Here is a 119832-nt window from a genome sequence, read left to right on the forward strand (position 1 = left end):
TATTTTTACACCATACGGCATAAGTAATATTTTCATTTCGAACGGTTCATTAAGTCCCCCGTGTAATCCATCGTATCTGTTTGACGCATTTTAAAACAAATGAAACATACGTGAGTTTCGCGCCTAAATCGAATAATCAAAGTGACAGCGGGATGACGCTAAAAGCTTTTCAAATTCAGACTAGGAGGAAAATCGGAGAAATATTTTCCCGTTCCAATGTGGGTGGGCGCGACCAATGGGCGCTCGCTTACCGCCCCGCGATATCCAGACCCAGCACTATTCAGCCTAACGCTGGATTTTTTTATTCTTTTTAATATTTGGATGTGATTGGTTTGTCTTTTATTGTCTATGAGTGCAGTATTATTATTAATAACGGGATTTACATTTCTAGTTTTATTTTTCTTCTGAGAGGTAAGTATGTGTAATCCGCTTAATACGATTAAAACACATTTTTTTATTAAATGTTGAAACAAAAAACAACAACTATTAAACTAACATACGAAGTTTAGGCAAGACATTTCTTTAAAATGATAAAATAGCAGAAAGTTAAGCAAAAATATTAATATTTGTTTATACCTAGTAACGTTTTTTTTAAGGTTTTAAATCTGATGCACTTTAACCAGTAACGCGAACAATAACAATAAAATGACTTTGTAAATAAAACATGAATTTAAAGGAATAAGTAAGTGCCACCCGACGTCCGGCGATCGCTCCTCGGGGTCTAATGGGCTCCACTCGCGGCTACCTTTTTAGTTATGAATATATTACCCGGATTACACAAAACTCTAACTCCTGTAATTTTAAGGATAAACTCGAGAAATATCTGCATGTAAGTGCACCCAAGTGATTTGTCAAAACAATTGTTGTAACTTAAGCAAAGCGGCTGCTTTTGTTTAATAAAATATATGTATATTAAGTGCTTACACATATATTGGTATTCTTTATAAGCAATTAGTTTCTTTTTATGAAATAAATAAGTTACTTTTATTGTTATGGTTCTGGCAACTTCATCAAGATATCACCCACTCATGAGCTTTTTTGGCGCCAAAAATGAATACTTTATTGTGGTTTATTTATTATATTTTTGTAAAAAAAAAAGAGTAACTACTAAGTTTCTTGCCGGTTCTTATCGGTAGAATCAACATTGCGGTGTTAGTCCTTGAGGATTAATAAGTACTTGTAAAAGTCACTTTGAATAAAAAATATATTGATTTTGCTGTGTTCCGACTTATTACCATCAGTTGATTGAGCCAGTGTAAATACATGCGAAAGGGAGTTGTTAACGACGCATGATGGGGTAAGAAATGGCTTGTATATACTGTGGTCAACAATGACAATCACTTACCACCATTTTGTGCCTTATTTGATCCGTCAGTTGTAATAAATTGAAATATATGAATAAAATACATCTTATAACAAATAGTTTTAGTTGATCTAGCTTAAAATCCACTGTTTATTTAATTATATTATTATGGAATTTTTGTCGTCATTGAATTAATCAATGCATTTTTGATTGCTAATAAAATGAAAAATCTCGATTGAGGGGTAAAGTTATTACACAAACACGGTGCCTACGCTTATTTATATTAAAATACAAATATTATAAAAGAACTCTTAACGCTGCGTGTTGAATTTCTAAATCATTTTTAATATTTTACATTAAATATTCGTCCATCAATTGTATTAATAATAATTTATATTTTATTTGTACTTAGTACTGTCTAGGCGATCGTTAATCTGTGGATATTCGTTTACAGGCATGACTGAGACATATAACGGGTTAAATCGCGATGTTGTGCAAAGCAAACTAAGTGGCGCACAGTAACTGACAAATTAATGAACATTAAATATTCAGGGGATGTTACGAGCCAAAATGGGATTGACACGGAGTTGTCGGGCGCAGGAACGACTTGATACAAAAGGGTTAAACATTAATACTTAAACGTCCCGCACCTCGTTCCTGACATGACCGATTAGTCTGTCACTGAGCCAAATCTCCGAGCCCTGAATAAAGTATTATGAAAAAGTATCTGCTCCTTATCTAAAAAGCTTCGTTTGCGACAGCCACCCGCCATGATGAGGGTTCGGCTTTACATTTTGCAATTGTTTCTTTCGCACTTCGTATAAAGTGACTGCTTCGGGACAGCTGCCTTTACCCTTTAAAACGGTCTTAAAACAAAAGCTCTTTATTTAATAAACCAATGTCATTATATTCTAATCATAGCAACAAAACTTATTTCTTTTATCATTTCATCATAGTATTCAAATTATAATTTCATATGAATTTGATAAATAAGACGCCTTAATTTACTACGCATAGGTAAATAATAATTATAAAACACTTTAAAATAAAATGATATATTATGCAAAGCCAGTAGAATATCATAGATGAGAAAATGCAAAAGCAAGGAAGCTCGGGATCAGAAAATGCTTAATTTAATTAATATCTAGTAAAAATCTCTTAAATATTTAAAGTTCATATTTTATGATGCAAGTCTACCGACGTTGACAACAAGTCACGACCTATTGTTGATTTGGGTGCCGTGATCCCTTTAAGTGGCGGACCTTATTAATATTTCATCGCTCTTATTTATTCATGAAGGCCTTCTTATATGCACCAGAAATTTTATAGTTTCCTTTTTATACCAATATAAAATCTCGAGCTATATTTTAAGATGGAATCAATCAATATATTCATTTTAATAAGGCATTTAATAGTCTTTTATTTTATTATAAGTAATATGTTATATATAAACAAAGATATAGTTTCTTCGTATCTAATTTTTAATAATAATTCCATGAAAAAAACTGAATTATTGGTCGCACCACGAACTTTTTTATTAGTAATCGAAGTATGGATGTAAAAAATAACAAAAAAAAACGTGACCCAACACCCTGACGAATTTGCGTTGTCAACAAACACCCAAAACATTTTTTGTGGTCGTCGAGATCTCGAGCCCTCGGGACACGCACACGTCTGTTCTCGTCCCAATAAATCAGAGAGACAGCCATCATTCCACAAAATGGATTAGTCTTTATTATCTTTAATATGTCTTTTACGGCGCACAGCGAGGTTTATGTTGAAAATATATTTTTTGTTTAGATATACACAATATAATTATACATTTACATTTCATTATATATCTATGTACAGTATAACATCATACAAAAAATCACGCAATATTTAATATATGTATTGATTATTTTGATGAAATAAAATAAGATATTTAACTGCCAAATTAAATTGATGCAAAGCAGAACATTAGTTGTTAAATAACTTGACCTTCTAGGACAAGCAATTTCACAGGTATAAATGAGCGTTAAATGAAGGCCACACAAGACAAACAGATTGTTGTGACGTTTTTATGCAGAGATCGCAGCGTGAGATACCAACAGCAGGGTGGTCCGTATTATTGAAATGTTACATTCAACCTAAAAATACACTAGGTGCTACATCATTAGATAGAGCCTAAAATTTTATACATGTTTATAAAAGCATATTAACGTAATAACTATAAACTAATCTCAATAATCATTACACATCGTGACGAAACGTAATACATTCAACCGCTAATGTCGAGATTCCAACACGATCGTAGATGCAAGCAATAAACACTCTCCTTCACAAATGCGTTTGACGTTGATATCATCATACTCGCGTAGACCCGAAATGTTTTGTAGCAAGTTTGTTCCTATATAATTACTATTTTGCATTCAAAGTTAAGTGATATCCTTATCGATATAAATTCATATCTATATATTTACAAATATCTTTTCCGAATAGAATAAAATAATAATGTAATATTTTGTAATAAGATTGGAACTAGAGCAATAGTAACATATTATTGTCTGGCCGTGTGACAAGAATAGAGGTAGTAAGAGCGATACACGGCGTCACGTCGCGCGGCGATTGTATCCCAGACGCGGTGCGCTTTACGCGTACATCTTACACGAAATAGGTCAATTAAGACGTGGGAGTGAACGATACGTGACCGTAACGCCTGATCCCCGTAAATGATATGACGCGGTGCTATGTTTGACGCCTTTATATATCTAAAATTGCTGTTCATGTGTACCCTAAAGATAATCAAACTAGTTTCTCGACACTTAAAGGCGTGAAAGTGCTACTTATGAGTATCTTGTGATAAAGTATACTTTTTTTTATTATTCATCGACGTGTTTAATGTAATAAACAATAATTGTAACTTATGTAATTACTTAACTTTTTTTATAGAATAGGAAGGTGGACGAGCATATGGGCCACCTGATGGTAAGTGGTCACCAAACGCCCTTAGACATTGGCATTGTAAGAACGCTAACTGTTCACAACATTCCAATCGAACAGAAAACTTGCGAAAAATATCTTGATTTAAGAAAGTAATAATATAACTATCTAACTTTCAACAACCACATAGACCACATTAAGAATAAAACTTTCCTCTTTAATTGGTTCAGTAAAAAATATTTCTGGGTACATATCTCAGAAACTACGCTATACTATATACAACTCCTTGGTCAAGTAACATCTGTTATATTTAATCGAAGTATGGGGTAATCTGAACTCAACTTACATTCTAAGAACAGTTATTTTATAGCAATTTTATCGAATAAATGTTCGACGTGATTCTTGGCGGAGGACAGGGAGCTTTGGCGCACCTTGGGAGAGGCCTATGTTCAGCAGTGGACAACGATTGGCTGTTGATGATGATGATTGTGATTCTTTAAATTGACATAACTTTATTATTTATAAACCAATTGAAATAAAACAAACACTAAATTTTAAGTGAAGTTAACCACAATACATTAGTAAAAACTGCACTCCAAGTTGTTAAGCCGTTTCTAAGATTATCGTGCACAAAAGCATAGACAAAAAGAGAAAAATTTAAACAATCATTGTTTTGGGTTCTATCGCGGTGATAAGTCCCCGGTAATAATTTTACTCGTATATCTTCCATCTATAGACAGCGATCAGTTAAATTTATTATATGTATAGATTAATACGAATATCGACGCTGATAAAGCACATATTATGAATATTACAAATTGTGCCTATTCAACTTGCCTTATTATTTGAATTACATCATCGGCTTAATGAATGTATGTCTATTTTTTTTTGTTTATTATTATTTTGCTGCGTCTTTTCAAATAATGACACGAATATTGTGTTCAGTTCAAAAATTTCAATGAAATAACTTTAAAGGATTGTGTAGATAAAGACAAAACCAAAGACGCAAAGATGATTATTGTAGTTAGTCCTTATGACACCTGCACCTTTATTTTTAATTATGTACACTGAGATTAAATACATCATCAGTACCCATTTTTAACATAATGACATAAATACAGATAGAAAAGAAAACGTATACACTTTATAAAGGTTCGTGTATAAAAACCATTTGTCTTCCTAATAGCGAAGTTGATTCGGGCGTGATTGCAAAATCACTTCACCCTCCGGAAGTTATCAGGAATACCCGCTAACACAAAAGCCGATTCTTAAATACGGTGTGTTTTTTACTTACAAAATATTCTAGTTTCTTATACTTATTTTATTTAAAAGTAATTTGATATGACTATATTGTTAGTCGTATATAAAGAATTGATTCGTGGGAAATGGAAAAGATAACGGTAAATGATGAGATTGATAAGGTAGCATGACCAAAGCGTGAGGCGGTGTGGCGAAACGAAAAGCATGCTCAGCTTGGTGACAGTTCTGCGGCCTCAGCGCCTACTACGCTGAGGTCACCCAGGCGCCTTAGAATAGGGTGACCAAGTACCTATTTTTAAAATGAAAAATGTGTAAGTATTATAAAGCACTGACGATTTTTGAAGGTTAGAAATTAATATAATTGGTTTTGTAATTTAATCGAATTTACTAGGTGGTAGGGAGTTGTGCGTAAGTACCACCCACTCATCAAATATTGTATCATCTATAAACAATACTTAATATTGCTGTGTTCTGGTTTGAACGGTGAGTGATCAGTGTAACTACAGCCACAAGAGACATGAAATCTTAGGTTTCAAGGTTGGTGACGCTTTGGCAATGTAAGGATTAAGAATAAGAATGGTAAATAATTCTTATACTGCCAATATTTATGGTCGGTGGTGACCACTTAAATCAAGTAATACACTTGCCCGACCGTCTAATCAACCTATTTCATAAAAAGAGCTCATTTCGAAAACCACCTTAGTGATTTCTTAGATATAATGTTCTTAAAACACAGTAAGTCGCTACAGTCGTCGCGATTTATTAATGTAATTAACATTAATTGTATTAAATCTAACAAAAAACAACTTGGTAAGCGTTTGCAGGTATTAATGAGAGTACGGTTTATATTAAAATGCAATGATTTAATTATTGAAATCCTTATAATTTGGCGTTTTTATTATAAGTTGACTGTGTTCTATTAACAATAGTGAGGATGTTTCTTTTACATTAAAAAACAAAAAAAACAAATTAACGGTACATTGAAATTAGATCATAATATTGAATGGCTAATAAAATCAATTCCTTCATTACTTTCTTTAATAAAAGCCTAATATCTATATTATGGCATATCTATAAAGATGATAGATTTGTTTAGTGCAATAGAAGTTGGCGGTTAACACATGAACTGAATGGAAAATATGAAAACGTTTTTCTATGAAAATAGTATTGATATTCAGAAGAAAATTGTATTAATATTCAGTAATTTAGTTTCTTGCTAATTCAATACAGACAGTTCTTCGAGTTTTTCAATTTATTTATTAGGTACTTAATACATATAATAAACTTTGAACAAACACCCAAATGACACAGATCAAAAAAATAAATTAACAAACCTCAAATAATCACTGATTTGTGTATTATATTAAAATCTTCTTGAGTCCTAGGGACCAATTATCCTAACAAATTGTCACTTTATCGCAATCGAATCGAAGCCGCTTAACCATTTTCCAATTCTACAAACATAATGATCAAGTTGCGGTTTCGTCGAAGTCGGATTGGAATAGAATCGGGAACGTATCGTAACCGTTATAGATTAGTAGAATTGGCTCCCAGGTAGGATTCAACTGTTTATTTTTGTGAGGAATAGAATCGCGAACTAATCGTAACGTAGCATAGCTTCTGTGACTTAAGTGGTTTTATAAATAAAACATCCAATTATAAATTTATGGTATTGTTAGGGATGTGAATAGAAATAAGTTAAACCTAAAATATTCTACACAATAATTTACTGAGTATATTTTTGTATAGACTTACTTTGTAGGTCTTCAATAAAAAGAATATCCATTCCTCAGAAGTGTGTATTTACACAAAAAAATAAAAAGTACTTGAAAAACTTCACCGATTTTATTGCTACCATACCAAATTCTGCGAGAATTAAAATTGTCCATGGCCTACGCGGTGCGGTCGTGATATTCGATTGCAATGGTGTGCTGCGTCACGCCCTTTCAGCAGCTTTTTATCAGCTCTTGGTGAGTTATGCCTTATTTAACACCACGACCTTAAATAATTTATAAATGATGTCAAATAAACCGTACCAACCTCGGTTTTAGGCGTGAATTACCTACTTATAAAAATACACCCGATAGAAATGGTATGTTATACATAGGTAATAATAATAATTTCCTGGGACGTTATTCACACACGGCTATCTGTTTCGAAATTAAGCAGAGCTTGTAATAGTACAAGCTCTCAAGTATACTACATACATACATACTGTATTTACAAAAGATATATAGATAGGTATCATACATGTTGTTTTTTTTTAAAGATATATTAAGTCTATATCAATTTCAGATACCTTTAATTATATAGCGTCGATTAAAGTATGATATGATTTTAGTTTAAAAAAGGACGATGAATATTGCTTTTGTCTATTCATAAAAAGTATTTTTTAAATAAAAAGTAAATGTTTCGGTTCACAACGCATAAAGTAATTTCTTCCCCCCATTTCAAACAAATAGAAGGGGCCTGGACAGGCGCGGTAGGCGAATCGGCACGTAGTTCCGGCTTGTGGCAACGGCAGCGCAGACGCAGGTGAGATGCTGCGGTCGCGCTCCACCGCCTGCTTGCACCTGCTTATATCCTAATTCCTAATGTATTTAAACTAATAAAAATATGTAAAATATATTTCGACTTTGATATAAAGCATCTAGAAGATCTTGGTTATAATTTCGTCACAAATATCTACATCTTAAATTGTTATCTATTTATTCTTATTTTTGTAACTATTGTTTTTTTTTTCTGTTTATGTATCATTTAAATATCTTATAATTTACGTTAACCCTTAACAAAAGCCATTCATATGTGTTCAAATACCGGGCTATCTCTATTACAATTTTCATGATGATTTGTGTAATTAGTTAACAATAACACAGATAGATTAATTTTCACATTTACATAACTAATATTTATCAGATTACGCGTAAAATTTACATCAAAATTATAATATCTTAAAGTTATTTGCATAGAGCATTCTCAGAAACATTCTACTGGGGCTCGGACAGGAAACCTCGCCCTCTGAACTACAGCGCACGTCCGGCACCGCTTGAATTCTGACTTAGATGGACTTCCGCCTTTTAACAACGAGAACCCGCAATGCTTACATCTCGGAGTATTGTGATTTGTGAGCCTAACGTGTACGTTTAATGTCCTATTAAATATAATAATCTAGAAAGCGAGTCAACCACAAAATGTCTAAATTTTTATACTGTAACGATATCATAACATTGACAATAACTTTTGTCATCAGACATTTTAACGGATGTCAGTACATTTTCATGCGTAGATACATTTATTTGTTATAAATTAAGTTTTGCTGGTGTGGTGTGTTATATCCAGAAATTACTAAATGTAAACTAAGTCGAATCCTAAGTCGTAACAACGAATACCTAGATAGACAATAATAATAACAATGGACGCAAGGACAGTGCAGGAAATGCCGGGGAAGCCAAGATAGACCGCTTTACTATCACGCACAATAGCAATAACAAACAAAGGAGATGAATCTTAGAACCTATTGTGTAAACATCAAACATGTAGTAGACTATAAAACGTGATTTAACAGAAGTCTTCAATATCAAATTTTTGATCAGGTAAAAAACTATCATGCAATAAATCAAACAATTTAACGCCATGACGATCACGTTCCATTGCAATAGTCTAATGACTATTGCCAGTCAATTACAGATTGTATTCAAATTACAAATTGTTCGGAAATCGATTACGGGGAGCGAAAAATATTAGTTGCGCACGCGCCAATGAAGACGTCACAGGTTTATTTATCACCTGCTTAATGATCGCTCGCGCCGATCCACCTGGCTCGAGTTATATCTCAATACTTTTAACCGCTCGTAAACCAAATAATAACTTATTTTTTCCATTAAGTATAATATGAAACTTTTCGTATGTAAGTATAGATGCATATTACCAATAATTTCCTTTTTCATTTAAATTGATTAGCTGAAAAAGAAACCAGCCTTTCATCTCTTTTATTTAACCATTAACTGTGACCTATCGTAATTTTTATATAAATATAATAACTTACCTGCAAAAAATAACTGAAAGTTATTTATACTTTATAATAAATACTGCTGTGTCATTTAATAAATTAGATAAAATTGTTGGCAAAGGTTAGTTAAAACAATCTTTAACTCCAAGATGTAGTGTATGTTTAACGCTCTGTTTGTGCAGTTTAATTTTCAAAACGGGCTAACATGATTGGTTGAGTCAATCAAAAGTTAATAATAAAATAACAACTTGAAGTTTACGTAAATATTTATTACGTACGCGAATAAAACTGCGAGGCACATAAATCGACAACGACAGGAAAATATCATATTGTACGAAATATATTTAAATAAAAATAACATCGGATTAAAATAACATATTCGAAAGGATCATCTTTATCTAACAAGTTACACTGACGCAGCGTGATAAAACGAGATTAAGAGGAGAGGACGCTGCCCAGCAATATTAGTGTTTTGTTCACTTTCTTCACATTTAAACACAGGGCAAAATAACACCGTTAACTTTTCTTATAATAAAAATGTATGTTTGCAGCATATAATGATTACCTATTTAAATTCTTTATTTTTTGTTGTGTAATCATTAATTTATGTAAAACTTTTTATTAATTTCTTTAAAACATGATTACAGCACTATACTTATTATTTAGTAATTAAACTAAACAAAATTTAAAAATAAAATACTATGAAGTCATTAATAAATGAGAACGAATATTTTTTATAATATAAAACGATAACTAAAATAAGAACACAAATATTTAACAGTAATGGTATTTATAGCATTAGGTGAAATGATTTCATCACAGTACTCGGAATCTTCAATGGTATGGAAAATGTAATCTTCGACACAAAGAGAGAAATTTTAGGCAATCAAAAAAAAGATGTATTTTTTTTATAAATAAAAACATGACGAAGACACTAGAGGTGACCGCAAAGTCATTAGAATTACGTGTTCCCCAATAAAATCGTACGAAAATATCATTTCTTGACCGATGACTATTCGCGGATTAAGTCGAGTTGTCTCAGTGACCGCTACAGTACAATTTGCTAATCACCTAATGCGCGTTCGTTATAATATTCGTAATTATTAATTCGTTACGATAAATTTTAGTATCTTTTCCTGGTTATATTAAATAAGTTTCATTATTTATGACTATAAACAATATGTTAATAATGTTAGTTTATCCTTCCATCCTTCCTTGAGCAATATCGTCTATATTTAGTCTACACATATTAAAATAAATAAAAAAAAAACAATTTTAAAAAAGGAGTGGAAATTCCTTATTTAATGGAGGATATTGTGCGAGAATTAGTATATTAGTATATGATAAGTTTCTTGTCTGTTTTTGTAGAATCTACATTACAAACAAGTATTAAATTAATATGATAGATTTTTTATGGAACGTTTTAAAAAGGCTTTTAACAAAGTATATTTTATTGCTGATTATTTATCTTCGCGGAAGTCATTATTGCAATTATAACTCCGATGGTTCGACGACAAAGACTGACAAAGCCCAGAATACAACAAATAAAAAAAATGATATCAATAGTAATTATCCCAATTTATGTCATACCTTATTTTTCATATTGAACCTAATATCTGTAAGTGTAAAGTAACTGCTAATATCTCACAGTTGCGTTAAGGCCTCATCTCTTTTTGAGGAGAAGGTTTAGAGCTCATTACACCCTGCTTCTCTAATGTGGTTTAGTAGATACACATGTGGCAGATTTTAATTCGACACATGCTGCTGTTTTTCCCACGAGATTTTCTTTCACCACCCAGCCACGAGATAGATTATAAACACAAAACAAACAAATTAAGCACATGAAAATTCTGTGACATTTGTCTGAGTTTGGGAAAGCATTCTTCGGTTCAGATTCACGTGTTCGAACCACTGAGCCATCTCAGTTCTTACGAGTATAATGTACTTACTTAATATTTTATTTATTTAATTGAGAAACACTACCTGTAACCTATATTACAAATATTATTGTACCTCCTTCATAAATGTAACAATGAATGATCACGTTTGTGTTATAAATTACATATTTTATTTTGTTACTAAGGTAGTTTCATCGGATTTGGATAACTACGATACGACATTACGTAAACCATTTATAAAACATATGCACGAATATAAAATTGACCGTAACAGCCTGTGAATGTCCCACTGCTGGGCTAAAGGCCTCCTCTCCTCTTTTTGAGGAGAAGGTTTGGAGCTTATTCCACCACGCTGCTCCAATGCGGGTTGGTAGAATTCACATGTGGCAGAATTTCAGTGAAATTAGACACATGCAGGTTTCCTCACGATGTTTTCCTTCACCGTACAATTACAACATAAAATTGACATGAGTATATATTCTTATTCTAAGATGCGCATACTAGCTAGAGCACGTAAATCTTAAGAAAAGATTTGTTTCAAATTTAGACAAGTACGAAATACATTTTATTTTCTTTTTCACCGATGGGCAGACTGGCAAATGGGTCACCTCGTGGTAAGTGTAAGTAATCACCATCGCCGATTTACATAGTCACTGTAAGAAATAGTTACCATCCCTTACATCATCAATGCACCACCAACCTTGGAAACTAAGATGTTATGTCTCTTCTGCCTGTAATTACACTGTCTCATTCATCATTCTGAATGAGAGCTGTTGGGCGCAGAAAAAAGTCTTGGCTGTGCAAAATCCTTGAATGGACGGGAATCGCGGGTGCTGCCGAACTCTTTCGCCTCGCGAAGAACAAGAAGGAGTATTTAAAGCTGACTGCCAACCTTCGCTAGTCGGAGTGGCACTCGAAGAAGAAGATTCATCATTCAATGCGGAACACAGCAATACTAGTGGTACGTAACTACACGGCCTTGCAGAAAGTCATATCACAGAGTTCAATTTCATTTGCTTAAAGGAAAACATCTTGAGGAGCCTTATATGTGTCAGACAAAATACTTTTTTCCCTTTTATTCTTTCTAGATATGTATTAACCAACCCATACTGGAGCAGCGTGGTGGAATAAGCTTCATAAAAACTCACCCCAAGTGGAGAGTGGAGTCGCCTTTGCCTAGCTGTGGGAGCTGGGCAAAGGCCTACTCGTTTACATGCTTATTACTTGCTATAGGTTAGATTGTTATATTTATAGTTTGTATGCTACTTACTTATTTAACTAGTAAATAGTAGGTACTATACGGTTTTTATTAACTGTTCATTTTGCTTGTATTTTGGGTACCAACTTAGTTACATAAATATATAATTGTACAAAACAACACCAAGATCATACATAAGTTAATAAGAATTAGATATTAAAATCGACGCAAAGAAAAAACATGGAAGCCGTGTTAGTGCTTCACCGTATCAATTTCTATTATAAACACTTTTTAAATCAACGTCTACCGATGATGGTACGAAGCGGATGAGCATCCTATTTTTGGGTGGTCGCGGCGCGGGCGACGTTCATTTCACGCGTTTTAACAGCCATTACCGACTGAAGCACAGCCTACCATATCTGAATAAACACAATTAAACGGCATTATCCTACTAACTGCCATTATTCAATTAATTGCTAAATGAGATCTTTTGTAGTGTTTTTATAAACGAAGCGTAGTTTGATTGTTACTAACAATCGTAATCTTTGGTATTTATGTATAACCACATAATATATATTTATGTTTTATAGTTTACTTATAATTTAACTGAAAAGGCACTTGGGTGCAGACATGGGTGCGATGGGCGGAGCCACGCCCGCCCACTGTACCGCCTGTGCGACACGCCCACAATTAAGCTTAAAATGTAGACTAGTATTATATAAGCTTATCGTGTATTTTTACAATAACAATCTATTTATGTATTTAAAAACCAAATAGTTACATATATGTAAAATGAAGATTCGGAAACGAAGAAGTGATACATTAATATAGAGATTTCTACCCGTTTAAAACAGAAATACCCTTGTAGGCAGAATACGTTAATCGAATGAAAAACAGAACGTCGCGGGTTCAAATCACCAATCAATCGTGCAAACACTGTCGAATTGCCCTGTGCTTAATTTATTCATCTCGTAATCGACGATGAATAAAAACATCGTGAAAAATTTAGACTTACATGTTGTGTATGAAATTCTGCCTCATGTTTATCCACCCACTTAAACTGTAATACAGCGGAAAAATATCTTGTCGAGAAGTGGTGATTTGCAGAATGTTACATTTATCTAAATAATCTTCTAATAACATGGAATTTATCTACCGATTGAAATAAAACAAACACCAAATTTTAAGTGAAGTTAGCCACAATATATTAGTGAAAACCGCACCCAAATCCGTTAAGCCATTTTGAAGATAAGCGTGCACAAACGCACAGACAAACGGACAAAAATTCTAACAATTATTGTTTTGGGTTCCATTGCTTTGATAAAGTCCCCCGGTAATAATTTTACTCATATATCTTCCATGTACAGACAGCAATCAGTTACAGATTTATTATATTTATAGATTTTATGTAAAGTCTCAGTTGCGACTGTGCTATTATGTATTGAGATGTATTCCTATTTTGATAGAACTCACTTCATAGCTCACTTGTAAAAACTCGAAAATCGATTTAGGTAGATACACTATTTTGATACGTGTACCTGCCCTTTGCATGTATATATATATATTAAAGTCGATGTCGCATATTACTGTCCATATCTACACTATTGAAAACAAAAGTATTGGTTGTATAAATAATGCTTAACTTAAAATAATGTCTTTCGGACCAATTTCGGCCACGGCGGCCCATCTTAAGATAGATTAGCTAACTGAGCAGGACATATTATAGTGCTCAAGCAAACACAGGTGCACTCTCTATTCCCTAACTCTCCTAATCCGATGAGACGGCAATCCAATACGACAGGAAAATTTTCAGACGCAGGACCAACCACTTTACGTGCTTTCCGAGGTTTGCAAGTTGGAAGTGTACACACTTGAAATTTCCAGACTCCGGGCTGCTAATGAGAATTTTCGACAGAAAAACTAAAGATTATTGAAAATGAAAACTATAGTTTGAAAAAACGCTACGGTCGGGCCTATCCAATGGAAGCACTGATGTTGTCTTTTAAAAAATATTTATTTAGAAATTGATAATAATTACCAACAAGAACAAACATGTACTACTAATGAAAATGTACACATTAATCAACCTTATATAAAATTCATTGTCATAACCCTCGAGCGTCATTTAGATTACATCGAGAAATATATAATATTAGGGTAATAATTATTAGTTATTATTTAAGGCAATTAAACAAACTATATCTATATGATTGCTTAGATCCTCAACTATAATAAACAAAATGGAACTCGAACTGCTTCGTTTTTGGCAAAGTGAAGGCGTACCTTACTCTCAGAATAGCGATGAAGTCAGGCACGCTCGCATTAGCAAACATCGCTTTAGCACTGCAGATATGTATGTATGCTTCATTAGAAAGCGAAAGGCGTTTTTGCATTAGCGCATTTATAGCTCCAATTATGATATCTATAAAATTCGTTTTGAAAGCACTTACAATATTTAACCTGCTGAAACGCTGTAAAATTCTAGTTTCAATATACTCAATTTGCGCAGAAGAAATGCTTTGACTTAGTCGATAAATCGAATAATAATAAGCTAAAATTAAATTTTTATTGTTGCGAGTCCACCAATGTTTTTTTTTAAATTAAATATGTTAATTTTTGTGTGACAACTTTAATTTATCGACAAAGCTTTGTCGTTGGTGACTTTTTGAAAAAATCATTGCTAATAATAATAATGATATAAAAATGGAACAAAATATTTTTTTTAATGTTTTAAAAATGAAAATGCACAAGAGAAAAATAGCTTATTTGGATTTTTTATAAAAAACACTTATTAACTTGCAGTTAAGACTGAACTGAACTGAAATTAAGATTATGTTTATTAGGGACATACGATAACATATATTTTTTTATAAGGAATTTTTATAAAATTTATTGATATGTCAAAATTTTCACTTACTAAGTTTCAAAAATATTATATTTATTTTCATATTGGGTAGCTACCAAATAGAGATATATATATATATATATATATATATATATATATATATATATATATATCTCTATATCTCTATATTATATATATCTCTATAATTTTATAAAAATTCCTTATATATATATATATATATATATATATATATATATATATATCTATTTATATATATATATATATATATATATATATATGTGTGTGTGTGTATGTTTTCTTATTTTTAAGTCCTAGCTTAAATGTTTTTTAATCTATTTATATTTTTCTTTCTCTTTTTGGGTTGTTGATGTTAAATAATTAATAATAATAATATAACTTCGTTGCAAAGCGTCTCTACAAACATTCTGCTTTATACATCATTCCTTAGTTTTCCGTTAGATGTCAGTACTACAACGGGATGTGAATCACCCTCGAAATGAACCAGCAGTGATAAAAGTTTTTTTTGTTACACGATAGAGAGCGCTAGTAAACTTAACCAGTACTTCCGTAATATAGCAACTCACTTTGAAATAGTCATTTATAAATCTGTACATATAATTATAAAAAAATATTCAACTTTATATTTTTCAGTTATTGCTACTGAGTTTACTGATTTTAATAAAACAACAGTTGTAACATTTAGATTAGGCCAAGGAAACCGTGTACGCGGCAACGGTAGGATTGTGGCGGTGACGGCAGTGGCGGCAAGATGAAGGAGCTCTCGATACAATCAGCCACGCTTTGCGACACCTCGCCGCCGTAGCGGCCACGCGCCTTACATCTAATCGCTGATAAAGTAAGTTGCTCATCTCACATTTCATCTCTACGCAAATCTATTACAAAAGTTTGCCGTTCTTCGTTAAAGTAGAAGATTATAATTGACAGTTAGCTGAACACCGCACGACCTCTCAGTTCCCACGCCGCTGTGCGTCGCTTTCACCAGAGCGAGCGACCCCGCCGCGGCGCCATTGTTAACGATAGTGAGCTTTACTATTCTCACTGTCAAATGCGTGTCCGATACTGTGATCACTGAAGCAAAATCCAACGAATAACCATCAAACAACGTACCGTACGCAAACAAATGATCATTCAAGGTGAAAATCGATGTCTATTGTAATTTCACGCCGTTGACATCATTATTTCCAAATTCCAATTGAACTTGATGTAATTAGCGAAACTCTTCAACGATAAATAAAAATTACGTGATAGACGATTTCCATGTATTTTATTTTTATAATAATAAACCTTTGGAATAATGTTTGATTATGTTTATATTACGTAACCTGCCAAGTTGTCAGGTTTGGGAGTTCCAGTATCTCTGTCCATGCATAAGTTAAGTGCATCTGTTTCAAGTGTTGACGCAATATCGGAGTATTCCCCGGGCACGAACTTCTTGGCCACTGGATGGATTGGTGACTGTACGAATACAATTTATATACCTAGAACCAGCCATTATGAAGTACAGCTTAAAACTTATACTTTGAAAAATTAACATAAGATTAGAAACTCTCTAACAACCTAGCGTACTTATATATACAACTAGCTGTGTCCGCGGCTTCACCCGCTTAGAATTTATTTTATAACTATAAGAGTACATACATACATATGTGCACGCAAATATATCAGCTCGGTAGCGTTTTCTCATCTGGTCCGTTTTACAAATACCATTATTTCAAGCGGAAATCTTTAAATCAAAATATTTTTATTTAAATAACTTTAACAAATGCTTCTGAATTGTCAAGCATACTATATCTACCATAGCTGGAATATATATAATCATTGTGGTAGTTGTGATAATCCTAGTAAATTAAAAATTACGATAAAAGGCAATCCTTTCATCCCATTGGGTTGTTTTAAGTCTTTGCACACCTATAAAAAGCCTTAATCTCCTGTATGTAATATGTATGTAGTATGAATACTCTCTCCTGAATTTCGCATTGTCTTGCTTAGGTCGTAAAAAATTTGAAGAAATTAAAAGTTCAAGTAATTCTTAATTAGAAGTAATGCGATAGAAAACATGTAAATAATAATAAGTGTATAATTTTTTTTATTAATAGTAAATTTAATAATAATTATTATAATCGTAGTTCAGTAACCTTAATATAATGTATGAGAGTGTATAAATTAAAACAAGCTTATATTTATTCCATGTACTAAAACTGCACTGGATTGTATTGTCAATAAAACAAAATATGTGTGCAAAATTTCAGCTGCAAAGGACGAGTGGAACCGGTTGAAAGTTTAGGTAGGTACAATATTTGACGCGTACGTACTAACAAGCGGAGATATATAAATAAAATGTTTATAAAAGTTCAATTATTTAAAAATTTCAACACATTTTCAAAATAAAAAAAATCGAAATAATCTAGTAAGTTAAATGTTTTGTTTATAATTATAACAATAATCCGTAATCGTTTTATTAACGAGTCAACTCTATTTAGTCGTATAAGTAAGCGAATAACGTAACGTCCTCCAGACCGATTTCGGCCACGGCGGCCAATCCCAAGAGAGATTAGCCAACTACGCAGGAGATATTATAGTGCACAAGTGCGTGCGCAAACACAGGTGCACTCTCTATTTCCTAACTCTCATAATCCGATGGGACGGCAATCCGACACGACCGGAAAGAGCTCAGGCGCAGGACCAACGTCTTTACGTGCTTTCCGAGGCACACTTCCAACTTCCAGACTCCGGGCTGCTACTGAGAATTTTCTGACAGAAAAACCCAATAACTTTTTATTGGCCCGACCTGGAAATTGAACTCAGGACCACCGGGTTTGCGGCCTTACATCAAGCCACTAGACCAACGAGGCAGTCATATGAACAATGAACAAAAATTATGAACATGTAGTAAGCGAATACTACATGTTCATATTTTTTTTTTCAATAGCGCACGCCAATAAGTTCATATTATTTTAAAAGCTATACATCTGTGATTGGCTCTCCGAGTCATACGTGATGCCTAATTTTAACTGTTTTCGTTAAAACAAACGGACATATAGTAATAGGATTAATCCTATATTTTTTTAAGGGTTTCAGTTACTTATCGGATTTACCTTACTTTTTATCTAAGCTTTCTTTTTATAAACAAATTAATAAATCTTGGTGTACTAAACTCGAATTTTATTAAAGTTTGTATGAATACAATACTATTCGTTTTTCATATTTCACTCTTTTTTTTTAAACTACAGGTATTGCTATTCAACTATGCAATAATAGCAGAAGAAATACAAATCGCATTCGTCGCATTTCGGATGTCCAATAATAATAACTAGTATTTTTCCAGTATTCTACTCTAATTTCAATTTTTTTATTGAGAACAATAAATCTCATCAATAGCTTTAAAATAAAAACAATCAAGAAAATATTTTGACAAACAGATTAGTTACAAATAGGTAAGAAACTTACAAATTATATATTATTTTACAAAATAAGAACTATTACTATTTTCAAATTCACTGATTATATTTTAATCCTTAAATTCTATAATAGAATGTTATGTAAACGGGTTAGTACCATTCGCAAAATACATTTGATTCTGTATCATTCTAAAGCAGCTAAAATATTTTCAGTATTGTATGTTATTTTACTTGAAATCGTCCTAATATAAAAAAATCTATTGAATATTAAACAATCATGTTATCACTAACTGTGACCTGTTTCTCTGTTGTATAGATTTACGTGTACGTCTCCACCCAAAGACAGTAATTTTCACCAGAGATCTCTATTGGACTAATGGATGACATAAAGCTTTTCGAAGTTAAAAATACAATTTCAATTATAATGAATAATGCGTCAATTTAATGTATTTTGTTCTAACCCTATGTCCCGCTGCTTAACGCGCGTTAAATTTGGGTTGCAACCTTTAATATTACCTGTTTTATTGCCGTTTGTAGAATGATAGCCGGATAAGGTACAACACTTTTTTTTTAAATAGGTACGCTAACGAAGAATGGGCCACCGGATGGTAAGTGGTTACCACCACCATATACAGTGGAGCTGTAAGAAATATTGTCATTCCTTACTTTGAAAATGCACAACCAAATTTTGGAACTTGGATGTTATGTCCCATGTGCCTATAGTAATACTGACACACTGAACCTTCACACAAACAACACCGTAATCCGTAACAGCCTGTGAATATCCCACTGCTGGGCTAAAGGCCTCCTCTCCATTTTTTGAGGAGAAGCTTATTCCACCACGCTGCTCCAGTGCGGGTTGGTGGAATACACGTGGCAGAATTTCAGTGAAATTAGACACATGTAGGTTTCCTCACTATGTTTCCCCCCACCGTAAAGCACGAAATCAATTTTAATCACAAATTAAGCACATGAAAATTCAGTGGTGCTTGCCCGGGTTTGAACCCTCGATCATCGGTTAAGATTCACGCGTTTTTACCATCTCGGCTTCAAATTAAAAAAAAACAACACAGCAATACTAATTATTGTTGTTTGGCGGTAGTATATTTGACGAGTGGGTGGCACCTACCCAAGCGGACATTTTTTTTTTTTTTTATAGGTTAGGAAGGTGGACGAGCATATGAGCCACCTGATGGTAAGTGGTCACCAAACGCCCTTAGACATTGGCATTGTAAGAAATGTCAACCATCGCTTATAGCCAATGCGCCACCAACCTTGGGAACTAAGATTTTATGTCCCTTGTGCCTGTAATTACACTAAATAAAATAATAATAATGAACAAAACCCTCACACTAAGTAAGTTATTATCATTACGCTTAAATACTTAACCATGTATTGCATTCCGGAGTGTACGTATTATTTAATGACGTCTTACTAAGTTTTTATTTTGTTTGTAATAATGTAACTTTAAAATTTATTTAGATTCTCTCAAGGTTTTGGTTTTTTTATAAAATATTCTAAGCTCAATGTTCCATTCTTTATATTTGTTCCTTTGAATTATTATTATTTATGTGTACATATATTATGTTTATCTATTTAAGCTATATCTACTGTTGCATTTTTATATAATGCATTGTAAGCATAAATATACTAAGTAATTAACATTTGTATAATTAACTTGATTTTTAATTTGTAACCAATAAAGGCTTTTCTTTTTCTTGTATTATAATAAACAGATTTGAATTTTTTAAGATACTATTGCCGGTCTTGCGCTATTAAAAATTATATTATGTCTTCAGTATGTATTTTTCATTCAATAAGAAACATCCTTTTAGTAAATCAGAGTAATTATCATTAAAGAAGATTTGAACTACTTAATGTGTGGGAGGTTTGTTGTTGCCACCTAAAGCGACCCTGTACCGCCCTAAACCGCCTCATTATTATCTTCCTGCGATCTTCAAACGTTGAGCACATGAATGCTCGAAGCCCATTCATTCGCCACAATTCATAGAAACAATAAGCTTACCCTTCGCCTGACTAAAGGCCACAAAACGTAAAGAAAAAACTCATATTATACGTACTTCTTGGGAACCCTTTAATATCGGCGAGGGCAATCGAATACTTAAAACACTGCAATCGAATACGAGTCGGCGGGCAACGGGCGGCGGGTGGCGGGTGAATAGCGGCAAACAATGCTGGTCGGAGGCGCGGGCCGCGCCGGGCGCGCGGTGTCGTATGTCGCGTCGCCCACGCCGCATGGCACCGCGCCGACACACGATATCGCCTTTTTACTTCATAATTTCTACACAATAAGAACGCTGCAAAGGCGTAGGGCGAAGACAATGCGCCCGGAGGCAAAAACAGCTCGGAAACCCTTTATATCCAATTTATTGTCTCAAAATAAAATCGGGTGCAAATTAAAATAAGTTGTGGAGTGTAAAACCATTGGGTACAGCGTTTTATTAAACACCCCAGCACATCGTAAACCTTATAAAAGATATCCTACCTATTCGAACGCTAAGGAGTTGTTATACAAACAAGCATAATAGAGATTCAGAACAACCCACTATACATTCCTGAATATGCGTGCAATACTTTGTAAAGATACAGTGAGGTCGAGCAATAAATTATGATAATATGTACCTTATCTAAACATTAATGAGTATTTCTTGTAATCAGATCAGCTTTCTGAAGTTTTAATTACTGGAAGGATACAACCTCGGGCATGCTGAAGTCCAGCGCTAACGCCAATATCGCACATAAAAAGGTTGTGGATCGCTCGCTTCTCCATCCACCGATTGGCTAGGCGGCGCTGGCTGGTCCCTAGGGTCCTATACGAGAAGCGAAATGGGCCCCAGAACACCCATAAGAGAGCGACCCCGCCCGCCACGGCCGAATAATTAGGGCTCTTTGTTTAGATAGCGGCAATTTTATTTGGGAGAGAACGGGCACTTGGGACTTCTTCGGCCATTCCAACCGCCCGATATTAATAAGAAACGTGTGTGCCATGCCGTATAACTCGCTAAAGTCAAGCTCCGATTTTATTTTCTATTATAAGGCTTTATTTCTTAAAAATAATAATAACTATCGACAAAAAGTATTTTTCCCTCAAATAATATGTAACCAATATAAAATAAAATTATATTATCTTTATTATAGATCAATATTTCATAATAACTAGTTAAAGTTGTTGAGATATAAATTGCGCAAGAAACACCGCAAGTTCATAGAAAAGAAAGGGGAAAGCCGCCACCGAAGTTGCCAAGCAATATGACATAAATAATGCAACCTGTGAAATTGGGATTTTGATTTGTTTTCTTCAAAACTTTTATTTGTCTTGAAGAAAATGGAATTACCCAAAACATATTTTATGTTTATGCTTTTGTCTATTTTCAACAAAGAATAAGGTGCTAAAAGCCTTACTTATGAACTGTTCAAGTAGAAATTTTAATGAATTTTGAATAACAAAATTTCTATACAGAAGAAAGTTTTCTTTATAAGTAATAATCGATATTATATAACATCGATAGAACATATATTTAAATGCGTTTTAATTTTGTAGGTATTGTTACAGCGAACTTCATATTTACTTGTCCGTTATTAAATGCTATACCAAGGCAAGGCCCCACTGAAGCGAACCGACAACGACACACGCCGCTCCACGGTGGCCTCCAACCAGCCTTTGTCTCGAGCCCGCAAACTTGCCATAAATGTTAATATGGGATCTCACATTTGAATATCTATTTCTTCGCGAAGTCGGTTCGTTAACGCGGCCTTGAATTTTAAATTTTATCGTCGCATTGGGATTGCCGCAGATGAGGTGCGTTCCTACGTGATCTCCCCGAGAAAATAACTGTGTAAAACTTCTTTGTTTGTCTCTATCTTGTGAGATACAAGAAAAATCTTACCACACTTTTTATTATCTTTTTTATTTTAGACATCATATATAAAATTAATATTGTTCCAATGGTATGGTATTACTGTTGATTAAAGACATTGGTACATAATATGCTAATAATTTATAACGAATCTTAGTCTACTTCTAATTAGAAGGCATGTCTTAGGAGTCTGACAAAGACTCGCGTTCACGAGATGGGAAGAGAATGTGTAACTCCAGTAACATTTAAATTAACTTAGATCTTCTCACGAAACGACGCTTGTTTAAGAATAGTGATTTATTAAGTATTTGGACTGTTACAGCTTGATATAAACAAAATATATTCAAGTATATTAACTTTGTACTATATTTATAAGATATAAAAAACCGCAAAAAATATTATTGATTTATATATATATATATATATATATAATATATATTGATTATATAGCATTTTAGTAAGCACAATTATTAAAAATCTATGTCTGTATTTTTATTTACCTAATATTCTCCCTATACTGTTTTTTTCATAAAAATATTCATCTTTAATGTTATATGACACATCTGTGCGAAAAGTTTGTGTCATGATCTGTAAAAATAAATATACCTATTAATTTAAAAACTAAAACCCGACTACGGAAAATATGCGCTCTGAAAAGTACGAAACAATATATATTATATGTGTGTGTATGTTAATAACAGGACAGAACAACTAATTAAAATTACCGTTTGTATAAAATATATATATTATTATTCTGCCCTAGAGAGAAAATAAAGTCTTTGCTTACAGTGGAACCTTAAGAAGTTGTTATTGGTGGTAGAGCTTTGTGCAAGCTCGTCGGGGGAGGTACCACCCACTCATCAGATATTCTACTTCAAAACAACAATACTTGGTATTGTTTTGTTCCGGTTTGAAGAGTGAGTGAGCCAGTGTAATTAAAGGTACAATGGACATAACATCTTAGTTCCCAAGGTTGGTGGCGCATTGACGATGGCGAGTAAGCGATGGTTAACATTTTTTACAACGCCAATGTCTATGGGTGTTGGTGACAACTTACCATCAGGTGGCCCATATGTGCTCGTCCATCTACCTTTACTATATAAAAAAAAAACTTGTTGTTGTCATACGTAAGTAAGATGTAACCTCAATATACCATGCATTATGATTCGCTAAGTCCACCGATTCCCGGAAGTCAATGTCGTAGTATCGGCTCGCTGACAATCGGAAAGTTTAGCGAACATTTTAATGTGCCTCCACCACCCTGTCTGACCCTCAATTATTGAAAATGCATTTCTGTCCGCGCCCTGCGCCCGTTGCACCGCGCCACATCGCAAATGCACATTTTAAACTGCACCTGATTGCAGAACCATGTTACTATTCAGGCTAATAAAAGTCAGCCTGTCTCTGTATTTTAGATGATTATTATGTATTCTTGTTTTCATAATCAGCTAATTCTACTGCTATTTCTATTCAGTTACTCAGTTTGTTGATTTAAATCGGGTTCATTTTTAATATTCAATAAAAATCTTAACGAAAAATATGAGTGCTTGTGTGAGTGTAAGTATTTTGATTATTTTTTATACATTTAAAGGATGTTATAATTGTCTACGACGTAAATAACTTTTTGATAACTACGATCGTGTAATTGTGTCTTAGTTTAGAATAGCTTTGCTTTTTCTCGATAATAAGACGAACAATATTTTTATAATAATATAGTTTCTGTTAACCCCTCATTAAAGAATCACTGGACATTTTCTAATGAAACACATCGATAGCTATACGCTCGCTTGGTAAATATATTTACCACTTTTATCCCGGGAATAAAGATCCCAAGGGATAACCAAAAATTCTATCTTCATATGCAAAGCTATAAGTCGCAAGCATCTATCCTTAATACAATGTACAAAAGTAATTGTATTACGTATTAACACCACATATCACACCGTCAAGAGTTCTAAAAGGACCAACTATAACACTTATATACAATACATAAATGACAGAAAATATACTCGAGATTGTAATGTTAAAAAATACTCGAAAAATTACAAAACTGTGTTTTTGTAACTAACATGTAACAATAATAACAACGGAATCGTTTAATTCAATTTGTCTCCATATTGGACTTCCAAATATTCTGCAAATTTGCATAACTGAGACGATATCAGAATACAGTAATTGCTATTATATATATATATATTGGTTTATTATTATTATTATATTTTTGGTAACAAATAAATTATAATTTAAAAAACTATTTTAAGTTAGATAATTTTTTTTTCCATTGAAATGCCCTAGAAATAACTACTTAGTATAAAAAAATTACTCGTTTCTATTAGTTTTCTAAGCTATAATATACAACAATTTGTAATACGTTTGTATGTGTAGATCAAATTTCGTATTTGTTGATGTAAACCAGTTCAACCCATATAACTGAGCTGAAATTTTGTACAAACCTTTGCCCCGACGACAGTTCAATTTCATATACTGAAATGTATTCGTTTCACTAAATAAAATATAAGATTGTATTTTTTTATTTTAATGATGTATTAAAACCTTATTAAGCGCAATTAAGATCACGTATAAACGTCAACATAAGTGACGAGCCTCGACCATTGCTTACTAAGTGACGAACGATGTACAACAATTTGAAGCGTCCGTTTTAATTGTAAGTTCGGGAGGCACTCGTCGCCGCAATACAATTTTGGCTTTTCATTTTCCATCAGAAGTATTCTCTTTTGCAACTTTTATAAAGTGTATAGTCAAAAAATTCAAATTAAAAATAGCGATGTTATTTTATCGTACATTACGGATGAAATCTCTACTTTTAGCCTATCTAGATTTTTATTTAATTAAAATTTTCGATGTTATTGTTAATAAAAATGGAATTAAAGTTATACTCTCTTTTATCCTATTTTCTGTAGACATCTAACATATCTATTACTTTTCGTGTAGTCGGAGATATACTTATCTACATTTACATATATGCAACTAATAACCATACTACGTATATTAATAGAAAAGTTCCATATCATTAAGATTGTTTGTAAGATACGGAAAAACAAACAAACAAAACTTATTTCGTCATAATATTTTTGATAGTATTTCCTCGCTAAGCGCTCTACGGGCGATAACAGTTGACTGTCAGTCAGAAAATAATTGTGTTGAATTTCGTTTTAAGCCGCTATTTATATCTCCTAAACTATTTTATTTTCATTGTAAAAGATCAAATGTAAATTTATATTCATAGAATACTTAAAATTACAGTCGATTATCTGTATAAAAATGATAAATTTTAAGAGCTTAAGCAAGTGAGTAAGTGTTTTAGATTTTAGTAAAATTTGTCGTATTTCAAAAATTTAAGACCAATATTTCCACGGTTTGTTTGCGTCGTCATTTTCCGCGGCTTCATTGTTTTCTTGTTATGAGATGAAGTCAATGTGCCAACACATGTATTATCCATCACTAGAGCCGTTCTCGTAGAGGAAACCAGGATCAGTCCAACAGATCTTTTGTCATCATCACAGCTAATTCCAGAAGGTGCAATGAAAGCATGCCCATCGATGGTGGCAAGAGCACTTTTGATGTGACATTAAGGGAACCTTAATATAATTAAGAAAGACCATACAAGCCGAAAGTAAATTATCTTGGATTTCTTGACATAATAACTTTAATTGACACGACCTAGATTTAAACCCAGAACTTACGGATTTGCAGCCTTATAAACTAGCCACTAAACCAACGAAGTATTTAGCACATACCGCTTATATAGAGTCTAAAAATTTAGAAAATATTAGCGAGCTGGCGGATACCAACTGACAACTCGTCCCGATTAATTTCTAATGTATGTATGACGTAAATGTTAATATCATACCAAGTACATTTTTTACCAAGATAAAAGTTACATTGTATTGGGCTTAATCATAAAGTTGTCTTAGTGGCTACTTAGTTCCACAGATACGATAACAATACGTTGGTATTGTTTCGTTAGCTTGTTTGTCGCTTTTAATATTTTTTTAAAAGATTTATTTAATACATAACATGTGGTTAAGTATTAAATGTAAAACTTGCAATTACTCGCATTTAGTGAATGTTATATTTATTTAGTTTTCTCATATGAGCAAATTAGTAACGAGTAATACAGATTTCTAACTAAAGATTTATCTCTTTCTGTTATTATTGATTTCACATTGGAAAGAAAAAGACACAACATTGTTTAACTAATCACTGGCTAAACAATGTTTATAAGTAAAGTCGTTAATAATTAATGCAGTGATTGATTATCTGTTGATTCAGTATAGGTTTATTATACAATAAATATAAAATTCAATTATAAGATCTGGGGCTTATGAATGAGGTCGGTACACTTGAGCAAACTGCGTGTTAGTCGAGCCGCGGTTTAGTGTCGCCGAGAGAGAAACTACGATTCCTCCGAGCGAATATCTGCTCCTCAAGTTTATGTTCATTTTATCTTTTCGGCAGTATTGCGAAGCGGGGACTCGGCAAGGACCCTCTAGGGCTCCGTTAACACCGCGGCCTGTCCTGCCGCCTCTGACTTACATTACACACTTCCCACTATTCAAATATTAACAACGACTCTACGACGCTTTATTAACATTTATAGCTATTAATGTATTTACCTTTTATTTATTTTACAAGAGACACAGATGAAAAAACCATTAAAAAATACGATTTGGAGACATTACCGTTTTATCGTACCGTAACCGTAATAGCCTGTGAATGTCCCACTGCTGGGCTGAAGGCTTCCTCTCCCTTTTTGAGGAGAAGGTTTAGAGCTTATTCCAGCACGCTGCTCCAGTGCGGGTTGGTGGAATACACATGTGGCAGAATTTCAGTGAAATTAGACACATGCAAGTTTCCTCAAGATGTTTTCTTTCACCGTAAAGCACGAAATAAATTATAATCACAAATTAAGCACATGAAAATTTAGTGGTGCTTGCCCGGGTTTGACCCCACGATCATCGGTTAAGATTCACGCGTTCTTACCACTGGGCCCTCTCGGCCGTTTAATCAAAATTGTTTAATATTATATTTGGTTTATATAACAAATTGATATAACTATTAAATTTCTGTTATACACATTAATATACTACTAAACAGACGCATCTTCTCTCACGCGCCAATTCTCACGATCCTGTGCTAAGCGCATTCATTTTCTATAGATATTATCAATTATATATTTGTTTATGATTTTTTTATCTTTGCAATAATTATTTAAGGTACGTTTTACCTGCGCTTTATATTATACTTGTACAGTCTTGATGGTAATGACTAGAAGTAACAGCAAAGTTTGTATAGGTCTGTTCCAGTTTTAAGGGTGATTGAAAAAGTGTATCTACAGGCATAAGGGACGTACTCATAAAACCCCATGATTTGCGGCGCATTGACGTTGTAAGAAGAGCTTCATATCTCTTAAATTGGAAGTCTATATGAGAGAAAGTGACCATTTATCACCGGGTTGTCCAATTGCTCGAGTGATTTAAAAAAAAATGAAAAAAAAATATATGTGTAAATTCTTACCTGATTCAAAACTGTCATTGCTTTCTGATTTAATATCTGAAACAAAAATAGTAAATTTTAATAAACATAAGTAATTACAATATCTGTAGTTATAAAATATTCTACTATTACTACATTTTATCAAGTTTTTTTTTAGTTTGTAGTTAAATATTGACAAATTTAAAATGCTAAATGACGAATGAGTTAGTTAAACGAGTCCTATAAAAGCGAGGAGGCCCGAGGCACGGTGAGGTCGCCTGCGGCTGGACCCTCTAATCCACTTGTGAGCCGTTCGCCACACCGAGACAATTTTCCCCTTGTTTTAAATTCCGAATTCGAATAGGTGATCCTGTTTAAACTTTCACAAAGTCCAATTTAATAGTTTGACGGACCTTTCGTTAGAAAGCTCTATCTACGCGACAACTGTACACTGACTGTCAAAATACTTTGAAAGTCAGTCGTTTCTCTTATTTTTTTATTACACACACACTATTGAGAAAAATCACCTAATGCCATGTTTTAAATATAATAATAACCAGGAAATCCGACAACAGAAATCAAAAGCAGAGTTCTTTTGTTGAGGTGTCACTTGATGTATTTAATTGCATTCCAACGATTGTTATGAATTCCGTTTCCTATGGCATGTCTACCTCATACGAGAAGTTCCCAAAAAAAATCCGCCTTTTGGAAAATCGTTTTACGATTCATAGAAAACAATATTATATTTGAAATAAAGTTTGAATTAATTATTAATTATAATACTATATAAATACGATAATGAAACTTTTGTATGCATATTTTTATATAATATATGTACATATAAATTAATAATCTCCAAAATATAATTAGGTATATATTATTTGATCTGTAATGAAAATAGCCAAAGAATATAAAATTGTAAGCACAGATCTGCCTTTTGGCACGACATATATAATATGATTAAAATCAATTAAAATAGCACAAGAACAGGAAGAGCACAAGCAAAAAAAATGCCATGAAAACAGTAAAAATATCTATCTCATTGTCAATATATGTATGTTTCAATTTACGCTTAAACCCTATGATACACAATGTAATAGGGTATAAGCGTAAGAAGCAGACATAAATAATAGGACTCAGACGCGAGGGCCATGCAAAATTGATGATAGTGAGTGAGCAGGCGCCTCAGAGCCGCGATTGGATCTTGTGAATTAGTAACCTCGCGCCCGGCAGCCTTGCCCGAAAATTAATCTACGTGAGTGTTACGCAAAGATGGCCTATATATTTATTATTGACATGTATATAATAACCAAAACTAATATAAATTTATTTGAAAGAAAACCGATTTTAACTAATTATTTCCTAAATTTAATAACAATCGCTCACAATTCAACAATATCATTGAACACATTTGTAGTTAAAATTTTAAACACACAATTAACAATACAAATCATTTCTCAAGTTATCAAGACGTTATTAAAGAAATAGCTGGACATATATTAAGGGATTTTCCGCAAAAGTAAATTACATATTATGCACTTTTTAATTAATATTTTTTTTTTTTATTGTACATTTAATTAGTATTTTTTGTGTAATATACACAAAGAATTCTAAGTAATTAAAAAAAAGGTTTCGTTCGTTAATTGTATGTAAATAAATTAGTTTTATTTTCCTTCTTTGATATATTCTGATCCTAAATTTCATTTAAACCAAACCATCTGAACGAGTTATCCAGTTTTAACCGATGTTAACTACATAGTACATAATTTTTTTTTACTTTCTTATATTATATTTAGAATTGTAATGAAAATCTAAATGATATATTTAAGTTTCATATGATAATCTTAATTTCCTATAAAAACAACGCGAAATACATAAGAAATACTTTGTGATAAAAATATATTATTAAATAAAAAAAAAAACAGAATTAACGCTTATTTCTGTACACACATCGTAGCAGGTGCGCGTCACCAGTAGCAGAGATATTAAATATATCCCGACGGAGTGGGCGCGGCCGGCGAAGGCTCTAAGGCTGCCGGTAGATTTCCCGCGGGGGCACGTTAATTTTCTGCCGCCTTGAGCATACTACCCCCAGGGGGCGCTACCTTTCACGGAGCCATTCAGGCTGAGGTGTTATTCCAGTGGCACTGAGGAATGCCGAACATATAGCTTTAAAAATACAAATAATATTAATTATTATTCAATGAATATATCTATGCATTACTAATTAATTGTCCTTAAAATATTAATAAACTGTAAAAATATTCATATTCACTATATATGTTTTGGGTAAATAAAAATGCAAATAAAAATAAACCAGGTAAGATCTGTCTTGGTTGAAAACTTTAAAAACTTGTTTATTTTTATGAAGAGGAATATTTAAAAAAATATATTAATTAATAAAATACATAATACTAACTATCGAAAAGAGCAAAAAATAAACTGATAATAATAATATAAGAAACATCACCTCCAATCATTTTCAAAGACATTCATGATTTGTATAACTATGTATGTATTTTGAAATTTTTAGGTTAAGATCAGTATTCATTATATTCTTTTCTTACGAATAAAAAAAGAAAATTATTACTCGCTTATTTTTTCTTGTTAAAATCTGCATTCATGCATTGTAGAGGTATAAAATATACATAAATATACATATATGAAAATTGTACAAGACGGTTTTGCAAAATTCTACATGCGCTTAATATTTATAAACAGGCCCGCTGCGAGCGCACGTGCAGAGCGTGCATCGCTCGGATTCGCACTCATAGGGGGGCCGCAACTACAACCATCATGTTTAACCCTTTTTTGATTATTCTGTACAACGGAAGTCCATTTGTCGTCTAAAGTTCTAGATGGTACAAGTAAAACTACCTGAAAAAAACCTTTACGACAGTCTGCTTAAAATATAACCGTAAATATGTAATAAAGACCGGTGACTAGAAGCGACAGGCATGCTTATAAGTTATTGTACAAAAATTAAATATGTTAAATAAAAAAACATTGGTTTTTTCACTATAAAAATACGTGAAACCGGTATAAAATGTCATTAAAAGTTTATTCTACACTTTTTGTATTATGGCAATTGCGTTTTGCCCTGCACAACTGTGTACAAAACGCCATTACAATAGTGATCGGATTTACAGATTAAAATGTAAACTTATCCAATCATTGCCATATATTTCAAACAAACAATTGGAAATGTTCTACTAAATAAAAATACAAGAATTACGATGCAAAATTTACTCGTAAGGTATTTTTATAATTTCACAAAAACTTGTGGATATTTATTTGTAAAGTTTAATATTTTTTTAGTTGTAGTTTTATGTTACAAGCAAATACTTACAATCATTTAACTATTCAGATAACTCAGACGCACGATTATTCAAAAGTAAGGAACTAAAATGAGTAAATACGATTTGATAGCCCAATAGAAATTCCCAATACATAATGTATATGACATAAAAACAAACAAATTTAGATTCAAACATTATATAAGAAATTAAAGTGCTGTCTTGAATTTCAACAATGGGTGTGAAGAAATTATCAAAATATTTGTGAACAAGAGTATGCTATGAAGATTCTCCCTGGCGAGTCAGCGGCAATCATTTCGAGCCACGGGAGATAGCAATAATCACGAATCACACCACGGCCTTGCATAACGACCTGCTTCATTTCTATACGCAAATAATCTTATATGTTGACTTATATACATCTGAATCTATTAATTTCACATATTATATATAATATATGAAATTATTATTATTATTAGTTATTAATAGTTTTAACAGATAGGAATAGAATTAATCGAAAAAGTTTTTTTTTTTGCTTCTACAAACATATTCTACATTAATTGACTTTATCTAAGCCTTCTAAAATACATATAAACTAATATACTACTTTGCAAATAAGATGATATTTTTATCAAAAATGCCATTTATATGAATGAACGTGTTTTGCTAATTCTGATTCCTAAAACAACAATAAAACGCAGCTAACTTGGACATTTTCCGTTGAATATATCATGTATGTATTGATTCGTTTTGCTTACCATCTAATCGTAAGCAATCCGTAAGTAATTTAGAGGTCCTTATAAAAATGTTTCCTACATTACGTTTCACATGTACATACGTGACGTATGAGCATGACTTTAACGGCTCGTTACTCGTAAGTCAAAAATAATCGGTTGCTGATGTCATTAATGATTCACTAATTATTAAAAAAACCCAGCATTAGACTCACTCTTAAATATCCTGATGCACCCATAATCGAATGCAAATCTTTCATTATAATTATAAGCCGCAGTTCACATTAGAAAATATACTTATACTAGTAATTTAGGTCATTGTACAGCGGCTGTGGTGCGGCTCGTGATTAATGCAGCCTCCGGTGGTTCGAACTGATTGCCGTTGACTCTCTAGGGTTTATGTGCTGCATATGCTTGTTCACGACTGATAAGCTCTGTACAGCCATTTGTTAAATTTATAATTAATTAAACACAATTAATTAAACTCTGTTTTGCTTTTAATTCCCCGCATAAAACAAGATACTGCAACTAACATATAATAAAACGTTATATTTATATGGAGCAATTTAACAAATACGTTCTAGACAATATCATTTAGTGCAAATGTCAAGGGAATAGGTTCCTTTTTCCACGTTTCCAAGCACTCCTGTTGGCTAACATGAGCGATGAATGTGTGAGTGTTTAGCTTATATGTGTATACGGGTCGGGAATCCCCAAGGGACGGAAGGAAGTGTGGCCGAAGCGACGCCACCTGGGACCATGGAGATAGGGAGGATTAAAAAGTAAAAAGTAACTTTCCATAAAAATATAACTCAATTAATTTTTTAGATCTAAATAAGATTTACGTATTAAATTGAGCCAATAATTCAAAGCCCCAAGATATGCTAATAACAAAACTGATTATTAAATTGAAAAAAAATTCCTGATAGTTTAGGAACTAAATCCCTTTGGTAAACAAACACTTTTAGTAATTAAACATTGGCAGTGCGGCTCAGGTCGCGGGTCATCCCCAACGGGTGCTGATAATATCTAAATGCCTAATGGCTGCTGGGCCTGTGACGAATGTATCGCCCCCCGCCTCTCCACTATGTGATAATTCCGAACGCTGCGGCCGCGCCACCTGGGATCTGCCAGAGCCGTATTCCACCCGTTCTTTTCTATATTATTATTTTTAACAAAAGCTGAAATAATATTGATATATGTATATGTTTAATATAAACATAAAAAATAAATATTTGTAATGTAAAGTACATTACAAATATTTATTTTTTACATATATTATTTTAAGTCGTCTTACCTTTTTTTAAAAATATTAATTTACAAGATTATTTAGATTAAGACCATAGTAGATAAATAATAATAATAAGTAATAACTAGTTTATATTAATTATCTTGCAGAATTATTAATTATTTTAGCATTCCACACTCATTTCACGAAACACAATTTCCTTTTATTCTTTCATAAAAGCGTACGTAAGTCATTTGAGCTGTCATTTAATTAATAGTAACAATTGTAATTTGACAGCTCTTTATAGTAGTTCCAAGTTCTACACAAATATATATTGTAATTATAATCAAGTAATCACGTACCTATATATTATTATTGTCACGACACAATTAAAGGCAAGTTCGAAACAATTCAGGATTGTCGACTTAGCGACGAAGTATGCGGCGCGGTGTCGACGGGCACGCGCTTAACGCCGAACGGAATTCCGAATGCACCCCCGCCGTCCATCCAACATCGGCATTTAATTAGCCACGTGCCAGCTGGAGGCGATCCTTTGCTCGGCAACATTATTTACATTGTTGTTTCGGTTAAGTCAACTAGTCGGAATAACTTTGGATGTTTAGCGTTGCTTAAGTATTTCAGAAACAATGAAATTATCATATTTGATTAGGTACGCCACTTAGCTACTGTTTTTTTAGTCAATTTATAAAATTGTTCTGAGTGCAGTCCCTGCGGCAAAGTCCCTCGGGAGCGAGCCCACGCGCCCAACTTCGGGCTCAGCGGCGCCGACTGCCCTCATCCCCCTCCCTGTCACCCCCGCAGAGAATACATTTGCGCTCCACTCGTGTTGGCCTAACAACGGTACTGCGACAATGTTGATCTGCTATGGAAAAATTACTTATTTCCCGATTACTACTAGCTATTTAACCAACATATTTTGTAGAGAAACAATTGAAAATACAAAATTTACGATATAACCTACGTGTGCAGAACTTAAGTAAAGACGAACAATACATAATTCTCTATAAGGCTTCAGGGTGCCGCAGGATGGAAGTATTGTTTGTATTAACATTGCTTTTCATAGTACACGTTCTATTGTTTCCCTATCGGACAAATTTTCGATTTAAGTACGTTTTGTTACCTTCTCTTTAATATACATATAAAAAATAAACGATGGCATTTAAAAAAAAAAAATTCAGAGCCGAATAAAAATTAAAAATTCATTATATTTTGTGGTTTCTAAAGAAAACAAAATTGTATAGGATTATCGAAAGAAATTTTAATTTGTCAAACAAGCACTACATGTTAGATTAACTCGATTTAATGTAGCCAATGGAAATTAATACAAATTATTGGCCTAAATAAAAATAAAACTGAATTAGTGTTTTTTCTTAAAAATGTAAGCAAATTCTACTTCCGTACGACTGTCTAAAGTGAGCTTTATTATTACTTGACCACACAGTTTTGTAATTGTTGTACACAGTCTTCGCATTTTTAAACTAAGTACCTTAAAAAGTAAAAACTAACATAATCTGGGGAACATTAAATTATAATAAGAACTGTTCACGAAAGGAGTGCTCTAAAAACTCGAAGAGTCGTGAAAGATAAAGCGGAGGTGGCGGGTTGATGATAGGCCTCGGCGGCCAATTTATTTATAATCTCGGGTTCAGAATTGGCTACGAATTAGCATGTAAATATTTGAGGTCCAAGGAGTCTGGTCGAGATTTATCGTAAATTGCTCGAGATAAGCGGGGACAGGGTCGTAAAGCAACGAGCAGGCGACAGAGGCGCGCCGCGAGGCAGCCATCGCCGCAGCACACCCTTTGAAGAAGTTGTAAAAAGATCATTAAACCGCAGTAAAAACGCATCGTGAACGTCATAGCTTAGAACATCGCTTGGGGAAACTTATTATTATAGTGACCTTATGAATTTTAACAAAGTTTTCGATTAACTGAACCGCTCTCGCTTTCTAACAACGGTATTAAATCTCGCTAAGTATATGAATATAATAATATTTTAAGCTAAAAATAAAAGTTCAAGCACAAATTGTTAACACACATTTCTAATTTATTCATACTTATTATATGATCAATAAAAAAATGTTTATACTGTACGGGTTTGATGAGTGAAGTGTATTTTTATTTATTAGATTTTATTTATTTGTGACTAAGTGTTATTGTAAAAAAATGTTATGTAATTGTAAAAAAACTTACCAGCAATATCTTCAGGGTCGAAATCAGGGGAATGCTTTTTTGAACTTTTCGCATCATCCACATCGTCTAAAACAAAAATATAATGAGAATAGATACTTTAGAAAATGATAGTAAAATATAATAAACATTTTAATTTCTGATATAAAATTTTTGCTCATTGGTAGTGAATATCGCATACGAACTTGTTACCCATTTCTAATAAGAAACACATATAATATATACATTGACAAAAATTCAGATAACATCCTAATACATACACATTGGAAAGTGAATTTTAAACTAAGTTGATTTTTTTATCACACTTTCGACTAATATTATAATATTTTATGTTTAAATTTATATATTAATATTATTTTAGAAAATCCTTACTAACTAAATTTGTGAAAAAACATGATTTTATTACTTAGTATTATAGTATTATTATTACTTTTATTAAAATATATATAAAACTAACTGAAAAGTAAAACACAAGTCGTTATGAAAACTATTTAGCGGAACTAGGAAAATGGAAATGACGTAACATAGGTAGAAACTTTTTTTATTATAAATACGAAAACAACAAACTGAGTATTTTGCAACCACTTCTTTAAAACGTCTTAATCGTATTTATGGTAAAAAATAATTTTGTATCGTAATGCGTATATGTATCGTCTGTATCTACGTAACGATAAATACCCGACGGGTAGATGATGAACTTTGCTAAATTTCTCAGTTGGTAGATATTTTTGGAAATCTCGTGATGACTCAGCCAATTAGTGGTATTTCGCTTATATATATAGATCGTGGGTTAAATACTTCTTTAACTTTTTTATTCTAGTTTATATTGTATGTTTGAATATAAAAATCGATGCAGTCGCAAGATCATAATATAATATAAATCCGAACTCCAAAGCTACTGTCATGTCGCTCCCTCCTTTCAGCCGAACCACTCGACAACGAATGTCTTTTTGAGCGTATGACAGGAAGCTTGAAACAAATGGGCTCTTTTAGGCTTTGAATATTGTGAAGCATGCCAATTCTTATTAACCATAAAAATTGTGTGTAAATATGCATACATGCTTTATAAATACATTTACAACGTAAAAATTAAACAGCATACAGTATAAGTAAAATAAGTAGTTTCTTCTTAATTGTTAAATCTTTTGTTTTCTTTAAAAAAAATAGAAAAATAGTTCAAAGTTTCGGTTATTATATAATGTGAAACATTGTTTCTTTTGCAAGAACTCACTTAAAGAAAATTATGCTATAAGTTCATATTATATAATAGTAATAATATATAATTTGACAAAAATAGATCATATTAAGCTATTCATCACGTCAAAAATATAATTAATTCTAATTCAAAAAATATCATTCAAAATCAGATGATTATCAATGATAAAACCATTAAAGGTATTAGAAATTAGTCTACGGTGTTAATGACGGATTTACATAACTGACATATACATATAGGTATATGTCGTTAGTGTCGGTCTTATATGAGTAGACGCGAGTGACTAATCTGACGATAAATGACCTCGGACGGGTCGGCCACTGAATTGTGTGCAGCCGCGAATGTAGCTGACAGGTGACTAAGTGCTGGGTGCAGACGCCACCGCAGCGGAGACTCAATCAATCTCCATTGAATTACTGCAACGGCCTGGCGTGCTATGTCCTTATTTATATCAGCGTTAGTAACATTTTTTAAATTTTTAATTATGTTATGATATATCCGTATTAATGTTTATTTTATTGATAAATTGCTGACATTGTTGACAATACATGTTTGATGAAGATTATATTTAGGTTCACAAACATCTATTGTAAACCCGATTCTATATTTGTCGATGTATAATTTAACAAATATATTTGTGCTTGTTTCTAGCACTGTCAAAAAAATATAAAATAAATGCTCGGTACACTCAATATGCTCAAAATATGCATTAAAAGTAAAGTTAATAAGTACATAGATAAAACTGTCATAGCCAAATAAAATCATACAATGAATGAGTACCTCTCAAAACAATAGAAACCGATTGATCTGACTTTTATTGACGACTCAATGCAGTTCTGTTCACGCGGCAATAGAGGCAGCGACGCAACGATCTGTCATCCGCAAATCGGCGTGCACCCACTGCAGTCGAACCTTCGCTCGTACGTCATCCCTTATCCGCAGCCGTGTGTCAGTGTCACCCGCCTACACGCTCTACGATGCCACTAACCACAAATGCAAATGTTCTATCTACTTTAATAAAGACTTGATGGAATATTTTGGCAACCTACTACAATATTGGTTCTGAAAAACGTTTGTCATTTAATATGATTTGTTTTATTACCTGCACATTTGTCATCTACGTTTTGCTTCTCCTCAGCCATTTCGTTCTTATCATCGATGTTAGATTCCTTCTGTGTTTCCGCATCGTCATTAATTGAAGAATTCACGGCATCTTGTATATTAGTATCAGAATGTGCTTCAGCCCACTCCTCTTCCTCAGCTGTAAAATAAAAATATATTAAACATAAAGTTTATTAAATAACTTTTTATCGAATCTATAAAGAAAATATTAAATAATCAGCCCAATTCTATGTGATCTGATTTATATTTAAATAAACCTTTGAGGGAAACAACCAAGAAGGCAATTTGTACCAAAACTCTAAATGTTCAATTTGGGTCAACAATTTCTATGAATACAATAACTATTACGAAGGATTTTCTTCACATATATGTCGCCTTTATGTGTAAGACTAACAAAAATGGAGTGGTCACTGTAATATCTCCCTTGCGTTAGATGCAATTATGGTAATTTGATGTCTAATTTCCAGTTGTAACTTTATGAAAGGGTAAAGTTTTGGATTTTTTTAACAACTTTTGTTTTCATTGTCATTTGATTTAGAATAATTTCATATAATTTAGGTGGTAAAGTTTTATATATATATAGTCTTTATTTTCACTACACTCTCAGATTACTGACAGTTTTTAACGCATGCGGCAGTGGGTCTACTTAAAATGGAGATATTTATATTTTACAATTTATTTATTTTTAATATTATAAGTAGGCGGACGACCAATTGGGTTACCTGATGGAATGTGGTCACCAACACCTATAGACATAGGCAATGTAAGAAATGTTAACCATCGCTTACATCGCCAATGCGCCACCAACCTTGGAAACTAAGATGTTATGTCCCTTGTGCCTGTAATTACACTGGCTCACTCACCCTTCACCAACACACGCATAACCAAGTACTGCTGTTTTGCGGTAGAATATCTGATGAATGGGTGGTACCTACCCAAACGAGCTTGCACAAAGCCCTACCAGTATAGCTAGCTAGCTACTCGCTCCATCTATGCTCTAATTAGCTGTGGACATGAAAGATTATACGTATTTGTAATGTTTGTTTTGTTTTATATCTAAATAATGTGTTTTCTTTCAAATTTGTGTTAGCTTGTGTCTCAAGATTGGGTCTAAACAAATCTGCAAATTGTAGTCTTCCTATTTAAATTTCCTATTGTAGCTACGTGTTTTTAGGTATCACTATCAGTCCTTAACTTCGCGAAACACTTAAGTATTACCGACAATGAACATCAGTTCTAAATATCCGTAGATTTTTTACGAACAAAAACACTTGTACAATGGCCGATCTAATCTAGTATAGATAAAGTGCATAACACAACGATTATAGTAAATTTGAAAAGCATTCGTTATCTGTTACACAAAGAATTGTCATAAATTAAAATTTCACATGTTTTTATTTTTGTTATGCGAGTTAAAATCTTAAATGACAATTGTGAGGACCTTTTGTAAAAAACAGTTTAAGAGAAACAATTTCTTCATATATTATTTTTATATAACTATCGATTGTGTCGACATGCAATTGGAAATGTAATTTATGATCGAGAATGACTCTGAGATCTCGATCCTCACTATGTTCTCGAAGCGTTGAATTTTTTAATTTATATGATCTCTGTGAAATCGTTTTCAGTCTATTGAAGTAAACCAAGCTACTACTGGTGGTAGGGCTTTGTGCAAGCTCGTCTGGGTAGGTACCACCCACTCATCAGATATTCTACCGCAAAACAGCAATACTTGGTATTGTTGTGTTCCGGTTTGAAGGGTGAGTGAGCCAGTGTAATTACAGGCACAAGGGACATAAAATCTTAGTTCCCAAGGTTGGTGGCGCATTGGATATGTAAGCGATGGTTGACATTTCTTACAATGCTAATGTCTAAGAGCGTTGGTGACCACTTACCATCAGGTGGCCCATATGCTCGTCCGCCTTCCTATACTATAAAAAAAAAAAAAAAAAAAAAAAAAAAAAAGCTACACTTATCAACATCGAATTCGCTTGGGATGGGCAGCATTTGGCAACCTTCGTCAAGTCCTCAAGTCGTCTATACCGCAATGTTTGAAGACGAAAGTCTTCAACCAATGCGTCTTACCTGCCATGACATACGGTGCTGAAACGTGGACACTAACTGCGGGACTTGTCCACAAATTCAAAGTCGCTCAGCGTGCTATGGAGCGAGCTATGCTCGGAGTATCTTTGAAGGATAAGATCAGAAATGAGATTATCCGGAAAAGAACCGGAGTCACCGACATAGCTTGCAAAATTAGCAGGCTGAAGTGGCAGTGGGCTGGTCACGTATGTCGTAGGACCGATGGCCGTTGGAGCAGACGAGTCCTAGAGTGGAGACCGCGAATCGGCAAGCGCAGCGTAGGGCGCCCTCCAGCCAGGTGGACCGACGACCTTAAGAAGGTGGCGGGCACCAACTGGATGCGGAAGGCGGAGGACAGGGAGCTTTGGCGCACCTTGGGAGAGGCCTATGTTCAGCAGTGGACAACGATTGGCTGTTGATATATGATATATATGATATATCGATTTTATCTATTGTATCTCTCAGAAGGCCCGATATTTTTGAATTAATATGGCGGAAAATAAAACATTATTGTCATAAGCACATTAACTAATTTTCATAAATCTATATATATATATAATACTGAAACCATCATGTATGTTAAATATATTGATAAAAATAATTTGAAAGACCTATTAATTGTAAATTACAAAAATTAAGAATTTCAAAAAACCAATGTTGGTGAAATAAACTGATTTTGAATTAAAAAAACCGAGATATTTTATAAACAAATATAACAACGTTTTCATTATTTAATTTACAGATAAGAACTTGAGCATGTACTTCTATACGTATATACCTGTGCTATAATATAATTTTAATACTTTTTATTTACATCTCACTGCAATCTAACTTGAGATTTATTATAAAACGTTACAATTTGTAATTTGTTTTTTCCTCATTATTTTTTTCTTTGGTTTCGCTTATTACCGCGCAATGGAAAACATGAAATATTTACGAGTACGAGTTCTACCGTGGCACCAGTGCTGCAGAAACAGCTCGAAGGATTAATGATGTGTACGGCGCTAGTGTCGCAAAAGAAAGCGCGGTACGTTTTTGGTTTCAACGTTTTCGTTCTGGAAATTTCGACCTTCAGAACCAACCCCGTGGACGGCCGGAGACCAAAGTGGAAAGTGAAGAATTAAAGGCTATTGTGGAAGCGGATGCATCACAAAGCCCTTCAGAGATAGCTGCAGGCTTCGGGGTAAGTGATAAAACTGTATTAATCCACTTGAAGTAAATCAGGAAAGTAAAAAAACTTGAACGATGGGTACCTCATGAATTGAGTGAATCGAACTTGCAAACACGCGTCGACTTCTGTGTTACTTTGCTCAATCGACACAATAATACAAGGAAAAAAATTCAACTCCGATGCGGCTGTCCAAACCGCCTTCAAAGAGTTTATTGATTCTCGCCCCCATGGTTTTTTTAGTAAAGGGATCAATAACCTATGAGATGGCAAAAGTGCATAGATAACAACGATGCGGACTTTGATTAATTAAATATATTTTACAAAAAAAATACTATATTCCTCCCGTACAAAACGCCAATTTCATATGTAAGGACCTAATATTTATGGAATAGAATAGAATTACAGGAATAATTGATGTGGTCACCACATCAATCTGCTTATGTTGCATGGGCCTTCGTTATCTAACTTTCATTAGAATCTATCAAGGCTCGCTCCTGCGAAATCTTATGCGATGAAATTTTGATATTCACATTGTCCCACTTCATCTCCAAACTGTTCCTTGGGTCTTTTTTATTTTCCTTTTGTAAGTATAGTCAAGCAGATCACATAAAGTCAGTACTTATATCTATACCAAGTATTTTCTTGTTACTGGACGCAATATTTAACATATATTATCTGCGATATAGCAATTTACTTGCTGTCATGGGTGTTCTGCAATTTAATGCACATATTACCGTCTCTTCTAGGCCATTGGAAAAATAAGGAGAGATTTAGAAATTCCATGTATTATCTCCTTCAAAAAAATGTCCCATAGAAGAATTTAAATAGCAAAATATGGTAACGAAGGTAAAATTCACGTCATCAATAAATCAAAAAAGTCAGTATTGCAATGTACTACTTACATTTATTGCCAAATTATAAATATAATAATTATGTTCCAAATCTTTATTAACATTAACTTATTTCTTTTCATTTGGCTTTTAATATTTCTAGCTATGTAGCTTTCATCATCAGCATTGTTAACTTTTTCCGAGTAATTTGTTACTTCATTCACTGCTGACAGTATAAAAACTATAAGCTATCCTTTATTAACCTATTGTCCTATATGTAGTCCAGCAATATTTGTTACAATGTTTTACAATTTATTCATCAATATGCTTTTTTAACATTTAAAAAAAGGGTATTTTTAAAATATTAACACAATAAAATTTTGTTTTAACATAAATTTCATTTTTATTTATACGTGTTTTCCTCGACATATCTGCATCATATATTTATGTCACGCTTGGAATTAAAAATAGATTAGAATACATTGACAACAAACCTCAGGTTTTATAATTTTGCTATAATAATAAAGCCGAGATGACCCAATGGTTGGAACGCGTGAATCATAACCGTCATGGGTTCAAGCCCGAGAAGACACCACTGAATTTTAATATGCTTAATTTGTGTTTAGAATTCATCTCGTGCTTGACTGATTTCATTGAAATTCTACCACATGTGTATTCCACGAACCCGCATTGGAGCAGCGTGGTGGAATAAGCTCAAAAGCCTTTCCAAAAAAAGGGCCTCCTCTCCTAATTAATCAAAAAAAGTGAATTAAAGCTAAAATAATTAACAGTGTTGGTAATTTAGCTAAGCAACCCATTTGCGATTTATCAATAAAGATTCTATATATTATCTAACATATAAGCTTTGTTATCATCAAATAACAAATAAGAGTAAATATTTCTAAGAACGTGTTTTAGACTATTACAGATTAATATTATAATTTAAAGATTGATCAATTATATAATAATATATACATTTTAAATACAAGCTATAAGCGGTAACAAAAAATATCAAGAAGCAAAACTATAATTAGATAATGTAGGTACATTAAAGCGAACTGAAATAAAAGCTAATTAGGATAATGCAAGCATCGCTGTGTAGACATGGAAGGTGCAAGTTAGGTGCGCGCCCATGGGGACAAGAAATCACAGGCTTGCAGGTACTACATGTGATGATATCAAAGCATGGATGCGACATATCATCTGAAGTAAAGACATCTACACTGACATTTATAGCTCATAATTAAGTTATATCTTTTTTGTTTACAAAATAATTAAACAATGTAAATGTCTCAAATATATGTTCTTATAAATAAATATGTAAAACCTTCCAAATTTAAAATATTAGGTACCTACTCTGTTAAATTTACTATAACTAAGAAGATTAATATTAATAATACATAAACGCCCTAACTTATTGAAAACGACAATAACATTACAAATAAAATCCATTTGAAAATAATGTTTATCAAACCTTTTTTTTATATATATAGAGACAGGCGGACGGTCAATTTGGGCTGATGGTAAGTGGTCACCACAGCTCATAGACATTAGCGCTGTCAAATATATTAAAGATTCCTTACATCGCCAATGCGCCACCAACTTTGGGAACTAAAATATCATGACACTTGCCTGTTGTTATATTGTCTCACTCACCTCTCAAACAGGAACTTTATTTGACGGTAGAATATATGATAAGCGGGTGATACGTACCGAGACACAATTGCGTTTGCACAACCACCAAGTTTCTTTGTTTAATTGAAAATATATATTTAATATAAAATAATTCTATCTTTGAACATAAAAACAAAAGGCAATATCCTCATTATGTACGCTTAGTGACATAATTAGCGCAGCGAGGGCGCGGGTGGCGTGATTGCGTTCAGTCCGCGCACCGCCGCACCCACTGTTTTAACAAAATAATACATGCGGAACTGTTTTAGACTATCATTTTAGTATTTAACACCGTGATTATGTTGTTTTAAACTATTTGATGTGTAACGTGATGAATCTTAAATAGATGAGTATCACAATCTCGTACTGTACTGTAATGTATGTATATTTTATATAAAAGTATAATAGAAATTTGTAAATCTAGAAATGAAAAAATATGAAAATATTTTAATTAATTTTTATTTGTCATTAAGCAATGAAAAACTAAATTGTTTTGTGTGCTTCATTTACATTTTCTTTTGATGGAGAACGTTGGAAACTTCCATGTCGCTCCAGTGTATGTTGGTGGATACACATTACACATGTGAAAGACTGTCATCCTACACATACAAGTTTCTTCATGGATTTTTTCGTCACCCCGAGTGCGAGACGAACTATGAATACTTAAAAATATTTGTATGTTGCTATTTGTTGTAGCTTGCTCAAGCTTAAGTATGAAAATTTTCGTATTCTAACCACTGGGCCATTTACTATAAAACAACATTATCTTTATTTTTGTCTCTCTATCTATCTGATTGATTATCCGGGATAATCTTTAGACCGTATAAAAAATAAAAAATATTATTATTATAATGAGTAATTCAGGGTACTATTTAGTGTTTGTTTTATCAAAATCGGTTAACTATCAAAAAGTTTAACAACTAAGTTTACGTACTTTTTTACTCCAAATATTTTTTTAATATACATATAAGTATAATACAAATGCGAGCAAAACTGCGGGGCTTAGCTAACACATAATATACAATATAAGGTACGTTTAAAAGGGCTACCACAAACTATGGAAGTATAAACACATGTCATGGAGACAAAACTCAACTCGATAATATTACGTCGACAATGGAAAAAAAAACAATTGAACATCACGACTCAAATAACTGCTTATTGTTTGTACAGTTTAACTGTTTGACATCATGAGGAATCTGCGGGTCATCATATTTTTAGCTGCAATTTGCCGCTCGGGGCGCATTCAGCACCAAAAAGCCACACGATACTGCCAATTCAGTTTTCTTACTGAGCATATTGCTACGTATTACACATAATGAAACAATATTTTTTTCCTTATGACTTTTTATGACTTTGACCACCAATGAGATATTCTTTAGAGAGATATTAATACTTTATAAAAAAAAAACTAAACATTAAAATTAAGGCATATAATTCGGATTTTTTATAATTTATATATGATAAAATAGAATTTTTAAAATTAAATTTGAGGTATTGATTATAATAATAATAATGTCCTCCAGACCGATTTCGGCCACGGCGGTCAATCTCAAGAGATTAGCCAACTGCGCAGGAGATATTATAGTGCACAAGTGTGTACGCAAACACAAGTGCACTCTATATTCCCTAACTCTCATAATCCGATGGGACGCAATCCGACACGACCGGAAAGAGTTCAGGCGCAGTAACGACGGCTTTACGCAATTATCGAGGCATGGGAGTGTATACACTTCCAACTTCCAGACTCCGGGCTGCTACTGAGAATTTTCTGTCAGAAAAACCCAATAACTTTTTATTGGTCCGACCTGGGAATTGAACCCAGGACCTCCGGGTCTCCGGCCTTACTTCAAGCCACTAGACCAACGAGGCAGTCTATTAGGTTATATATTAGTATATAGGTTTTAATACTAACATTAGAAAACATCATCTGGTAGCGTTTATCATTTAAATAATTGAAATAATAAGAAAACATCTTATATAATATAACTTTATGTTTAAGACTTAAACCAAATGAAGGAACATCGAGTTGGTTTAATATTCTATGCAAAATTAGAATATTGAAACATGAGTCATAATCAACGAATTTCCTACATATTGGAAATAATCTTGAGCGTATAAAAGGTAACGTCACTAAATAATGTAAAATCAGGATTAACATGAGTCGTTATTCTGTTAATGGGTAACAAACGACCCTAGAGTCGACCTACTCCACCGGCAGCTGATTATATGTAGGTAATAACTATGATTAAGGAGCAAGCGAATTGGAGCACAAAGGAATAATATCACAATTCCCATCACAGTCTAGGTCGTTTCCCTGAGTACCTTAGAAATTGTAATTTTAATGTATTCTGGGCGTCAGTACAAATACACCAGGGATTTGAATACCTAGTAGTCGACCCACACTGGCTGTTGGTCCAAATAAAAATGAAAACTATAACTATTTCGTGATATTATTCTCTAATTTTAGTTTAATTTTTTCTCTAATATACTTTATATGTCGGTAAAATTATAGGATTGTAAATTTTGAATAATTAAGCTATAGATTAAACGTCTACAAACAATGAAGAAAATGAAAAATTTGAATTGAAAAAAATATTTTTTTCATTTTAAAACTTACTTTACACACATGATAGAATAATTTACGTCAATGTAAATTTGCCAATCTTTGCGAATTGCACCACAAAGATGATAAAAGATAAGGACGTGCAGTAAGAATTGTTAGTACTTTACATGACAAGATCATAGATTTGCATTGTTATATTTGATTATAATGTTTAAATACTACATCTTGGAATCAAATTCAATTTCATACTGGTTGAGATTATTATTATTATTTAAGAATTTAACTATACTATTTATAATACCTGTTCTACCAGGTGACTTTATATTTCATATAATCTATAAAATGATAATCTATGAAACATTGAAACATCATTTTATTAAAGATGATTCAAAGTTTTCGGAAAAGCTACTTGAATAAAGTATATTTTGATTTAATTAACATATATTTATCATGGAAAACAAATAATCATATTTTATTTTAATATTAATGTTATATTTTATGGCAAAGTTTTGTATTAATGTCTAATATTAGCGATAAGCGAATATATAACCGATTATCAATTAAAAGTCGAACATCTCGACTGTTTTCCTGGGAGACTGTAGGGAGACGAGGGGGAGAGAATGAGGCTCTCTAGAGAGCAGGCGGCGTTGCCTGGGCCAGGTCCCGCGGGACGCGGCGTGGGCGGCGAGAACTTCGCTCCACAGGGATCACCCTCTATGGGGGGAGACCGTGATATTTTTAAACAATATCCCAGACGAAAGTCCTTGGAAACTATATGTATATGCATGATTAAAAGATTGCTAAAATAAAGGAAATGTTTAAAAATATACTGTACTTTATAAAGTATTGCCTGAAATTAAACGGTTAACTACAAAAACTTTCATTTACACGTTTTCTTAAAACGTAATTCGAAATGATACTGTCAAAATCAATCAAGGATTTTATTCCATTTATTATCTATTATGTATTTAAAATATATTATTATTCATTTTTTTTACTCAGTCATTTTCATATGATACATACACATTTTATAGAATATATAGATAGACAATTATTTCGTAATATATTCTCTCAGCCGTTGTCTCGATATTAATGTCAACAAAGATCAATGTATAACATGTAATATATTATAATATATTCCTATAGATTAATACATCTTCTCAGAGATACGTCAGATACTCATGCAGACTTGTTATTTTACCTGTTATGGATTTTTTACGTGAAAACACGTGAGTGATTTATTGAAGTCGACTGGGAATAGCAAAAAAATATGCTTGGTTGTGTTAACAGATTGCATTAATATTTTTTTCTTCTAAATTTCCTTCTTATAATTCAGAAAATTTACAATTCTTTGTCAATTCTTGTTTTGACAATTACAAATTATTTAACATGCAATATAAGCGCCACAAAATAATGTTTAAATGTTTATCTTTAAGAATTCTTCAAGCAAACATTTACAGGCATCAATAGCCTTGTTAAAGCATTTATACCCGTCTAGGGTATAAATATCCCTAATTAAAATTCAGTTCATTAGAGTAAATTTGTCGATTAGTAAAGTAAGAATAGCCAGGATAGCCGGGAGGTCGACATCAACATAAAACTGTTATGATATGGCTTTACCGTATTTCCCAGCACGCAGGGCGGAGGTGCGCGCCACCCAGGGGAAATTTCGCAGCGGTTCTCTGTGGGCCTCTACAAGTTTTATGGACGCGCAACACCCCGCTCACCCTACACCCGCAGCCGCCATCAACTTCTTATCGTTTCACATAACAACTACTGCCGGTAAACGTTAGCAACATAATTACTTGGCCGCAGCTTAAGTATTCATTTCACGTTAGTATTCTTCGAATTCTTCAATTACATGAAAAACTCATTTTCCTATAATTACACCGAAAAACACTTGAACCTGATAATCTAAATATGAATATTATAAAATTAAAAAAAAAATTAACTTGTGAGTTTTATATTTTATTTTGTAAATTCTTCTTTCATTCTAAACGATTCAAGATATGGTAATTCATTTTTATTGTCTACCTGGGACGTTGAAGGATTAATAATTTTGTTGAATATAAAATTTTAATTTCCCGACAAAAGGGACGGTATACGACAAGTTGAAATTGACATGTTATTGGACCCATGTGTAACAAAGGTCCGACGTCGATGTAGCGATATCAGACAAATCGCTGAGTGTGGGATGTGGATTAACTAGTAATTAAAGCTGTATAAGCCGTATTTTTATGGACATCATACATAGATTTGTCACTTAAAGATTTATTTTATTATTATAGTTTTTTTACATTAACTTTTTGCAGCTGCACAGACCTTCGGATTCGTGCCTTTTTTAATTTCCCTCTCGTTTTGTTATTTCGCTACGTTATTTGTCATATTCCTATTATTTATGAATATTTTTTTTACGTTTTTCTCTAATTAAATATTTTATGTCGACGAGCTTTCAAAGAACTTCTCTCCATGTTTAGACATGTAGATATGTCTGACTTTTACGATTTGTAAGGAACTGTTTAATTAATCAACATAAAATAGTAGAGATATAAGTGGTTATATGGTCGATGCGCATAATTTTTGATGTATATATGTGCTCGAATTGCTCGAAAGTGGCTGAACCGATTTGGATCATTAAAATTTTCTTCCATTGAGATAAGTGATGACTTATTACAGGTGATCGCCATATATTTTTATAAAATCGGGTTAAAACAAGTTTTCTAGACTGTCAACATTAAATGTTTGTAATGGGTATTGTTTTGTTTCTCAATAACGTATACATATTTTGTTTAACTAATTCGTTTTATGTAATACGGAGATACTTCTGACTTACGTTAACGAATACTATTCGATATTTGCTCACATGACAACGTTAATTCAAGTTATCTGACTCACAGTATAAATTTAATAATAAATTAATTTTATGCGTTTTCTGCATAAAACGTTTAAAAAAAACAATATACATACAGTAAGATCGGGTCAATGGGTTGTTTAATTGACGGTGATTATTTCAAAATATACTAATTCAATTGATTATACAAATATCCATATATTATAAAGGTCACGTGGAGCCTTCAGTAAGATGACAGCATAGTTCTTACGAAAGAACTATGCTGTCATCCGCTTGTTTTGCGGTTACTTGGTTCTTAATTACCTTAAATAGTACAGTTTCATTATTTTATAAAAAAAATGCAGGTACATATATGCAGGGAAATAACGTTGCTTGGAATATATATTCCTTAATATCTTCGCCAATTGTAGATCGATTTTGGTGATTTCGTGGGTAGACCCATTTAAATGAAATTAATAATCTACCCGTAAGGGTTGCAGTGTTTGTATTTTTTTATATCGTCACTGATTCTAAATTGATATTTTGATGTCAGCTAAAAAAAATGGAGACGAAAGTAACTCGTGGCTAAATATGTTAATAAAATAGGGTATAGTTATGTTAATAAGATAAAATATATACCGTAACCGTAACAGCCTGTGAATGTCCCACTGCTGGGCTAAAGGCCTCCTCTCCTCTTTTTAAGGAGAACGTTTGGAGCTTATACCACCACGCTGCTCCAATGCGGGTTGGAGGAATACACATGTGGCAGAATTTCATTGAAATTTGACACATGCAGGTTTCCTCACGATGTTTTCCTTCGCCGTAAAGCACGAGATGAATTATAATCACAAATTAAGCACATGACAATTCAGTGGTGCTTGCCCGGGTTTGAACCCACGATCATCGATTAAGACTCACGCGTTCTTAACACTAGGCCATCTCGGCTTTCAATAAATACCTAAACATAATTACCTAAACATAATTTTATGTTTGACATTTGATACATCATAGCTATGTATCTACTGCGGTAGATACATATAGCGAAGTTCAGATAGCAATAAGCGGGAGGTATTGCATTAGGTATCCCAGGAGCAGGCCGGAGAGTCGCAGCATCCTCGCGCTCCCCGCGGGACGCATTACGAAAGCACTAGACTCCACCAGATCGATACCTTAAGTTAACAACATTACGTCGCTGTTCAACCACTAACAACAGTAATATATACGGAACACATCTTTATTACTAACATATTTAAAAGGGTAATTAAAATATTTAATATAACTACCGTATTCTTTATTGTACACAGTATATAATAATAATACAAAACGTTATTTCGATTATATTTGAATTGTAATGAAGATATTAGTATGTAATTAAATTTTCGTTATTATAAAATGTATAATTATATCAGCAATTCTGACTATAGAGCCAAAGGGCCATGGTTAAGTAGGTAATTAGTAACTTTAAATTATACCTTTTTATTTAGAAAATGTATGCCTATAAATGTATATGTTAACCTACCGCAGTGTTAGTTTTAATTGGCAAAATATTTCTAGTCAGATCACATATAAATCTTACTATACGTATTTCAAATATTTATAAATTAAATAATAAATAATTAATAAACTTAAACTTTTTTTGAAATCATACATTGTATGAATAAAAAAGAAATTTTACTTTAAACGTTCAAATTAGCCTAAAGTTATTTCAAGTCTTAAACAAGAGGCAGGTTAGGATTAATTGTGCCTGACACGTGACCGCAGGCAGCGGTCGCTGATAAAATGCTGATATTAGGACGCGCGGCTGTTACGGCGCAGTGTGTCCATCACACGACAGTATAGAGCTCAGACTGACGAGTGACATGATCGTTAATACTTAACACTCCAGCTAACATTTTTCACAGTTTCCTAAATACTCAATGAAGCTTCCTATACTGTAACTATTAGGAGACTAACCAATATTCAGGATATAAACGTCATTAATTAAGTATATTCTGATTAGAATTTATCTGGAAGAAAAACTTTCTACAATAAACATTCTTTGCGAGATTGAAATTTAAATAGTTATTTTCGTTAGCCAATGTTATTAGTCACTGTTATTTGAAGTTGTTCTTAAAAATTATTTACATTTTAATAATTAAATTTGAAAATTGAAATGGTTAATTTTATTATATTTAAAGTTATATTAAAAGTTATATTTATTATGTTTCGTTTTAATTTGATGAAATATATCATTTTCTATAACTACAAGGTATTTTTACAGTAAATATCAAATTATTTATATATACACCATATATACACCAATTTTCCTTTAATTTATAAGTGCTATTATAATTACAAATTTTACTTACGCTTTAGAGATCTTGGTTTCGCCTGTTTCCTTCTAGACATGTTCTATTTTAAAAACATTGTCCTAAAAATTAGTTAACAGTCAAATTATCAAAGTTTATGGTTATTGAACACTACACATACAACACGTCATAAAATAATATCTACGATATATAAGAAATTGTCATTTTTCCGTCTTATATATATTGGGGAAAGTTATTCGGAAAACTCCGTGCGTGTAGTTATGAAAACAAGAGACGCGAGAACGGACGGTTCACCCCGCATTCTCTGAGCTTACTGGCGCCCAACAAGTGGCAATAACAATATTGCAAGCTGCCGCGCAAACTCAAATAAGACGCCGCTTTAAAGTTGATCCTAGCACCCATACCTAATCCTGCTGATAGATAGCAGATAACACATATAAAATAATGGTAAAGAAAATGAGATCTATACTTTTTCTCATATTTATATCAGTGATACAATCTCTTTTACATATCAATAATACTCATAGCATTAAAATAAAAGTCTGATCTCGTTAATCGTTAAGCATTTTGATTGGGTTGTATTAAAAGTTTTATCATTAACGCAATTCACAACAATGGATATTTTAAATACTATCGTGCTTGCCTCGACTCGAAGGAATGCTTTAAAGTTATATCTTGAGCGATTTTATATAAAAATATATCAGCAAACGTTATAGCGACCGATAATAAACATTTAACCAAATTATACACCCCTTTTATACTCTTTCTGTTAAAAATGTTATAGTAACGCCGAAATTCAGTGGACAAAAATATTTTAATTTAGTTTCTTAAATATTTTGATAAAGAATAATACTCTAATATTGTATGACAAATAAATCTGACTAAAGTTACCATGGATTCCGTTTATTTATAAAGATAAAAATGGTAGCTGATAACTGTACTAACTGTAATGGTACTAACTACATTATGAACGTCTTATGTTTTTTTCCGAAATTACAACCTTAAAAAGGTAAAAGTTGTATATCCATTAGATTAGGTACTAAGAAGTTTTCCATGAATCTGGAAATAATTAACAAACAAGTAAGATCCCCACCTCTCTAAATAAATATTTAGAGAGCTTGTATTATTATTTGGTACTACTGCCTACTACGGTAGCTGCAAAACCATGTGTTAATTACATACTTATGTACATATATGTAAGTTAAGGTGCAGAACAAATGCATATTGGATTTTAGAATAGGCTAGGTCACTATTTTTTAGATTTTTATCAACTTCTGTAGTCGGAAGTTAGAAATTGGAAATTATTATAATTTAATATTGTAAGAAGTAATGAACAAGAAGAGAATATTTAATATGACAATCTTTGTATTTAGTGATGCAACATTAAATTTTAAAAATCAACTTCGTACATTAATACATTGATCAACATTATATTTTTACACATATTCCAATGTTTAAATAGGCTTATATTCATTGCACACTAATATATCAGTGAAGTTGATTCTGACCGTTATGATTGTGCTGATCAATAATAAATCCTTACAAAGTTTCAATCAATCAAATCAATCAATCAACAGCCAATCGTTGTCCACTGCTGAACATAGGCCTCTCCCAAGGTGCGCCAAAGCTCCCTGTCCTCCGCCTTCCGCATCCAGTTGGTGCCCGCCACCTTCTTAAGGTCGTCGGTCCACCTGGCTGGAGGGCGCCCTACGCTGCGCTTGCCGATTCGCGGTCTCCACTCTAGGACTCGTCTGCTCCAACGGCCATCGGTCCTACGACATACGTGACCAGCCCACTGCCACTTCAGCCTGCTAATTTTGCAAGCTATGTCGGTGACTCCGGTTCTTTTCCGGATAATCTCATTTCTGATCTTATCCTTCAAAGATATTCCGAGCTTAGCTCGCTCCATAGCACGCTGAGCGACTTTGAATTTGTGAACTAGTCCCGCAGTTAGTGTCCACGTTTCGGCACCGTATGTCATGGCAGGTAAGACGCATTGGTTGAAGACTTTCGTCTTCAAACATTGCGGTATAGACGACTTGAGGACTTGACGAAGGTTGCCAAATGCTGCCCATCCCAAGCGAATTCCTCGATCGGCTTCCTTCTCGAAGTTGTTCCTACCGACTTGTATTATCTGTCCTAGGTAGGTAGGTATATTCACTAACAACTTCGAGAGGTTTCCCCTCGACGTATATCGGTCCCGGCACGACATGCCTATTGAACATGACCTTGGTCTTGTCCAAGTTCATACCGAGACCGACACACCGGGAAGACTCGCCTAGGCTACGTAGCATTTCGGTGAGTTGTTCCAGCGACTCTGCTATGATGACGATATCGTCGGCTAATCGAAGGTGTGAGATGTACTCGCCGTTTACATTGACTCCATAGCTAGTCCAATCCAGCGTTTTGAAAACGTCTTCCAACGCGTTGGTGAACAGTTTTGGGGATATTACATCCCCCTGTCTCACCCCTCTGCGCAGTTGGATCGCCTTCGTCTTACAGTCCTGGATGTGGACAATCATTGTAGCGGCGTTGTACAGACATCTCAGTACCTCGATATATCTCCAATCGATATGACATCTCTGCAATGAGTCGAGCACTGCCCAGGTTTCGATGGAGTCGAAGGCTTTCTCGTAGTCCACAAATGCCATACACAGCGGCTGATTGTACTCTTCGGTCTTCTGCACAATCTGCCGAACAGTATGGATGTGGTCCACGGTGCTGTAGCCTGATCGAAAGCCGGCTTGCTCTGGGGGCTGGAACTCGTCAAGTCGTCTGGCGAGACGGTTCGTGACGACTCTTGAGAACAGCTTATACACGTGACTCAGGAGGGAGATTGGTCTGTAGTTTTTCAAGAGGGTTTTATCACCTTTCTTGAAAAACAGTACCACCTCACTCCCGCTCCACGTTTCTGGGGTCTTGCCATGTTGGATGACGGAATTAAAGAGGCTTGCTAGCTCTTTCAGGACCGGAGTCCCGCCTGCCTTAAGCAACTCTGTTGTGATTCCGTCATCTCCCGGAGCTTTGTTGTTTTTAAGCTGTTCTAGAGCCGACCTAATCTCTCCTTGGTCAACGACCGGGAGCTCCTCGGAGTAATGGCGCATAAGAGGGGCGCGCTGGTCATCAATACTGATTCCCACGGGCTTATCCGATCTTGAAGAGAACAACTGCCCATAAAACCTCTCTACTTCTCCGATAATCTCAGGCCTAGAGGTAACGACCCCACCATTTTCAGTTTTAAGTTTTGTCAGACGCGGCCTCCCAAACTTGCGAGCGAACACTTTCGATCCCCGATTTTGCTCAATCGCAGCCTTGATGGCACGGGTATTGGAGCGTCGGAGATTGCGTCGCGTCAGCGTTTTTATTGTTCGGTTTAAGGCCTTATCTGACAAAAACGATGGTAGTTTTCGTCGTTTTCTCATGAGCTCGAGTGTCTCAGCAGAGAGTTTTGGTGCGTTGTCTCTTCTCTGTGGCGGAAAACACTTGCGGGATGTGTTTTGCAGTATTTTGACCAGCGTGTCGGTTCTCTCATCAATGCTGCTTATGGTTTCCAACGCGGTGAATTGATTTTGAAGTTCCATTTGGAACTTTTCGGAGCCTTGAGCAGCTTGGAGCATGGTAGGTCGGAGAGTAGACCTCATCATTCTCGATCTTTCGGCTTTTAAGTTGATATTTAGAGTGCCTCGAACCAAGCGGTGATCACTTCCGGTATTAAACCTGTTGATCACTGAAACATCTCTAAATATGTGCCTTTTATTCGAAATGATAAAGTCTATCTCGTTCCTTGTCACGTTATCGGGGCTTCGCCAGGTCCACCTCCTCTGAGGCTTCTTTTGAAAGAAAGAATTCATCAAAAAAAGCCCCTGCGCTTCGAGAAGTTTACCAGCATTTGCCCCCTGTGATTTCTGCAGCCCAAGCCGTAAGGTCCGACTTTCGATTCACCGCTATCTTGTACTCCCACTTTAGCATTAAAGTCTCCCATAACAACATTGTAGTGGGCCTTCGAGGTGTCGTTGAGGGCTTTTGCGATGTCCTCGTACATCGCTTCGACCACATCATCAGAGTATGTCGAAGTTGGCGCATATACCTGTACGACCTTCAGGGAGTACCTGTCGGAAAGTTTTAGGACAAGGTACGCTACCCGGTTCGACACACTACTGATTTCCACAATGCTGCTAATGAGATCCTTTTTGACTAGAAAACCGACACCACCCTGGGAGAGGTTATCACCTTCGCGGAAGTAGAGTAAGTTACCGGACTCTAGAGTTATCGTGTTCTCCCCCTGTCGTCGGACTTCAGATAACCCCAGTATATGCCAGTTTATATGACTTAACTCTACTTCTAATTCGGCGAGGTGATGGTCCAGCCTCATCGAGCGTCCATTATACGTTGCCATGTTCAGTCGTTTTATACGGTAGCCTGCCGTGAACCGGTGATTCTTAGCACCCCCTGCCCTGCCGATACCGCGACCGCTACCTTGGTCGGGCCTAGCGGGCTTGCCGGTAACTGGGGGCCTTTTTTTGGGCGCATCTGCCATTAAGGGAGGGGTTTGCCCATACTCGCTGCGCTGGGCAGGCGTGTTGGCGAGCGCAGTAGGGGGGTAAGATGTTTATGGGAGGGGGGACGCTGCTGCCCATCCCCCCTTTTCCCCGTCCCTCAGTCGCCTCTTACGACACCCACGGGATGAGATTTGGGGGAGTACTATTCTAAGCCGGTACTCCACGGCACCAAAACAACAAAGTTTGTTTAAGAACAATTATATCCATTGAATGCAGTAAGTGAACATCATTTGCCGTGTGGTTTCCGCCAGAATAGTAATGTGCCGTTCCATCAACTCAAGCTTCGAGCCAAAATTAAGAGTGAAATCAAGAAAATATTTGTATCAAGCGCATACTATCAGCTTCTCAAGAACCAACCCATCGGTATCAAAAGTATTTTCAAGGATGAGTTGCGTCAAGCAAGCAACCGTTTTGGAAAGTCGCCAACCCCAAATAAATACAATACGTCAATCAAATTTTGATGACATAGAGTAAAGTTAAGTTTCTTATATATTTTTTCTTTAAAGTTCTTTAATTCAATTATTTTCTTTATTTGTATTCATATAAATAAATGTTGTAAATAACGATTCAACAAAAATCGGTTACATTTTGTTCATTGATTGTTTAGTACATTTTATAAAGATTTAAATATACTTACATCTGTATAATTATTTTAGAAATGTAATCTCCAATTTAATAAATACCATAAATAGAAATAAAGAGGTTTTTATTTTACTACTTTAACGCGACAATATTTAAGGTTTAATGTTTAACGAAACGAATAATGAAACGTTTGTCATTGACCTAGGATAGTGTGACGCCATTCATCAGCTTTTTATCTGTCATTTCTCGGGTTTCCACTATCAATGTGAAACTAAAGGTGTTAGAATACAAAAATAATTACATGTGAAATAAACTTATTGCTTTATAATAAATTCTAAAACATCATGGCAGCTATAGAACTTCCCTATGAGGTATGTATTTTTTGAAACTTTTACTTCCGTAATTGCAAATTTCCATTTTCTTTGTTTGTGCTTTGTGTTAGTTATCAATTTTTCACGTGATCAAACATAAGCAAAAATGATAAAAGAATCAATAATTTTAGGACCAGTGGAGTTATGTAATAAAAACTAAGAACAATAACAACAACAAACAAACATTTATTAATTATTTAACTTGTTATGCAATTGAAATATAGATTAGAGAATAGAATAAAAGTATGTAATTTATATTTTTCTTATAAAACATTTTTATTGTGTATAACTAATATATAGTTTTTATTACTTTCTTTATGATTACCATAAAAATAAAAAAATATATATAAATTATCTTATTTTGTTTACAGGTTCTAGTGTACCTATTTAAATATTTACCAACATCTGATCGGAAGTCTGCTAGCGAAACATGCCATGCATGGTATCAAGCTGCTAATGATTATTGTTTTCTAAAAAACAAAACAATTATACTTTATAAAACTGATTTAAATGGTGAAACAACACCACTCCAAATTATTGAAAATTCTGTAACACCTTATTTTAATTTCTTATTCAGTGAAGTAGAAATATCAAACAAATTAAATGGATTCTGGGAGAAAACAGGAGGAAATATTAAATGTTTGACGATTAGAAAATGTGATATACATGAAAAAGTTATAGATAACATCTTACAGAAATGTAATTCTCTTGAAACATTAAATATACAAAGCTGTAAAGAGCTTTTTATGTCAGGCTGTCTACTAGATAAGACAAACAGTTGGATAGTAAACAGTTTGAAAAATTTAAAAAGCCTGAGTTTATCAGAAAACAAATATATAACAGATGCATTATTTTATAGATTTGTTAAAAATGCTCCTATATTAGAGGATTTGTGTTTATCTTTATGCCCTTTGCAATTTCATGGAGGTTTTGATAAGAAATTCTATCCTAATACAAATGATATTTTTGAAAATCCATCACAGAGTGTTTTTACATTTTATTTTGTTTTACAATTTATAGAATCTAGAGCTAATCACATAAAAAGCATGGTATTATCTAATACTTTAATAGATGGAGCTGCTTTGAAAGCCTTATCAGAAATTAAAAACCTGAAGTTAGAAAGTCTTCAACTAAACACCTGTGATCAACTCACAAATGCAGGCATTATATCGTTGACAACACATCAGCAAACTCTCAGAGAATTAGATATTGGTCTGTGTACACGGGTTACTGACCAATCTCTGATGTATATCAGTGAAAATCTGATAAATTTAGAGTCGCTTAATATTCAAAGATGCAGAGCCGTTACTAACTTGGGAATAACTGAATTATATAAATTGAAAAAACTAAAACATCTAAATATCTCACAATGTGAACTCATTACTAGAGAAGGCATTGAGAAAGGAATTTGCAAATCAGAAAATGTCACATTGCAAAAATTGGATATAAATTCCTTAAATTTAGTACAAACTGGTGTTATAATGATCTCTGAAACATTTACAAATTTGCGCTTTATAGATTTAAGTTTTTGTTTTAATGCCGTTACTGACACATCAATACAAGTAATTTTTAAAAATCAATTATTTTTACACACATTAAAAATAAGTTACTGTGATAAAGTCTCAGATGCTGGTTTAACTGGCATGGGGAAAGTTGAAACAGGTGATGATGAAGGACCTGTCATGTCCAATTATAATGAAGTCAGTATGCCTAATAGAATACATTTAGGTTCGAGAGCTGAAGAGGAAATTATTCGTGATGCAAGAAGGAAAAGAGATGTTATGAGAATGTGTGAAAAATTGACTTTAGATTCATATACTGGTTACTCTTTAGCGCGAATGAAATGCCTTCAAGAACTTAATATCAGTGGCTGTAACAGGATCACAGATGTTAGTTTAACATATGCTTTCTCATTTAAAGAACTCCGAAGTCTTAATTTGAGTAGATGCCAACAAATAACAGTAGATGGCATAAAACATCTAGTCAAAAACTGTCCAAGCATTGAGTATTTAAATCTAAACGACTGTTATAATTTAAAAGATGATGCTGTGATCGAGATTGTGAGAGGCTTAAAGAGGTTACAATATCTTGAATTAAGAGTAAGTTTTACTTTATGGCCCTATTTGCCTAACTAAAAAGTTATTTTGTAGAATTTAAAATTACGAATTATAATTATTTTTTCTTCAATTTCCAGGGTTGTAACCAGCTAACTGATAAAACTTTGGAAGCAATAAGAGATCATTGCAAGATTCTTAAGGTTTTGGATATTCAAGGTTGTCAAAACATATCAGCAGAATTGGGATGCGCAATTGGAACTTCACCTACGCTTCATACTGTATTAATGTCCAAACCAGGTCCATGTATTACTAATAGAGTAAAGAACAGACCACCGACACCACCTCTTCTTTATATATTACGAGAACTACGTTTGCACTAAGATAGTACTATGTTGTTATAGCAGATAAGTTTTAAATTAAAATCGCCCAACTAAAAATTTAGCTTAGTTTGTAATTTTTCTTCTTATCAGAAATTAAAGTTATGTACTAAAATTATTTTAGCTTAAAATTTATCTTTAATACCATTGGTTTATTATAATTGGTTTTAATAAACTAATAAAATGAAAATTTATATTAAATTTTAATTTGATATGTAGACAGAGTTCTAAAAGTCTTAACGACCTATTCTAATAATTTTAATACAAATTTCACATTCCGTGATTGTACACTTATAACTTTGTTATAATTAACGCAATGGTCACAACGTTTTTTCAAACTAAGTTTGTCTTTATATGAAGCTTTTGTTATGTGATATACTAATTTATTTGAATAGAATTATTTAATTAGGTATTTTAACTATTTTTTATGTTATAAATATTGTATGTATAAAAAAATGTATTTTAATTAATTCAGTGAAATATTCGATCCCGAAATTATTTCTAAATATGATCTTGTACTCAAAGTCGATTAAGATTTTAAAGAGAAAAAGATTTATAAATTCAAATTGGTATTATTTAAAGTTAAATTTGTCCCGCAAATTACCATAAGTGGTCTATTTATTTGCGAAAAATTAGTAATTTTAGTTATGAAATTTCCCTTATAAGTACTCAACAGTTGATTGACACTAGTAGCACAATTGATAATAGTTATTCTAATATAATAATATTCTTATTGCATCAATTTTTGTTTTATTTTTCATGCTGAAGTCAAAAACTTAACAAGTTTCCGTTAATGGATTAATCTTTGGCGTCTGTGTTATTGACCGTTCCACTAAAATCAACAACTAAGTTTACTAGTTGATAAAAAAGGATGACAAAAAGTTAGTATTCGTTTATTTTTCTCCCAACGTATATAAATTTAATAGTATATAATTAACACATAATGTAATTGGCGTAAGAATACATAACTTCCCAGTATCTAGCCGTATTTTAAGGGTCCGTTCACACAGACCGGCTCGGAGAGCATCGGCCTGCTTTTTTCTTTTCACACAGACCGGGTCGTATACGCTTGGAATTGGCCGGAGCGGAGCCGCCAACTATTTCACATCGACCGGCTGGAAGAGATCTGAAAGCGGGTGCGAGCGAGAAAGAGCACGCAAGCGGAGCCGGTCGGCTCCTTTTATTACTTCACACGAAGCGCGTTCAGGCATTTTTAATGACAAAAAAGGTGCAAATGCAAAAATAAACTTTACTACAATCACTCAAAACACTGTTTCCAACGTGATAAAAATCTGCTCTCCTCTCCGAGCCGGTCTGTGTGAACGGACCCTAACGGTATTTCAAACTTGGTAGGTAAGAACCAATACCGTTACCGAACAAAATCGTTAAGGGTAGAAAAGTATTTATTTTTTTGTTAATATAATAAAAGAGAATATTCATAACAAAGAAAAGACATTTTTTTTAAATATTTTATTACATTGTATTTAAAATAATTTATAAATTCATAGTTTACCTATAGATATTATAGTCTATTTTGCCCTAGCAATCTTTGTTCATACTTAACACAGTTAATGTTTTGATACAATGATAGATATTCTAGCAGTAATAGTTTTTCACTTTCTGTCTCATTTAATATTATTTAGAGTTAAGAAAAACAAAAATCATAAGTGCAACAATATATTAATTTTAAAACACTTTTTGTACAGGCAACAGTCAAACATATATAAAACACGTTCTTATATACGTACTCATATACAATATATTCATTTTTAGAAAAAAAAAAACAATTAAAATTTAAAACGATCCAGTTTTTTTTTTAATTTATACTGCAAGTAAAAATATATATACATCATATATATTGAATTATGAAACCAAGCTTTTAAAATATATAATAAAGCTGTCAGTTCCGTTAATAATTTACAAATTTACGCAAGTTAGTAAAACATCAGACACCTCAATAAGATAAGTATTAGTAAAGCAAAAAACATTATCATTATCCGTTTTCAGTGTTTTTTTTTAATATTATTGGTAAAAAAAGTACCGAATCATAAATTTTGAGAATAAAATTTAAAATAGCAGACTTCTACTTTGCTTTTGATGTTATATTTTTAGAATTAATTGTTTTTTTAGGTAGAATACATATATTTACAACAAATACAGATATTTTTCAAAATATAGGTACTATATTTTGAAAAATATTCTTATTTTTTATAATTTTGACAGATCAAAAAAATACCTGCGTCTTGGAAACCATAATAATTTACAAAGCCAAAGCAATATTAAATATTTTACAATCTCAAATCATAAGTGAGACATTTTTTTTATGATTTGTTGCATCAGTATACAATACCAACAAACTCATTAACATAGTACTATAAACTAAAATATTATATAATTATAATACATTTAAACACTATATGGTATGTACATTATGTAATAACAATATAATATCAAGATACAGATGCCTCCTTACACCTCCCTACATGAATGCTTCCTTTAGCTTACATAATGATGAAAACGGTAGTTCTTAAGAAATACAATAATGTTTTACAAAACATTTAAAATGCTATTTATTTTAAATTTATAAAGTTTTTTGTGATGTACGAAATAATAGAATTATTCTCATGTTCATTATTAACATGGTAGGTTAAAATTATCTAATTACTTGTAACAAAACTTACAAATATCAGCTTATTTAAAATATAGTTTGTTCTGATATATAGTATAGTTATATACTATAAATATGACATGCGTGCTCGTTACAAACTGTCATGAGGTGTCAGATACACCATACAAAAATATCAAATACTCATCTGTTAAGGCACAAAGCGGGGCGAATATTTATAATTTAAATATTTAAACTTATATGCTTTGTTACTTTTATTTGTAATCGAAACAAAAGAAATATTTAAACACACTATATAATAAAAGAAATGTAATATGTCACTACTGTTCTTATACAGTTATTGTTTAAATATAAGTGTCTAAAATGAAAGCAATAAAGTAAATGCTGAACTTCGCGTTCTATTATGATATTAATAGCATTATATGTTTTTTTGCTGAATTTCAAACTATTATGGATGTCATACATTTTAATAAAGCATAATATTTTATTAGTGCGTTCATTTCGATATTTTTACAAATAACAAATAATGTAGTCCATACATTACGTGACTCGTTACAAACGTAAATCCTCATTTTTTAGCCATCTCTCAAAAAAGTGAATCAGTCAAACATGTCTTCCTTGATCTTCGTTATTTTATAGTGCCTTGGCTGTTAAGTTAATAAAGCAATATAGTATTGCCTTAATTAAATTAACAAAGTACATTATATAAATGGCAATACTAAGACAGTAAGAAGCAGGACTTATCCTATTTTTAAACGATATAATTTTATAGTTACTTTATGATAATAGGTTTCTTGAGAGAATAACGTAAATTGTATTTAAACCGTAAATTACAAGTTCTTCTTTAGATTTCTCTCATGGCCTCAGAGTGAAGAGCGGAGATCGAACCTGCACTTGAGGCGTGTTGAGCGTCGAATCACTGGGGCTTGGAGACAAACAGGGCTCCTGAGAATTCTCGCCTTCCAGATCGGGCATATTAATGTCCTCAAAGTCTGGAATATTTCCTGTATACGATATTAGCTGACTCCCCTCAGCTGAAAGTTACCCAAGAAAAAACATTACATTAAATTGACAACAAAGCCGCCCACTTCAAAAAATTACACATTATTTAATATGCGTAGTCCAATAATATTATATATCTACATAAAATTGTATTTTTAAGTACTAATAAATATTCAAAATATTTAAAAAAAAATCGAAGAAAATAAATGCGTCAATACAGAGACACCTTGTTAGTCCAATAATATTATATATTCTTATCTTAATATTTAAATAATTAGACAACATTTTACTATTACTACAATGAATACAAGCAAATAAGATACCAATGTGACTCCATGCAAAACAAAAATATAATAATATACTTATTTGTTTTTATAGTGCTGAGAACATCAAGTAAAATGTTTTCATACATATAAAAAAAATGGTAATTTTCCTAAATGTTAATTTATTACCAGTTGTTCTTGATTGAAACAAAATAATTTGACTACGTAAGAACGGATCAACCGACAAACTGTAAATAGTCAAGTTATAAAATAATTATAAGGAATCGACTTACTAGCTGTTGCATTTCAAATAATTTGTTTGATAGTAATGAATAAAACAAAAACTCAAACGAAAACAAGTCATGACGATGTATTTGTGACTTTATCTGATTTTACATAGTCCTGTTTATATATTAATTTCTTGCTTACGTACAATGTATATTATCATCAATAACACAACTTATTTAATAATGTTTAACAAATGTATTTGTATGCAAAACCAAAAGAAGGCTGTTAGCAGACGTCTTCTATAAAACGATAGCGGCAACTCAATTACAATAGAAACTACTAAACTTAAAATAATTACTCTACAGCTTAAACGACACCATCTAAATAATATTACTCCATTAGATATCATTTACAAGCGGTAATAAAAACATAATATATAATATGAAGCTGAATCTACTGTAACCGTGCATATAATATCTATGACCAATTCGACTACGACATATTGTAATATTATAGTACCATCGTCCTCATTGAACGGGCTCATCGCGCGAGTGTCGTCACTGCTTACATTCGAAATATCACCTTTCAGCTTCTTTGCTTTAATTAACAATAAAACAAATACATTTCATATAACAGATACCGGTATCAATGCTTAGAACAACATATAACCTATTCTTAATATATTTTTCCTTATCGAGGCAAATTATCTTAATACTAAATTATAGTATTGATGACGTAACAGATGACACAGAGAATTAAAAATCAAGATTAATTTAAATTCAGATCTATTACGACATCACATATCCTATACATTTATAGTTGACCGTAAACCCCCCAACTATAATCACCCATTACCAAAATTATCCAACATCAAATTGGAATGCACCGGTCAGCTTCCCGTATTTGAAGATGCGGAAGGTACGGGTTACTTTGCTGGTGTTGTATCGCTGCTACCGATCAGCCAATCAAAATCAATCATCGGATACTGTTTTGTTGTATCTACAATTAACATAAATGTAAAAAAAAAACTGTTGACATATCGTTATATGTTACAATACAAGATGGCTTTTCGATGCACTGGACGAAATCAGGTTTACTTTCAGGGATCCATTCATTACTGAAATATTGTGCATACAATATATACAATAACCAAGTTTACCGATACGACTTTAAATAAATACTTAAATTAATAAAATACAAAATATGTTCGTTATATTACTCATGTTTAGAATATATTAAGTAATTACCGCATGAATTTGCCGCATTGAACTCTTGCTTCTTCATTTCGTTTAATAAAGTTCCCGTGGCATGCCATATTTTAATTAAATCTACGTTAACTTACCATTGTTGCAAGTTTTAGTCCGGTCGTCCGATGTATTGTAAGATAGCCCATAGAAAGGATCGTCTGATCCGAAAAGCTGTAACACAAAATGATTTATCATATATTACGTCGGCCATTCAAATAATACACATAAAAGCATTTGATTAATATACAAGCGACATGTTCATATACGACATTATGCGATTGTTATATATTTAAAAACAGGTTAATAAAATACTTAACTACTTAATAACTTTTTCATTCTTAATAAAATATAATGTTGTTGGAAATCGTATTAAATACAAAATAATTTTGACTGGTTCGTATTTCATGAAAAATATTAAATGATATTCATATAAATTTATTAATTAATCTAGAATGCGTTTAAAATATAAAATATCTCTGGTAAAGGAGTAAATAACTTATAAGTATAAATTTCTCTTATTAAACATATTAATTACATTTGGTTTTGTACGGTGAGAACCTGTAGGTCCTACGCTTTCATCAATCTGAGGACAATACAGAAGTTTATTTTTTTAATGTACAATATTGTATAATTTATAAATCAATATTAAAGAATCGGTATATTTTTTTTTTTAAATTCAAACAATTATTATGTAAACAAAAATCAACGACGCTACGATTGGAATATTTCGATAAGCATTATTATTATAATACGGCAGAGCGTAGACCCGTTATTACGTAGCCGGCCGTGGGCTCGTTATGCGCCAAGCGGCCGCGCGACTCGCGAGGCCCAACACGAGCTCCCAACACGTTGCTTGCAACGTGACTTCTACACCGCTACCAACCTAACCGCGATAAACGTCACTGTTTATTAGGCATGCGCTAGTGTGCGTGACCTGATACTAGCTTAACTAGGTACTTCGAAATAACGCGCCAAACCTATATATTCTTTACGCAATTTTTCGTACATATCGATATATATATATTTTCCTTTCATTTGTCAAAACATGCTCACCCCTAGTAATGTATTGGTGTCCAAGGAGTATGTGTCGCCCCTGAGCAGCTCTCGCAATGATTCCAAGTCCGTTTGCATAGTGTCCAAATGATCATCAATATCATTCCTGAAATTATATTTACATTGCAAGGTTAACAAATTATTTTTTAAATCATCTCTAACTTGATTAACATGAAACAAAGGCCAGTTTTAATTACATTAAACAAATTGCGAAACACATATATCAATTTTAATTTTATTATTTTTTTATATATTGTAGATTATTCTACAATAATTACAATTATTTAATAAAATATCCATATCGCGAAGATAACTGAGATTACCCAGTGAATACTTGTAAATTTTAATTGAATGTTGCAGTTTCAATTCTATCTAAGTACCATGAAAGTTCATGGGCTTGTGTTTTTTATTTATTTATAATGCACCTCTTGCTCGGCAGTGACGGTAAACATCATGAGAAAACCTACTAGTGTCAGATGATATTCTGTCATGTATATTCAACAATCCAATGTGTTGAAGTATGGTGGAATAGGTTGCAAGCCTTCACCTTGAGAAGAGAGCCTTTTGCCCATCATTAAGACATTTACCATACTTTTTAATGCAAAAGAAACAGTCTGTTATAGATAATAACAACATTGAAATTTAACACATCAACATAATACAAACAACAATAAAATTCACACTGCGAAGTTGCAGATTTCATCACAAAAAGGACGATTTTCTATAAATATTAATAGTGGGCCGCTTGAGCAAAGATTTATTCAGAATATTTATCATTTGTTACATACTTGTTGGAGTGCGATCCAAAGTGAGAAGAATATTCTTCTCTATTTTGACTGTTATCTCTTCTATACCTGAACACCAAAATCACATTTAAATCAACAAAAAGTCGAAAGTGCATCATTATATTCTCATCAACTTCATTATAATGTGCAATGATTTGAACACCCTGGCAAGATGAAATTTTTTTTTTTTTTTATAGAATAGGAAGGTGGACGAGCATATGGGCCACCTGCTGGTAAGTGGTCACCAAACGCTCTTAGACATTGGCATTGTAAGAAATGTCAACCATCGCTTATAGCCAATGCGCCACCAACCTTGGGAACTAAGATTTTATGTCCCTTGTGCCTGTAATTACACTGGCTCACTCACCCTTCAAACCGGAACACAACAATATCAAGTATTGCTGTTTTGCGGTAGAATATCTGATGAGTGGGTGGTACCTACCCAGACGTCCAGAAGCCCTACCACCAGTAATTTTCTATTGAGATTCTTAAATAAAAGTTTTACTTACATTGTCTGTAACCTATTTGTGTTATTGTTGACAGTTGCTAATGTCATGTTATTCCAATCAAAATCATCCTGGAGCTCAGTCTTGATATCAGCCAAATTTAAGTTGCATGTACTTGTATTGTCCTTCGACTTTTTAGACTTCTTTCCAGTCTTGACATATTCAGATGGTTTTTCCAACTTTATATTGATCCCTCCAAGCATTTTATCTTTAGATGTGGAAACACTTTGATCAGCAAGCATGGAATCTTGAATTGTACTTATATCTTCTGCTACAGCAACTCCAGCATCACTAACGGAATCATCACTTGCAAAAATCTCAGCTGGAAGCTTAAAATCGGCCGATGGATTTATTGTATTAAAATTACTGGTTGACAGGAGACTTTTATTGTTTGTAGACATATTTTTGTTACTTGTACTCCTCATCTTGGATTTAGATGTACTTGCAGATGCTGCAATCGCATTATTAAGCACCTGCTCCATAGCTGGTTGACCTATTGGAGATGTAGATGCCATTGTAGGGGAGGGTGATGTAACTATTGGTGAAGAATCAGGTATCCTTAAGAAGCCATTGGTATGTATTATGGGAAACGCTAATCTTGTACGATCTAGGAACATTGGAATTTATTAAATTACAATGATACCAATAAACAAGTTCTTATGTCACACATTATTTACATAGTTTTTATAAAAATTCTTCTTTTTCTTTGTTTTCTTTTAACACATGAATATCAAAAATATTTAATAATTATAGTAGATACAAATGGCCCACTTTTGAAATAAAGACAATTATGGACTCTTTAAAGAGCAAGAAGCAATGGAAAATATAAACCTAAATAAAACATACCTGTTTCATTATCGTCTCCATCTTCCATAGTAACATGGTATTGTGTTGATGTTGTGGGGTCAGCATTGTTGTGAGTATTGGAAATAATTGGATTAGAGGCCAAGTCTACAGACACAAATCCAGCAGGATCCAATGAGTCTTGTGAAGCATCATTTTGTACAATATCATCATGAGCCAGTTCATGAATAGTTGGACCATCCTCCTGAAAATTCAAGTGTATTTTTATAAGTGATACCAAATAAATATGATTTATTGTTATTATATTATTATATTGTTGTACGACAATATTTAATTTTTTATTAATAATTCTAATGACTTTTTGGTCAAAATAAAATATAAAGATTTAATCAACTATATATAAATATAACAGACCATGTCTTCATTTAGATCATCCAAAACATCTTTGTCAAGTTTCATAGTTTTTAATCTACTTGGGTATGAGCCATCTGCTGCATAATTGTGAGCCGCACTATTTATCATTAATTGATATGGCCTCTTAACACCAACATTGTTACTGCTGGAATTTGGAGCCCTTGTAGGTTGCACAAGCGACATCAGGAATTGTATTAGCTGAAAGCAGTATACCAACCATAAATATGGAATTTTATCAAAACAATCAATTTCAAAGATAATGAACTGCCAAAATTGCACTTACATTATTTACAATTTGCTGTTGTTTGATATGTTTCTGTCTCAGAATTGCTACCTCTCTCCACAATGCCTCATTTTCCTGTTTCATTGCACTGAACTTTGCATCGAGACTCTCTTGTTTACCTTTCATTTGTTTCACATCTGCCAGTACTTTGTTCATTAACTCTGGCTTTAAGAGAATTTTCTCACCACTTTCATTACTTGCAACTATTGATTTAGGGTTGGCAATCTTTCTTTTAATGTGCTCTAAAAGATAAGCATGACCTCTCATAAAGCATGGATGAGAAAATTCAATTTCATCCTTTTCATATCGCAGCCCACCATTTTCCACAGATGTTATTTTGTGAAATCCATACATATTTAATTGTCGAATAAAGCTTGCCATATTGTTGTGTTTGTAGTAAAGTGGTAATAATTCTCGGGCGAAGTCTGCTTGATTTTTTATCACAAATGTTTTCCCACCCTACAAAATAATATTTATATAACATTACTGAGATATAAATAACAAAAAAAATATATTACTAGTGATAAAAGGGCTGATGTACATTTTTAAGTAAAATATAAATATTGTTATATATATACATATATATAAATATTAATACATTCTTCCATTACCTACACTATTTAAAAATAATAAATTGATCTGTGCTTAGGTTATACGAGCTTTACATTACTAATACCAATAATAATATGCAAAAAGGCATTTGTTAAATAAAATAACCAACATCTGTACATTGCTTCTATTCTGATTACAAAGTAAGCATTATTAATATTGGTCCTTTTAAATTATTAAAATATAACAAAACAAAAAAATTTCTTGATGATAAAGTAGGAATATGTACAATCTATACAAATTATCGAGCATACTCACTGATCACATACAAAAACGTTTCATATGATTTTAAGTAATAATCACATCAATTATAATAAGACAAGAACCATATATACCCATCTTGGGTAAGAAATATTTTTGTTAATATATTTTATTTATTGCAAATGCCTTATACCAATAACCTTCTTTAATATTTAATTTAAAAAAAAAAAATATTATGACATCAAGTGGAAAAGTACCTGCTGTTTATAAAAAATAAGAAAACAATTGGTATATAGTATATTTATTTAGTACACATTTCATAAACATGTATCGAACAGTGAAAGTACATTTAGTAGGTACGAAATAGCTTCAGTAAAAAGGTAAGCATGGTACAAAACGTGACTTGTATCTATTTATTTATTGAATGGAATATTCAATGACGATCTGTCAGCTGCGTCCTATGTTACAGGTTGTCTTTTAGCGACTTCCTTACAATATTATATTTAATATTATAGCAGAAACATATTCTAATTATTATATTATACTCAAAGTGCAACAATAGGTCTTCGAATTCACAAATAAACACTCACAGGACTCCATGAAATCAAATGATTGGTCTCTGAATCATTAACCAATTTCCATAATTTTCCCAAAAAAGCTGGGACACTAGCTCCAATTTCCACAACTGAACGCATATTTTATAATCCAACGTATAAACAATCCGCACTATTTTGTATAAACGTCTTTAAATCTTATTTAAAATGGTATTTAGTGAAAATACGTATCTATTCACGAATCGCCATTTAACTTACTAACACATATAGACATTATAGGATTGTACACAGTACCGCAAAAAGAAAAAGAAACATTGACAACATTTACCAATTTTACGCAACATTGCACACACACAACTACAAATATACCAATATAATAAAACTACATGAATTTTCAATATAATAAAGATGCATTCAATAAATGTATTAAAAACATTTATTATGGTTTAATAGTTAAATAAACCTGTGTGTAAATAAATAGATATTACTTTTTTTTTTTTATAAATTTTATTATTAAAGATATATTTTCAATTCTTTTAATGAAATCTTATTCTTATTAATTCATTTCAAATTCAATGCCAAATACTACTTTAATAATTGTTCGGTAAGTTATATAATAATTATTAGGCGATGGATACAACTTAAGCTAATTTTGTCGCGTTAATTTAAACCTCATAAATGTAATTAATTTATAAAATTATACGAATATAAAGAAAAGACAGTATGAAATAAAACGCAGAAAATTCTTAAAATATAGCTTTTAAAAGATTCTTGGTTTAATAGAAAAACATTTTATTTGATGCAATGTATTAATCTCTAGCTGGAGAAACTATCACTATCACAGAGTATTTTATACGTAGACAGAGAAACTTTATATATATATATTATAGACATTATTTATATTTTTATTTTATAGGCATGGGCGTTTTTGGTTTTGAACGCAAACTGATATTTATCCGATTTCAGATTTACAAATCGATTTCAAAATCCGATTTTAGATATCCGATTTCGGTAACGTCTAGCCTCGCCAAATCACTTGCACTCAGGCAAATATAGTCTTTAAGTACTTATTCGTAAGGTCGATGATTGTGTAATAGATTTCCATAGCAGAACCAACAAATCGAAATCCGAATCACAAAATTCGCGCTATCCTTTTTATTCCGCTTTAATCCGATTTTATTCGAAAGCGAATTTCATATTACACAACAATCACTTTGCGTTTGGATACCATACACAATTCTTTTCACCAACCGACAAATAAAATCACTGGTGATATAACATATCCAGTGATTTTATTTGTCGATTCGAAATCATTTAGTGGTATCGATCTATAGATCGTTGGCCTTTGGTTCGGCTAGGTCGATTTTTGAAATCGGATTTTTAGTTTGAGAAATCGATACGAATCGATTTGTGTTTGAAATCGGATTTTGAATTCGTTTTGATATATCGGACGCATGCCTATTATATTATCTTTGGTACCAGTATGTATGTTTAATCTATGTCCTTCAGGGTAACGAGAAAAGAAAATCAGTAGGTAACTAGGTACCTACCGGCAAACTGAACTATAAAGTAATAAGTAGGTAATTGGAATTTGGAATTATAAAACGTCGAGTTAGCGGCGTGGCGACAAATTTTAATTTTATATCTGTGACCTTTGCCTTTATTTGTTCGAATTTACAATTAAAGCGCTCGGTGATATTGAAATTGAACGAAGTGAAAGGAAACCGCATTGCCCTCAGTGCAGTGATAAAATAATAAGTACCTATTCGCTCAATACTGACAATACATAAGAGTACGCAACTATGGAGGTATGTAATAACTTTTATTAAATAAATAATTATGTAATAAATGTATCATTTATTTTTTCATATTGTTTTTTTTAGATTGAAATCGTAAGCGTGTCTGGCTTAAAATCGTTAGGTAAAATACATGTAAACGAAGATGCTACAATTAAGGATGTAAAAGATACAATTCATAAAAGCGTAAAAAAGTCATTATATCCTGACAGACAATCACTAAGATTAGAGGCTAAAGGGCGATCACTTAAAGATGAATCCACCCTGAAATCTTTAAATATAGATAGTAACGTGAAATTATATTTACAAGATCTCGGACCACAAATATCTTGGAAGAACGTTTTCTTAGCAGAGTATGCTGGTCCATTATTTGTATACTTGTGGGTATACCAGCGACCCTGGCTGCTGTATGATACTGACTCTGCACCAGGCAGTGTGGCCACGTATGTTCCTTATTAACTCATTATCAATATAACTATATACATAACTGTGAATTGATTAGCCATTAGATATTTATAAATAATAAGAAAATAACAAGTACCATGAATAACATCTTAATATTCATACCATAATTTATTTAGTAATTTATATTATTAATGTTTTTAGTATTGCAGCAATCTGTTGGTCAGTTCACTATGGTAAACGCCTACTGGAAACATTGTTTGTTCATCGATTCTCACATGGCACAATGCCTCTTAGGAACCTGTTCAAGAATTGTGCATATTATTGGTTGTTTACACTATACATTGCATACCACATCAACCATCCCCTGTTCACAGCACCGTGCAATACATGTGTTTATGTCGGCTTAGCTGGATTTACAGTAAGTTTACATATGGCTTATTAAAAACGAATCCTTCCATTTGTAATATGGAAGAAAAAATGTGGCTTGCATTGAGATAATTAAACAGTAAACACGTAAATTTAATTTAACAAAGTTGCAAGATACACAATACAAAGTATTATTAATTGTAGGAATATGTATATAATAACATACTAAGTTATGAATAATGTTGCATAAGTAAATATTAAAGCTTTACTATATTACAGATTTGCGAACTGGGTAATCTCAGCATTCATATTCTTTTGAAGAATCTTCGTCCACCAGGCACAAAAGTGAGGCGTATTCCGAAACCTGATGGAAATCCTTTCTCTATACTCTTTAATTATGTGTCCTGCCCAAATTACACATATGAATTTGGATCATGGCTCTTCTTTACAATCATGACAAAATGTGCTCCTGGTAAGTTCTCCATTTTATTTTTCACTGTTTCTTTTAACTTTAGTATTATCTACTTCATTTATTATATCTGTGAATTAACATCTCAATAAAATGAGAAAAGTGATATTAAAAACCTGCTCTATAATTATCCGGAAGGTTTTTATTTTTAAAAGATACCGAATGAGCAAGATTAAATAAAGTGTTTTTACCTAGAGATATTTAAAAAAAACATACTTTAATAAATAACATTATGTACTTTAACTAAATATACACTTAGACTTACTTTCTTTTGTAAAAAATATTTTGTACTCTATTCTTTCTTAATTATTCAACAAGTAACAACTTCTGTAATCTGACCTCAACTTGACCTTTAATATGGTTAAACATACATTATGTATAACAACTAAGTATTCCAAGAGCTAGTAGTCATTCTTATTAAAATTTTACAAAGTTGGCATTATTGGCATAAAATAGTCCTATTGAACTGCCATAATTATAGATTGTAATTTTTTAAGAAAATACAGTTTTGACACAGCTGATATCAGCTGAGTCAAAACTGTTTGTTATTTATGACAAAAAAATATATGCATTGAGTAAATTATGTATTCTTTAAGTAATTTAGTAGTCCAAAAGCATTTCAATGGTTTCGTCTGCTGTTTTTTAATGCAATGACATAAATTTGTAGGATTTTTAATACATAATTGATTTTGTGTTCTATTAAACTGATAAATTTTATGTATACACACTAGTCTTAATCAAATTAATTATTAAAATTTTTAAGGCTTATCTGATATAATAATTATGCTCAGTAAATGAATGATTTAAATAAATATATTATAGTATGTATTATGTATCATAAAAAATTGTAGTATAAATAATTAAAAATACTATGTTGTATTTTGCAGCTGGAATATTTGCTGTGGTTGGATTATATCAGATGTCAGTATGGGCCCTCGGCAAACATAGAAACTACAAGAAGGAATTCCCTGACTACCCCAAAGGTCGGAAAGCTATTTTGCCATTCATTCTCTAAACAGTGTTATATAATGGGTTACACATTAGTGTATTAGTATGTTTATATGTGAGCAGAAACAGATAAAAATGTTTCGTTTTTTATTTCAAATGATCCTACAATCTTTGGGCTACAATGGGATTTAAAACATTAGTAATTAGAAATTATTTCGGTCTTCTTGGGAGGTGATGGAATTTTATTATATAAATTATAGCTTTAATATATTATATTAGCTTATTTTGATTTGTTAGAACTGATAATTGCATAATTAATTTGTAATTGTTCAAGTTAATATTTTGTTCAGCTGTTCTTGAGAACATCATAATTTATTGTAATAAGTAAAATAAAGGCATTTATAATTTCTTTTTCTAAACTGGCACTTTTATTTAAATTCTATAATGAAGCAATATTAAAGAATATACAGAGGTATAAGGAAAACACCATGATAAACTTATTATTGACAATCTGTTATTCAGTTCATATGTATGTCATTCCTATTTAAATTTATAAATTTAATAGAAGAATCAATTAATAATTTATATTTCAGATAGTGTTTGTATTCAATGAAGGAAAAACTTTTAAAATATTCTAAAATTAAAATCGGTTAAAATTTAAAACATTACATTTATTACAACTGCTCCATATTTCCAAAATCATGTTCTTTATCTCCACTTTGTTTGTCATCGACACAACAAGCCTTGCTGAGAAGACGTTCGTTTTCTTCTTTAAGAGCAACTATTATTTCTTCTCTTTCCTGAAATTCAGTTTTTTTGCAGTTTGATAATAGAGAATATATAGTTTGTTGTGTAAAGATTTTTTAAATGATGCAAAAACTGTTTCTTGCATAATTATGTAGCTATTAATACATTGGAAGGGCTATAAAATTGCAAGGTTGGAAACAAGCTATGACCTTTGCAAGGTTATTTACTTTAACCTGAGTAATATATCAACAAGATGTTTATATTTTGTCTCAATTTACTCTATTTTCTGAATATAAAATAAACTAGGATTTTACAATTTAAGCATATTGACTTACATTGTTCATAATATAATAAATCATAAGTATTATTAACTGCCTCGTTGGTCTAGTGGCTTGATATAAGGCCGCAAACCCGAAGGTCCTGGGTTCAATTCCCAGGTCGGGCCAATAAAAAGTTATTGGGTTTTTCTGTCAGAAAATTCTCAGTAGCAGCCCGGAGTATGGAAGTTGGAAGTGTGTACACTCCCGTGCCTCGGAAAGCACGTAAAGCCGTTAGTCCTGCGCCTGAACTCTTTCCGGTCGTGTCGGATTGCCGTCCCATCGGATTATGAGAGTTAGGGAATAGAGAGTGCACCTGTGTTTGCGCACACACTTGTGCACTATAATATATCCTGCATAGTTGGCTAATCTCTCTTGAGATTGGCCGCCGTGGCCGAAATCGGTCTGGAGGACATTATTATTAAATCATAAGCATCAGAATCTTTATATCATTTATGAGTATTTTTATATTATATCGGAGGAAAGTAAATGGAGAGCTTAATACTTTTTTTTTTTCCTTTGAAATATTTCTGAACTTGTATTGTCTGTGGAAAAAAGTTAATACCGTCTCTGGTGTTAAGAAAACACAATCTGTATGAGATTCCTTACCTCAATTTTCTGTTTATATTTTTCATCAAGGTGTTCTCGGTCTTCAGTTACGTGCTTGAGCTTAGCGCGCGCCGTGGTGGGGGGAATGTACCGCGCGGAGAGACCAAGAATTGATTCCATTTGAAAGCATTTCATCCTAGTAGACTTAAGCTCCGTGCGCAAGTTGTTTATTTCTGCTAATAATGTACAGTTTTCCTAAAAAATATAAATTCTTTTACAATTAGACTACTACTGTTACTGAACGATAGTGGGTTAAAGGCCTTCTCTCCCTTTGAAGGGAAGGTTGGAGATTTTTCCCAACGCTGCTCCAATAACTCGCATAGGTTCCCCACGGTGTTCTCAGAAGAAACAAAAAAAAGTAAAATTGAGTGAAGTTATGAATAAAATAGCAATAAAGAAGTTGTTGATTTTTGTTGGATGCATTTTAATTAATTAGCCGACTTAACATATCTAGCGAACCATACATACATTTACATTTGAGTATATTTGTAATTTACGGAGCGAAACAAACAAAAAAATAAAAATTGACATATCTGTGGGGACAGGAAAACAATTACAAAAAAAAATAAACCACAGTGCCAGTATTGAAACGTCCAGAGTAGCATATATGTATTAAGTCACCGATATTCCGATATGTTGCGGATAGACTTTGTCGAAATTTCCTAATTGTTATACCTATCATATTGTAAACATGTTAGCGAGCGACCAACCTCATGGTGCCATGTAATAAACTTCATAATGAATTCTAAAATAAATGTAATGGTAATAATTTCGTATTAATTGTAGCATTTTTTTACATTATTATTTATCATAAAATTATTGTTCTATCTAATAATTCAATAATTTGTTATCAACGTTTATCAATTATTTGTGGCTTAATATTTAATGCACGTCATCTCATGATCTTACTGAATTACAAGGTTTTGTACTGATTTATTAAAAAGTAACAATGAATGTACATCGCACACTTTAACTATAATTCGAACCACAACAGGATTATAGACAAATAAACAACTGACATGTTATTCATTAAGAATTCGTGAAAAATGGCTTTATGTGTTACGGCGTAGCTGTTATCAGTAACTTTGGAAGGAAATGTAAAGTAAATATAAGTATTTAAGTGGAATAGTGGTAATATCTTTACGTACTCCTTTGAGGCTATATGTATAGCCTATTCCAATCAAAGGTATTAGTATGAAGTTTGCAATGTGGGTAAAGTACTGTTGTCTGACTCGTTGGTCTAGTGTACTGTCTGTGTGTGTGTGGAGGTCCTGGGTGCAATTCCCAGGTGGGGCCAATAAAAAGTTATTGGGTTTTTCTATCAGAAAATTCTCAGTAGCATCCCGGAGTGTGTACTGGAAATTCGAAGTCTATACACTCCCGTACCTCAGAAAGCACGTAAAGCCATTAGTCCTGCGCCTGAACTCTTTCCGGTCGTGTCGGATTGCCATCCCATGAGATATGAGAGTGAGGGAAGAGAGAGTGCACATGTGTTTGCGCACACACTTGTGCACTATAATATCTCCTGCGCAGTTGACTAATCTCTCTCTAGATTGGCCGCCGTGGCCGAAATCGGTCTGGAGGACATTGATATTATTAAAGTAGTGTTTCTCGGATAGAATAGTGAACTATTTAATAACTTCTTATGACACAAGTAGTTACTTACATCCATGATCTTTCTAATATCACTCTTAGATCCATCTAAAGACTTGGAAAGCTGCATTTTGAGCGCGGCCACCTGTTTCTCGAGGTGATCGCGTTGCCGGTTGAATTCCCTTATAGCTTCATCCTCTGCGATCCGACTGCGTACGAAGTCTATGTCCTCAACATATTTTTGAAATAGTGCCTGTGCAACAATAACATAAGCATTGATAAAAATAACTGTTAGATATTTTGTATTACTAATAAAGAAGATCAAATTACTCTTAACTCTTCATTGTAATTGTAATGTGCTTGTGATTAAATACGATTGACAATATCACCTTAACGCTAAGCTTCAATTGAGTCGGATCTTGAAAATTAGCGGTCATGTTATGAAGATCGATTTTAATTTTCTTTAAAGTATTCTTTAATGTTAAATTTCTATTGGCTTCGTTTAGAAAATCCTTTTTCGCTGACGTCAGCTTCTCGTTTAACTGACTGATCTTTAGTTCTGAAACGTATATTATAATAGTATTAAATATAAATAAATAAGAATAATCATAACTTTTTTCTCATAAGCACGCTTATATACTACAACTAGTCCGGATGAATTTCTACTGCGACGGTCAATCACAAAAGACTTACGACCTTTATTGTTTAGCGGGTGATTAGTTAAATAATTATGTGTTTTTTACTTTTGAATGTCAAATCAATAATGAAAGAAAGAGCGAAATCAGTGTTTAACTAATCAGCCGCTTAGAAATGTTTATAAGTGAGGCCGTAGATAACTACGCAAGAGGTATAGTGCATCGTATGTGCAAATACCTACAGGTGCACGATTATGGACAGTACTATACAATTACGCATACCATACGCTGGAATTTTTTGTCTTTTACTGTCAGTAGAATCAATGAATAAGTGTGCTAAACTACAATGACATTCAAAAAAAATTACAACTGAATATTAATTTGATTACCGCGAAAATCTTTTTGCTTTAGAAGGGTTTCTAAAGATACTTCCAGCTCTAGAATACGTAACTTTTTCTGTTTAATTTCGCGTTCTAATGGCTCTATCTGCGGTCAAAATGATCGAAAAATTAAACCAGCTGTAACTTTTTGACGAATTATGTAACTAAACAAAATCTACCCGAAATCTTTAAAGCTAAATCATACCCAGATCATGTTTTGTATTCAACAATTTTAGTTCTTCATTTTCCATGTCGTCTATTTGAACTTTTAACTCTCGTATTGCATTTTCCTTGGGTTCAATCTAATGCATAGCCGAAATGAAAATTAGGTACCTACTGTTCATGGATTCAGCTTTGTTAGGAATATGTCAAAACTATAAAAAGTACTAAAAATTGTCCATGACCTCATTTCGACTTTCATAAGAGGTCTATGTCAGTTAACTCGTTAATAGTTTTAAGACTAAAGACAAATAATAACTATATTACAGACTTATGAGCCAAGCTATGAATTTTGGCAAACCAATTAAAACGACTAATGTAAGATATCAATGACGCAATATTACGGTGATAGGGTTTTCTGCGTGTCAATATGGGTAGGTACCACCCACTTATCACGTGTATTGCTGTCATGTTTACATGTAATGTGATGATTTGATGGGTTAGTCAACCAATGTTAGATATACAAAATAACATATTAAATTTCATGGCAAGAACATTGAAGGTATTAGGAATGAACGAGAGTCGTAACTGTATAGTCTGTGGGTAGAGTACCCATTATTATACACATTAGTGCGGAGGTGACCACTTACCACCAGGCCTTGCATTTGCCTCTCGTAGAATTATCGCTGACATATTCTGTCTATTGGCTTGTATAATTTCAATAGTACAAATATGCATTAAGCAATATGCCCAGACTTAAATATTACAACATGATAAAATTTATCTTTAAACACGTACTACCCGTATGTGATATATAAAAAGCGTTTGTACTGAAGAAGAAATTTTGTTCAACAAACATATATCTCAATCCATGGTTTTAAATTACTACAGAAAAATTTATTACCTGATTTTTTAATTCGGTTATCTTAAAATTCAACACGAATTTGTATTTCTCTAGTTCTTGTTTTTTTCTCTTCAATTCATATATTCTCTTCTCTTTATCTTGAATAGTGCCGTCTCTTTCCGATATTTCTTTTTTCAAATCTGCTACGTCCCTCTCAAGAGTAGAAATCACTTTTTGGAACTGCTTATGTTCGGCTAAAAAATATTACTCTCAATAAAATATTTTATAGCACCACACATCATATGTACAAAATTTTGGTTAATATACCCTTAAGCTGAGATACTTGGTGTTTGAATTCATCGATTTCTTTATTGGCAGATATTAGTTTTTTCTTCATTAAACCGGTTTCTCCTTTTAATCTTACGTTGGCGTCCTTTTCTTCCTTTAGTTGCACTTCGTACGCAGTTCTTATTTCGATTATTTCGCGATCAGCATCTTCTTCAATTGATGTCTTTATTGTTTCATGTTCTCTCTTTTCCATATCAGCTTGCTCTTGTAGCTAAGATATAAGTAATGTTGTTTATAATAACTATTAACAACATAAATATTTGGAAATGAATATTATATTTAACCTCTTGTAGAACCAGATCTTTTTCTTCTAATCTCGCTTCAAACATATCATTAATTTGCCTCAGAGCTAGTCGCTTACTTTCTGCTAGATCTTCTAATCGTTGTTCGTAATCTTTTCTCATTCGTGCTGTTTTATCTTCAAGGCTCTACATAATGTAAAGTTAAGTTATTTTTTACTAAAATATTGATGTAATTTATCACAGAGAAATCACTTTTCATACACTTACAATAAAACAATTATATGTCTCTTTTATAACACCAAAAATAATAAAGATGCCAAGGATATAATAGTTACGTTAATGTATGTTTTATTTTAAATATAATAATAAAATCGTTTTAAATCTACCTGATATCGATCGTATTCACTTATGAGTCGTATATTAAAATCCGCTTCTAAGGCTTGAAGAGTTCTTTCATGGCCCGATCGTAATTTTGCTATATCTTGTTGTATCATTCCAATTTCATGAGTGTGTTCATTTTCCATTTGCTACGAAGAATTATATTTAATATAAGCATAAATATTTGTCTATATGTATTATTACTATATATTGAGTATATGTTTTATAAAGGATGTAATACAGTAATACCTCATTTTTCTCTTTGAGTTCTTCAATAGCCGCACAATATCCTTCATGCACTTCTTTTAATTTCTCGGCTTGAGCAGCTTCGGCTTGACGCAGCTGATAAGTATGTTCAGTTTCCAATTCACTCATTCTTGTACTTAGTAGCTAAAAAAATATTTTATTGAACTATACATAGCCTCATTTTTTTGCTAAACATTTTCTTTTGTATTTTAATATATTACTAACGTTTATGCTATTGATTTTTTCTTGTAAATCTTTCTTACTTATTAAAATTTCTTTAGAATATGCAAAATCTTTATCAAGAGCTATAGCTCGTCCTTCAGCGTTTGTCAGTCTCCATAAACATATAGATGAATCATCAGACACTGACACCAAAGTTTGATCATCGTACGATAGAGCTATACCAGTTACTTTTTTATTGTGCATATGAAATTCATTGAAAATTGCTTTATCTAGTAGTGGTAGCTGTACTGCGGTGACACCTCCTTCACCACCAGTTATAAACAACATTAAATCGGAACGTGACAATAAGATAGTATCCAAAGCGCATCCAATTAAACCTAAATTTCTACGGATTGTGTTCGATCCAATTTCTTTAATTTCTCCATCGCTTCCGACACCGTATGTAGTTTTTCCATTGCTAAAAAAATAATCAAACATAATCTTATTGAATAAACAAAATATGAATTTAATAAAATCCTTAAAAAATAATAAATGAATGATGTCGTCCTGACCGATTCCGGCTACGGCGGTCATTCGGAACGGAAACTAGCTAACTGCGCATGAGAAATTATAGTGACCAAGTGAGTATGTGCAAACACAGACGCACTCTCGTTTTCTTGTGTTGTAACAATAAATAATATAAATAATTATCTAGCGAAAATGAATTATAATTATAATACCTATTTACTGCACATGCATTAAATTGGTTAGTTTTAAGAATAACTTCTCCAACTCGTTGCCCTGAAGACATATTCCATTCATATACAGCTCCTTCTGTACCACACGATACTAAAGTCAAATCTTGGGCAGACCACGCCAAACTTGTAATCTAAAATATTTCCGTCCACAATTACAATTTTACAATTTAGTGACTACACTTTTAATGCAGAATGTAATGTACATTACCTTTCCATTATGACCTTTCAAATTAAAAACATTTTGAAAAGAAACGGATGAAAAAACTTGTATAACTTGACCATTAACGGCTGCGAAGAGATGACCATTGGTGCTAAATTGTGCACGTTTACAATTACGAATTGGAAATTCTAGCATAACTTCAAAGTCATCGATCAGAACCACCATGAATCGCAACTTATCTGAAAATCCCACTATAGCAAAGAGCCCTATAATGATACAAGAGAATATACGTTTCAATATTTATAAACTAAATTCAGTAACTGGATAAGGTTTTTTATTATCACCAGTAGGATGTAAAGATACACAATGTATCTCTTCTTGGTATAATTTAATCAATTCCACGTCGTCTGTCATGTAGTTCCATATTCGTATGCTCTTGTCCTGTTCACCTGACGTCATGAATATTGGTTTCCAAGCGCACATCGAAAGAGAATTTATTCGACCATAATGCATCGCTGGACCCAGTTCTGTAAATGATATTTCTGGATTCTACAAAGACAGAAAAAAGTAATTAATAATACTTTTATGAATTATAATTCCACATTTTTAAATTGGTTTGCTTTAAAATAATAACTCTACTTTCAAATTAATAAGAAAAGTCCACTTTTCCTAAGAGACCATCGTAGCAGTGCTGGAAAATTACTAGCGTTTTGTAATAGCCCTTGTTGTTAAAAATACCTGAAGCATGTGTTGTCCAAACAATTTGACGTAGTACAGTTGTTTTCTGAGAGTTGTGATAAGAAGTGTTTCTTGATTAGGATCTATTGTTATATGCTGAATAGCGTCGAGTGGTGACCACAATGGGTGCTCTCGGGTATGTCTATAAAATAATATTAAAAAATTATATGAAAACTCATTTATTTTTCAGTCAATTTATCTTTTAATTTGTTTACAAAACTTACTTGTATGATTTTTTCGAAATTCGAAATAAGTTCCTTTTACGCCAATTATGTGGTGTTTCCTTCTCAAACATATGTACATAACCTTGTCCACACGCATAAGCGAATCCTATTAATGAAAAAAAAAAACTAAAATCTATCAAGGATAACCACATTTTAATTGTCTTTGAAATTATATATGTATATATTAATTTATAAAGTTACCTTTTGTAAAATTAACCAAACACGTTACGGGGTAGTTTTCTGTTTCGACAATTCCGGTCTCACTGGCAGTACCTTCAGCACTGGCTGAACTAGATTTTTCACCTTCACCTGACCTTTAGTAACATATAATTTGAAATGTAACATAACGTTCTTACGTGCAAATTTGCGCACCCTCATAATACGCTAGTAGCTACAGTAAAAAGTATTACAATTTTGAAAATTTATGTATTTAAATCTCTAAAAATATATGTTTAGTTTTTTTTATCATATCAATCTAATTTTAGGTTTTAGGCGGGTCGGTTGACTCTCGGTAGAATCTACATTAGCATATCCATCTATATTGATAGATTAATATTTAATGTAATATCTAATCCTCTCTAATGACTGATTGAAAAGTTCAATTGATGATTCAAAAGTTCTTGTAAAGTTGTAAATACTACTACTACTAGAATAAATATATTTTTTTTATCAAACTAATACGTTAGAAAGTTTATACCTTTAATTTTCTAATTTGATATAATAAGCTATAAATATATACTTAATGATTACTATACTATTTACAATATAATCATGCAATGTTGCATAATATACAATTTGATTAATAGAATTTGCGTGAATCACTTCACAATAACATCTTAGTTCCCAAGGTTGGTGGTGCATTGGTATTGTAAGGGACCTTTTATAGGTTCAATGTCTATGGGTGATGATGAGAACTTACCATCAGACAGCCCGATTACTAGTCTGGCTACCTATATTAAAAGTATGTCAACAATAAACGTTTTCGTCATATCCCATTTAATATTCAATAAAATAAACGTAAACAACGCAAGTTATACTTACTCTGCTTCGGTTTTTTTAAGCGACATCTCTATAACATCAGCCGCCCGAAATATAAAATTTTGACGCAATTCGCCGTTTTCTACTATCATAATTGTTCCGGTATCCGTTCCGAACATAATACGATCAGATGTTAACCACATACAGCTGGTAATATTTATCTACAAAGAAAATTTTAAATGTATTGTATTTTTTTTATAATGTTGAAGATTTTTGATGTTGTTTAAAATATTTTAGGAATATGTCTTTATCCATTAATTTTTAAACCACATATAGGGCAACAATTCGAAGTTTTAAACATTTAAATTTATTTCAATTTATTATATTGAATAAGTATATTTTACTAAGTGAAACAAAAGTAATTTGAAAATAATGTCAGTTTGATCCATCTTGTTTACATTTACAAAAAAATTAATGTCACAGTGTCTAATATAAAAACGCTTCCTCCCTTTAAGACAGATAACTCAATGCCGCTCTTACAGACAAATAAACAAAGAAGAAACAAAACAATACATAAGAATATATATGTTAGTTTAACACAGTTTCAGATCTATCTATCTATTCTTCTAACCCCATTATTATAACATAGTATGTATACTTACATTTTCAGCTTTACACCAGCCCCACTGACGCCATACAGTTTCAGAAACGTTCATAATACGAAAAGTGTATGGACCTGTTATAACCACAAGCGTTGCGTCTGACGGATTACATTGCACCTAATAACACAGTTAAATATACCACACAAATATCATCTTTAAACAGGCAATATGTAAGAGTAAAAAGCTAATAATAATTCTTACGCTTTCAACGATTCCCTGGCCGCTGGGATTTTGAGCTTTGGCATGACTCTCCACTTTTCCCTTGTCCCAGTTATAATAATACAAATACCAGTCCGGTTCGCCAGTTATTGCCACCAAATATTTTGAGTCGTATGTAAATTGAATACATGCGAACTCATAAGCCGTCGAATTTTCGAAAGGCACGGTTAATATTTTACGTCTCTTGTAAGTGGTGAGATCATATATTGTTATTATTGGCTTTTGACCCTCTTCAGATATTTCATTTAAAGCAAGCCAACGCCTGAAATTATGTTAATTTTAAATGATTCATTAATAAGACATTATACGAAGGATGACAAAATTTCGTCCATAATTTATCTCAAAAAATAGCCATGTAAAACATTATACCCCTAATATTTGAACCGTCTTCGGTTCAACAAGTTGCCAAAAGTTTTATTAAAACAAAATGAGAAGTTTTCTGAACTATTAATTTTCGATTCATTGAACACTTTCTCAATTTTTATAGCTATTATATAATTATCATTTTTAAAAATGCCTTGTTTTCCCTTCAAAATAAACCTTGATGCTTGTTTCGATCTTTTCATTTGATGATAATTGTGATTTTGTTGTATTTATCAATTCAGATGGTACTTCTATCCCATAAATAATATTGATTTGAGTTGGACATTTAAGAAAAGAAAAAATAACGATCGAAGCCGATGTTTATAGGTTAAAATCCAAGTTGCTGATTTGACTGATGAATTGAACTGGACCCGTGACTGAACTTCGGCGTTATTATAGCGTGTGCGTCGGAGTTAACTTTCCTAACTAAGCACGACTCAAAGTTCACAGTTGCAGCGTGATATAATATAAGCCTCGTACTTTTTTCTTATGAGATTAATTTCAATCACAACAATAATATTACTTTTCAAAGTGTAGTTTAATATGGTTCTTACTTAAATTAAGGAAAAGAAAACAGTATCGATATATTATTTTAGTTTTTAAAATGAACGTTATTCTACATTTTCCTTGCTTATTACTATATTGGTTTAAGGAAAAACAGCTACAATAATAGAGTATAATTAGTATAATTACCTGTTTGGTGCTAAGACTATAGATTTAATTGGTTTGTGCTTGTCTTGAAGTCGAATGAATTTTTGCTTTTTCTGAATGTGATTGTGAATCACAATAACACCTCCTGCAGGATAGATAATTTCCGAATCTGTCATATAGTGAGCATTGTACCTGTAGATCCAATGTTTTTTATTTTTTATTTATATTAATTTTAATCGTTGATTTTATAATACTTCTATTTATTTTAGTATAATACATACTTTACTAATATGAATATGTAATTCGAATGTCAAAACAATAATAATTTGGTACATTAAAGTTGAAATTTCCAAATATCCTTTCTTATTGGATGCTTATGTTATAAAATAAATAGATGTTATTAATTTTATTACTTTAGTCTGTAGTTTTGGCTATATGTGTATATTTAATCAACCATATTTAACCGGGTGATTTGTGAACTCTTTCATGTCTTTAAGCACTACGATCCAAATCTCGAGAGAAGTTATAGAAATTGGTTGATTTTGACGAGTTTTATACTTACACGAACAAAGCCATTTTTCTTACTATAATTATTTGATAAATTTTACTATACCTACCTCTAAGACATTACGTGGTACCAAAACTTCGTTAACCAAATATCGGTTATAAATATTTATAGCCTTTACTGCGGTACCGTATTTATTAATAATGCAATTGAAAATCGATGACAATAGTTTCATACTATTTAACTATCCTCAAAAAAATTGATTGCTAAGTTAGAAACAATTACTTACTGAATATCTGTTCTTAAGCCATAAAATATTCGTGCAGAAATATTAGGAGGAGTGTTAGTTCCCATTATGTTATGTTACAACTTTAAGGAAAACTTGTATATAGAAGTGAAATCACTATCAAATTATAGACAGCTTCATCGATACTCGTTTGAAAAACAATATATTGTTTATGGTTGCTATGGTAACTGTTAAATGTTTGACACGGCATATTTGATTTAAGTCAATTTTATGTTCCATTTTTGTCAAAAATTAAAATAAAGCCACATGCAAAAATAATAGGCAAAAAATATTCTTATAAGTAGTGGAAATCGAAAACGAATTAAAGCGATAAAGTAAAAGATTGGAAAACTGTTCAATACCTCTTAATTTTAATTATTTACCTTCAAATCAAATCATGTGATTTTGATAAATTTTTAACTCGCATAAATTTTTTTTGTTTCAAAATATTGTACATAAGACATATTTAAAACGAATATATGAATAAATAACTTAAAGGGTAATTAAATGTTGTTTAGCAGACGGTTTTCAAATGTAAGTTCATATTTAAATACTTAAAATAAAAAGCACAAGCCGCTTTTATTAAGTCGATTAAAAATTATGCTATTGTAAGTTAAAAAATGCGCAGCGCTTAGACTTGAAACGCCATTTATCTCCACTCTACCTGATTGGTGCTCAATGTCATCTTTAGTAGAGCATCCTCTTTGCAATTCCGAAGTAACTTGCTGTTTCCTCCGTCGTATTACACGGGACATTACATAAAAACGTATTTTTGCAATAATTAATCAACGGTAAATTATATATAAATTTAACTACAATTACTTAACTATTTAAGTTATTTATTATATTAAAGTAATAAATACTTAATGGCAAGTTCGGAAGAATTCGGTACGAAACGGAGAAAAAATGCGAAAATTATAAAACATTTAAGTAAAGATGTTATACATTAGTTACAAAAATTATATCCAGACAATTCATTATGAACACAATAGGTATTTAACAAGTTATAAAGATCGAGGAAAGAAACCGTATATCGTAGATACAATTAGTACTTTTATACTTATTTCACATGTTTAATCTAGGCTTCGGCATAATTCAGTTGTCCTGGTTTCAAACACTTTATTTACGCAGCCTTGTTTAATGAGAGTATGTATGTATAAATATTTTTGTGCAGTGAAAACGTGAAATGTTTTTACTTGGTCATTTAAAACATAGTAATTTTTCAGAATCCCTCCTAGTTCTTACAAAAATTCGAAAATCGAATATTTACATTCACAAAGCATGAAGCCAAGGGGAGCCAAACGCTAGGACTGCTAATACCATAACGAATAATTCCATCACTAACGAAATATGAAAGCAACACACACTTTTTAGATAATGGTTTTGCCAATATTGCTGAAGCCATCAGACCAATCACGAAGTTCGTTCGTCCTCTTAAATATTTTTAAAGCTTACTCAACATGAATACATTTTAGTTTATATTTGATGTCATAGATACTTATGTCTACCAAATGAGGTCAGCTACTCTCTTTACTATTAGTAACTATAAGAATTTAGGTTTGTATTAGATCCACAGCTGATTGATCGGAGCATAACGTATTTTTGAAACGTTACTCTTACGTTATATTTATGGATTTGTCAGTGACAGTAAGATATATTAAACGAATTAAATATTCTGAGAGGACGACTGCACTGACGATAATATATACTAAATGTATAAATGTGTATAATATCAAATTTCATTTTTTTTTTATAGAATAGTAAGGCGGACGAGCATATGGGCCACCTGATGGTAAGTGGTCAACAAACGCCCTTAGACATTGGCATTGTAAGAAATGTTAACCATCGCTTACATCACCAATGCGCCACCAACCTTGGGAACTAAGACGTTATGTCCCTTGTACCTGTTACACTGGCTCACTCACCCTTCAAACCGGAACACAACAATACCAAGTACTGCTGTTTTGCGGTAGAATATCTGATGAGTGGGTGGTACCTACCCAGACGAGCTTGCACAAAGCTCTATCTCCAGTAAAATTTTTCTTTTCGTTTCTTTTCTTTCATGGTCAAATTATAGATATATTTTGAAAAATCTTTACAATAGCTAATTCCGGAAGATCCGGAAGTGCTCAAGAACAGTTGTTTCGTCAGTTCCTATCGTCAACATAATGTACAAGTTTAGAAATATTACTAATAAGAGCGTTTTTTTAAATCTTATATTATTGCAGTTTTCGTAAGGTTCTCTTATTTTTTTAAATAAAATTAGCTACCCTATTTCACTCGCTGATAATAAAACTTTCTGTAAGTGAAAGATTTTTTAAATTTGCTTTAGTAGAGTTTGATTTTATCCATTACATCAAAATTTCGTCATTAAATACAATCTTATTTCTTCATAATATTATTATAGATTTACTTAGTTACTTATTTTATTCATTAAAATAATACCATGGTATAAAATCTTTATTTATTATTATCAAATAAAGCGGTGGAGTGGAGGTAAGACAGTTTATATAAAATAAACAAGGATGTACAAATATGAAGAGTCTATTTCATTACACAACATAAGTAATGATAACATCCATTAATAAGTGGCCGAGTCAATGAATTGGCGATACGAAGTGCAATTGATGTCACAATGCAATTGATCCTATCCTGTTCCATAACAATGCTTCGTCAGAGAAGAGCACAAAAGATCTTCAATAAATTGTCGCCTGTTATGAAGACTTAAGTTAAAACAAGGTCACTGCCCCCTCTTATTTATTTTTGTAATAAATTGAATGTTTTTATTTGAATTATTTATAATTCCAATACTCTTGTCAAAATATGATTTTAAAATCATGGAATGTTAACATTTAGGAGGTGCCAAAAATTTACAAAACGGAAAAGTTATTGAAATGTATTAAAAAAATATTTAGTTAAAAATTATAATAAGAATGTTTATATATAATATTAATATTTAAATAATTATATTCCGCCTATTTTAACATACTACTTACCTAAGTAGTAATAAAGTTATATCAAAGGGCACACTAGAACAAAGCTCTCATATCCTCATCGTAAGTGAAAACCTTAGTATAGTTTAGATCGCTGGCAACTTCAGAATAGTAAGTTATAATTTTTGTTTTTTTTTACTATTTAATTGTTTTGAAACCAATTGTGGTTCTAATTAAAAGTGTTTTTATTGAAACAAATAAATTAGTATCATCAGAAAATACGAGACAATATCTTATGTTGCTCTTGTGTTCATTATATATCTCAACTCAAAAAATATTATTTTATTTTAATAGTTCTTCCAGTATAGCAAAAAGTTACCGAGTCTCTGACAGTTGTACTTACGTCATGGCTGGAAAGGGATAATTGATTTGACTTTTGTTATTCACACTGGGCATCGGTGTTGAATTATATTATAATTGTAAATTAATTTATGATTAAATAACAATACAGTACCTGAATAACATCCTTTTTTTTTAGTTTAGACCAAGTTTTTTCACAATGGAGATATTATTATTAAGAACAAAGTGCAAATATAAATGCATTCTCTATTTCCCCACTCTCGTAATTCGAAGATCTCAATCCGACAGAACCAACGAAACTTTAGTTGCAGTCTGCAGAACAAACGTGAGTTCCAGCACTAACGTTTTAATAGCTCGATCCGAGATTTGACCCCTAGCTGGCCACTAGACTAAAAAGACAGTCAATACAAACATTAACACACAGATACCAGATAAAATACTGCGTTCGTGTATAATTATTATTTTACAATACTATTTATTATTCAACACTTTCAAACAATATAATGTGTATACTTAAATAAATTGAATGAACAAAAGAAGGCGATGACTAAGGCGTTTTTATTTCAAGACGGTAAGCAAATTCTTAAAAGTAACACAAAAAAAATTGTATTATACCTACATATAAATCAAGACAGAAATATCAAAACTGTATTAGGACAACACAAAGGTCATTAAATTTTATATAGTAGTTAAGCGAATGGATCAATATAGCGTGTCATGCGATGGAATTTTAGAAATTAGGTTACTTGCAATAATTTGTTTCGATTATAATAATAAACTTTTGAGCTGTAATAACACATTATTATTTTACCTTATATTCAAAAGTAATGAATTTTGTTGTGATATATGGAAAATCATATTGAACGCCACGAAGGTACTGTACTATAGATATAATATTATTGTATACATACACACTTAAATATTATTTAATTATACCTACTAATGCAGACATCCGTAGACTTTACAAGCCGCTGTTAATAAATTACGAATCAATACCTACCTACTCATAAGTATTTTTAATATGCAAGTGCTTATTCAGAAGACACAATGTAAATATTCAGTAGTTAAAAGATTACGTAATTCATGAAGTTGACATAGCACTTCTAATAAAATATTCCAAAGTGTGATATTTTCCGAAGTTTGCTTGGCCTTCAAGATGTAGGAACGCTATATATGTACGACTGACGTCATCAAAGTAAATAACGACAAAGTAACTACAGGACACCGTGGTCATTACGCTATTTATTAAAAATACACTTGTTCTAAACAGAATACTTTTCGTTTTGGGTAAGTTAACCGAAACATATTATATTTATCATGTTTCGTTTCTACAATTTAATTCAACGACATCAATTAGCGTTGATAATAATTAAAGTTTCTGATGTGGAACAGATTTGCCTTCTCACTTCTTTTAAAGTCGCTAAATGCGCTGCATGCAAAGCATTATATTAATCGTTTGTTGTACACGTTGCATCGCCTGTATGCTTAACTTATATGTGATAGCGGTATCGGTGAGTGCGCTGCCGCCGGTAGTGTTTAGTGTTCCTTTGGCCGTGACGCCGAGCGCCGCGACGCGTACTTACCTCGTACCGCGAAAACAAACTATGCAATTATCTCCCTTTGATAAGACGATACAGCTCGTTATCAGTTCGTGATAAGTTAACAGTGTGATACCTGATAAAAAAACCAAGTGGCCGACGCCTGTATTAGTGTTCTTACATATTATGTAAAACTCTGAAAGTCGAAGTTTCTCAACTGGTGGTGCAATTATGACGACGATGGCAGGGTCTCGTAAGACGGTCTCCATTCATGACTACCCTGAGCACCTGAATCCGTTTCGGGAAGAAGATAATCACCACAAGATCAGGTTCTGGACGATCGGACGAAGATTAAGCAGATCTAACAGCATCACATTTTCTGGGATTAAGGACCTAAAAAATTCATGGTGAGTCATCATATATTTAAATTTTGCCTGTGAATATTTTCGTATAATTACGTAAACCCTGCTAATGATATTTAATATGTATACTTTATACGCTTGCATGTTTAAGAAAACCCAACATCTTAACAAAAGTCAAAACCATATTATATATAACCATATTATAGCCTTTTACGCCGAAGGTTGTGGGTTCGATTCCCACCCAGGAAAGACATTTATGTACATGAACATAGCTGTTTGTCCTGAGTCGGGGTGTAATTCTCTACATAAGTATTTACAAAAGAAAAGTAGTATATGTAGTATATCAGTTGCCTGGTTTCCATAGTACAAGCTCTGCTTAATTTGGGATCAGATGGCCGTGTGCGAATAATGTCCCAGGATATTATTATTATGTTTATTAAATATTTTTTGGATCATTTATTTTGTACTTATTTAAAGTCATTTTGATGTAATTTTCCATATTTAAACAGATCATTGTTAGATGATAACTCTACTCGATGCTAGCAATTCTAACAATAGTGTGTGTCATACTAGTGAGAACTTAATGTTCAAGAATTTGCGGTCTCTATCACCACAAACACAATCGAGTCTCACTTTTAACCTCTTTGTTAACTAGTTTTGTATCAGCGATATCTTCGAAAAATAAGAAGTTTATTTCATTAAATCTTTTCTTATACAGTACAGTACAGTACCATACCTTTAATGTACTACCGAGCCAAAACCTTTTCATTATAATCTCTATAATATGATCTCGCTAGGAATTTAATCTTCAAGTTTTATCTTCTACTGAAAAATTATTCTTTTATATAGTTCATGTTAAATCTTAAATATTACCTAACAAGCTAAAGCTTGCATAGAAAATATATTGGTGTAATATTTTATACACATGTGTTTCAATTCAATTATCACTATTAGCCAAGTTATTACGAAGTGCAGTACGACGAAATATACCGTGTATAGCAGTCATAGTTACCGAATGACATAAAAACACTATTTACCTACATCTGAAGGATTTCATTCTGATTAAACAATTCGTATTTTATATACAATACATATTTGAATACGCGTGGTAAAAGAAATATTGATTATACATTTTTACTTTAACATAGCTATTTAAAAATGTTCTTGGTATGTCCTAATTAAAATACAGTTTTCGACTAATTTGTCTCGTGAATTAGTCATTATTGCATAATTAAAGTTCCATTATAATTAAAATTAAGTAAATTTGTTGTTGTATAACATCAAAGCAGCTGCTTGTCGATACGTAATAGCTTTTCTATATCGACAAAGGTTTTGAGATAATTATATCTCTCTTCTTAAGAAAGTGTCAGAATTGTAATATCTCGGACATATCGTGACTGAGAATATAAAGGATGACGATGACATGGCGAGGGAAAGGACTGCTACTTACGTCCATTATAATATTTTGGTTAACAGGTTTCCACATTGCATGTGAAATGAATTTTATAGCGTTTTGTTAAACACGTAAAGCACACGTGCGGCCTATGGATCAATAATATGCAAAAGGCCCACAATGTTCTTTGGGTAAAGTATAATAATGTCTTAATTTTAATATTGGGACTCATTTTCTATCCATAACGAGGCACACAAACGTTGTATACAGATCATAATATGCAAACATCTCGTTGCTGATGTTCAGAGTAAGGTACTAACTCCAAACTAAGAGTTAAAGCGAAAACCCTGACCGTTGACTGTTTCATAATGCTCGATATATATACCAGGCCCCTTAGCCACTTATACGTACAAAACACAAATATAAATATGTTTTTTTTTTTATTTTAAATTGTAAACTATGAAACAAGGTCTGCAGTGAATACATTTTATTTTATTGTGATTGTAAAATGGTCTGTTTAAAGGAAAACCAATCAGTTATTTACAGTTAGTTTCAATTGTTTTAGCTTACGACTTGGCACGATCGTATTGTACAGTAATGAAGAATAAAAGAAAAAAATACCTAAAACCACTCGCGAGCTTTTACCAAGTTAAAATGTATAAATTACAAAGTCCAATTTTGAGCTAAGCTTTTGTTGTATGATAGTTTTTTTTTTAATAGGCTTTCAAAGGCCAGACTCGGGTGTCAAACATGGGGCAATATCCATTCGTAATTTTATTATTAAAGTGAATTTGAAAGTTAAATAAAAATAATAATCAGACTCTCCTACACATAACTCTAGTTACCGTGTGTAGAGTCCGAAAGCGTAAACACAAACACGACCTAACGTCCTCACCCAGATCAATAAATGTTAAAAATAGCTTACCTTACAGAAGTATATTTGCAAATAATCAATCACAATATTTATATATTTTTGTTGAAGCAAATCTTTTTTTTAAACTTTTTAAAAGATGCTTATTTATATTATATTAATAAATTGACGCGTTATCATTGGTGAATTCGAGAAAAAATAGCGTTTTGTATGTCGGCGAAATTCATTTATTCAGCCTATGCCGGTGGGTATAATGGGATGAATTTTTTTTAGGAATTGCTTATAAAATGAAAGTGAGCACTGAATGGAGGATGAAAGTTTGTTTGATTGTTCGTCATTTTTGTTGATAGAAACAAGTCAATCGGCATTTATGCTTCTGTATAAACTAAAATATGTTTATTACAGCGTTTTAAAATAAGGAGTAATAAATAAGGGAATGAATGCTTGAATGGATGTTCGTCATTTGTCAAACTACAAACGATGAGAATTCAATATTTAGGCTTCTGAAGTATTAATAATAAATTATGTATTTTATTTCCAAAAATGACATGAAGATGTGACCCTTCTATTTAATACAGTGTTCTAATTTTTTTTGAATTCAGTAATTGTTTTTAAAACACTGCTGTGTTCAAATTATTTTGTTAGTATTGAGTGCAGGTTACCCAGGTTGTGATCCACACATAAGAATAGTTTGCAGGAATTTGTGAAGTTGAAATAAAAACTATTAAATTTATTCAAAATAGTATTTTATACATCATTTGAGTAACTATTATGGCCGTAAATAAATATGTAAGTTTTCTTTTGGTTTAGCATTTTAGTAAGATTTTGTGGTAGTTTCCGCTAATATACTAACTATATAATAACGAGTTGACCCCCAAATCTAGGCTAAAATAGAGGAATTCGAGGGGGAAAACCGAGCGAAGCTTGTTCACCCTGGTAATGTGCATTAATCAAGAACTTTTATAGTACACGATATAGATATAACAGAGCTAATAGCAAATCGCATGATATGTGTAAATCTAAGGCTTATCTTTACTACTACTACTTCTTCGATTAGAATGGGGGTATATTATTGATTATAAAACATGCAAACAAGTTCTGTACTTACTGCTCTTCTGGGTAGATACCACCCATTCATCAGATATTATATATGTTTTTTTCCAGTTTGAAAAGTGAGTGAACCAGATTAAAAAACGCGCGACGGCCATAACATCTAAGGTCTCAAGAATGGTGCAAGGAATGGTAAACATTTATACAACACCTATTTCTATGGGCCGTGTGGACAACTTACCGTCAGGTGACAAGCTTGTCACCTGATGGTAAGTTGCCAGGTTATTTAAAAAACATTAATGAATACATTGAATTTTTTTCTTGGTACAATCCATATTTATTTATTTAATTTTGTAAAATGACGATGCTTTGTTGTAATAATCTATGTCAGTTAATATATTCTGATTTTATAGTATATGCTGCATAATCTACCGAGCTTCTCTATATCTATGTTAGCATTTTCCCGTGAGATTAGTGCAGTTCTGTCTGGTTCAGTACCATGACATTCAATTCCATTATATCCAGAATGAACCGAATTATATCCGAGTTATATAACTATGAGAGCAAAGGACAAAGCTTAGGCCATATGATTGACAGCTCATAAACGGCCTCGTACAATATTGTGGTATGTATCTGTGGGTATCTTTTACCATGCATTCATTTGGTTTGCCTACTGCTTATATAAGAAAATAATTTGTAACTGCAAACACGTGATTCATAAAATACTTTTTATAAATCTTGGCCATCTGAAGTACTCGTTCGCCTTAATTTTATCTTAATATAATTACGAAGAATATTTATCATACAAAAAGAGTTTGAGTCATTCCAGCGGGCATTTATAAATAGGCAGCGATTTATAAATAGTGTTGATGTCATATTATATATAATACTTGAAAAATATATAATAGTATATATAATACTTGAAAAACAAACGAGAATCAACAATCAATTATAGACTATTATTGACACCCTTTTGCTCATATTTGAAAGTTAAATATTTTATCATGCTTTTATCGTATACTTATAATGCAACTAAATTATTTAAATATTAAATTTTATTAATAATGAATAATATTCCGCGTGGTCATTTGAAGTTTTGATTTGAATGTATTATTTAAGCCCCCAATGTAAATAATTCCTATGTAATTAATGCATTTTCTTTACGAATGTATCTTGTAATGTAATCAACTACTTACTTCATGTATTACGTATCGATTTATATTTTTAATCATTTACGATGCGACGGTAATCTGAGGAAGTTTTGACTGTTTTAAAGGTAGATTTGTCTGTTGATAAGATTTAAATTGATATTTTTGTACCAACAAAACAGCCAACCAAACAATTTACAATCATTGGATTACGTGAGTTATCTTTCTTTTAATGATTTGTAAATATATATTCAAAAATAATATTTATCACAATAAAAAAGGTCTAAATTATCAACAATTTATTAACATAAATTAATACCTAGTTTAATTATTTGTCACAATTTTTTTCTTCAATAACCATTATATCTATTATTCTAGTAGATATTAGGCTAAACTAGACTGTAAGGATATAGTAAATAAAATAACAGTACACTAGTGAAGTATGACTTCGTTATAACAAGTTTATTTTAAAGCTACTAAAATAAGGTTTCATGCAACATATAATATACACGTACCTATATTTATATGTATTTATACATAGTGACATCGTCACATGTATATCCCATCGGCAACTCTACACGACCCGAAACATGTGCAACCCCTATTCCATTACGTCTATGATAGAGCTAATAGAGATTCGTTACGTTAGAGATACGTTAGAGTTAGAGAGACGTTATTCTTCGTTAAAAATTTAAAGCGTCGTGGCCTTAATCGGTCTAAAAGACGTCAACAAATTAAAATCAAAGGAAACACCACCGGGGGCTAGCTAGCCTATTCAACCTAGCCAGATCAAGAAGGCGGTTGGTCTTCTTGTATGGTTAAGTATACCTGTACATTTTTCGTTCTAAGGATAAATCGAATATATACTCTCATACTTTTTATCTAGGATGTATTAGTAGTCAGTAGATAATGACCTAGTGGTCATTGTGCGTGTTCCAACTCTACTGCTTCCCCATCGACCGATCTTACAGCACTTTCCAACTTGTGTTCTGGCCTCCGAATATTCTCAGGTTTTAGTAGGTACCTTTCTTTGGTTTCACACTTCTTGATAAATCCAACTGACTCTACCGTATTCCATTAAGCGGTAGAAAATCTATAACATGATTAAAATCCTTTTACCACCGTACGATATTGGTCTCATGGTTATACATTTGTATACTAAAAACGTTCCTTAATACAACAAATGCTCAGGAGTCTGGACGTGTCTTGGCGTCAGTCCAAGAATTTCATTACAGGATCCCCTCTGTTTATTTAATTACTTTCGTATGAGGATATTATACATAGTCAGTCAATATTATAGACGACGCTAAATATAATTTATGAATATTTTATAGCTATAGTTGTTTTTCATAAACAGACGTAGCTTTGAGACGACTATAAATCACTGTTTTGCGATCTTTTCATTTCTAAACGACCTCCACAATAGGTACGGCAGTGGTGTTTTTTACATTTTATTATTTTTAATGAATACAAACGACGGAAACCTAATACCACACCGCAGCACAACTTCTGTGTTCATGTTCCACTATACAATAAATTGTTAATGACTAGCAACATAACTAGATACATTTGATACATATGCATATGGGGGTATATATTACCGTTTTATCTCACGAAAAAAAATTGCAGTAATTTAAACATATAATTAGAAAAACTTTGTTTCTTTCTCTTTCTTAGACTGCCAGTCGGTAGGTTCAACTATGAAATCTACTGTATATTGTAAGTTTTAAATTACACAGAATAACGTATATTTTCATGATCCTAATTTTTAATTAGGTAAATTGCCATTTCCACCAACCCGCATTGGAGCAGCGTGGTGGAATAAGCTCCAAACCTTCTCCTCAAAAAAAAAAAAAGGGAGAGGAGGCCTCAGCCCAACAGTGGGACATTAACAGGCTGTTACTGTTACTGCCATTTTAAGCTATTTTCCTTTTTTCTACATTTCCGTGTTATTGTACAACGTTAGTTCAGTAGTAGTGTCTAAAAGTCAAATCAGACATAACTCATGTTTATTGAAAACTCTGACGCTGATGCAAACAATGCTTATTATATTTTGCAATCACGTAGACTCTGTGTCAAACGGTGTATAAATTAAACATTTTTCTACACAACATTTTATTGTTAAATGAAAACGGAATCATAGATGATAAAAGGAAAAAAATATTGCTATATCTATAAAAAATAAGTTACGTGTACGTTCAATTCGATTTCTCAACGATATTTTAACAAATGAATTTAAGCAATCATGTCGGCAATAAAGATGTAACAAATTAATTGACCATAGCGGCACTAATAACAATTTCAATTGGTCTAGCGCCAACCGTTAGTTAAATTAGAAATATTTTTGATTTCTTTTACTGTCGAGAATTTAGCTGTCTGACAGTTTTACATTTAGCTTGTTTTTTTTTTTAATTATACTTAATATGATTTCGAATGCACCGTGTGGTAGTTGTACTTGATATTTTTGGAACAATGATAATTATTATGTATACATAATTTTTATTATGTTGAGCGGTTTAGCGCTTAATTTATATGACGTCGTTTATCACTAGTTATTGCTCGATATAAAATATCAAAATAATTTTTAATTATGAAAAATAAATAAAAATTATTTTAATTTCAATTTAATTCAAGTAATTGACAATCTAATAATGTTATTTGACAGTATAAATTACTGTCAAATAACATTATTAACATGGTAATCATTTTAAGCTTTTTTTGTAAGCGTCAGGTTTTTGTAAACCTTATAATGTATTTATATTAATTCTTTAAAAAAGGACACGTAAGTACCTTATAACAGAACATAATTAAAATACAAAACAAACATGTTTTTAACGTTACACGCTTGTTCTTTATTCATTTCAAGGAATATGAAGGTCATGTTCACTGTTATTTTAATGAAGCTTATTTTTTTTGTTTGATTGAAATGTCTTTATGATTAATGTAGCTCATAGGTAGGTACTATTTTACTTCAATGTTATTTGTGTACTATACTAAAAAATAACCAGTGATCTAACATAATAAGAAATTCCGTTTCTGTGTTTTTTTTTTTTCTTAAAGTAATAAAAGAAGTTACGTGATTAGAATCGGGTAATCAGATACATTGTTAAAGGAATGATATCATCAAAGATAAAACAGATAATTTTAATAATATAAAAGAAAATTAAGATAAGAACAAGAATACAAACGTGAAGTAGGTCATGTGGATACTCATCATTGTTTGTTTAGAGCGTCAGCCGTTCATTAACACTACCTATTTTTTCGAAGGCCGCAGCCTCGGTAGATGTTAACGAATATAGCGATTAGAAACTTGCATCAGTATTGATATCTGCAGTTATGTTCTTACGAACGCACTTCGTATATTAAAACCGCCTTACGCTGATACGCTTTAAATGTTATAATATTTATAATAGGTAATGTCGCATATTACTTTATAACATTTCACGATCGTGGTTTGGTGGATTTCGAGTTCGTGTCATGGAGTAGCACTACTGGACGACTGGATTGGCTTGCAGTTTTGACTTTATTACCGTTACATTGGTCATTAATATAATACTTATGGATTTTGTTTGTATAACTGTAGTTATAAGGTAATTCGAATACCAACGCATAAAACATATAAGTCAGCTGTTATAAAAATACATTACATTCGCAGTCTCTTGACCAACAGTAAGTATTAAAACAAATATGATTTAAGACGTAATTATTAAAATCGTAGTAATTTATAATGCTAAATATTACCTTAGAGTAATCTATACTAATATTATAAATGCCAAAGAACCTCTGTCTGTCTGCCTGTTACGCTTTCGTGGCTATAACACAACCGATTTTGATTAAATTTGGTGTAAAGCATCAACCCCAAGACACATAGGCTACATAATCTATATTTTTATACCTAACACCTACCACTCACTCCCCTTTAATAAGCGGGCGAAGATTACACAAAATTGTACTCTCCAATATGAATTACTAATCTAATAAATCGTGTGCTGAACAAACATTTACGTACTCCTTGCCTTGTACCTTGTAGGTACAATTAGTAGTTAATAAGTTTTGTACCTACGTTTTGATTTCAAAGAAAACAATATACTGATGTATTACTAGAATGATTTATATTATTTTAACCGAAAGCAATAAAACTCTGCTCAAATACTCTTGGTTCCTCGAGGTATAATTTCGACTATGGCGGCCATTTATAATAGAGAGTAGTAGCGCAGGTATTCCAGTGCACAGCTATAGCTGTGAAAATAAAGGGAAAATAATGTAACTATATTTGTGCATACATGCACAAATAGTTACATTATTTTCCCTGACTCTCTTAACACGATTGGCTACAATCCGCCACGACGACCGATATATTGGAGAGTAAATACAGTCGACTTCCAAATTCCGAGCTGCCTGTATATTAGATTTTTTTTATTTGTGCTTATACTTTATTATCGTTAAGATATTTTCTATACTAATATTAGTATCAAATAAATTGCATGAATTTATCAGTAACGAACATAAATAATATGCAAGATTGCTAGTCCCCATCAAGGGTAATAATGTTGGTTCAAGAACAGGTCAAATCTCGTTTTATCTCCACGACCTAGCCGATTTAATGTCAGACATACGCGTGCAGTTTAGTGTGTTTACGAATGTAAAACATTAACAAGCTAACATGTAGGACGAATGACAAGCAGTTACGTTTTCCTGTACTATTCCATTTGAACTGATTATCTCATAAAACGTACATTACTTTCAAATAAAATGCTACTCAGCTAATCGCAGTCTACTGAAGGAAAGCATCCCAAGGTGATTGGTGTGGTTCACTATTGATTCGCATAAAATTAAAATCATAATTTCTGTTGGCATACTTTTACTTATTCTAATGATTGTTACGCATAACATTAATTCTATATTCGTTTTTACCATAATTAGGTACTATAACGATTTAGAAACAAACGCACATTGATGCACTTTGACGAAAGGTACTTTTTTGCGTTGGGTTAAATAATTTTTATGTATAATATAAACGTTTTCACGGATTAGAGGCAACGCAAAGGCCAACAGCTACACCTTAACCTACTACGAATAAAAAAGGCTTTTAACTTTATGCAACTCAAAATTAGACTGAAAAAGTATAGCCCAAATTATACAAGTATGTCTATGTATGTAGTTTTTGAACAAATCTAGGTATTTTTATACGTTAAAGGAGATTGAGATGAATACTAAATTTAATGGTTATTTCAATTTAATTAGTATTTATTTCTTTATTTTAAATTTACATTTTTACATCATCAATATGATTCAACTTGACTGCCTCGTTGGTCTAGTGGCTATATAAAAGGCTGCAGGTCCCCAGGGCCGCAGCCTTAGGTATATAAAGCCACAGCAGCAGCAGCCATCAGCACGTAAAGCCGTTGGTCCTGCGCCTAAACTCTTTCCGGTCGTGTCGAATTATAAGTGAGAGAATAGAGTGCATCTGTCTTTGCACACACTAGTGCACTATAATTTATTCTGCACAATTGGCTAATTATCATAAATCAATAAATAGTCATTTTAAATAAAAAGAAAAGTATTTTGCACAGATCGAGCGCGTAATGCCGGAAAAGTTTCATTAATAATAATTAAGTTATTCGAGACTATTTTCTATTATAGAATTCATCAACACATGACACTAAAAAAAATTGTTTTTTTTTTGTTTACTTTATTAATTAGGTAGTTATTGTATTTAAGTCACAGTTATGCCAAACAAAGGTTAATAAGGATATGCATCATTTTGGGTTTACATTTAAAAATACCTTCTTGTTCAATATTCAAAATATAAGCAACAATCGACCTAAAAGGAAAACTTACGGAAACTCTATACCTAATTTAAATATTGATTCATTTATTCATCAGTTTTTAGATGAACATTCAATTAAACGGTGCACGGTGGTCATATTATTCTATTATTTTATTAGGGTCGAGATGGCCCACTGGATATAACACGTCAATCCTCCGCAAATCCATGCGATTGAATCCGGATAAGCACCACTGAGTTTTAATATGCTTAATATAATTCGTCTTTGTAATTCGTATCATAATCACTTACGAAAAAAATTTTTGAGGACTGGAGTATGGGATGATACATTTTTGCCCAGCAATTGCTAACTTTCGAGTTGTTATTATCTATCTTATCAATTATATCTAACGATATACGTTGCGATATTACTTCGAAATGAACACAAAACATTGATACATGTTTTAAGGAATAGTTAGGTACATATAATTACTAGATATTTCGTGAAAAATAATAAATATTGTCTTTTTTTCCATATATGTTACTTAGACAAGTAGTTTGGTTTACAATTATGAAAATATTAATATGTACCTATTTTAGTTACTAAAGGTGGGTGTGCGAGCTGGACGTTCATCCGTCCATCCGTCACGGCACAATTGTGACCGCTCAAGTGGAATCAAGTGCACTAAACTACCATTACTTTTGTCTGTGGCCATTGCGCCTACAGACATCCGCTCACCGCAAAGATCTTTATACGTAACAATGGAAATTTGACCACCGAATGTATAAAGACATTATCTACCCACATTCCAATAAGGTATACAATTAATGAATCATTCAATAACATTACTCCGTTTCGAAGCACAGACGCAGAACCGATTAAGTATTTAAGGTTGAATATTGGTATATAAGTAAATTTGTATTAGCAATTTAATTCAATCCAGTACATATTTTGTTTTAATATAAGTCACATTAATATTTTAATTTGTTATATTACATAAGCGGTGCCAATTAATTATAGGTTAGGTACCTATAATACATATACATACATTTTTGATTCCACTAAAGTTAACCAAACATAATAGTACAATAATATTTTTTATGATATATTTTATTATAAGAGAAATTTAAAACCAGGCAAAATATTATATAAAGTGACTTTAGTCTAATTAACATGAGGTAGAAGCTAGTATTCCATATTATCCAGCGTAGTCTGTCCGTCCTGTTCTAGATAAGTAACTTAAACCCATAAATACACTGCGTATTTACAGGCAAAAGGGGACGTAACATTCAAAAATGGGTAACGGCGCTTCGGCAATGTAAGGAAGCAGTTATAATTTTTAATATATGAGTCTTGAAGTAGAACATGGAGGAATATACGAACGAGTGCACTTTTGCCCTCTTAATTTAAAAAAAATGTTTGTATATAATAATTGTGCAGTGCTAATTAATTCTAATTTCAGGTCTTTGCGCTCTTTTATGAGAAAAGGAAAGAAAGGTGAACAGGCCACTTTACAAGACAGTAAAAAAAACCAAGTTAATGGCGGCAACAGTCCTGTCGTCTTCAGGCGAGCTTTACAATGTAAGACCATAATAATTTACGTATGTTTAAGTCGTACTAATAGTATTTAAGTTAGAGTAACGGTGGTTGGTGGTTTGGTGCATTTGTCTTAAAAACAATAAGTTTGTACAAACGCACGAAAAAGAGGTTTAATTATGTATTTTTATATTTAAAAGTAAAAATAGACCAAGTTATATATAAACAAAAACAATTTTGTATTCTATTTTTAAAATTATTTAAAACGTAATACGAAATATGTCGTCCATTTACGTTTAAAACTCACCACAATTTAAAATATACTATACTAATTTTAAACATACAATTACTATTATTTTACTTTTAAAATAACGAAAAATATTTTTTATTTTACTTGAAATGAAACTGAAAACTTTAATACAAGTATTATATTTTAGTTAGTAAGAAAGAGTGTAAGAAGAGTGTATTTATGACATACATTGCGGTCAGAGTTAGTTTAAAGTAAGTAATAACAGAAAATAAAATATAGAATTTAATAATTGACTATCAAAAAATAACTTCTGGTAGGGCTGTGTCAACACGTCAGAGCGTCGCGGTAGCATGCGCAAGTAATCCCGTGGCGCTCCTCGTTATGACGGAAAGTGTACCGCTGGTTTTTAGTGGATATTCCGATGTACGGGGCGCACTCGGCTTTTGGGCACCGGCGAGCGCCACATACCCCCCACTGTGCCCGTGGGGGAAACGCGTAAAGCGTTTTTCCAGCGTTAAAAAAAAGGCAGACAGAAACACCTAAGTCCATTCCATTTACTTCAGTTACGTTATCACCAACAAGCGATTATTGCTTTACCGTGGGCTAGTGTTATTATGTACGAAGTGTAAAAAAGTTTGATTGAATATTTGTCAGTGCAAAAGTAGCTTCCCACGGGCTGCGGTTCCATGTGCCATTGAAATTACTGACTTTCAGTAGATCCAATAAGCTCTTATAAGGCACAATTTCCGCTCGATCCATGACTTCACACGCAGGAAAACAGCTTTAGAAGTGTTTTGCACCAACTTCAACAAAGGAGGTTCTATATACGTCGCGAATTATTTTAAAATTGTTGGTGGCCTATTTTTTGTCTGCCTTTTTTTCTATCAATAAAGCTCAAAGTTTAACATGTATGCATTGTTTAAATAATAAAACTCTTACAAGTGGAGAAATTTGATATACTTAATGAAAATTGCAGATTCCTCAACGTCTGGAGCGCGCAGTACGGTTGGATCACCGGAGCGTGCGGACCGCTATGTTTACGGAGGTTCCGTCACGCCACTACCGCGCTCACGGTTTCAAGAGCGCCTCCGTAGTTCTCAACAGGAAATCAATTCGCTCAGGTATTTATGTATTTTATTTTTTCAAAGACATAGACATACATATGTGTTATTAACGCACAAATATTGACTATATGTATAAATACACATTATTTTATATAATTAATCATTAGTCACTTTAACCAATAGAGATAAACTAAAATTTAATTAAACTTTATTCCAAAATGAGACAATATGTAATACGAAATTTACTTACGCAATTTAATACTTTAGAATTACTTAGACTTCATTCATCAAAAACCTCGCTTGAAATATGATAATAAAAATATTTCCATTTTTTGTAGTCCCACTCCCCGTATGGCACGTAGCGATATTATGGGGTCAAGGCTTAGTGTCGAGAGCACAAATCCTTTCGACGAAGCGCCCATACCACCCGTACGCGCATCTCGAAGAAAGAAAAAACGCGCTCCACCTCCGCCCACCACGTCAACTGCTGATGACTCGGTAATTAGTATTCTGTTATTAATGCTAGCTGGTAAACTTAGATCTTCGCTGGCCCTTATCCTATTTATTTGAGATCGACTCATTGTCGGCAAAAAAGGGTGATGCTTTAGCGGGTTAGTTGGTTACCCGCTCCCCTATGAATCGTTATGCGACATGGCTACTGATATTGATGGCTCAGCCTCAAGCGACATTTTCCCTTAGTAGTCGCCTTTAACGACTCCCACAAGTTGTGACGGGATGGTTATGAAATAGAGACGATAATATCCAATATAAAAAATATTAATAAGGTAAATAAACAATTAAATCAAATTTGGATTTGCTGCAAGAAGTAAAATATGTAACACGTTTTTTACAGATGAATAGCGAGAACTTGGAACTGCGCATAACAGAAACTGATGACAGTAAACACTCTAATAATGTTGATGACGATATTGAGGAAATGAATTTAAAGGTGGAACTTAAAATAGTCGAAGACGAGGAAAAGAATATAACACTTATTGAACCTGAAAAGACTAAAGTTCCTGATAAAGTTGACGAAAATCATCAAATAGTCGCAGGTGAGGAAACCAAAGAACTAAATAGTATTAATTCCATTGAAACAAAACTTGAAGAAACGGCCGAAAATAGATCGAAATCAAAAGAAGATATTCTTGAACAGGTTTCCTTTCCTAAGGTCGATATATTAAAATACAGAAGGAACTCTAGTGTTAATGAGGATGACATTAAACTGCGACGAGGAAATTTAGAAGATTTTCACACATTATCGAACAAAAGGAGTAAAAGTTTAACAAATACTTTCGACGGTAGTTATGTGGCTTATGACGTCAATTTAAATCAAAGTACATGTTTCGATATAAATAGCAATGAGGAGCCGCAAAAAGTTGTCTGTAAAGTATATGACGACTCTAGAAAGGAGAGCATAGATATTTCTATTTCGAGTACAGAAAAAGATTTTTTGGAGATCGATAAGGCAACGAGAGAATTGGAAAAAGAAATAAATAAACTTAACTCTGCCTTAATAGAAGATGATTTTAATTTTGATAATAATAACAGACTATCGGTATCCGAGATAAGACAGAAATTTGATAGAAGTGATGCTAGTTCACCAAATCCGATACCAAAGCCTAGAAGAAGTCACTATGGCGAACCTAGTACAGTTAATGGTAATATCTAAACGTCATTGGTCGACAAAATTAATTAAAACATTTTAAATGTTCCATCATAATCGTAATATACTTTTTTTAAATATTAGGATCTCAAATTTTTTATTTGTTAAAATTTTCAACTTTATTAATATGAAAAACGTTATTAAATTATTTAGTTAAAAAAAATATATTTGACGCCAAAAATATTCTTCATTTAATTAATTTAATAGTTAATCTACTTAGCATAATTATAATTTATGGGGATAATCTTGTAATATACTATATTAAAGATAACAAGGAGCAATAATTTTTTCACATATATAAATATCATCAAATAATAAAAGTTTAAACATCTATATTAACTTCATACTAAAATATATTGTCATTTTTTTACTCTTTTTTTAATTTTATTACACCAAAATATACGTAAATCATCACGTTACCTACTCCAAAAAGATTTTGCCATAATAATACATTAAGCTAAGAATAAAGTGTGATATATGTTTATTTTGCATATTTAATTTATTTTATAAGATCAAATACTATTTATGAGATTTTAAAAGTTTTATTTAAAATAAAATTACCTATTTTTTTATATAGACAAATTAAAAGGTTATTTACTTTGTGCTTATCATTATATAGAAGAAAAAATGTCAATTGTATTTTTAATTAAAAACGAAAATGTTATACCTTGTTCACTTTTAAAGATAATTAATAAAACTTAAAAGTGACTTATCATGCAGCCAATGTTTTTTTAAATTACTAATACATGTTATAGTTGTTTTAGTATATACACTAAGTTACTCATTTGGGCATATTATTTATAATTTATTTATTTGTTTTTAAAACAATAACATATTGTATCAGATATATTAAAGTTCACCAATGTTATTAATATATTACATTATGAATATTTAATTATAGTAAGAAATATTAATTCAATAACTTTTGTGTGAATGTGTAAGTTGTTAGTAAATATTTTATCTTAAAAGTGTATAAGGTATAATAATCAATAAAACACATTTTTGTTTTCACGATCTTTAGAAGAAAGAATGTGTGATGTACCAGATTCTTAAATAAAAATATAAATTATAAAATTGGGATAACTATGTTGTTAATCTGTTGACTATTAAATGATTATTTTAGATATATGAATTTTATTTAATGAAATTAAAAAAAAATCAATAAATTGTAACTTTAATAAAAATATAAACAGTATGCATAGATTAACTATGATTAATATAACTCAGGATTCACTGACTTACAACAAACTAACTCTCTCTCTCTTATACTTAATAAATCTTGGTAAGTTTGAATTTGCAGTTTTTACCAGGGCCTTGTAATCTTTTGGTAGATTTTTCTGTTGTCTTGTCTGAAACATTAATCATTTCATTTAAAAGTAATGTCAATTTACTAATTTTTAAATTTAAAGACTCAATTCGGGCGAATTTAAAGGGTAGAATAGAGGTGGTAAAGGTATTTATATATATAATAAGCATACCTTAATTTTTAATATAGGAGCTAAAACTGCCAATTTCTCAACTAATTGAACTTTAGCGGCTAGCAGATCAGTTTCGTCTTCTGCATACATGTCAACCAATGTGTCTATGGCCTCTGCTAGTACCCAAACTTCGTTTTCTTTGTGTGCCTGCTCTAATATAAATTCAGTGATGCAGCATATCACTTCAGAAGTGGTGTCATTTAAATTATTAATTAGTAGCAAGGCTAAAATTCCAATCATCCGAAAAAGATTTGCCCTAATTGCAGGTACTTGGCATTCTTTTATTCCTGTTAACATTATCTGTAAACAACAATAAATGATAATAAATCAACAACATCAATAAATTAAATAATACATGAAATAAAATTGGTAATTAAATTAAGGTAGATTATCTAAAACAAATTTGTAGCTCAGATGGTCCAGTGGTTAGAACATGTATATCTTAATCGATGAAAACCCAGCAATTTACTACATGTCTTGGATGAAAATCTTCCACATATAGCCAACACCCATTATAGAGAAGTGGTGGAAAAAGCAAATCCAAACCTCATCAAAAAGAAAGGAGGATTTTTTACTGGTGGTAGAGCTTTGTGCAAGCTCGTCTGGGTAGGTACCACCCACTCATCAGATATTCTACTGCAAAACAGCAGTACTTGGTATTGTTGTGTTCCGATTTGAAGGGTGAGTGAGCCAGTGTAATTACAGGCACAAGGGACATAACATCTTAGTTCCTAAGGTTGATGGCGCATTGGTGATGTAAGCGATGGTTATCATTTCTTACAATGCCAATGTCTATGGGCGTTGGTGACCACTTACCATCAGGTGGCCCATATGCTCGTCCGCTTTCCTATTCTATAAAAAAAAGACCTTTGAAAACAACAAGCTTTTTTTACACAAATTAAATTTTATTTATTAATTGTTCAACATACCTCAATATCTGATAAGGCTAAATCACTGAATAAATTGCTTTCACTTGCTATTTTGACTCTATTTACATTTGTTATTTTATTTAAAGCTGCTCTCATAGCAGCTGTTGCAGCTTCCAACAAGTCTAAATTTTTTGAGTTTTGTTTAAATGCAAGTTTTCCGGCTTCGACCCAAAATCTATAGATACCATTTATTCCACCCAGATAATCAGTTGGTAAGCCTAACAATAAATTGTTCATGCAAAGAAGTGCTCTTGCTTGAAGATTATGTATTCTGAAAATATAAAATTTCTTAAATGTAATATGTAATATATAATTATTTTTATCATATTTTAAAGATATCTTACTTTTTATGAATTGACTGTGTTTCCTCATATTCACTTAAAATCATAAGAACATTTTCTGGAGGCAACTGTGTACGAGTCCATACTTTATTCAATATATCTATAGAAATCAAGGCTTCCAATATAATAGTTGGTATTACATCTTCATTAAGAAAACTTTCTTCACCATTGCTGGAGATGTCATCGGCTGTTTCTTCATCACTTTCTGATGAGTCAGGTCCTTCCGTAGAACCAACAACCTCTCCTAATAACCATAGTATTGTAATAAATTGTAAATTTAACTCAAAACTCTATTATTAATACTATGAAAAATTAAATTGTTATATGATATGTTAATAATAATAAGTAATTAAATTTAGTACATTTTTGAATGAAGTCCTACCTTCACAAGAGCAAATATTAGCAATTATTTCAACAGCACACTTCTGGCTCTCCAAAACATGTGCGACAGATTTTATTTCAGTCTGCAATTGTAGAGCTTCCTTTCCTTTAAGGGCTTCTACTTTTCCTTCTTCATCACCTAAGGGTACACTACTTGAAAGTTGATTGCAGGCTAATCTATGATCTACCGACAATGTTTTTGCTAAAACTGCAAAGATTTGTGTCATAACATCAACTGGAAGAGCATCAATGTTGGTTCCTCCGGCAGTTATGATAACACCTCCAGCAAGTGTTTTAATGAATAAGGTTGAAGGATCGCTACTTTCCAATAACAATAATTCTGTCAATTGCCTTTCTGAATAAGATCTAACTTTGTCTTTTGCTAATGGGTTGTCCTCAACTACTACAAACAAACACTGCAGTATAGCAATAACAATTTCTTTTCCAAAAACTGATAAATCCAAATATCTTGGAAATATGTCTAAAAGTCTTGAATTTCCCACATATTTTACAGCTAAATCTGAAAGATCAATATATATGGTAGTAAAGCACATTTTAAACTATAATTTTAATATATACAATAATAAACTTTATATAATTCATACCTGAACTTTCACATAAGTTTAACAAGAGATTTGTGCATTGGACCATTGTATCCATGTCTTCATCTTTAGTTTTAGAGCTAACATCTGGACTCCAAGATTCTGCATACTATTAAATAACCACAATTTATATATTGGAAGAAATATATAAAATTATTTCAAGCAACTTATTAAAGATACTTAAAAACTTAATAAATAACATTACTTGATAACTTTGTATGGCAAGCCCGTCTGGATAGGTGCCACTTTCACTTCATCATTTTATATTCTACTACCTAACAACAATACTTTACAAAGTTGTGTTCCAGTTTGAAGAGTGCATAAGCCAGAGTAACTACAGGCACAAAGGATATAACCTCTTAATTTCAAAGGTTGATTGAGCACTGACGTTGTAAGGGATGGTAAATAGTTCTGTCTATGCCAGTTCTATTTCAAATTCAAAAACCTTAACTAGTAAAAATAAAAATCATAATTTGTAGTGTACATACCTCATGAAAATAACAAATCAAAGGTGTCATAACATCATGTTCTATTAAAAGATCACACATATCTAGGCTTACAGTAGACATGTTTCTAAGAGAACCAGCAGCGGCATTCCTTATTGACGATGCCGGATCGAAAAGAAGTGGTGCTACTATCTTAACAATTCCTCGATTAATCATTTGCTCTAAGCTATCTGGGCTTTCTATCAGCATTGCAAAAGTTTGAAGACCACAATACTTCTCCTCCACATTAGCAGTCTAGAAGAATATAGAATAATATTATATTCAATGTAGATGACCATTGAACTAGTTAGTAAAAATATGAATAATAAGTACCGCTAACCTGAATTTGGTCTATCATAGTTTGAATTGCATTCTCTTTAGAATCAACAGAAATTTCTTCATCGTTACAAGTAGATTCAATGTTATCACTTTTATTTACTTTCCTTTTTCTTATTTTACCCATATTTAATGTTGCGTACAATTAATGAAAACAACGTCGTATAACCTAGAACGCGTAAGATTGCACGCTGTTATGACTTAAGATATAGAACCAGACACAGTCGAAACTCAATTATCAATTGTAACAACTGACGTGAGACGTCTGCGGAGTGCGACCTGAAGTCAATGAAAATGTCAGTGTCAGTATTGATATTATACAATAATGACTACTATCTATTTTATTAAATTTTTCATTAAATGATAGCATTTAAACATTTTTTAATTTTATAGAAAAAAACCGAATTAGCTGATAACATTAAAGAGTCGTACAAGATAATATTATAATATTTGCTTAGTGTATTTTTAAATGCTTGAAAATCAGTAATATAACGATTATCTCCAAAGTATTTATGGTATTAATTGTATATTGGTAGCGTAGACAAAGAAACTAATAGACGCAATGAAGATTTCCTTCTCATTTACACAAGAAAGAGAACGCAAATTACGTTACAAATGGTTTAGCAGAGATAGAATTATCAAATCTTTTGTCCCTTATTGCGTCACCAGTTTTAAGTTAAAACTACTCAAGTAGCGAAATAAACTTAACAGTTGGTGCGTTCATTTTGTTTTTTTGTTTAATTTTCGCTTCTTTTTATGTTAGAGAACGATTCTAACCCAGTGAAAAGGCTGAGGAACAATCCTTATATCATATCGATGATTATACAATGGTGCGATGTCGTATTACTTCATGTTAAAGCGAGAACGAGAAGCAATAGAAAATTACAGGCGTGTGTTTTCACGCGTAAGTATGACTATTTTGTCCCTAAATATCCCGATTTTCGATAAAAAATATCGACTCGTCGACAATATAAACAAATACGGAGTCCAATAATAACCTTAAGTGCTTCGTTATATGTAAATATGTTATTTTAATTTATTTGTTCCCCTATTTATAATTTCCTAACGACAACATTATTTAAAATTCTTCATGAATTTATAATATTATTAGATTCCGAGTCAAGAGGTTAACATAGAAATATACGTGGCAACCATTCTTTATAAATAATTGAATTGAGTGTTTTAGATTTCAACATCTGAGGAGAATGCTAATCCAGTACCATATAAAGATGCTGAAGTACTATTGATAATGGAAACAAAAACAAACAATGCAACGGTTTTTAGGTGTAGTAGGAAAACAAAAAAATATTTTAATTCAAAAAATGTATAAAAAATTTTAAAAAGTAAAACGTAATAACCTTATTTTAATTAAATCCTGAAAATTATTTATCTCCCAAAAAACAGGGAATGCAGTTACTATGGCAACATTATACGCACACTTGACAAACTATCTCTGTCTCAATCGCGGTTTCACAGCCCCTTGGTCTATTTGATTCTCTGTGTACGGGAGAAGCACAAGCTTAAATATGACAGTCACAAGTCAATTGGTACTAACAGTGCAACACTGTGCAATATTTACGCCAACACAAAACATGTTGGTATGAATCAGTTAATGTATTTCGTAGACAGAGAAACAAAGTTTAGTTTCTCTGTCTACGATGTATTTACATGGTAGTTCTGGCACTTGCCGCTAGGCGAACATTAATATTGCTTTTAGTAATTGAAATAAACTACTATTATATTAGTTTATATTAAGAAACTTGTAATTTATATATATTTTTAATAAAAAAAATCCTTAATATTATATTCAATAGGTATGTATTTATAAGGAAACTTGTTACACTGTGACTATTTAATAATTGAACAGTTCTTTTGCGTGTGGTCTAATAATTGCATCTTTATTTCTGACTCACTCAAATTAATGCTAGTAATGGGCTGAGTATTGGTTTTACAGAAAACGAAAATTCAGTAGGATTTCTATAGTTTCATAAAAGACAAATTTGTGTATGTGGAGCGCATTCAAGATACTCTTGCGCCTCCTGACCTCATTTTGTTAAAATAATTAACAGAAGAAAGTGATTAAACATTAAGATATTTCCTATAACACGTAATATATTGTATTTAGTCTTGTTCATGGATTAATTCGCTGTGTACGTATTAACTATACACAAATAATTCACTACTTTAACTGATTTGACATGTATTGGCAAAGCAAGAAATGTGAAGATAATGAATGCTTTCAATTTGTTTTCAATAATCATAATAGCTACTTATTACAAATCAAAGACTATAACATTTTTGCCATTGATAATATTTGTTTTAAATTTATTCGTTGGTCAATATAACTTGAGAGTTTAGTGATTTACTATTATTCCGAACTTGGCCGACTGGACTTGGATGCTATAAAATAAATGAAATATTGTTTTTTTTAAAGAAGATGGACCAATGGATATAAACTATTCTAACTTATTTAAATACAAAATTTGAGTCAAATCGTTAGAAACGTTTCTGAGATACGCAGTGTATACTATTTATATAATTACAAGAGTTGTTCATTTAATATTATAAAAGTTACTACTTTGTAAAAACAATCAGATCATGGAATCGCGAGTCACGGCTCGTCTAGTTATCTTAGCAGCATGATCTTCATCTTCAGCAGAGGCAACTAACTCCCGCTCCCGCTGCACATCCTGCTTTAGCAACATTACTTTTTGGCAGAAAAAACTCACCGAAAATGAGGTTTGTTTTGTTAGACAGGGGTATTCCGTCTCTTTTTATCAGAAACATGTGTAGTATTACTTCGTTTATTCAAAAAAGACTATTTTTACTATTCCGTCAATAACAAACAAAGCCTTAACTTACTGCTCTATCAAACAACTAATTGAAGAAGTGTATCACAATCAGCGAAATAGATTGATAAAGACCGATTTTGTACTAACAGGGGTTCAACCATTTAAAGATGGATTTTCAACTCGTGCTGCTTGATAGCTCACACCAGCTGAAGCTGCGATAAATTTTACTCCATTTCTATAATCAGCATTTTTTAGCTAAGTCCGAATAAATAATCTTCTATACTGTCGACCACTACTAGCGAATATAAAAAGTGCGACGTTTAAATTTGTATTGTCACAAAATTTGAATGAAACTGCCTTAAAATATATTTACTTACTAACCATGTGTGGGTTAAATAATGTTAATGTAAAATAAATTAATCTTGTAATTATGGGTATAATTGCATCAAATGAAGCCAAGAAATATTTTTTTTATTGTATTTACAGATAATGCAAAATATCGAAAATATAAATTAAAACATTTTATTCCTGACGAAACAAAATGTTATATTGTATAGTCCAGAAAGTTAGTATCTCTACATATACGAGCAAAGTGAAGGGATCAGCGCGGCGGTTCCTTTGAGCGACGACGTCCGCTTGCTTCATTTACATAATCATACGTTTCAAAACTTGGTATTGGATTTCTTGGTTATAATCTTTTCACGTAGCTTAGGCACGGTATAGTTGAGGATTTAACGTTTTTAAAGATATTGTATAGTAAACCGTAACAGCCTGTGAATGTCCCACTGCTGGGCTAAAGGCCTCCTCTCCTCTTTTTGATGAGAAGGTTTGGAGCTTATTCCACCACGCTGCTCCAATGCGGGTTGGTAGAATTCACATGTGGCAGAATTTCAGTGAAATTAGACACATGCAGGTTTCCTCACGATGTTTTCCTTCACCGTAAAGCACGAGATGAATTATAATCACAAATTAAGCACATGAAAATTCAGTGGTGCTTGCCCGGGTTTGAACCCACGATCATCGGTTAAGATTCACGCGTTCTTACCACTGGGCCATCTCGGCTTTTTTATAGTATTTTTATGTATAGTAAAAACAAATAGGATTTCATTATTTATACGTAGGTAATTAATTCGTTAATACATGTATTTACCAGACTCTGAAAGTGAAAAGATTTTTCTTTCAGCCTTTTGCCATCCATAGAACGCCAACCATCCCGATCTTGGGCAGTCCGCATCCATCCCGTACCTGCCTATCCCTACCACCTTGTTTACTGACCCGCCCGTACACGACCACCGGTCTCGGGGATATATGTTGGTTTGCCATAATTTTGGTGTTTTCAATGTTCATCTCGATACCTACTTATCTTGAAGAATCGCTCAGGTTGTTTAGCATCTCTTCCAAATCCTGCAGAGTCTCCGCCATGATGACAATGTCGTCGGCAAATCGCAGATGTGTAATGTGTTGGATATTTATATTAATGCCGCGTCCCTTCCAATCAAGCGTCTTGAAGACGTCCTCCAATGCATTTGTAAAAAGTTTCGGTGAGATTACATCTCCCTGTCTTACTCCGCGATGTCTTGTACTCTGATCTTGTATTTGGACGGTCGTGGTTGCGGCTTCGTACAAACACTTCACCACCTGGACATACCGACAGTCAATTAGGCATCTCTGCATAGATTCCAGAAAAGCCCAGGTCTCGATGGTATCGAAGGTTTTTTCGTAGTCCACAAACGCTAGGCATAGAGGGTGATTATATTCATCGGTGTCTGTATTATTTGCCTAAGTGTGCATATGTGGTCTACGGTACTGAAGCCTTTTCGAAACCCAGCCTGTTCAACGGGTTGGAAGTCATCGAAATATGGCTTAAAAGTAAAATGGGGCGGTAGTTTCTCAGAAGAGCTTTATCACCCTTCTTGAAAAACAGCACCACTATACTTCTGCTCCATGTCTTCGGTGTAATACCATTGTGGAGAACGGAATTAAATATGTTAGCCAGCTCTCTCAGAGCTGATGTGCCTCTTGCTTTGAGAAGCTCTGAGGTAATTCCATCATCTCCTGGAGCCTTGTAATTTTCCAAGTTGTCCGAGAGCAATCCTAATCTCGCCCAAATCGATGTCGGGAAGATCGTCTGATAGGTTACGTGTCAGTCTGGCTCGTGGGTCATCCGCACTGTAGGTGTCAGATGGAGGTACTCGTGAAATGATTATAAAATAAATTAAAAAAAAAGATTAGTAACACAAACCGCAAATATCTTACTATTATACTACCTAGTTCCAATTACTAACTTACTAATGACTATGTAAAAGTAAAAACAGTAGGTTTTTTTTTTGTTTTTCTATAAATTCGGGTTCATTTTCTGACTTACCTATTTTCATTTGTTTCGGAATTCAACATGCGTAAAATGAAATTTAGCAAATGCAATGCAATATAAAAAAATATTAATAATAATAATATAAATACATGTCAATTTATATACAAAAAAATAATGAAACAGAGATCAATAACGCGATCATTAAAACATTGTCGTTAATGTTCACGTACCTATGTTTGTGTTAGTGTAGTTTGCTTAAAATTAAAAAATGCAATACAATAAGACATATATAAATTTGGTTCAAGGTTTTAATATAATTCTAAGTCCAAATGAGTTAATCAATATCACAGGTCGAAATATAAGAAATGCATAATTACGTCACTAAGTGCAATTGGGGTGCGGCGCGGCGGCGGCGCCCAGTAGCCGCCTCTCGAGCTTTCTTCATAAATCAAAAAGTTGTTTTTGTGTCTTATCGACGGATAATAATCGGCAGTGGCTACTGTACCGCCGCATGAATTGCGGTCCCTACTCACACTCGGATAGATTGAAATCACCTTCCTTTTAAATTTAATAATAATTTAAATATAAATGTACCTACTTATGATATATTATATAAAAATTATTAAATATTTGTTCTTTCTTCATACAAGTTAAGCATAAATTGAGCATGTAATGTAATGCAATAGTGTTAAGCCAAAAATGACGCAAACTGGTATATAAAGCGGTAATATTAAAAGACATAGTTTATGATGAGCATTAAGTATTCATAGTCTTAGCATTTTCATTAGTGGTATAAACGCATTAAGAGATGGACGTGCCGTATGCGCGTCGGCGGCACGGCGTGTCAGCACATATACTTCGTCTAATTGCACCCCCGCGGAGTGATGGATGGACCGACATCCCCGTCCCTCACACCACACCCCTCAAACACCATGGCAAACCCCATAAGCACAAGGGTTGTTCCCAGAAATTCCATTATCGTCGGACTCTCTCGTCTCGTTTCATTTGACAATTCATCGTCGGTTACAATTTGTGGGGAGCGTTTTCGAATTCCAGAACAAATGCACTTAGACTTTAAAAATTAAAACCATTATTGTTCTATACAGTAATAACAAATAAGTGCAGGTACAGTGTTGAAAATTCAACAGAATGCATTAAAAAAAAACATTTTTAAACCAATAATTTCGCTAAATTTCCTTAATACTGCACTTTAGTATAAACCTGTCGAATTATTTAATAGCTATGGACTTTCTTTATTCATTCCATATATGTCACATAAAATAACATTTTAGAAAGTAATTAATATTTATGTACAATAAAATTACTATAACAATATAGAAAATCAGGTAGGTCACCTACCTGTTAGGTACTCTACTTTTTATTTTATCATAAGATTAAATCATTTCTATTGGTTTTTCTCAAAAATATAATTTCGTAGAAATAATAAAAATGCAATTTTATAGTTATACGGCGGGTTTCTTATATTATGTGTTTATACTTTTTTATAATTTTTCTCCTTTAGCAATATAACCTTACCCATAAAATAATGAAAATTTAAAATCGAAATTGTTTTTTTTACAAATCATTACAAATTGAATAGACAATAACAAATCATACACTAGTAAAATGTTTTTGTCTCAAGTAGGTATGTAACTATGCATCAATTACTTTAATAAGGATTTACCGGTGTAAAGCTCTGATGTGCAATATAAAAGGGTGTGCGTATTGATTACAAGCATCGAAAGTAATCCACCTTTTCCGTTCAGAATAATGGAAAGGAAATTAAAAAAAAGGTCAATATTTAGACAGAACTTATTATAGTGCATACAACCGGACGCGATTGGGTTCGCTGTCGGCGCTAATAAAGTTAAAGAACAGGATGAGATTTTCGACGGAATCATGTTAAATCCTCTCTACTAAGTTGTCAAAACAATAATTAAAAAAACATATTTTTTTATTTCATTCGAATGTGATCGATTGAATCGAAAATCAAGCGACTTATTCAAAGGCGCTCCAATTTCGCAATGAATGGGACTGAAGCATACTTCCGTTGTTTAATCTGAACCTTTTTTAAGGACTCTTTTTTAGGAGTACCTAAAAGATAGTTAAAAATAATGAGATTCTGAGGAGCTTGTGTATACTTGTCCGTTCGTATGTCACATTCTATTATCCCAGTTCAAGATTTAGTTCCTGTTAGAATTATATTCTAATTATGATTATTGAAATCTCCGCATTGAGATCGTCAGACTTGGGTTTTGTGTATTTTCGAAGAATGTGTGTATATTTGTATGTATATATAATTATATGTAATAAAATAAATATCCATCCAGTCATATAAATATTGTTATAATAATGTACATTCTAATGCTACTTGCTTTTTAGTCAATATGTCAAATCGCACTTAGTCGTTTTATTTATCTCTCTTTTTAATAAATAAATCAGATCCGTTCTTACTTAATAAAGGCTCAAATCATTTTTATTTGCAATAGGTACTTTAGTCCGAACGTGGGTATATTTGCGACATTAATAATATGTAACCCTCCTCGCTCAAATTATGTGGCTTAATGGAAAAGTTAGGTAAATACAATTACTCGCTAAGGGTTTGTTTTCCACCCTATGGCGCCATATAGTCGCCCTAAAGCAGTGGTATGTATATCCGACCAAATAAACCCGTCGGATGTCTTTCGTTTGTTCGTTTGCCAACCTTTATATTATTTTTTTAATCTAGTGATGTAATAAAAATTGTCAAATTTTATTTCTCATAAAAAATGTCACTTTATATAAACTTCATTAAATAAACAACTCAAACATCTAAAAAATCGTAGACAATAATATTCTTTCTCCTATTTTTCAACTGTGATAATTCTTTCAAAGTTTACTTTTGGCTGATAATATTTCTTCCTTTATTTACATTAAGGCAATGATTCCGGGTTTATTTACACAAGTTGATAGATAAAATGCGATAGCGTAGCGGCGCTCTTGTCATGAGAAAGAAAACAAAATAAATAAAGAGATCCGGCTCTTAAGTCGACTGTGTAACACCAGGGGTAGCTTTGGTAAAGCAAACATTTACGGCACACTGAAATTAGACAGTTTACGAGTACATAAAATTAAATTTTTGTTAACTAAAATAGTTGTTAAAAAAACATAGTTAAAAAAATATTGATCACAATAAACAGTGTAGATACTAGATACACGCTCCGACGGCACCGTATTCGGGGTAATGAAAGCAGTCTGCTAAATAAATCAATTTCGATTTTCGAAGCCATTCCCCGCGGCTGATCGAGCTCCCTCGACGTCGCTCCCCCAATTTGTTTGCGGAAATTAACAGAAAATCTATACATACCTACATTATACTGCCGCAATTGTTAAGAATTGATTGAAATGTCGTTTTCGGTTGTTATTTATTTTATTCAAATTATTTTATTTTATATATTTGCCAGCCATTATATTGTAGGAGAGAAATGGTATTGGTAAAAAAATTAAACAAGTCCTAACGAGCAATGCGCTCTAGAATTTAGAAATTTCCTAGAAAGTGGCCTCCTCGAGATCGAACAAACTCCCGCAGTGTTGTGTTACGGCCGTACGGCGCGCTGCTCGGTACAAATTCAAACCAGTAATTTGAATATGGAAGGCGGCCAGGCCCCGACTTCTACTAGCTCGTTAACGAACCCTATTCGGAAACGGCTCCTTGGATACCGATCGTTAAAAATCACTAGTTAACTACTAGTGATTTGAAATTACGCATTAAAATTGATTTTAACTACGTGGTACTTGTAACAAAATAAGAGTACTTTTTATTTATACTGCATATTTACACGGTAACAAATAACAGCATTATAATGATAACAAATGAAACGTTGATGTTGTGTCTGTCACATAATCACATCTAAATGTAAACTGCATGTTCCTAGAATGTCGGAAATAGCGCTTCCGAGTAACACTCAAATACGATGTCTTGTCTCTCGTCTCATGTTTTTATTTATACTTAACATCTTTGAATAAATTCAAC

General features: G+C 32.4%; 6 protein-coding genes across 17 annotated transcripts; 3 read left to right on the forward strand and 3 right to left on the reverse strand.

Annotated features, from left to right (window-relative positions):
* Positions 1-56879: 56879 nt before the first annotated feature.
* LOC126770939 (F-box/LRR-repeat protein 14-like) lies at positions 56880-60205 on the forward strand. Its single transcript, XM_050490600.1, has 3 exons — positions 56880-57029; positions 57401-59128; positions 59224-60205. Exons 1-3 carry the CDS (start codon positions 57003-57005, stop codon positions 59464-59466), a joined length of 1998 nt encoding a protein of 665 aa, XP_050346557.1. The 5' UTR covers positions 56880-57002; the 3' UTR covers positions 59467-60205.
* A 710-nt stretch (positions 60206-60915) lies between these two features.
* LOC126770335 (heat shock factor protein) lies at positions 60916-70376 on the reverse strand. 11 transcript variants are annotated; one of them, XM_050490051.1, is made up of 11 exons: positions 70075-70376; positions 68675-69133; positions 68392-68589; positions 68020-68221; positions 67177-67666; positions 66671-66736; positions 65883-65988; positions 65365-65412; positions 64925-65000; positions 64102-64179; positions 60916-63123 (listed from the first exon to the last, which is right to left on the reverse strand). In XM_050490051.1, exons 1-11 carry the CDS (start codon positions 70177-70179, stop codon positions 62945-62947), a joined length of 2007 nt encoding a protein of 668 aa, XP_050346008.1. In that variant the 5' UTR covers positions 70180-70376; the 3' UTR covers positions 60916-62944. The 11 variants fall into 11 exon arrangements, 10 of the variants coding, with proteins under 10 accessions (XP_050346008.1, XP_050345704.1, XP_050345836.1 ...); XM_050489747.1 differs by having other exon boundaries at positions 67177-67780; positions 70075-70375; XR_007669488.1 differs by lacking the exon at positions 64102-64179 and adding an exon at positions 64438-64581 and having other exon boundaries at positions 62970-63123; positions 67177-67780; positions 70075-70374.
* Positions 70377-71559: 1183 nt separating this feature from the next.
* Positions 71560-74441, forward strand: LOC126772279 (probable very-long-chain enoyl-CoA reductase art-1). Its single transcript, XM_050492608.1, has 5 exons — positions 71560-71846; positions 71922-72277; positions 72441-72657; positions 72885-73077; positions 73962-74441. The coding sequence occupies exons 1-5, from the start codon at positions 71841-71843 to the stop codon at positions 74087-74089; spliced, it is 900 nt and encodes a 299-aa protein (XP_050348565.1). The 5' UTR covers positions 71560-71840; the 3' UTR covers positions 74090-74441.
* A 255-nt stretch (positions 74442-74696) lies between these two features.
* Positions 74697-86294, reverse strand: LOC126781626 (cilia- and flagella-associated protein 57). Its single transcript, XM_050506559.1, has 22 exons — positions 86230-86294; positions 85478-85627; positions 84404-84683; positions 84203-84319; positions 83604-83761; positions 82764-82876; positions 82563-82668; positions 82339-82480; positions 81945-82149; positions 81649-81866; positions 81423-81571; positions 80746-81160; positions 80524-80664; positions 80283-80423; positions 79939-80082; positions 79634-79865; positions 79367-79560; positions 78313-78409; positions 77678-77847; positions 77362-77541; positions 75696-75890; positions 74697-74822 (listed from the first exon to the last, which is right to left on the reverse strand). The coding sequence occupies exons 1-22, from the start codon at positions 86292-86294 to the stop codon at positions 74697-74699; spliced, it is 3738 nt and encodes a 1245-aa protein (XP_050362516.1).
* Positions 86295-91002: 4708 nt separating this feature from the next.
* Positions 91003-106248, forward strand: LOC126771695 (uncharacterized). Of its 2 annotated transcripts, none has more exons than XM_050491756.1 (5): positions 91003-91464; positions 103112-103230; positions 104412-104556; positions 104838-104997; positions 105353-106248. In XM_050491756.1, exons 1-5 carry the CDS (start codon positions 91289-91291, stop codon positions 106169-106171), a joined length of 1419 nt encoding a protein of 472 aa, XP_050347713.1. In that variant the 5' UTR covers positions 91003-91288; the 3' UTR covers positions 106172-106248. The 2 variants fall into 2 exon arrangements, with proteins under 2 accessions (XP_050347713.1, XP_050347803.1); XM_050491846.1 differs by lacking the exon at positions 91003-91464 and adding an exon at positions 102242-102465.
* Positions 106249-107322: 1074 nt separating this feature from the next.
* LOC126771024 (HEAT repeat-containing protein 3) lies at positions 107323-110971 on the reverse strand. The gene is made up of 8 exons (XM_050490715.1): positions 110722-110971; positions 110385-110636; positions 109900-110005; positions 109296-109814; positions 108917-109157; positions 108573-108843; positions 107644-107943; positions 107323-107514 (listed from the first exon to the last, which is right to left on the reverse strand). Exons 1-8 carry the CDS (start codon positions 110842-110844, stop codon positions 107404-107406), a joined length of 1923 nt encoding a protein of 640 aa, XP_050346672.1. The 5' UTR covers positions 110845-110971; the 3' UTR covers positions 107323-107403.
* Positions 110972-119832: the final 8861 nt, after the last annotated feature.

The sequence above is a fragment of the Nymphalis io genome, chromosome 1 (assembly GCF_905147045.1).
Source record: "Nymphalis io chromosome 1, ilAglIoxx1.1, whole genome shotgun sequence".
Taxonomy (NCBI): domain Eukaryota; kingdom Metazoa; phylum Arthropoda; class Insecta; order Lepidoptera; family Nymphalidae; genus Nymphalis; species Nymphalis io.

Excerpts from the sequence above, each read along its gene's own strand:
- LOC126770335 (XM_050489747.1), bottom strand. The coding sequence starts at position 70,179 with ATGCGTTCAGTTGTGGAAATTGGAGCTAGTGTCCCAGCTTTTTTGGGA. Across the intron at positions 68,590-68,674 it reads AACAGCAAATTGTAAATAAT|CTAATACAATTCCTGATGTC; the intron begins GTAAGTGCAATT and ends TACTGCTTTCAG. Across the intron at positions 67,781-68,019 it reads TGGAGACGATAATGAAACAG|ATCGTACAAGATTAGCGTTT; the intron begins GTATGTTTTATT and ends CAATGTTCCTAG.
- LOC126772279 (XM_050492608.1), top strand. Across the intron at positions 72,658-72,884 it reads TCGGCTTAGCTGGATTTACA|ATTTGCGAACTGGGTAATCT; the intron begins GTAAGTTTACAT and ends ACTATATTACAG. Across the intron at positions 73,078-73,961 it reads CATGACAAAATGTGCTCCTG|CTGGAATATTTGCTGTGGTT; the intron begins GTAAGTTCTCCA and ends TGTATTTTGCAG.
- LOC126771024 (XM_050490715.1), bottom strand. The coding sequence starts at position 110,844 with ATGGGTAAAATAAGAAAAAGGAAAGTAAATAAAAGTGATAACATTGAA. Across the intron at positions 110,006-110,384 it reads TGATTTGTTATTTTCATGAG|TATGCAGAATCTTGGAGTCC; the intron begins GTATGTACACTA and ends GTTATTTAATAG. Across the intron at positions 108,844-108,916 it reads ACACAGTCAATTCATAAAAA|AATACATAATCTTCAAGCAA; the intron begins GTAAGATATCTT and ends TTATATTTTCAG.
- LOC126770939 (XM_050490600.1), top strand. The coding sequence starts at position 57,003 with ATGGCAGCTATAGAACTTCCCTATGAG. Across the intron at positions 57,030-57,400 it reads CTATAGAACTTCCCTATGAG|GTTCTAGTGTACCTATTTAA; the intron begins GTATGTATTTTT and ends TTTTGTTTACAG. Across the intron at positions 59,129-59,223 it reads TACAATATCTTGAATTAAGA|GGTTGTAACCAGCTAACTGA; the intron begins GTAAGTTTTACT and ends TTCAATTTCCAG.
- LOC126781626 (XM_050506559.1), bottom strand. The coding sequence starts at position 86,294 with ATGGGAACTAACACTCCTCCTAATATTTCTGCACGAATATTTTATGGC. Across the intron at positions 82,150-82,338 it reads TTGGACAACACATGCTTCAG|AATCCAGAAATATCATTTAC; the intron begins GTATTTTTAACA and ends CTGTCTTTGTAG. Across the intron at positions 77,542-77,677 it reads AATTGAAGCTTAGCGTTAAG|GCACTATTTCAAAAATATGT; the intron begins GTGATATTGTCA and ends ATTGTTGCACAG.
- LOC126771695 (XM_050491756.1), top strand. The coding sequence starts at position 91,289 with ATGACGACGATGGCAGGGTCTCGTAAGACGGTCTCCATTCATGACTAC. Across the intron at positions 91,465-103,111 it reads AAGGACCTAAAAAATTCATG|GTCTTTGCGCTCTTTTATGA; the intron begins GTGAGTCATCAT and ends TTCTAATTTCAG. Across the intron at positions 104,998-105,352 it reads CGTCAACTGCTGATGACTCG|ATGAATAGCGAGAACTTGGA; the intron begins GTAATTAGTATT and ends CGTTTTTTACAG.